We start from the raw sequence: 121,896 nt of genomic DNA, 5'->3' as shown, positions 1-121,896 counted from the left end.
CCATCAAATCACATGGAAATTAGGCAGCGTCTACAGGATTCACTCCTGGATCTCCAAGGCGAGGTCACCATGTGGAGGGCTGGTTATAAATGACCTGTCCTTCCTGGAAGAGACCCCAATGCAAAGGTGGGAGCTGCTGTCCAACAGAACGAGCCCCTCCTTAGGAGAACCCAAATCCTGGGAGCAGCACTGGCATCTCAGGTGGCTTTGACAGGTGACACCACAGCTGCCACCCTCCGTACCCAAACAGCTTGTGGTCGTGGCAGGTGACATCCCAGGTGGCAGAGGGAGGGAAGAGCAGCTCCCATGCTCCGAGGAGGTGCAGGGAGAATGAGAATCCCCATTTCTTTTCCCTGGGAGAGGTGCCAGGATCAGGCAGGGCCACCCTGCTGTGTCCTTATGTGTCTTCTGCCACCAACCCAACACCCAGGGCCGCGCTGCTGGAGCGTCACTCAGCTGGAATAACTTTCTCTGGAACATTCCCAGTGTGGAGAAACCTGGAGTCAACTTTCCAGGCAAGGCTGTAGGAAAGGAGAAGTGCTACAAGAGAGAGGCTGGCGTGTTCCTGCCCTCCTGCATCCCACAAGATCAAACAGATGGGGGTTGTCCTGTGAGGAAAAGCAATTCCAGGGGGGAGAAAGAAGCAGGAGATGTTCTTTGCAGGATAGCTGCTCCAGGGATCACGGGTGACATTTCCAGCAGGGCAAGGAATGCTGCAGGGTCAAATCCCAGCTAATACAGGGAAGAGTTGGGCTCGTTTCCAGGCACTCTGGCTTCGGGCCAGCCACTTAACTCTCAGCATCTCAGTTCCTGAAGCTGGAAGAGAGACAGGATTTTCTTCCCGGCCTCTGGCATCTCCTGGGCTGTGAGGACTTTGGGAAGCAAGGATGGGGTGCACATCCACAACTGTGGGGGACACTGGTGCTCAGCCAGCCAGTCCCATGCTACAGGTGCAGGGTCAGGTTCAGGAAGTGCCACTGGAATGATCTGTAGCCTGCTTTTTCCAGGGAGTTTTTTCCTTCCCTTGTCCACGTGCTGGGAGCTGCCCACTGGGATGTTGGGAGCGTTGGGATGGCTCCTCACTCACCTTTTCCAAGGGAATTTGGCATCAGTGGTGAAGGTCTGGGGGTCAGCAAAAGGTGGTCTGAGGGCAAGGGCTTAAAGGAATTCCAGGAGGGACCTGTCTGTCTGTCTGTCCCTCCAAGGTCCTTCACAGGCAGCATCTCCCTCACAGCATTCCTGAAAGTAAACAGATAAAAGGCCAAGTTCACCTAATCACAGAATCACAGAATATCCTGAGCTGGAAGGAACTCACAAGGATCATCGAGTCCAACTCCTGGCTCTGCACAGCATCCAGAAGAGAGATCTCTTCAAAATTCCCTCAGGCATTTCCCAGACATCCCAGGCACAACATTCCTCACACAAAGGGCATCCCAGTGGGACTTCCAGGCTTCTGGAAAACCATTTCTGGAGCAGGAGAGCTCCCAAAGACTGCAAGCACCCAAACCCCAGGTAAGCATCTTGCTGCTCCTTCTCTCCAGGACTCTCCTCCCGGGAGCTGGGATGTTTTAGAGCTCACACAGGCATTTCCCAAAGCTGCCTGCAGACTAGAAAACCTTATGTCAGGAAGAAGTCACAAGGCATCCTAACCAGAAACATATTTGGGGAGTGAGTCAGTGGAGGGGGAAGCAAAAAAGAAAGTTGCACCCTTTAACTTGATGAAAAAAGCATATGGCAACAGCCAGTATTGTGAACAACATTCCCTGCTCCGGCAGCCGAGCCAGGGAAAAAAATCATGACTCAATCATTGCATTTCATCCAAATCTAAGGAAAAATCTCGTTCAGGATGGGGTATCCACAGGGAGAGCCCGCCAGAGCTGAGTTTGCTGGTTAACTAACTGAATTGTTTGGAGAGGGGGAAATTTTGCAGCAGGTTTTAGGCTTTAAAAGGCCTGATTCAAACACAGCTTTGGCTGTGGAGTAGCAAGTGAGTGCTGCAGATGTAACTGATGCACAAAATAAATCCATCCCAGCTCAGATTCCACACACAGCTTCTCCTGAGAGCACAGGATAAACCCAGGAGCAGCCTGATCCTTACCCAGGAACAGCTTGCAGCCAGAGCTCCTGCTTCCCCCAGGAGGCTGGGAACGTGTCCCCATAAATCCTGAACCCAAGGAGGCCAAGAATGCCATCAGGATTATGAGGGAGGACTAGAAATTGGCAAAATGTTTGCTGCAAAATCCATATGAACTCTGCTTTCCTTTGGGGACGCATTGCAGGGCTCGGCATTGGCATTCCCAGGCATTCCCAGGCATTCCCAGGCACTGTCAACTGGCTGAGGCTGCTCAGAATCGAAATTCACTGCAGGAAGAAGCAGTGAAACCTCAGCTTTTGGGTTTTTTTCCCAAGGCTCTGTGGCTGCAGATGTCAAAGCTGTTACTCTCAGGGAGCCCCGGGACTTGGGAAGGAAAGTGGATAATCCCTAGAAAGCAGCCTGGAGATGCTGGGTGGGAGCTGCCACATCAGCCCCCCCTGACTCAAGCCATCCATCAGTGCCCGGGTTTTGGTGGCTTTGGGACAGGAATCTGCTGCTCCTTAGAGGCTGCCCACTGAAAATGGGCTGGAGATGGTGCATCAGGGCTGGGACAGGCTCAATCATGGAATCATGGAATCATTGGGGTTGGAAAAGCCCTCTGAGATCATGGAGTCCAGCCATTCCCCCAGCACTGCCAAGGCCACCACTGATCCGTGTCCCCAAGTGTCACATCCACACAGCTTTTAAATCCCTCCAGGGATGGGGACTCCACCACTGTCCTGGGCAGCTGTGCCAGGGCTGGACAGCCCTTTCCATGAAGAAATTTTCCCTAATATCCAATTTAAAGCTCCCCTGGTGCAACTTACCCTGTCCCTTGTTCCCCAGGAGCAGAGACCAGCAGTTCCCTGGACACAGACTGTGCTGTGGGCTCCCTGCTCCAGCTCTGGGAGATCCCATCTAAGCACACAGGACATGAGCTGCCTTTCAGGACTGTCCCTGGGCTGAGTGTGGTCGCTGGAGCAGTTAAATCCTACCAGGACAAGCCTTGAGATAGCCACGATTTGGGTGAGTTCCGAAAAGTAAACAAATAAAAGGCCAAGTTCACCTAATCACAGAGTCACAGAATATCCTGAGCTGGAAGGAACTCACAAGGATCATCCAGTCCAACTCCTGGCTCTGCACAGCATCCAGAAGAGAGATCTCTTCAAAATTCCCTCAGGCATTTCCCAGACATCCCAGGCACAACATTCCTCACACAAAGGGCATCCGAGTGAGTAGAATCCTAAAGAATAATTGGGCACACAAAGGTTGATGGTTTTGAACAAGAAGAGAGTAGTTTAGATTAGATATTAGGAAGCAATCCTTCCCTGTGAGGGTGGGCAGGCCCTGGCACAGGGTGCCCAGAGAAGCTGGGGCTGCCCCTGGATCCCTGGAAGTGTCCAAGGCCAGGCTGGACAGGACTTGGAGCACCCTGGGCTAGTGGAAGGTGTCACCCATGGCAGGGGGTTGGAATGGGACGGGCTGTAAGGTCCCTTCCAAGCCAAACCATTCTGGAATTCCATGAATAACAGGGTGCTGTGGGCAGGACTGAGCCCCTCGTGGGAGGGAGGTCGGTGGCTCCCATCCTGCTCCCCGCCATCCACGCGCGCCCACGGCTCCGCCTGGGAACATCAAGCTCCAACATGTGTTGCACACGTGCTGGCTGATCCACATCAGGCTGATCCACATCAGGCTGTTCCCCAGCGCTGCCAAACTTCTTGATTGAATCAGCTCCTCTCCTGCGCAGGCTGTCTCCCCCTCCTCCCGTCCCCAGGCACATGTAGTGTCTCCAACGCGGAGGTGGATCCGTGACAGCGGAACACGCAGCGCTGCAAAGAACACTTCTGCCCTCTTCCCTTTCCTGCAGCCACCACAAAGCAGCCTCACCTCCCTCCCTACCTCCTGCTGGTTTTTAATACTCCAGTTTTAGATGAGAGTAAACCCCCCCCACTCAGTTGCATGCGAGGAGGGGCAGCCTGGAAGGCATAAAGGAGAATTCCCAAGGAGTTTGGCAAGAGACAGAACTGTCCCATCGGAACAGGCTTTGGAAATAGAATATTCAGCTGCTGTCTCAGTGTGAGCCCTCCCTGCAGAGCACTCAGGGCTGCACACCAGTGCCACATCCCAGATCTTCAAGGATTGCTTTTCCAACAGGATCTCACCTTGTCCAAAGCACAGAGCCCGGAAGCTGTGAAACTATTTGGGAAAATAATGGTGGAATGTCGTGGTGGGATTGCTGGAACAAACAGCTGTAAGGAAGCAACTGGAATCAGAGAATCATAGAATTCCAGAATGGTTTGGGTCGGAAGGGACCTTAAACCCCATCCACTCCTACTCCTTGCCATGGGCAGGGACACCTTCCACTATCCCAGGCTGCTCCAAGCCCCATCCAACCTGGCCTGGGACACTTCCAGTGATCCAGGGGCAGCCACAGCTTCTCTGGGCACCCTGTGCCAGGGCCTCCCCACCCTCCCAGCCAGGAATTCCTTCCCAATATCCAATCTAAATCTCGCCTCTTTTAGTTTAAAACTCCTCCCTCTTGTCCTAGAAAGTGGAGTTTGTTTTGGAAGTGGTCTGTCCCTTTTTAAATTAGTCTAACTTAAATTTCCATACTGAAAGTGCTTCTGGCAAAGCTGAAAGTACAAAAGTTATTTTTAAACTTCAGTATCGGTCACTTAAAAGTAATTATGAATGTGAAAATTTCTGACAAATCCTGCAGTAATAAACATCCTGGAAAGACATCAGGGCAGGAAATTGGCATTTTAAGATTCAAAGTATGGATGTTCCTCATTTGCATTTCCAGCTCAGCACAGCAGGAGCGAGATGGAAAGGTGGGAAGATAAAACATCTGCGCATGTTTTGGCTCTTCTCATCTTTCAGAGGATTTGTGCCATTTTGCATTTCCAACAGGAAACCCCTGTCCCGGGAGCTGGGGGGGCTGTTCCTGCCCAGCTGGACCACAGTGACAAAGGGCAGGGATTGGGACAGCCCCGCTCCAAACCACGGGGGTTTCACAAGAGGAGATTTAGTTTAGATATTGGAGAGGAATTCTCAGCTGTGAGGGTGGTGAGGCCCTGGCACAGGGTGCCCAGAGAAGCTGGGGCTGCCCCTGGATCCCTGGAAGTGTTCCAGGCCAGGTTGGACAGGGCTTGGAGCAGCCTGGGCTAGTGGAAGGTGTCCCTGCCCATGGCAGGGGGATGAAACTAAATGGTTTTTAAAGTTCTTTCCAACCCAAACCATTTTGGGATTCTCTGGTGGCAGCACAACCTCATTTTCAGCTTTGGGAAGGTGTGAGAGACACCAGTAGGTGAAAGAGACCACAAAACCAAGGTCAGCAGAGTTACTCTCCTTTCCCCCTCCCCATGGCTTTGGTTTCCAACCAGTCTTGGCTTTGCAGGCTGAGGAATAGGAACAAAAAGCCAGAATGGAGCAGTGAAATGGTGAGACAGAGCTGCCCTTTAAGTGCATGGTCTGGGACCAGTCTGAGATGAGATCCTGACTTTCTAGAGATACTGGAAGAGTCACAAAATGAGCAAGAACAACAGACTGGATGTGAGGTCCTTGGAGCTTGAGTGTGCCAGAGAAATTTGGATGTCCCCTCTCCCATCTCAGCCCCATTGGGGGTTGGGATCAGATCATCTTTAAGGTCCCTTCCCAAACCATTCTGGGATTCTCTGTCCATGCCCACAATCAGTGAGGCCCCAGGGAATGGGCAGCGTAGCTGCCAAGAACTGGTATTTTATTTGGGAAACAAAGAGAGGAATTAATCCATGGCAGATGCTCGCAGAATCATCAAATGAAACCCCTCCCTTTGGATAAATCATCGAGGATTTCAAAACCACAAGAGATGGCTCCTGGAACAGCTCATGTTTGCAGGGAGCTTCTCACTCCCGAAGGGAAAGGACTGGCCAAGGTTTGCTGGAGAGCTGCAGAGGGAGAGGGGGGAAAAGGCTGATGCTGGAATTTGCTTCCCAGTGGTACCAGAGAGCAATGACCCCCAGGGTGACCTGAAACTTCATAGCCAGGTATTTCTCTCCATGGATTGGGAGTTCTCTTGGAAGAGGAGAAGTGTTGACACACTCTGAGCTGTGCTGCCAGTTTTGGAGCTTCTGCAATGGCACGCAGGGAAACACAAACCATTGGATTTCTGTAGCAAAGTGGGGGTCAAATGGGCGCCCAGGGATGCAGGAGAAACACGAGGAGCAAGGAATCAGCCCTGGGAGAGCCCAGCCCAGCTCCACTGCTGGCTGAAGTGCCAAAATTCATTGACAAGGACAGAAAGTGCTTTGTCAGTGCCGGGGTTGAGCTGACAGCAGCAGCCAGAGCGACACAAACGCAGTGAGAGAGAACATTGCAAAGGCATCCTGGAAGCTGAACACACCCAGATGGGATCTGCTGATGCTGGGCTTCCAGCAGAAGTCTTGGGGATTACAGCAGCAGAGCGTGCCTCTTGGGGTTCAAACGGGTTCCAGGATTTCCACTGGAAGTCTTGAGGATGCTCAGACAAGCACGAAACAAACAACAATTCCAGCAGGCAGGAATCCAGCAGGAATGAAATCCCAGCACTTCAGAACAGGTTGGAGTGCAGTGGGGAAGAGACAAAAGCACAAAAACCACCTGTGGAAGAGGGAGGGAAAAGCCAAACCAAGAGAAATGGTGGGGCTTTTTTTGGAGGAAAATTATTATTAAATGGAGATCAAACTGGGCCTTGGTGTGTAAAAGCTTTCTGATGGTGACTGAAGATGTTTGGCAGAGCCTGGGGAGGTGACCCTGTACAGGTCAATCACCTGCAGTCCAAATCCAGTAGAAAAAAGATGTGTGGAGGCTGAAATCTCATCTCCAAGCTAATAACCGAAAATCAGGGAACAAAGAACTCCAAATAAACTCGCCTGGCAGAGGGCACACACAAATATACATTAACTATCTCAGTGCAAACAGGTGATTCATGAACTCAGCTTGAGAAAAATCAATTCCCAACGATTCAGGTTTGGCAGAGTCAGCTTGACATCCAAGCACATGGGGAAGGAGCACCAGGACAGTGTGGGAATCTGGGAAGAAGAGGTGGCAACCAGGCAAAATATATATATGGGAATGTGAAATGTGTTTCAGCTCAGCCTGATAATACTAATTAGGAAAGGAGATAAAATAATTGAAGTTGGCCAGCCAGACTGTCCATGGTGAAATAAAGCAAAGGGTGTCTGACTCCAGAAACTCTGGCACTGAAGCAGGGAGTGAGTGAATGCGAATGGAGAGGAAGCTGCAGCAAAACCATGACAGAATAATTAGGAGGAAAGGGAGAGAATTAATAATAAAATTCAAGCTCATTATCTGCAAAAATGACCTTGTAGCAAAACCATTGTAAGCAACAAAGTTGGACAAAGACCTCAAGGCCAAGTTTGGAAAACAGGTCGGTATCAGGCAGAAGACTGACAGCAGCGAGGAACATTCCCCTTATCTTGGTTTCTCAGGAAAAACCACCAGTCAACACAGCTTGGAAAGCTCAACATTGTCCTTGCAGAAGAAAACAAGTCAGCAATTGGAAGCCAGGACATTCCAGCTCTGTATTATGCCACAGAGCATCTGACCAGGAAGTTTGAAGCAGCAGAAGTGACCCTACTTGAATTCTGTGCTGCACCACACAACAGAAACGGGGCAACCCTTCCACCACCTTCAATGTCTGCTTTGCAAATAGGATTTCACCTTTACAGCAGGAAGAGGGGCGTTTTTTGAGGATTAAAAAGATGAAAGCCTGCCCACAGTGTGTTTAACATCTCTGCATACAATTTAGAATAAATCTCCATTGATTCTTTCAAGGTGTGTTTTCTATTCAGGATTTAGCTTGGGAGATTAGTAGGTGGTCCAGGGAGCTGCCAATTAGGACAGAATCATAAACAAACACACCCATCAACTCAGGAAAAACACAAAGGGATGATCAGGTATTGGCCCTCATTATCCCTTCTCCTCCCAGCAGTATCATTTACTCCTCAGCTCTGCCTTGCCCCCGATTTTCCAAGGGGCATGGACCTTAAAAGTTGGATCTCATCCCTTATATGGAGAGCAGTCAGCAAGTACCAGCATGTTCTGAGGCCAGGGGAACAGCTATTCCATAAATCTGAAACTTGTTCTGGACAACAGCAGGGTTTCCACAGACCACAAGAATTGCAGGAATTAACCCCTTTTGTTTACAGCCCTTAAAAAGGGATCCAGTGTGGATCCAGTGGTGGAAGGGAGAAGGCAGCAGCGCCACAACCCAGCTCAAAGCACTGAAACACCAACTATGCACATTTGGAAACGTTTTGAACGTTCTAAATAAAAAAGGAGATTCTCCTTTTTGTGTTTAAGTTGTCCTCATTAGGAGGAGCTGATTAAACAACTTATCTGGAGAGCCCAGTCCTGTAAACACGAGGCCGTTTGCTGGAGTGGAGGCTTCCTCCTCTCAGGGGTTATTTTCCTTTCCTGGGATTGCTCACCCACCAGGGTAAACAGGTCAGGCAGGAGAGCTCCAATTCTCCGAGGCCAGATGGAATTTTTCACAGATCCACACTGAAGCAAGGTCCTTCACCATCTGAATGTTGGATGTTGCTTCACTGCAGTGCTGTTCGTGTCATTTGCCCTTCCCATTCCCCCTCCACTCCTCCCTTCCCCTTTTGTTTCTCCCGCTTCAGAATTATTCCTAAATCCCTAGCACCAGCAGAGAGTCCTAACTCCCAATTCCTCCAGAGAAGGATCAGCCCAAATAAATAAAAATTCGGGAGAGGAGCCACCCTCTCCCCCCAGGCAGGGAATTCTGGAGGTTTCCACAGCTCCAGCCACCGCTGTGCTGCCGTGGGCTGATGTTGCCACATCTGTTTACACTGAGAACACGACGATTCACCACCACCACAGCCTGAGATTTTTGTTATTTTAACTGAAGTTTAGGCTCTGCAGCTCCCACATGTGCCATGCAGATCATAAATACCTCGGGCAGAGGCAGCTCTGAGGGCAAATGTCCAACACTTCTGCTCCAGAGCCTTCCACGTTGTTTTAAAATCTCAGCAATGACCCTCCAGTGTTTTATTTGGAGATTATTCCCTTTCATCCAAACACTTCCCTCTTGACTTCTGAATTAGTTTCAGATACAAACCTAATCTAAATGTTGGTATTCTCAGGCCTCACCGAGTTTATTTTATGGTGCTGTCTCTCCCCCTGCACATAAATATACACATCCATATGTTTTTATGCAAACACACACATGTATGGATTTAATTATGGTAAACAAAGGACAGCTGGATCCTCTGCAAACCAATCTAATGTGCCTGAGAAACACTTGGAACCTGAAAAAGCAAAAGCACTTACCTCTGAGAAGAACGTGACTGATGTCATTTGTGTGAAACCACAAATATTTATTTTTAATGAAAAAATACTTAAAGTGTGCCACAGTGTCCATATATTCATTTGAATAGTAGTACAAAGATATGTATTTCTGAGAAAAAGTCTTAACACTGTAGAAAATAAATGTGGTTCTTAAATTATGTCAAAAGAAACCAGTAAAAAAGTAATGTTTTATACACTGGAATAAAATGAAACGATTCGAGAGAATAATAAATTATAATTACAGTATTTCAAATATTTGCTTCATGCTTTTTTTCTTCTCTTCAGCATTAGTTTCTAAATGTGTCACATAGGATAGGCCCTCAGAAGCCAGCAGTCAGAATGGGCTTCCAATGTGGGGATAATTGGATGTGGAGCTGACTAAAGTCCTGGAAAAATGACACCACCGCTTGTTACTCACGGCTACATAAAACATCAGAACATGGCAGGTTTAGGTTTGCACTGAACATGTATTTTTTTGTTAATGGAAATTAATTCAGGTTTGGTTTGTTGTTTTTTTGTTGGTTTTTTTTTTTTTTTTTTAAATCCACTAAATTTTTTTTAGTAGTTTAATGAACTAAACAGCAATTATGGTCATTAACAAGGATGTCACCCAAGCACAACTGCTCACGGGATGCTACAACGCTGTCTTGGCTCTTTGTACAGTCCACGTTGACAGGAATTTGGAATCCCTTCAGGTCTAAGTCAGCACTGCAAAACATTGAAAACTATAAAGTGCTTTGAAATACAAATAACCTCTCCTCTTTAGAAATAGGAAAAACCCCCAAACATGCACTTAAACCTGAAACCTCCATGCCACAGGTCCTGCAGCTCTGCAGTAAAACATCTGCTTTGTGCCACTGGTTTGTGAAGTTTCCTCTCCTGTCCCCAGTCCGAAATTCAAATAGTGTCTAAATTGGATTTGTCAGTCTCTTCTTGGTCTTGTTTGTACATGAAGGTGAGGAGGAAAAGGGCAATATCCAGAGATGACCAGTAAGCAGTGTGGGATGTGACTGCGGACCAGTATCTGCTCTCCACGAGACCTTCCCTGAGCTCAAAGTCGATCCTGTGCTCCAGTTCCACTGGAAAATGAACAAGAAAAGGAACAAGAGTGATGTTAGAGCTGCAAAAACACCAGCCTGCTTTCCCATCAGCTTCAGGTTCTGATTCTGTTGTTGCACAAACAACACATGCAACCTCTCTGTGTTTACATTTCACAGGGCACTCAACTAAATCAAAATTTAATAATATATAAATACATTTTAATGCCCGTGTATTTGGCATAAACCTAAGAGTGGTGCTGAGTTCAGTTAAAAAACATGGAAACTAAACCTGCTCTTAGAGGTCTTTTCCAACCTGAATGATTCTGTGATTCGAAAACTTGGGAAAAGACAGCTTTTTATCAAGCAGCTGTTTTCCTTATAGTAACTCTATAAATGTATTTATTTACACTTGTTATGATAACTACAGAGAAATATCCAGCAAATGCTGAGGCCCCACTAGGAAACTTTCTGAAATAAATGGATTTCTTGCATTTTTAGTGTCTATACAAGGAGACTACACCCAATACTACAAGCTCTTCCTGCAAAGTCATCCCTCCACAGCTCTGCCCTTTTAATATCCTGATTATTCCAAGTATATTTCAGCAGTTACCCTTTTATTTCAATGGCTTCTCTGATTAATGCCACATTCAAAGTAATTACCACTGCATTTTAACTGGGCCAATGTTAACCTACTGCTAAGGCACTGCAGCGGTCAGAAAACCTCTACGAGGAGCAATAAAATAAAAAGGACAAAAAACCTAAAAGCCTGCTGAGCTACAAAAGCCAAAGTCCCAGAGTGAGTCAGAAATGCAGCCGTTTATCAAAGCCACTTGGAAGGAATTTTAATTCTTGGCTCGAGGAGCACAGAAAGGGAGCATCGCACAAGCGCCGGCAGACGCGGCACAGATCTGCTTCCCCAGGAGCATCACCCCACTCTGCAGTAAGGAGAGGGAGCCAGAGCCTTGGAACAGCAGCAGACAAGCGCAGTCCTTTCCAAGAAGGAGAGTTTATCCCAAAAAACCCCAGTGGCTGGGCAGGAAGGCCGCCCCAGCCGGCTCCGAGAGGCCGTTACGGGAGCTTGGGCGGGAGCCAAACCCCACCACAGCCCTCAGCGAGCACAGCCTTTGGTGGGGATTGCATCATCCAGCTCCCAGCCCAGCTGGCCTCTGCTCCACCTTCTCCTTCTATGGAGCAGGGATGGGCTTCCAGCATGGAGGGATGTGGGATTCATGCAGGAAGCCCTCAATGTCCCAAACCCACCCTCCCCGAAAGGACTCCCTCGGCAGCTCTGTGATGTTTCCTGTACTGCTTCTCTACTTCCCTCATGTCTAACCTGAAGCTTCCTGCCCTCAAACACTGACTCAGAGAGGTTCTGTGTTGAAATTAGTGATGAACAGACAGCGATCCATCATGTGGATGTTGTCACAGGACACTTGTGACTCCTTCGATTGCAAAAACCCCCTTGTGTCCTGCAGCAGTGCCAAGGGGAGTTCAGAAATAAATCCAAAGATGAATTTCCTGAGAGGAAGTACCTATGCTTTTCAAAAAACCCAGCTGCTCAAATTGCACTTTCTGTTCTGAGCAGTTCAGATCAGGACAAGGACAGCTTCTGTTTCCAGTCATACGTGTCCTAAAATCCAGATTGCTTCAGAATGGGAAATGCATGGTGGAATGGGGAGTTTAGGTGGAAAAAAGGGTTTAGACTGTCAGAGGGCATGGTTAGATTAGCTACTAGGAAGAAAATCTTGGCTGTGATGCTGGGGAGGCCCTGGCACAGGGTGCCCAGAGAAGCTGGGGCTGCCCCTGGATCCCTGGAAGTGTCCCAGGCCAGGCTGGACGGGGCTTGGAGCAGCCTGGGCTAGTGGAAGGTGTCCCTGCCCATGGGATTTAAAGTCCCTTCCAATCCAACCCAGGAGCAGATTCACAGAATCCCAGAATGGTTTGGCTTGGAAGGGACTTTAAAAATCATCCCATTCCACCCCTGCCATGGGCAGGGACACTTTCCACTAGCCCAGGCTGCTCCAAGCCCTGCCCAAGCTGGCCTTGATAGTCAATATTCATCACTTTAGGGCAAACCCACAATAGCAAATCCTGTCATGTGCACTTATGGCATTTCCAGCCCCCCACCCCACACAGCTGCACCCCACTCTTGCTTCCCTGGATCCACAGGGTGGGCATCACTCACCTGTAGGTTCGAGGAATCCCGAGCTGCTGTGTGGTAAAGGTGGGGTCCCAACAGTTGTGGCCTTCTTCTCGTCCCCCTCAGGTCCATCTTTTCCTGTCTCCATGGTCTGGGGGGTGGCACTGGACCGGCCAAACCTGGAGAAGAGCATCCCACCGAGGCCCTTCCCGATGCTTGCAGCTCCTGCATCCAGCACAGAGGGGAAAACCCAACCCAAGGTGCATCAATCAAACTGCAAATTAAAGTCACTGCAGCACCCGTTCATTAGAGCTGAGTGATGCAAAACACTCTTGGTGCTTTCCTAGGGTGGGAACATCTGACTGGAGTGTGCTGTGTTTATCCCCAGGCTCATCTCGTCTACAAGCAAAAGCTGTAATTTGGAAGCTGTATTTAGAGAAAAAAAATTGCATGAAATACATCTGCAGAGAGAAATCTGGTACTTTGAAGGATGTGTTGTGATTCCTCTTTCATAAAATGTCTAAGACAAAAATGCTTTCTAACAACGTTGGTGCCTTCTGCACTTAAAAATCCCGTTAGCACATTTAAGACATTTCTCTTATTAAGGGTCCATTGCCCTCACAGACCTTTAAAAATGTTACATCATCCTTTAAAAGGACTATTTTGGTTGCTCAGGAAGAGGGATCTGAAGTTAAGAGCAGCTATGTCATGTTTTATCCCGACTCTGCTGCCACCTCATGGACAAGATATTGAAGTTACTATGGAAACCCCCCAAAAAAGAGGCCACTCTGCTCTGAAATACCACATATTTCTACTTGAGGAAAAACTGCTTTTTTATACTTATTTGATTGGGAAGATTCCTGGCACTAGGCTTCTCCCAAATCCCACACAGAGAGCTAAAGAAAAGCCTTGAGTCAACAAAAACTGCAAGTGCATGCTCAAGCATAAGCTCCAGTGAAGGGAATTTAAGCTCACTTAAACCAGGGCTTATTTTGACTAAGAAAGCCAGAAAGGAACAGACTTTATATTAAACCAGCCCGAATTTCCTGTTGTAGAATCATGAGTTAAAGGTAACTGTAATGGGTTACATGGTGTGATTTTTCTCCTATCTGCCAATACTAGGAAATGGAATCAGAAAACAAGCTTTAATTTAATTTTTTTTCCATGAAGCAGAATGGAAACTATTAAATCACCGAGATGTTACTTCAATAAGGCAGACAAAAATAAGGCAGCAATAGCATGAACTACATCATCTCCCCCAAGCTTTGTCTCCAATGAACATAAACTGGTTTTTATTTCAGAGCAAATGTCAGCTGGGATTAAACCAAACCCGACACCTACAGAACTCACTGAAATCATCCTCTGCCAGAGGGGATTTTGGAGGTTGGAGCAGATGATCTCCAGAGGTCACTTCCAACCTCAGCCACTCTTTGATTCTGTGCAGCAGATGGGAACAGAATCGTGGGATGGTTTGGGTTGGAAGGGACCTTAAAGATCATCCAGTTCCATCCCCTGCCATGGGCAGGGACACCTTCTGCTATCCCAGGTTCTCTGACCTGGCCTTGGACACTTCCAGGAATCCAGGGGCAGCCACAGCTGTGCTGGAAAACCTCAGGGCCTCACCACTCTCACAGAGAAGAATTCCCAATTCCCAATCTCCCATCCAGCCCTGCCCTCTGGCACTGGGAAGCCATTCCCTGTGTCCTGTCCCCCCATCCCTTGTCCAAAAAACCTCTCCAGCTCTCCTGGAGCCCCTTGAGGCACTGGAAGGAGCTCCAAGACCTCCCCAGAGCCCTCCCCTCTCCAGTTGAACACCCCCAGCTCCCATCCCATCTCCAGAGCCGAGTTTCCTTAGGGCTGTACCCCAACCCTGGGGGAGCAGCGAAGCTCCCAGAGGAGCTGCCATCCCATCCCAGGGACAGAGGGGGCATTACCCAAAATGCTGGCTTTGCCAATGTTGGTGATGGACTCCCCGTAGTGGCGCCGCACCATGACCGGGGACGTGGTGGGGCTGGGCGCTGCCGAGGCGCTCTCGGTGTCCGGGGCTGAGGTAGCTTCTTTGGTGGGGTTGAGGAAACTTGGCTTCATGTGCTCGTAAGGGAGGGGGTTGGCTGTGTTGTACCAGTGGATCTGCACAGGTGAGATGTTGCTGTAGTGTTTCAGGATTAAGGGTTCTAATCTGTAGGCCTGAAAGGGGAATTCGGAGCAAAGATCAATTCCCGGGTGTCCTGACTGGGGAAAAAAACCCCACTTTCCCTTCCCATCCAGAGCTCTCTCCAGCTTCAAATCCAGAATATCTGCAGTAAGCAAAGCCTAGAAGGTGACACAGTGGTGGTGTTATGGTCTGATTCACTTTTAGTTTCACAGCCTGGAAGATTAATCAGCTGCTTGTGAACCCAATTTTGCACTTGTCTCTGCAACACTTGTACTACACGTTGTTACCAACACACAGGTTACTAACAGATGGCTGTACTGAGAGAACAAACTTTCTGTAAAGTTAAGCTGATTCTAACACAACAGAGAGGGAGGAAGTGGCTGGGTAACGTTTTGTTTGATGGCTCTTCGTTGATCCCTGTGTAAACCATGAATTAGGTTTATTTAAAAAACATTTTCCCATTGATTATTTATTTCTCTTTGTCCACTTAGATGTAGAAAAGCATCCTGCACTTCCTTATTTTAAAACTAAGTGAAGTTACTGTTCGCAGAGTGGAACCAATTGTCCCTGACAATCCGGGAAAACTCTGGAATAGCTGGAGTTGAACGTGACCTTGAGATGAGCATGTTTGGATTCCCACCTGAATACATTAAAATTCAGCTCCTTTAAATAGGAAAGTATCCCCAAATTGCTGTTCTACATGAAATTCCAAATGAGACTTGCAGCAAAGAAGTTACCAAGGGGATGCAGATCAAAGGTTCAGTACCTGATTTGGTACCAGCCAACACTGGCTGCTGTGGAATGAGGAAAAGGCAGAGCTACACCAATAATCCTCTCCCAAATATAATCAACAAACTTTTACTCCTAGGATCCTTTGGAAAAAAACCCCAAAAACCAGTCTTTGATTTTCCGTAGTATCTGCTTGTGAAGTCTTTTTTAACAGCAAAAATGTCTTTAGAAAGATGATGATATTTTAATGGAAGTCAGGAAGTTAAACACAAAATCCTTGTCTGAAGAAGGATTATTTCTTTGCAAAAAAAAAAAAAAATCAGAATAATCTCAAATCTTATGCTTATTACTATGAAAAGAGAAGCAAAACATGTGTTATTTAAGGCAATTATTTGTAGGAAATGTAATTCTACAGTTCCAACCCCCAAGCCATTGTATAAAAACCATTAACACATAAACCTCTGCTGGAACATACTTGTGTTGACTCACACACTTTGAAGATCCCACGTTATCCCAGAGCTTAAAAACAGGCAAGGTAAAAGCTTGACACTGCAATTAGAGACTCACCACTGGATCTGTTGGATGGAAAATGTTTAATAATCGGTTACAAATGGTTCTGGGCAGGATGTGATCCTGGCTGCCGCTGGTTCCGGGACGGATCCCACGCAAGGCCAGGAACACTGCCAGTGGGGATCCCATACAGAAGAAATTCTCAACCTGGGGAGAGATTTCATCCATGTTAATGAGGATGGAAATGATGCTTCCTAACACGGCTGGATTTGATTTCTCTCTCCACCTGATTTCTTGGTTTCAACGGAGGGACTCAAAGTCTCAGTCAGCCCAAACAGGGGAGAACACCATAAAACCCATAAATGAGGGTTAGATTGCCCTTGGCTGCATGTTGGGGTGCTACACAGTTGGAAAACCAAAAATCAAGCTGGGTATTTGAACTCAGAGAGGTCCACCAGCGCTGGAAAGGCTGGAGCAAGGAGAGTTTGGGAGAGGCTATGGAAATATAATGAATCTGATTTCTCCTGGAGCTGCCCAAGCTTACCACGCCTCCTCATTCTTATCCTAACCAAGTGCTCCATGATTTTCTTGCTACACCTGGTGTTAAGTGAACAGAATGGTGCTTGTCACCAGTGCCACCATGTCCCAGGAGCAGGCACAGCACACTGAGACACTCTGATGTCACCCAAAGCTGCTGGGACCTCGCTCTCAAGCCCTGCCTCCAACACCAACTGAGCAAATCTGAGCTGCCACATCTGAGAAGTCACTGAACCTGCTTTTAGGGTTAATTACAACCAACCCAAGGTCAGAATTTAACACTGAACCCCCACTACCAACCCTCGGGCATCGCCTCCTAAAACCACCAAATGGAAAACTCTGTGGTAAAAGATATTTCCCTAAGCCAAAACTACCTTTTAACCTTTGTTTTCTTATTTGAAAAATTAATTTTACCATCATCAGATGCTCAGCCAGCAACAGAAATTGCTGAATTCCTGCTAAGTGCACATGAAGGATCCTTGGGATGCCATGTGCCTTCCCTGTATGTCAGCACATGGAATGAGGGCGCAGGAATAATGGTCCTTTTCATCTCTTGGATTCCAGTGCTGCACAAAACATTCCTCCTCCTCCTCTGCCTTGGCACTGGTACCACACCTCTTCCTTCCAAAAGAAGTCCCAACTTGATGGAAAAAGAAGAAAACTGGACCTTCAGCATGGTTATTCCATGTCACATGCAGCAAGGCACTGCTCTGTCACTAAAATGGTCCCTTGAGCCTGCTGCAAAGCTGCTTTCCTTTCCTAAACCCAAGCTTCACTCAGACTTTACCTTCTGGCAGTTTGGACAAAAAGCTTTCTCATCTTCAAACACAACAGAAAGAGACATTCCCAGGGCAATCCTTTAAATGGAGTAAGTAACCTCTAGCCCTGTGCATCTGATACTCCTGTGTCGAGCATCTGAAGGGCACAATTATGGCTTTTCTGCTTTAGGGAGGAATCAGACAGTGCCTGCCAGCTTGCACTTAGCAGAGGACACTCAAAAGAGGCTGGGAAAACCCCCAAAAGGTTTCAGTGGTTACACAGTGCGTGGCTTTTGTTCCACTGCTGTCCCATCATTTCTATTGATAAACAGTGTTGGAGTCCCCATCCCTGCAGGGATTTAAAAGCCATGTGGATGTGGCACTTGGGGACGTGGTTTAGTGGTCTCAGGTCTTTTCCAACCTTAATTCTATGATTCTAAACCCCAAATCCTTTAAATTGCAGGCATTAGACTGTCAGTGCTGTTGCAAGGGGGCTGAAGATCAGGCTGCTGTGTTAGAAAACCTAACAGGAACAGAAGATCAAAATCTTTCTAGAGAATATTTGTTAATTTTGGTGTTTCTCCTGGAAGAAGGAGTGGGGCATTTTCCTGTAAATGTTCAGTAACACAGGAGACATGTTTAGGAAATGACCTTTCAGTGCAGCACTTCTCTCCTGGTTGGGATTCATAAACAGAAGACTTAATGAATTTATTTGTATTTTAAGCAGAAGCTGAGCCAAGTACTCATCCATTCAACTTAGCACTGCAGTATTTTCATAATTAAGTAGAAAAAAAAGCTGAATGAGTCAACAGAAGTGAGGCAGAGGAGTCCTTTTGTGCATCAGTACGTGCTGGGCACACAGGAACGTGAAGGACAGGTTGGACCTTCCTCCAGAAGAGTTTCTGTAACCTTGGGTGAGTGAGAAGTGCTGAGGAACCCTGGAGCCCTTTGGGACAGGACATTCCAAGTCCAGATTTAAGTGGAATTCCATGTCAGTACTAAGGAAAACTGAGGTACACCCTGCTCTCCTCCTCCCTACCGTGACTGAAAATCATCCTACAATAAAAAATTTCCTCTTTTCACACCTCAAGGGCATAAAGGGGTTGGTGCCTCACCATTCCCCATGTTCTTCAGCCCCTCATCCTTTAACTCCAGCTCCTCTTGCAAGGCTGGTGGGAGAAGGCTGTGCTTCTAAAGCTTTCCATTTACAGTGGGTTGTTGGCTTTGCTTTTAACCCCCACAGCTCCTGTTGGGATTATTCCATCATCCCATCTGAGGAGAAGCAGAGGAAGAGAGACAAAGATCCCTCCCCCTCAAATTCCCACTCTCGTGGCTTGTCCAATATTTTATTAGAGTACAGCACACCCCCTATCTTCATGTTTTGTGGGGTTTCTCCTCCCCATAAAGTCAATAATAATTTCATTTCCTCTAATATTAAGCACGAACCAAGCAAGCTGCTGTATTTCTTCTTGTATTTGTCCTGCCAAAAGCAACCTTTCTGTTTGCTCAACATCAATCTCAACTCTCCTTCATGTGGCACCAGTGATTCTGTCTCATCCTGGGAACCCTAATTTTTTTTTTCAGTCCATAGAAGAGCAGACATGAAGAGCCAAGGGATGGTGGTTGGCACACACAAGGTCGCTCCTTTCAACAAACCAGTCAAGAATGGTGTGCTGGACTGGTTTGCTGATGATTCACCCTGCTGGAATCCTCCCTTGCCATCATTTCCAAGGAAAGCTTCTCTCTCTGGAGCTCTGTCTCAAACAATGGGAGTCACCAATGTGAAGCTTCACAGAAACAAAACATCTCCCTCTGTCAGTAAGGTCAAGAAAAAGGATGTACTGCAGTGGAAATGCTACCTGAAGATTACAGATCTATCTCATCTATTTAGGTAGATAAAGTCCTCTTTATCTAAAGTTTCTTCTCCCTTTCTTTTCTCCTCTCCATCTAAAAAGCAACTGTCCAAAAACCCTTCAGTTTAAACATAACTGAGTGAAGAATAATCTTTCCCAGAGCTGGGGGAGGACCAGCCTGACTCCAGCTTCCTTGATGGGAGAGATAATAGCCTGACACATGCTTTCAAGCAGTGATGAAAAGGAGAAGGCTGTGACAACATCAACTATGGTTGGTTTCCTCTTTTTTTACGGCTCAACATTGACCTTGGCTTCCAGGAGCCCTTCTGAACTCAGAAGGAAAGAAAAATGGCAAGTTAAGAAACAATAATCCGTTTTATTCTCATCTATCATGTCACATTTTTATGGTTTAATACTTCAGGATGGAGTTGAGCAACTCAGAAGTGTTGCACATCCCACCCAGGAGCGGGAAAATGCCTTTTCCCAAAGATAAGGAATTCTAGCAATTTGTACAGCTGATTAGCAAGCAATCTGCTTCATGAGATTGAAAGTGTGCTAACTGTCAGAGCAGAATAATTTGGAAGGAAAATCCACTCCTGGAGGAAATTCAATCAGATTTGCTCAGAGATGTGACATGTCAGAAGGAGTCCCCAAGGAAGATGGATTATTCAGTGGAGTAGAAGTGAAACTGTTTCAAATATGTGATTGATGTAATCTGCCAAATGGGTTTTACCTTCCCACAGAATTGTGTGTGTGTATGATATAATAACTAGGCTTATGTATTAAATATATTTATAATCTATAGATTTACATATATGTTTACATATAATTTCATATATAACAGAAACACAGAATGGTTTGGGTTGGAAGGGACCTTAAAACTCAGCTCATTCCAACCCCTTGCCATGGGCAGGGACACCTTCCACTAGACCAGGTTGCTCGAAATTTATTACAAATATAGAATTGCAGTAAACAACAAGAACCTCCAAATACTGTTTACATACTATATGTACACAACACTTCATCCAACATCCAAATTATTCTACCAAAATCATGTCTAGGGACAAGGGAAAAAACAAAAGTAAGCAGAATGACTCATACTGCAGGTGTATTTTTACAGCAAGCAGAAAAACTCAGTAGAAACCTCTTAAACATACATACCTTAAATTTTAAGACAGGTGGTTTTGATATGGTGGATGCCTTTAACTCATGTAACCTCTCTTCTATCTCTCTCAACCTGGAAAATAGAGATCTTTCTGAGATCCAATAAAAAATGCAGCTTTAACCTCTCTGATCCAAACAGGCATTCCTGTGGGGTCCAACAGTTTTGTCTGCTGGGAAGAGAGAGTGATGGTGTCAGTATTTCCTGGAGCAGCTCAACTGATTAAGCATCAATGTCTGTCAAATCCTGTTTCTCTGGCCACAGAGGGAATCAATCAAGACATGACAATTCCCCTGTTCACCACCCCAAGCACATGCCCACCCTTCTTCCTCAGGAGTCGCTGACTCACCTCCAGTTTCCTTGGTGATTTTGCAGCCAAATCACCTGCTTTATTTTGTTTTAAAATCCCCAAACAACAACAAAGCCCCAGGAAATGGTCTGGGCATTATGGAGTTCTGTATGGAGGTGGAATATCTGGAGGATGGTGCCCCACCCTTTCAGCTACCATGAAAAAAGGTTGTTCACCTGCTTTTCTGGTTGGCCTGAATTTAAAAAAGCAGCTACAATACAAAGCACATGTATGGATGGGTAAAACTGTTCCCCAGCCCCAGCAGAATTCCAGGGGTTACAGGATGTCAGCAGTCGATTTTCCATCATTTCACACTGAATTGCTCACAAAGGGGAGAGCCACTCTTTCTGTGCAGAAGTGCCAGTGTCAAATGATACTTGGGATTTCTGTGGAAGCACTTCAGAGGATGCCTGAGGAGCTGGAGCACGAGTGTGAAAATGGCCATTTCTCCCTTATCACATGTTTGTGATATGCCTCAAAGGTCATTTTATCACTGCAACACTTCATTCGGTTTCTGAACTTCCCTTTTCTCCGAAATCTTCACTTTGTCCAGCCCTGCAGCTGACAGAGACATCCTGCACCCATCCCTCGTGAGACACATCCTCATTCCCACCACAGCAGAGCTGCTGCTAAATGAATGCTTCCCAAGTACCACCAATACTCAAGATTGGTTTCAGGAAGGAACCAAAAACTGCGATTCATGATTTGTCATGTCCCACTTGAACGACTGAAGTTGCTATTTTTAGATTCTCTGTCTATTGGGTGTCTCACAGCACAATATCCCCAACCCTGGAAGTGTCCAAGGCCAGGTTGGATGAGGCTTGGGAGCAACCTGGGATAGTGGAAGGTGTCCCTGCCCATGGCAAAGGGTTGGAACTGGATGATCTTGAAGGTCCCTTCCAACCCAAACCATTCCGTGAGTCTGTGTGGATTCAGAGCTCCCTGTGCCTGCCCAGTGCTGTGTTTAGCATTTACCACCCAGCCCCAGCAGAAGAACATCAGCCACCAAAGATAACAGCCCTGGTGGGTTCTGGAAACACCCAGAGGGCGTTATCCAGGGATGTGGTTATCTCCTTTAATCCCTGGCAGTGGGGCCATTACCGTTGTTTGGTTATGTAAAGTTCCTCGAGCAACCGCTGCTCCTCGTAGCTCATCCAACGCTCTTCCAGCTCCTCCTCCTCCTCCTTCTGCAGCAACTGCTCATAGAGCCTGACTGGATTCCAGCCAGTCATGATGTCGTAGGTGATGACACAGCCCAGTGAGTGGGACACGATGGAGACCTTCCCTCCCTTCTCCTCAAACTCTGGATTCCGGGAGCAGAACAGGGAGTACAGGCGGTTCAGCTCCTGCTGCAGCCCCTTCACCAGCTGGGTCAAGAGGGTGAGGAGAGAGAGTTTAGTATCAACATCTTGTTGCTCCAGCTGATGTTCAGGAATGTCCCCATCCCACACTGACCCCTTCCTGTTCACTCAGGCTGGGAAAATGAGCATAATCCCATGGCCAGCAGCAACTGCTTGGCTAATGGTCACTGACTCCAGAGGTTCATCCCTCTCCTCCAGAGCCACCAGCGGCCACCACAAAGGACACGTGGTGACCCTAAAACAGCTGCACTGCACGGCCCAAGCCATCAAATTGAAATAAACACTTCAATAAATGGCAGCTGTGCCTGAAATATTGAACAGCACCCTCTGAAGTGAGCATTACCTGGTGTTCACTGGCACAACAGTGACTACTGGCACAGTGATATTTCCCTTCTCACTGCATTCTCTCCCATTTTCTCCACAGCACTGAACATTTCTCTTGTGTCAAGAGGCTCAGCTCCTTTGTTAATTTAAGGAGGATGGAAGGAGCCTGAGCCACACATGACCTGGAATCACCTCACGTCTCTGCCATAACCTTGGCATCACCCTACCAAACAAGTCATGCCCTCTTCTCCTTTATCACTGTGAGCAATAGGGGATTGGGAAGAGAAATCCACTAAAATGGATGTGCTCAGACATGGCAGTGAGACCCTGGATGGGTTCTGGGAAAATATCCTCAAATTGCTTTTGGGTCTCAGCAAAGCAGGCTTGAACTCACCAAGCCTTTCATTTTCCTCCCCACTGCCTGGCTAAAAGGAGATGCAGCTTTCAGTCCTCCTTCCCTTCCTACACCTGCACCTGCTGGAAATTATTCCCAAGGAATCAGAATGAAAAGATGCTGCTAAAAAGTAAAAAGCCTCATCTCAGGTAAGAGGATGAGACTGGAGGAGAAAAGGCACAAATGAGACACACAGAGCCAGAATGTGAACATTTGATATAAACAGTGCTTAAAACCCAGTTTTCTGGTTATAGGCTTCCAGGAGGGAAAAGCAGGAGTGCAGTGCAGTTCTTGAACATCACAGACTATTCCTATAGTACTACAGCAATGAATAAATATCAGTCCTATGTTCACTGAGTCTCTCTGCTCCAAATCCTACATTATAGGATAAAAAGGTACAGCTTCCCAGAAAGTATTTTAGAGAGAAACACTGAAAACCATGAGATTTGGGAACTGGCCAATGCAAAAAAAAAAGCCAAAAAAAGGCAGCTTTGCCTGTGAGACTCAGCATGGAAACTGAGCAATGCTTCCAGGCTGTGGCAGGGAGGAGGACAAACAAGAGAGTGCAAATCATTCCCTTGTTAGCAATGGGAAATTAAAGCTGTGGAACATATAATTTCAGCATGATTTTTCAAGAGCCTGAGTCATTAGTGAATATAAATATGAATGGCACCAGAAGTGCCAGTGTTTGATACACATTTTACTGAGGGAGAATCCACACAACAAACCCGCTGCCTGAAGCACTGTGAAATGCTTAACAGAGCCTTGCAGCAGCTTGGAGAAAGGAGCATCAGAACACCTATTTTCAACTGGTTTTGACTGTGATGCTGCCTCTTCTTCCATTTGGGTCTACACAGACTGTGGGCACAAACTTTCACACATGAACAAACAGGCAGAGGTTTCAGCAAGAGCTGGAGCTGAAAATATCAATCAGGATGAGCTGTGGCTGGCTGGGGTTTTCTCCATTTAAAAAGGTTTTGATTAAAACCTCCAACAAAATAGCAAGAATCAGTTGAAAGCAAAGTGTTTGGGGATTCCTGCCAGAAATGGGTAAAAAATCTTCTGGCATCATGGCATTTCCATTAGAAACATCAGATCTTGCAATCTGAGGGCATAAAACAAAACACCCTTGGAAAATCCTGGTTGGACTCTGAGTCCAGCCCTGATTTTAACTGTCCTTCTCCTTAAAAACTTGCTGCTATTGAGAAGTTAGGCACAAACATGGACATAACTAAGAAATGGATTTCCAAATAGGTGCACATTTGCAATTTTGCAGACCAGAGTCCAAGCACTGAATCCAACCAAATCACCCGATGGAGATCATTCCTTCAACTCCAAATCCCTCAGGTAATTGTGGAGTAGAAGGTCTGCTGTGGGAAAGGCTCCAGATTTCCAGGCACTGTGAATGGTCTGGTTTGCTGCTCTGCCAAAACCAGGAGCCCTCCACCTGCAGTGAGCTCTTAGGGATGTTGGTGTCCTGCCAACAGTCCTGTGCCAGTCCTAAGATTAGAAACTGAACCTTTTTGGTGCAGAGTAAGGAAAAAAATAGGAAAAAAAAAAAAAGGAAGAGAAAAGGAAAAGCATATTCATTTAAAGTCCCAGCTAAAATCCTGTTTGGTTAAGCAGCATATGAAGTTAAGATTATATTTATTGGGGGTTGGAACTAGATGATGTTGAAGGTCCCTTCCAATCCAAGCCATTCTATGATTTAATCCTGATCTGCTTTCTGAAGTCTTAAAAAGCATAAAATATTCCAACTTGTGCAAGAAAAGTTTGGTTTGAACAGGGTTTTAGTGCAGTAAATGTAACATGAACTGCATTCAAATCTTTTGTAGTTACAGCTTGATATACCCTAAGAATCCATACAAAAATAGCTTCTAAAAACACTGACTTTACGTTGCCTAAAATCAGTGATTTTTTTCGTTGGATTTAAACATGAAAAATAAAACTGCCTATCAAATTTTCTCTCCTAAATGGCAACACTATAATAAATTTTTAAGAGCTGATTTTTTTATGCACAGCTTGTCTTTCTACTCTCTCTAAAAGATCTTAATTAAAGGCTCACTATTAAATTAAAAAAAAAAACCCCAAACAACAAAACAACAACTCCCTCCTCAGCCTCCCAAACCCCAGGCCATCCAAGTGGCTGCTCCGTGTCTGCACCTCATGGCTGGGTTAGGGTGATTGGGTGCCTCATCCTGAGCTTGCTGACAGCTTCTCCTGCCCTCCACTGCACCTCCATCCAAGGAACTCCTGGTTAAGTCAGCCCTTTTCCCACTGCTTTCCCTGGGGCTCCTGCCAGCCCCAAACCTCAGCATTTGCTGGTCCGTGGGGTCTATTATGTGCTTAGGAAGCACCTGCTGGTTCTGCCTCAAAACAGGAGAGCAGGAATCATCCAAAAAACCCCAGGAATGGTGGGACTGGAGGAATGCAGCATGACCAGATCCCTCTCTCTCTTTCTAGCTCCTTTCTTCCATCCTCCCTCCCAGTTCCCAGCTCATTTTGGGGACAGTGGGAGCTGTCTCTCCATCCAAGGGGTTCATAGGGCTTTCCCCCCCAAAAGCCTAGAGATTCCTTAAGTTTCTGCCCAACCCATTTTACCATCTCCTAAGGCTTCTCCCACAGACAAAACAAGCTCAAATACATCACAAAAGAATAAATGAGGCAGCAGTCAATTGAGTTTTTTTCCCTCTGCAGCTGCTCTGGCTGCTCTGTTCCATCACCCCCAGCTCTCCCAGAGGGAGCAGGGGAATGCAGCACGTTCACCTGTCTCTTACTGAGCAGATCAAACACTGTAACAAAGGCAACAATTCCTATTCCTTCCAGAAAAGCTGTATCAAATCCCATCCTCCCAGCTGGCCCTCCTACCTCAGCACTCATTCAGCCGCAGCCTGAGGACACTGAGATATTTCCAAGAAAAGGCCTGGAGTGACAGGACAAGGGGAAATGGCTTCCCACTGATAGAGGGCAACATAGATGGGATATTGGGAAGGAATTCCTGGCTGGGAGGGTGGGGAGGCCCTGGCACAGGGTGCCCAGAGAAGCTGTGGCTGCCCCTGGATCCCTGGAAGGGGATTGGAGCGGGTTGGATGGGGCTTGGAGCAGCCTGGGACAGTGGAAGGTGTCTCTGCCCATGGCAGGGGGTGGAATGAGATGGGATTTAAGATCCCTTCCAACCCAAACCATTCTTATGATTATTATCTCCCTTTATCAGCTGAAGTTTTGCCAATAAATCCTCCTTGCAGGAAACTCAAGCCTGCAGGATCAAGTTGCTCAGAAGGCAGCAGCTCAGACTAACTGAGGTTAAATGCTCTCTGCCCTTCAGAAACCAAATTAAAGGCAGAGCAAGGAATGGTCTTTCCACACACTCATGGAGAGCTGGCACGAGGGCCACGCAATTCCAGGGGAAGCCAAAACCCAGAGCGCTGACCAAGGAGCAGGAGGCTGGACTTGATGAGGCCAAAAATGCCCTCTGCTTTCCCAGTTATGTGCCTGCCTAGCACATGGCTTCCAGGAAATCAAAAAATAACAGCTTATCCCATCCATTCAGGAATCCTGGTGGCACAGGGCTGTGCTTTGTAAGGATGAGGCGGGGAGTCTGAGTCAGGTGACACATCCCTGTCACCTCAGGCTGAACAACACTGATAAAAAGGGCAGCAGAATCATGTCTTTTATCACCTCCTGAACTGCTGGATCATGATGGGAACAAGAACTCGTGAAAGGCGTGAGACACCCAGAGCTGCTGCCCTTTTGTGCAGAGCATTACCAGCATCCTGTGCCGAGCTGGAAAAAAGCAAACCTCTAAATTCCAGCAGCAGCATCCCAAACAGTTGTTCAACTTCTGAATTCCAGCAGCAGCATCCCAAACAGTTGTTCAACCTCTAAATTCCAGCAGCAGCATCCCAAACAGTTGTTCAGCCTCCTCTGAGGAAATGCAGCTTTGAGCATACCAGCATAAATAAGCATGGATAGCATGTTCCTGGCAAAGCAGAAGGAAATTGGGCTCTGTGTGTGGTGAGCAAACACCTCCTGGACCCACACCAAGGAGATCCAGAACTCCATCCCCTGATCCATTTTGTGGGCACATGGCTGGCGTTGAAGGGGCTTTTCAGTGCACACCAAAATTACCAGAGTAGAAAATGACATTTTCCTCTCAAAATCCAGGAAATGAGTTTTTTCAAGATAACAAGGAGTACAAAACCCCTGCTGGCACCTGAGCACAGCACTAACACAGAGCTTGAGTGCTGCTCCTTTCTCTCTGCCATCTCCCCAGGATCCTCACTCACTGGACAATCTTCCCACACCCACAGTTTTTGAAGAAGTATGAAAAATAAAATAAAATACCTGTGGAATGGGAGTGCAGGAAACCTGACCTCTGCACCCTCTCCAGCCTGAACAGCAGGACTGTTTCTGCAGGCTTTGTGGGAAAGGAATGTGAAGGAGAGCTGAGGAACGGTGAGCTCTGCAAGCAGCTCTTTCCAAATGTCAAGAGAACTTCAGGAGAAAGTGCAAACTCGTTTGAAATTCAGCCAGCAGGCAACAGGGAGTGGGAGCCAGCTGGAGGGGGAAGAGGGTCCTCGAAAGCCAAGGGAAGAGCTGCAGCTCAAGGGTGGATTGTGAAGGACTGGGAAAGCGAAGATGAGGAGTTTTTGCTCCACGTGGCCCAGGAGAACGTGCTAGCAGAGCTGGTGAGGCTGCTGACCCTCCAGGAGACAACAGTTGTCACATTCCCTGATGGAATCACTGAGGGATGCCAGAGGAGTGTCACAACAACAGATGAGAGGCCAGAATGAGCCGTGGCTGTGGGAACAGACGGGAAGGGCTCCGTGTCTTAGGGATGATACAGAAAAAGGATCTGTGGATCTGAGTCTCTCTCTTAAAACCCCTCTTGCTGTCGAAAAGCTGACTCTAACCCATTTCCAACAAGTCACTGTGCTCAAGATGAAGTTTAGGTTCAGGCAGAGCCAGTAACCAATCACTTTATAAAGCTGAGAATACATTCAAGGGCAATCAAATTAATTAAACCAGCCATGGAAGTGCTGCCAAGCAGCTCCTTCACTATTAGGTTCAACAGGATATGCAAAACCAATGCTGAAATAGTCTCAGTTTAAAATTTTCAGCTTCACATCTTGTTTTCAAACACGCCTGAACCAGTTGCCTTTTATTGCTGAAAGGAGTGCACAGGAGAATGGTATTTCCATTGCAAAACTTCATATCCAAGAGGGATGAAAGCTCTGGTAAAACTTAATACCTCTCCAAAATTTCAAGAGGTTAGTCATTCATTTTCCTTTTAAATATGTGTATAAGGGCAAACCATGAAGCCATTCCAAGGTCAGGACTCTAAGCAACCTGTTCTAGTGAAAGATGTCCCTGCCCATGGCAGGGGTTGGAATGAGATGATCCTTAAGGTCCCCAACCTAAACTATTCCATGATTCTAAGGTGGACAGTGAAGTTTCTCCACTTTTATAGTGCAATATTTGCACTAAATCCTTAGACATCTTGGGATGATGGATGTAAATAATATTTATCCTGCACTAGAGGCATTTTCTGCCAAGACATATCCCAATAATTTACAGAGTTACAATTAGCCTGCAAGTGAGTACAGTGAAGAGCAGTAAAAAAAAGGCACTTAACAGTTTAATGAAGGTGACAATTCTGAATTTACTATGCAACAATTGGTCTTTTTAATCTCTGTTGCAGCCATTTATTATTAAAGAAATACGAAGCTACAGTGACACAGATGTGAAACAAAGTCACCCACTGAGGACACTAAAACCCAAGATTACCTTACCACAGATGGACCAGCAAGGTCAGAGGCAGAATGTGAAATAACTGTTCATTTAGACATAGGCCTGTGTGCATCAAAATACCCATTTATTGCTTTTTCTCACACCTGGGTAATGTTTAAAGAGGGATTTGGTACAGAGGAGGATACAGCACAATTCTCTCCCACAAAAACACCCCAGCTGAATCTGTTGGCTGCAGTCTGAGCCCAGACTGGGATGTCCACGGGGCTGTGCTGAATTATTAATGCCTGTCTGGTATCACATCGCATGCCACAAGTCAGAGGCACCTTTTGGGTATTCTCCTGCCACGCTGGAGAAGAAACAGTAACTGAAATCAGAGAGGGGGTCACTCACCACGCTCTGGGAAGGCTCAGATGAGCAACCCAGTGCCCCTGAGACAGCTCTGTGCTCTCCTGGGACACTGACAGGACAGGGCTCCTTCCCCTGGAAGGAGACAGTGGCTGCCACTTGCAAACCCCTTAAATGAGCTGCTTAAAGAGTGGTCAGGAGCTTTAAAGAAGAAGTTATGATACTTCCACGTGGGGAAAAATCCTTGGAAGGGGAAAGAAACTTCCCATCCAAGCATTGTGCCCTGGGTGCTCAAAACCCAAAATGCCAAGGGGGTCCTGGGCTGCATCCTTGGCACTGTGGGGAGCAGGGAGAGAAGGAGGATTCTCTCCCTGCCCTGGTCACAGGAGAGCCCACCTGGAATGCTCTGTCCAGCTCTGGGGCTCCCAACAGCAGAAGAAGCTGCTGGAGAGAGTCCAGAGGTGCCAAGGAGCTGCTCCAAGGGCTGGAGTCCCTCTGCTCTGGAGCCAGGCTGGGAGAGCTGGGGGTGCTCACCTGGAGAGGAGAAGGCTCCAGGGAGAGCTCAGAGCCCCTTGCAGGGCCTAAAGGGGCTCCAGGAGAGCTGGAGAGGGACTGGGGACAAGGGATGGAGGGACAGGACACAGGGAATGGCTTCCCAGTGCCAGAGGGCAGGGCTGGATGGGAGATTGGGAAGGAATTCTTGGCTGTGAGGGTGAGGAGGCCCTGGCACAGGGTGCTCAGAGCAGCTGTGGCTGCCCCTGGATCCCTGGCAGTGTCCCAGGCCAGGTTGGACCGGGCTTGGAGCAGCCTGGGACAGTGGAAGGTGTCCCTGCCCATGGCAGGGGGTGTAACTGGATGGTTTTTCAGGTCCTTTCCAACCCAAACCATTGTGGGATTCTGTGGCTGCTGAGAGCCATCAGCTGAACAGCAGCCTCCTCTTCTCTAGGCCGAGCTCACCACATTCCTCAATTTATTTCCCAGGGGCAAAGCCAAATTTAATAAACTCCTTTTGAGATCCTTTGAGGATTTCTGGGTGGAAAGCACTGGAAGTGGCTGGAGAACACAAAAAATTGTGTTGGGGTGACAAAGCAGTGAGCAGGGGCATTAATTCTGAGCAATGTGTGACCATGGGACTACTCAAAGACAAGGCTCATTCCTGAGCTGGAAGGAGCAAAGTGCCACAAGAAAAACACGCTGAAGATGGGAAAATCATCCAGAAGAATGCTCCATTTGACACTGTTGTGTTAAACTCTGCAAAGTTAGGTCAGAGAAAATAAAATGGGAGAAGGAAGAGTAACTTGTGTGTATTGCTGCAAACATTTCAAGGAAATTCATTAGATTTGATGAAAAAAAAACCAACTCAGTATTTGGTAATCAGATCTAAGCACACTCCTTTTATGTCAATTCTCACACCCAGGGGATGGTGATAAACCTGTAAAACTGCAGTTCTACTGAGCAATGAATTCAATTTTCATGCACTGCTGGCCAGCACACCTGAACTTTACTCACTGATCCATTTCCCATAAGATGTCCACAGACATGCCAAGCCTCTGATGCAGCTTAAAAAATAGCTGTTTTCAAGCTGCCAGAGAAATTTTCAGTGCTTGCCACTAAAGTTCACGTTGGGCTTCAGGTACACAACAAACAGGGAAACCAGAGAGACAGTGGAGAGCCCTGATCAATGAATTCTGCATTACTGAGCAGAAAGAGAGGTACAGATTTCAGTTTTAAAACTGTGTTGCCAGTCTAAAGAATTTAAACACACCTAATTTGACTGAAAGGTAGCATCAAATTCCCAGGTAAGATTTGAAAGCCTCACTCTGCCCCAGTCTAACCATGCTCAGGGTACCGAGGCTGCAAAAGGATTAACACTACTCCATACATAACACAGCCAACACAGAAAAAACACTGCAATTCCTACAGAAATTCATCCTAAAACAGCCACAGGGGTTTTCCAGTAAGTTTGATACACGAGGGATGCTATGGGGATGATGCAATACCCAAGTTTTACAGGCTACTTCATTTATTCAGGTTATTATCATTTATTCAAGGCTTATCATTTCTTACAGGCCCCTATCACTTATGATCATATTCCTGGCTTTTCTCCTCTGATTAATGGGGTTACTCAACAGCTACACAGATGGGTCAAGGTAGGATGGGAGCATCCAGGATATAAACAGCCCCCTGATAAACCAAGTGGGGATCATTTTGGTTTCCCTGCAAGGCAAGTGTACACAAATGTGCTCAGACTGGCTTGGGTGTGTTTGCTTGTGCTGCCATCCCATCTGTCTTCAGAAAGAGCAAAAACGAAGTGACAAATACCCATGGATTTTATCAGAGGTAAAAAGAATCTCATCTCCATGGACTCCCATTGGTATAAATATGAAGGAATTAAAAAAAACCCCACGCTGTTAAAACCCTTCCCATTTCTAAGCTGTTGTTACAGAACCATTTTAGACATTTCTGCTCTAAATAAATGACACAGATTGTGCTTGTTGCTGTCTTTCTTCTTCTCTCAGCCTTAAAACCCTGATTACTATGGGTGACCACGACATACCTACAAAGTGTTAGCACCCTTTATGCAGGTTTTCCTTAGAAAGGAACTTTCCCAACATTCCCAAATCCAGATTGTTTCGGCCCCTATGCCCTGCTGTAGTAAAATTTACATAAAAATGTGTTTCCCACACTTACCTCATCCCTGTAAAGAGGACTGGTGTAGTACATGATGTCCATGGCGCTGCTGTTGAGCATATCCCGTAAACCCCGCACTTTATCCGGAGTTATGGAGTCCACAGTGTCTGGGAAAAAAAAGAAGAGACTTAAGTTACATCCAGGAGAATGATTAAACAGAATCATGGAGTGGTTTGGGTGACCTTAAAGATCATTCAGTCCCACCCCATGCCATGGGCAGAAACACCTTCCACTGTCCCAGGCTGCTCCAAACCCCGTCCAACCTGGCCTTGGGCACTTCCAGGGATGGAAATGTTCAAAGCTGTACAAATAAAACCAAACAAAAATCCAAGCAAGGCACAAGCAGAGAACACAGATGGAAGTTCTGGGGAGAGTTTTGCAGACTGCAGCTGCTGGAGCAGCAAAAGAAGCGAGTCCTGTACCTCCATCGAGGGTCAGCTTTGATCTCCACTCCACTGGGAGGAATTCCACGTGTGTTGCAAGATTGGAAAAATACTTTTCTTCCACTTTTCTTGCAGTATCTCGCATCCTACAAAAAAGAAAGGAACGTGTTCCTATACAGACTGTTCTTGGCACAACACATTTCCTGAACTACTGCTTTTCCATACATAGAATTCCCTCGATTTCAAGTTTTTATTATGAAATACCTAAATTCTCCTATAATGAAAAAATTCTGTGCATTGCTTGCTCAAAGGAGTCTAAATGTATCACACTGTGGGCTTCACATAATCCACCTAAATTCAATTCAATTCAGTTCTGGTGGGTTTGGGGCTGAATGCGAAAGGTAAGGATGAGAAAATTAGAGAAGAATGAGAAAATCAGAAAATAGAAAATTAAGAATTACACCTCTGCCTTGAAATCTACAATCCACTGAAATCAACTATTTGACCAGTACAGAAGGAAGACAATTCAGTGCTTTTAAACATAAAGAAAACTCTTAAAAATAGGGCTTGAAAGAGCAGAATTTTATTTTAATTTTACATCCTGAATTGGAAGGCTTGAAAGCTCCAAGGGGGAGAAACAGGATCACTTATGAGTGCTTTAACTTGCAGGAGCAGATGGAGAGGCTTTTAAAAGACTTCTCATTTTTACAGCATATCTGAACATGAACATTGCTGCACCTCTCTCAAGGGATGAGAAAAACTTCAAATACCTAAACCCCAAAGTATATCTGACCCTCTCTGTTAACAGTCAGGGGGAAAAGGGGAATAATGATAAATTATGTTCTTTTAAAAACATGACTTGATTTGTGTTGTGTGAAAAACCCATCACTGGAAAGGAAAATCAGCATGAAATCATATTCCATATTCAATATCCAGGCATTTCTGTTGACATCCCTCAGCACCCAAAGTGGGGAAGTGTTTTATTCTCCTTTCTTTCCCTTACCTGAATCCTGGCCCCAAGAGTATTCCCATTTTTGAAGATGAGCACAACAAACCAAATCCAATCCCCCTGTGCTGGGTTTCCAGCACTTGGTTCCCAGTTCAAAGCATCAAGTTTTTTATTTATTTCAGTGTTTCAATGTGTTTTTTCCCCCTATTCTCAAAGCAACCCCTTTTTAGTTAATTCTACAACCAAAGGCACAATGATGTTCATCTTCCACCTGCACTTCCACCTGTCCAAATGCTGTTTAGTGAGTTTAATCCCTGAGCTGAGGCACTTTCCTTGGATGTATTAATGCTCCTCTGCTCTTCAGGAGAAATGAGACTCACTACCAACACCTGGGACAGGAATTGCTTCATCTGCTCCCTGTGCTGGGCATTCCTGCACCAGCACTATCCAAAAATCCTATCTGGAGAACTCCGCCAAAATCCAGTCTTGAAAAGGAAAAGGATGGGGTAGGAAGGGGTAGGAAAGTCAATGCCTTGGGGAAGAAAAAAAAAAACAAAACAAAACCATTCTCTACAAAGACAATTAATTCTTCTTCTCTATCATGTTTTTTTTTACCCCAGGAAAAGTTCATTATGCAACTAAAAAGGCAGATTAATCACATACCACATTTTTTAAAAAGGCAGTGAAAACATTTTTCCATCACTGACACTTAATTTCTGCTGAAAGAAAAGAAAAAGAAGGTGGGGGGGGGAAAAGTAGGAAGGGAAATGAAATGGGGAAAGGGGAAAGAAAAGTTGGGGGAGAAGGGGAAAGAAAAGTTGGGGAAAAGGGAAAAGGAAAGGGGGAAAGGGGAAAGGAAAGGGGGAAAGTGGGGAAAAAAAAGGGGGAAAGTGGGGAAAAAAGGGGGGGAAAGGGGGAAAAAAGGGGGAAAGGGGGGAAAAAAGGGGGAAAGGGGGGAAAAAAGGGGGAAAGGGGGGAAAAAAGGGGGAAAGGGGGGAAAAAAGGGGGGAAAGTGGGGAAAAAAGGGGGGAAAGTGGGGAAAAAAGGGGGGAAAGTGGGGAAAAAAGGGGGGAAAGGGGGTGAAAAAGGGGGGGAAAGGGGGAAAAAACGGGGAAGGGGGAAAGAAAGGGGGAAAGGGGGAAAAAAGGGGGAAAGGGGGAAGAAAGGCAGGAAAAGGGGAAAAAAAAGGCAGGAAAAGGGGAAAAAAAAGGCAGGAAAAGGGGAAAAAAAAGGCAGGAAAAAGGGAAAAAAAAGGCAGGAAAAAGGGAAAAAAAGGCAGGGAAAGGGGAAAAAAAAGGCAGGGAAAGGGGAAAAAAAAGGGGGAAAAGGGGAAAAAAAGGGAGGAAAGGGGGGAAAAAAGGCAGGAAAAGGGGGGAAAAAAGGCAGGAAAAGGGGGGAAAAAAGGCAGGAAAAGGGGGGAAAAAAGGCAGGAAAAGGGGGGAAAAAAAGGGGCAAGTGAGAAAAAAAATGGGGAAAGGGAAGTAGCATCCTTTACATCCTTTTTTCCAAAGCAGTTACTGCAGGCCTGTCAAACAGCCAAGAAATGCAACTGCTCAGCATGACTGTTTTTAAAGCCTGGTGTGACTGCACTCCTAATCTCCTGGATTCTTGTCCAACGAGATGGCAAAGGTTTAAATAAAGCAGAATATCCTTCCCATGATAAGGGGGAAAAAAAAATTCAGCAAGAGGATCTGCTTAAATTAGGATTGATTTAAGGCCTGAGCTGACCCATCCTTGCCAAGCACAAAACCCTCCCTGCCACCCCCACACACAACAGGACGTGTGAGAGCCCAACTTCAGTGTGGAATTACTAGATTATAAAGAAGATAACATTTCAGTGAATGTATTAACATTCCTGGAGTCCCTGAGTAAGCAAAATAAAGGAGATCTTTGGAAATGCCCACAGCTCCTTGGTATTGTTAAGTCAGCTTGACTTTCTCTGCATGAAGGAGGTGGGTTTGGCTGGGATAAAGTAAATTTCCTTCCTGGTAGCTGGTACAGCACGTTTTGGATTTAGGATGAGCATAATGTTGATAACACACTGATATTCTGGTTGGTTTGGCTGTGCTTACCCTAAATCAGGGACTTTTCAGTGTCTCATGCTCTGCCCACGAGGAGCTGCACAAGAAGCTGAGGGGGAACATGGCCAGGAGAGCTGTCCCAGACTTATTCCTGGATTTTTTTCCCCATTATTATTATTTTCATTATTAAACTGTTCTCATCTAAACCCATGGGTTTTACCTTTTCCCAGTTCTCCTCCCCATCCCTCTGCAGCTGCAGGCTGGGGTTAAAGCTCAACACCAACAAAGAGGAATTCAGAAACAGTTCAATTCAGCAGGAAATTAGCCAAGCAGCAAATTGAAGCTGATCAGCTTAAAAGCAGTAAAAGCATAGAAATGTTGTATGAACAAAGCACAGAATTTTACACAGCAACAATTACTTTAAGTGAAGGAAATGGTAAATAACCTGGTCCTAACAGAGCAGGAAAAAACATCCACATTATTTACACATCAGTAGCAGCTGGAAATATTATGGAGGGACAGTCATTAGACATGCCCATCTTTAAATACAACAAACAAATACATTGTTTGAAAGGGTCCTGTTCTTGTTAAAGCTCTTCACAAACAAACTGACTCAGAGGGGGAAAATTTAAATAAAAGTCAAAAGCAAGAAACAGGAGTTTGGAGAAAATAGTGTGGCCTTGCAATTCTGCCAAAGCTTCTGGGAAAAGCTTCAGGTCTCCCCTCCTAAAAACCATGTTGGCTTTTTGTCCTTATCCAGAACTTTGGAAATGTAAAGCATGATTTTACTCACATGAGGATTCACTTCATGGAAGTTGAGGCTGTCCAGCTGTGGTCCTGCTCCCAGCACAATAGCCCCAAACTTGTTAAATCCCAGAATGGTTGGGCTTGGAAGGGACCTTCAAGACCATCTCATTCCACCCCTGCCATGACCAAGGACACCTTCCACCAGCCCAGGCTGCTCCAAGCCCCAGTGTCCAAACTGGCCTGGGACATTTCCAGGGATCCAGGGGCAGCCACAGCTTCTCTGGGCACCCTGTGCCAGGGCCTCCCCACCCTCACAGCCAGGAATTCCCAATTCCCAATCTCCCATCCAGCCCTGCCCTCTGGCACTGGGAAGCCATTCCCTGGCTCCTGTCCCTCCATCCCTTGTCCCCAGTCCCTCTCCAGCTCTCCTGGAGCCCCTTTAGGCCCTGCAAGGGGCTCGGAGCTCTCCTGGAGCCTTTTCTCCTGCTGGAATGATCCTGAACAAACACAATCACTCAGGTCCATGAGAAATCCAAACCCCAGCTCTGTGCAGATCTTCCTTAGGCCTTGCAGAACTCATCCTGGTAGAAGTGCACAAAAGCTCTGTTTCAACCCATTTTTGTCACCTGTCACCTCACGGATGCCAAAGGCTGTCAGAGCTGCACTTATCCTCTCATTATCTCCCAGCTGCAATGGCACATCCATCTCCTGCTCACAGCAATCATTGAAATTCCCAGTGCAACACACCCCATCTACATCCAGTGGCACAGCACCACATCCCCCACTGATTCTGATCAGCAGTTTGATGAAATTCCAAAGAAAATTGGGTGTAATTTCCAGGCAATGTAGCTACAGTCACATGCAAACCCCCCAGCACACACACCTGCTTATCTGTTCTGCTATAAAGATGGGTTTATTATTTTTTTTTTCATCTTCTGGCTCTTAAAAATAAATTTCTTTTTTAAATTTTATTAGATAGCAAATCCCTCTACTCACTTGTTAAATTAACACCAACTGAAGTAATAAATCCTCATCTAAGCAGGCAGAGAATTCACCTGACACAAATGCTGTAATTGAAATACTGACCCCAGAGCAACAATTACTTGAATCTGTGCATTGAATCACAAGGAAACAACTATAATTTATGATTTTTCTAAAAGAAAAACCCACTTATGCACAGATGCAACGCACACCTTAGAAAGAATTCTGACATATTGCTATTTTCCATGCAAGAAGTAATGGCCTGAAAACAGGTACTTTGAGATTCACCATGAATAAAATGCGCCTGGCTGCCTTTCTCTGATTAAAATAATAAATAACAAACTCATATTTTCCCAGATATATAGCCTTGCTTAAGTGAGTATATTCCAGAGATATGTTAACATATTTAGAATTATTACAGTGGGGTTTTTTTAATCTCATGCTACTAGTTTTACTCTTGTGTAGGGTTTACAAATCCTCCATTAAAAACTGGGGAGTTGCAAACTGAGTCAGCTTCAGCTACTTCCCAAATTTCGCAGAATGATGCTGATGTTAACAGAGCAAAATGCCTGAAAGCTTGAAAGAACTATTCATTTTAATTTTATCTTTGCAGGCTTTCTTCAGTCAGATAATTCATGAGAGAGAAATAGGGAATGGTCTTTAATTTAAGCATTACACCTGACAACTTCTTACTCTGAACTCTTGATTTCATGAAATCACAGAATCCCAGAGTGGTTTGGGTTGGAAGGGACCTCAAAGCTCACCCAGTTCCACCCCCTGCCATGGCAGGGACACCTTCCCCTGTCCCAGGTTGCTTCAAACCCTGTCCAACCTGGCCTTGGACATTCCAGGGCTGGGACAGCCAGCTAGGCAACCTCTTCCTCCGTTCCAGGGCCTCCCCATCCTCACAGTGAGGAATTTCTCCCTAATATTTTATCTAAACCTGCCCTCTGTCAGTTTAAAGTCATTGCCCCTTTATCCCATCACCATAATTCTAAGAGACAGGGCAATGGGATGTTCCCAGGAAAAACCACCTCAACTCTCACTATTCCCTGCAAAGCCACGTGGCTCCATTCCTGGATTTTGGTCACAGAACATCACAAATGATGCTTTGAATCATTCCCCAACTGCTCTCACCCCCCTGGAGTTCCCTCAAACCGAGCCCAGCGCTCACTGCCTCTTTGAGGAAATAATGCCATGACTTATTGAGGAAGCTCAGGGCTGGCTTGGGCTAAATTTGCTAAGCTGAAGTGAGAGCAGCAGCCGTGAGTAATAAAAAGGGAGATCTGCTGCAGCCAGAGGAAAGGGGAGGGCGGCTGCTCCCCAAAGCTGAGCTGCAGAAATGCCAACTCCAGTCTCGCTCCGGGCGGATTTCAAAGAGCAACTGCAAGACACAAGTCATGTTCTGCCACTGTTGTTCTCTGCTGCTCTCAGAAAACTGCTGTGAAAATTGCTGCTCTGTGACACACACAGACTCATCTTACTTCAGAGGAGAGATGGAAATCCTAGGATGCAAACAAAGGCAGCACGACTGGGATTCACACTTCATCCTTTTGAAGAGTAACAGGATTTTGCACGATCAGAGGAACAGAAGCTGCTTTGTTGGTTGATCACAGGATCCTGGGACAATCCTGGGAGATCCAGGTGCTCCAGACTCCCTGCCAGCACTGTTTTCCAAAGGGCAGCAAGGCTTGCCCTGCAGGCATTCCCTGTCCCTGCTGCCATGTCCTGACTCCACCACCACTCACTCCCATCTTCCAGGCGGAATCCCACATTTTTAGACCCAACTGGAGTGATCAAGTTTGCAGGGAGATCACATAGGTGTGATGGTGTGGGCAGGGGAAGGGCAGAAACAAGGGATAGGGGAAGGATGGGAATGGGAACAGCCCGGGGGATATGCCCAAGTCCTGAACAGGCTGTTACAGCTCCTGTCCAGCACACAGCCACGTGTCAGATAATAAATATACACAAAACAAGCTGTTACAAAAGCATTTCATGCCCTAACTATCACCTTTTACCTCTTGGCCTGAACTTCTCTTGCAAGACAAGCTCAAGTTGAAACCTGTAAGCCAATATTTACCATCTGGGTGCTTACTTAATTCAGAATTAATACCTGCACCAAAGGATGAAAAACAAGCATCTAATATGTACTTAATGCAATGCAAGCTTTGGAATGGAACACAAAGCTACGAAATATCTGAAGAGCTACAATTATGGAAAAGATTTTACAGGAAAATCGTCATTTTCGACTCCAGCAGCACATATTAATGCACTGAAAGGCTTCTGAGAGGCTCTGCACGGGCTTGCATATCAATGGAAATGTACCAAAATAGCTATTCCAAAGTAATTATCCTAATGATAATCCACAATTAAAATGCTTTCTAATGGGACTTGCAATAAAAATGTAATTGGTGATTAGGCCAAGATGCTGGTGCTTGTGCAGACAGCAATTTTTGGGCTATGAACAGCAGCACAGACAAATGTGATTTTGGAATTCAAACAGGAGATTCAGACAGAGGCAGAGGCCAGCTCTAGGCTGAGAGCAGCCCAGGAGTGACACCACACTGCAGCTGTTATGGAAAAACACAGGAGAGTTACTTCACTCATTCCTCAAACAGTGGAGCTGATGAAATTCAGCTCAGGTCTGAGCCCTGCCTAAGGCAGGTGGAAGGCCTGAGCTTTGCCTACATCAGGTAAAACAAGAGGAGCTTTGAAAAGGACGTTGGAAACATGGATAACATTCCTAAATATCCAGAGGAGGCCACCAAGATGATCAGAGGGATGGAGCAGCTCTCCTATAAGGCTGGGAGAGTTGGGATTGCTCAGCCTGGAAAGGAGGAGGCTCTGGGGTGACCTGAAGCACTGAAGGGAACCTTCAGGAGAGCTGGAAAGGGACTCCAAGAGCCTGGAGTGCCAGGACGAGGGGGAATGGCTTCCCACTGCCAGAGGGCAGGGTTGGATGGGATATTGGAAGGAATTCCTGGCCGTGAGGATGAAGAGGCCCTGGCACAGGGTGCCCAGAGAAGCTGTGGCTGCCCCTGGATCCCTGGAAGTGTCCAAGGCCAGGCTGGATGGAGCTTGGAGCAGCCTGGGACAGTGGAAGGTGTCCCTGCCCAAGGAATGAGATGAGTTTTAAGGTCCCTTCCAACCCAAACCACTCTATGATGGCAAATTATACTCGTAATGTGCAACAACATCTCTCCTTCCCATCATTCACAAATTCAACAAAACCAGAGAGCAGCTTCCATGAAAAAACCACACTCCAAATAACGAGTGTGTACAGTAATAAGACATCCCAAAGAGATTTATTTAAAGCTAACACTCTACCTTATCACAAACCAAGGAATTCCAGGATCCTGCACCTGATGGCAAATAAAACCCCCCTACATTTAAGAGCATTCTGCCATAATACCTCGGTTTGTATTAGGCAGAAATAGAGACTACAAAGCCTTCTCCCTTAAATAACCATCCCTATGGTACCAGCACAGCTCAGAGCACATTATTCTGCTCACGCTGGGGCAGCTGAATCACTGCTCCAGCCTGGAGGAGGGACTGCCTCTTCCCAGACAAGCTCCCAGTGAATATCAGTGCTGACAGGAGCAGCTTGTTGCACCAGCTGCCATGCTACATTTAGATAAAAAATGTGTTTAACTACAGGGAGAAGAAACAAATTATGCCACATCCACCACAGACCTGCTCATCCAAGCATCCACAAAATGCATCTTTTCCATTTACCCACTCACAGGACACCCTGCAACCCCAGCATCCAGCCCCGCTAATGAGAAGATTTGAGCTCCAGTCCTTAATGAAATTAGCGCAGGTTAATTTGGAATTTCCCTGGACAAGGGTTCTGTTTTCACCTCTGTAACCAGCAGGATCTGCCTAATGATGCAGCAGCATCGTGTGAGCTGCACCAGCTTCTTCTCAAGGTGATAACCTGAGGACAGAATGTGTCAAATGAGCTCTGGTGGGGTCCAGCCACAGGTTTCCTACTAAAGAATGTGCATTCAAAAGGCAAAAAAGCCCCCACTGACATCTTCTCTTCTTAGTTTCTACTTTAAAGTGTGGACGGCCAAAAAATACTTTTCCTTATTCATCTCATTTTTCAAAAGGCACCACTGTGTCCTTAATGGAAAAGCATGTAAAAAACCACCCCAAAAACCAGACATCACACAAATATCACGGATGAAGGTGCTAACAGCAAGTGCCAGCATGGCTTGTGAGAGCTTGGCAGACACTCCTTCTGAAAGCTCTCCCTACAACATATGGGATGTTCCTCCCTGATAAGTTTTAAGTTGTTATTAAAAAAAAAAAGGGGGAAAAAAAAAGATACTTCAATCTAAAATGATGCCTTAATTTGCAAATTTGGTACAGAATGCACAATTTATGCCAATAATTAGCACTTTAAAAGGCTATGCAGTGCTGTCTGGTATTTCTTGAGGATATGAGTGAGATTTACTGGAGCACATAAAGTCTTGTGTCCCTTTTTTTGAGAAAATATTTCATATGCTGGGCTGCCAATTAGAGCAGGACTTACAGAATGAGTATCTCTGCACTGTGACCTGAGCTGAAGTTAATCCACCAATATAACCCCTGTATCTATGGAAAATGGAGGGGGGAGAAAGACTAAGCAGAAAAATTTAATGATTCCAAGGCTGAAGTTTTATTTCTGGCCACTTTAAAACAGCAGCTTATATGGAGGCTATTTGCATTCCCAGAGTAATTCCATCCCACAAAAATGGAAGTTTTTACATTTATTTTGATGACTTAACTTTGAACCAAGGGCTGTGGATCCTTTCTCTCTCTGCTTTGGATTGCTGGCTCTGAAACAGCACAAAGAGCAGTGAAGTGGCAGGAAAGGGAGGGTGGGGAGCTGCAGGTTGGTGCTCTGAGGTGACAAATGACACACAAGTGACATGGAAAGGTTTACCCTGGCACCCCAGAGGACACTGGAGTGGAACAGTGAGCTGAGGGGACACAAGGGGCTGATGACACAATGGCACAGAGCACACAAGCACTGACCTACAGCGGCACACTGGAGGCAAAGGGAGGGTGACAAAGCTCCCACCACAAAATCCCAGCAATCCCAGCTCTTCTCACAGGAGCCACTGGGTTTGTCAATGTTTCTGTCAGCTCTGATGGAACCTGGAGCTACTTGGGACACACCTATTGAATGATTTGTGCAGTAGAGACCTGTAATTAACACCGTTTTAGCCTCTTCTTTCAATACCATCTTTTCAGGTGCATAGAATCACAGATTGCTTTGGGCTGGAAGGGATTTAAAGATCATGAAGTTCCAACCCCTGGCATGAACAAGGATGCCACTCACTGTGCATGATGGCCTTGCACACTCACAGGAATGGAGCAGCCACAGCTCTGGGAAGCAGCATTCCCAACAGCCATTTGCAAACCACCCTTCACAAAAGACATCCTGTGAAGAGATTTCACAGCCTTTTGATCACATTTTGCTTCTCAGCCGGGCTCTGTGCACAGAGCTCCCACGAGCAGTCTCACAGCAACAGCTTCAGGAGGGGCTTCTGTCCTGTTAGCAATGACAACATTCCTGTATCTCCCCATTGCCCCTCTTGTACAGGATGCAGTTTGCCTGCCCACTATCCCAAGAACCAGCTCTGAGAGATTCCACTCCGAGATCAGCTTCCCTATACTACTTAACCAAAAATTTTCTGCTCAGTTACTCACTTCCCAGTTGTTACTCACTTAATTCATCCAGGTGCAACTTAGAAACAACATTCCCCTCAGTTATGACCAAATGAAAAACCTCTCCCTGCTCAGGAAAGCCACAGACCACAGGAGCCAGAACTTCACACAAAATCCTTAAGGCTGGAAAAGGCCTCCAAGGTCATCAAGGCCAAGCTGTGCCCGATCCCCACCTCGTCACCCAGCCCAGAGCACTGAGTACCACATCCAGTCCTTCCTTGGACACCTCCAGGGATGGGCACTCCAAACCCCCCTGGGCAGCCCCTTCCAATGCTTAACAACCCTTTCCATGGAGAAATTCCTCCTGATATCCAACCCAAACCTCTTCTGGTGCAACTTGAGGCTATGTCCTCTCTGAAAGTCTCAAGTGCTGGGGATAAAATCAGAACAAATCTTTGCTCTTCTTGCTCACAACAGCTGCTTTCCCCAAGTCCATACATCCCAATTAACATAAAAAATAGTGTACACACAACACAAAGATTAATGACTCAGGGGAAGAAGAGGAGAAGGAACCAGGGAAAGATTCAGCTTGAACCAAAGGCTCTGCTGTCACAACAACAGCCTTACACTGAGGCTACCTCAAACATTCCAAAGCACTCACATGGCTGTGTTTTTGATGATCCTTCCTTGGTCCATCTTCTGCCCAATCCCATGCACAACAAAGACAATGTGACTAGTCTGTGGTGGCTTGTCTTCTAACGTGGCCTCTTCTACATAGCCTCTATGTAGCCTCGTCCCACTACTCGAAGCTGCAGAAAGAACATTATCCCACATCAGTGACATTCTGCCAAGCATAGTGCTCTCATCTGCTGACAGAAGCTTGGCTTTTCTCAGGCCAACACACTGAAAATCAGATTATATAATATATAATCATAAAACTAAAGGATTAGCATCTCTTTTTAAACCCCGAAAGATTTGAGCACCCAGGTGATACCAACACCCATTTCCACTGCAAAGGGAGCTAATTTCAGGTATGTTTTGAAGAACAACTCTTCAGAAAACAGTTGTGTAACTGTGCACCCACTTTTACAACACAACACACCCTTCTCCTGGGTGTCTCAATCATTAAAATTCCTTCTGTCTCCACCTTACTCCCGCAGCATGGAAGGATCATGGAAATGACCTGGCCACGTAAGTGATTAAGTGCTGTCGCTTTATCCACCCCAAAAAAGAGAGCTGGCTGAAAACCTCCAGAATTTGTAATTTTTAGGGGAAAACTTGCTTTATTTTGAGCTGATCCAACCTCAAATTTCCCCCCTCGTTCTCCAGCTCGGTGGCCAAACTAAAAATCGATTCCCCAGGGTAAATGTGGGAATTTTCTCCCTGCTGTGCTGACAGGCTGGCAAACCCATGGGCACAATGTGCCTCCATCCCCCTCTAGTGACACGCAGGGGACCACACCAGGCACCAGTGCTGGCCTCAAAACCTGCAACTAACCACTTATTTTGGTTTTAAAGAGGAGGAAAACACCCCAAACCCACTAAGGGCATTTTTTCACCCAAGACAGGTTTTGTTTACCAAGTGAGCTTCTATGTGATATTTCTCCCCCACCAATTGTTTAAGGACAGATCTTATTATTTATTACACAATGGTGTTCTGGATAAATGACTTCATTTCTTCTGGAACTGAAGCACTGGGAGACACTGTTTTTTTAGGAAACATTAATTAAGTATCCACCCAGGGGCCCTGGGACGTAACAGGAATTAATTACAGGGCAGAGGGATGGAGATTAACGTCAGACCTATTACCTGACCTTGTCTCTTCAAGGAACAAACCAGATGTGTAGGTTTGTTTTGGTGTCCTGCACAGGACAAGTTCCCATTTTCTAGGCTGGCAATAATCTGTTTTGTTCCTTGAGAGACACCACCCTCTCTTCCAATCCTCTCAGCTTTGCTGCCTTTCTGACTGGGAGTTTTGAGCTTAAACGAGCCTGAATTCCTACTGGAAATAATTTCTGTCTAAATACCCTTTCCTGTCAGTTCATAGTTCTGTTCCATGAACAGAAGAAAAGGCTGGATGGAGGTGAGGAGAGGGAAGGTGTGGTCATGTATTTAAGGAATGCATCAGAGTATGTAGTATCCAGCAGTAAAATTAAAGTTGCAAAAGGAACTGTAATATTGAGATTATTACAGTCATAATTCTAATTTTACTGTAATAATATCAATTTAATTTTAATTTTCCAGTAGTTTCTGGACTCTGCCACTGTAATATTTTCATATATTTATCATATAGTGCTAACTGCTGCATCCAAACTCACCAAAATATGGAACAAAATTAAAATATAATAAATCAAATATGTACTAAAAAAAATTTAAAAAAATATTCACATCACAATTACATACACAACCTAAGGACTCCGAATACTCATATAAAGTAAAAAATGCAACAGCCAAAGTGGGCTACCTGCACTAAAACCTGAAATATCCTTTTGGAGTTAAAGCAATGAACTTCAAATGCTGGCATTTACAATATTCTTTACAAACTCTGGGAAAGATTACCTTTGGAAAAGCCCAACTTTTGTGTAACAGTCCTTGCAATTTTGGATGTCGTGGCATCACTGTACAGATACACTTCATCCACGCTGTGCCAGTCCACGTGGTTGCGGCTCAGCTTTAGACTATGAATAGCTGCAGCAAAAAGGAACAACACTGAATTTAGGTGGGGAAGAAGGGGAAAAAAAAGCCTCTTTAAACAGAGAGAGAGACAGAGAGAAGGCTGATTTATACACAGCTTAAAATCCAGAGCTCCATTACGCCTAAATTGGTGTTATTTCTTACCTTGAGGAATTTTTACAGCTGGGATTAATCTGAGCAGGACAAGCAGCAGTTTTGGAGACTACCTGAGAGGATGTTTCACATCATTCCCCTCCCACCCTCATTTTGGGGTGGGAGGTTTCCAAAATATTCCCTTAAAGGAGGCAGGGTACTGGATTCTGAAATACTAGAGGTGGGTGTGATGATCAGGTGGCTGCCCCAGGTATTTTCATCACTGTAAAAAGTGGAATTCCAGCCCTCTCTCCTGGGAGAGCTGCTCTGCTCTAACACAGAGGCTTTCAAGGCTCCCTTGCTAGAAGGCTCTGCTGCATTTCTTCCCTTTCAGAAATCTCTCAGAGCTGGAAATGCAGTTCAATGAGCCTCTGAATGAGCAATTTCTGGCACAGAACAGAATGTAGCTCTTTCAAAAGCCACTAAGAGCTCCAGTGGTTGGGGTTTTTTTCTGTGCACTGATTGTGTTTTCCAGATTTGGAACTGATTGAGCTCCAGGCCCGACCTCATGACACACACGGCCTGACTGTCAGGATTAAACAACAGGCATGTTGTGATGCAAATCAAAATCATCTTAGGCTTGGAGCTTGCAGGAGCCAAGCAGTGCCACAGTTGATTTACAATAATTTGGATTTCACCAAAATTCGCTGCTGAGGTCTCCTTGAACATGGGGTGCACAACATTTGGAGAGCTGACAACAGCAACAGCCCTGTGACCAAAGAAATGGTTATTTAACTGTCACTGCTCTTGCTGAAAAGTCCAAAGTCATGGAAAGCACCCAGAGGAGTTGTTATGGGGTTGTTTTTTCTGTAGCAAGCAGAGCTCTAACCCGTCTCCTACTTGAATCACCCAAATGAATTTTTTATACTCTCCTAAAAACATTCTGAGAAAGCCTGAGTCATCACAATTTCCAATTTAAACTCTGCTACAGCACAAACCAGCCACGCTCAGCCAGATGTTGTGACCTCTCTCCTGCAATATTTTTTGTTTCTTTGCCAAAGCAGACAGACTTGACAGAGACTGATGAAAAACTAAATGAACTCTGTAAGGAACAAGGGGATTAGGACAGGATTAGCCTTTGTGTTGTGGTAAACAACTGATTGACCAAAATAAGTGGAATTACATCGCTGTTTTATGCTGACAGAGCAAGACGAGGAAGGGAAATAAGCCTGACTTTTGAAAAGCAGAAATGGCCTGTCCAGCAGGTCCTCAAGAACTGTTCCATCTGCATTCTGCAAAATCCCTCTCAGAGTACGATCCTGGGGAAGCTGGCAGAGGAGGAATGAGGTTTGATGCCTTTGGAGGGTGTTGTGTTCAATAACCAAAAATAAAAAGAGGAAGAGATGTGGTTGAATCTCTTATGACCACTGGAAAAGCAGCAGTTTGGGGAGGAGTGATCCTCAAACTCCTTCTGCAATCGAGTCCAGCCTCTCTATTGGAAAGAATATACAGGAACAAGTAGCTTTTCCCTACCCTGCATTAATTATTCCCACTTGGGAAGAACAAATTCCTCACTTTTATGCTGCTTTTCCTGAACATGGACATTGAAGAATATCAACATCAACTACAAGATGTGGAAGCACCAAAGTACTTCAAATGAAGTTCAGCAGGGCCAAGTGTGAGGTCCTGCACCTGGGTTAAGCCAATCCCAAGCACAAATTAAGGCTGGAGGGAGAATGGATTGAGAGCAGCCCCAAGGAGAAGGATTTTGGGGTGCTGCTGGCTGAGAAAATCAACATGACCCAGCCATGTGTGACCAGCCCAAGGCTGCATCCAAAGAAATGTCACCAGCAGAGAGCTGGGGGTACTCAGTCTGGAGAAGGCTCCAGGGAGAGCTCAGAGCCCCTGGCAGGGCCTAAAGGGGCTCCAGGAGAGCTGCAGAGGGACTGGGGACAAGGGATGGAGGGACAGGACACAGGGAATGGCTTCCCAGTGCCAGAGGGCAGGGATGGATGGGAGACTGGGAAGGAATTCCTGGCTGTGAGGCTGGGGAGGCCCTGGCACAGGGTGCCCAGAGAAGCTGTGGCTGCCCCTGGATCCCTGGAAGCGTTCAAGGCCAGGCTGGACAGGGCTTGGAGCAGCCTGGGACAGTGGAAGGTGTCCTTGGTCATGGCAGGGGGTGGAATGGGATGAGCTTTAAGGTCCCTTCCAAACGAAACCAGTCTGGGATTCCAGGGAATATTCAAAACTATTTCTCTCCATATTTAGTAACACTTTCAAAAGAGAACCTTAAAAATTTGGTCTACTGTTAACAAAACACCACAGGGAACTGCCAGTGGCCTTCAGTAGAACCAAATCTGTCCCTTGACAGCAGAGTAACTTCTCTGAGATGTGTTATTGATGGACACATGGCATTCAAGCTCACATAAAGTTCTTACAGCACTTGGACTATAAACTCTTCCTTCCTACACAGAAACACAGAACAAAACAATTTCATGTGTTGGTCCTTGCTTCTCAGTTTTCCTTTAGCCACAGAATATCAGGAGTTTTTAGGGAAGTGGCAGGATCCAGAAGAGGCATATGGACAATACTTTCCTGAGAATCTACCAATTCACCAGTATGACAATAAATTTTGCAATTTCAACTGACACATTTACATTTCATTTTGATTCTCTCAGTAAATTTTGCTTACCAACACATTCCCTGCTCTGCTTCGGAGTGCCTGTCCATGCACCAAGTCCAAACCACCAGCAGAGAGAGTCAATCACTGGAAAGCAGTGGCTGCAGGACATTCCAAAGGCACCACACACTCCAGGACAGTATTTTGGGTAACACTCCCAGGGTGTCCATCCTACCAACCAGGAACAGGCACATTCCTTTAAAAGTTAAGGAATCTCCTGGGCCAAACAAACTAAGCTGGGAGCTCTACCTTGGCACTCTATTCTGAAATCCCACGGGATGCACTGCTCAAGCATCAATGTCACAGATCAACCCTCTTACTGAGGTGGGGTAAGATAATTGTCTCCACTTTTTAATTTATATGAACACTGGAATGTCTCTTCATCCTCAGACCCTGGATGGGATGTCCACCAACCTTTTGCCTCAGGCAGGATGGGGCTTGGAGCAACCTGGTCTAGTGGGATGTGTCCCTGCCCATGGCAGGAGGTTGGATCAAGATGAGCTTTAAGGTCCCTTCCAACCCAAACCATTCTGGGATTGGATTCTGTGATTATTTGACAGTGAAAAGATGATTAAAACCCTTGAGAGTTCAACCAAGAGGAGCTTTGGCTGCTGACAGCCCAGGGGGAGTTAACAGTGAGACAGGGAACACAAGAATGTGTCTTTGGGGAGGATTTGACAGCAGTCTGAAAAGAAACACCCTAAAAAAAGAGAAAAATATGCAAACTGCACTCTCCAGGTATGGGATATCAAGGACTGCCACTGCTGGTATGAAACTGAACCTGAGGAAGGGAAAGTGCTGTTTCCTGAGGATGAGGAGATAAGAGGATTCATGTTCTCTGTGCAGAATGAGCACTGACTGTCCTGTGAAGCTCCTGCCTGCTCCAGAGGGCCTCAGACTGACACCTCAGGGGCTGTGCACGCCCAGAGGTGTCACAGGTATGTCACAGCCTGGCTGAGGGAGCCAAGGCACAGAATTCAGATGAGGCAGAGGGACAGGCACAGGGGAAGCTCTTCACGCTCATCCCTCTGCCTGCTGGGTCCAGGAGCACAAATTCCACACCTGAGGAGTCTCTCCAGGGCACCAGGCTGGGATGGTGCTGAGCTTCACTGAGATCTGACTGTCCAGGACATCTCTCCCATAAAATCATGGGGACAGAAATCTCCCTCTGTACCAGACTTCTCATGGATTTGTTTCCACATGGCACTTCCCTGACACTGACAGCATTCCTGCAGACATCTCTCTGTAGGTGCATCTTCCCGCAGATGCAGAAACCCCCTGTACACTTTTCTGGAGAAGAGAAGGCTCCAGGGAGACCTTACAGAAGCCTCCAGAACTTGGAGGGGGCTTTTAAAAGAGGGGGAGCAACATTTTACATGGGGAGATAGTGGCAGGACAAGAGGGAAGGGTTTTAAACTAAAGGAAGAGAGATTTAGATTAAATATAAGGAAGAAATTAATTACTCTGAATGGTGAGGCCCTGGCACAGGGGGCCCAGAGAAGCTGTGGCTGCCCCTGGATCCCTGGAAGTGTCCCAGGCCAGGTTGGACAGGGCTTGGAGCAACCCAAGTTGGGATAGTGGAAGGTGTCTCTGCCCATGGCATGGGGTGGAATGAGATGGGCTTTAAGGCCCCTTCAAGCCCAAGCCTTTTTAGCATTTTAGTTTGGGATTGAAGGCCAAGTCCTTGGAAATCAGGCCAAATTTTGGGTTCTTTTGTAGCCAGAAATTAGAAATGCAACATTTTTCAGGAACACACACCAAGACAAACACCTCCAGTGTGAGCACAGGGAAGGCTCAACTGCACTGGAGATGGAATATGGGATCAAGAAAGGATTTCTTTCAGCTGAAGAAATCAATTGTTACTACCACACAAATCTCCAGTTTCACCATGACAGATGAACAGAGAAGGGAAAAAATCTCCTTAAAATGTTCAAATATAAAAAATGAAGGGACAGCCATAAAACACAGAACAGATATTCCTAAAGCCTCGCAGGACCTGATGTCAATTAGGCTTTTGACTCATCTTGAGTCCCAGAAATGGAGAATAACTGAGGAGCTGAAACCCTGCACTGTGTTTTTGCTCATGGCAAGAAACCCGTGGAGTAGCCAGGGATGTGCCCATGGAAACATCCAGCTGGAGGAGCTGAACACCTCCTGGGGCCAACTGTTCACAATTAAACACCTTTTCTGGCTAAGTAGCTGCTTTTCTACTCGATGCTTTCATCCACCTGCCAAGACCAAAGCACAGGGTGGATCTTTCCTCCCAGAGTCTGATGGTGCTCAAGTCAAAATCAATCCAGGGAAAAGCCTCTTTGAAGTGCTCCAGGCTGACACAGCCTCCAATGACAAAGGCACTGTCATTTAAGTCAGGATGGAGACCAGAAGAGGGATGCAGACTGTCTCAAAACCTCTCCTGCCTTCTTTTTTCCCAAGGATTTTAAAATTAATCTGTCTTGCAAGCAGCAGGTGCCACACAAAAGCCTGACACATGGTACAGGGAGCTGAGAACATAATTTGGCTGCTGTTGTTCCTTCTTAAATGACTCTGAGGTTCTGGTACATAAATCTGGAGATTTAAAAATCTTTTCTTATTAAAAAAAAAAAAAAGAGCCATTAAACAAAGGTCATTGCTCTTAATTAGAAATATCTCATGTTGCTGTCATTTTTATATTGCACTTCACCACCTCTCAATTCATCAGGGTCACTATTTGTTACATAACCACCTCATTTCAATTCTTATTCTAAATTCCAGCACATTCATTACCACAACTGAACATGATTTGAGGAAAAAAAAGTGCACACCATAATTTCAAAATTATTCAAAAGAAAAGGCAGAAGTCCTTTCTCATTGCTCAAGTTACACTCATTGACCTTTGACAGACCTGAGTTCCTGGTGTGAGAAGAGGCAGGAAAAAGTTTACTACGAAACATTTTGATTTCAGGCCTTTACATTTGGACCCAGTTGTAGAAAAAATAATTAAAGGAAGTCAAAAGGCAAACATTTTTGCATGTCCAAATAAATTCTCAGAGTTCACAACACCCCCAGAAGCTACAAGAATACAAGAACAACTCTAAACCTACCACATGCATTTACATTTTAAATTAAAGGTTTTAGAAATCTAGTTCCATAATAACTGCAGTCAGTGAAAGTCTAATCACTACTGGCTTTAATGGTGGCAAAGAGAACCCAGTGACAAGAACTTTGGAGCCTTCTGCAATCATTAATGGCTCCTGTAAGATCTACCCCCCACTTTCTGAAATAAATTTGCACGACATCAGCTGCTGCAAAGGTCAGGGCTGTTTTCTGCAGCACAGCAGCCTTTAGCCACATTCCACACAGCTTCCCCTTTTACAGCCCATGTCCAGAGACTCATTTCATTCCAAAGCTGCAGCAAAAATAAGTTATAACATAAAGTTAAAGATTATTATCCAAAAGAAAGCAGCAAACAAAACATTATCTGGCAGAAACCCTCCGTTCCTTCTCTGACAGAACTTCTCATACCAGGCCTGCTGCAATTCCAAAAAAAAAAAAATTGCTTTTCTTTTACTGAAAAAGCCAAACCACACACAAAGAGTGCAAGAAACAAATGTTTACAGTTTTCATCAGTCACAATTACAGTAAGAATTACTGCATGACACTGTGAGCATCTACTTCTCTCTAGGACTCACAACACTTCCACTTTTCTTCTAAGGTTTAGGATGCTTTGTCCTTCCCCTTGGAAGGAAATGGCATGGATACAGCTCACAGGACTGAAGCATGTAAATCTAACATTTAACTGAGACAAGCAAACTAGAATTTAAAGCTTCCTAAGCCAGGAGCAGGACTATTAAAAAAAAAAAAAACAATAAAAAAAAGAAATCTCCAATTACTGTACCTTGGGAATGCTTTCGCTTAAGACATGCAGCATCTGATTTCTCCTTATATCCTCTCCATTTGAACAAAGAAGGGAGGGAGAAGGGAGGGAGGTAGTAGAGAACTAAAAGTAAAAACACTGAGCTTCAAAGTAAAATTTTTAAAAGGGGTGTCATTTTTTTTTTCATTAGTATCACCTTTTTTAGGAAAAAAAAAAAAGAGGTCACATTTTCTAGAAAGAACTGAAAAGTATACACTTAAAAAACCCCAGATTTTGTAGCAGAAGTGTCAGGTCCCAAATTCAGTTTCTTCACCTTTCATAACCAGTTATGACATCACTACAGAGCTAAAGGCATCACTGAGAGACAGCTGGGACACGGTGTCAGACACCCTAAAGCATCATCCTCCCCCTTGGTACAGGGTAGGACACACTGACCCTTCCTAAGTATACACTAAAAAACTCAATTTTAAGCACAGCTCTGTTTGGTTTTTTCCCCCCAAAGAATGTAAAAGGATGCTTCAAAGTTAGATTAGACAAAATACCCTCCTGTTGCCCCGTTCTGCAAGGCCCCAGCAGCACCCAGCAGTCCCTGATCCAGTGAAGTCAGTGACATTCCACACTTGGGTCACCTGCCACAGCAATCCTGGCCCAGGGCTCAGCCAACAGCTCTGTCAGCAGATGCCTCAGTACAGGTGCAAATGAAGTGTATTTATTGTTGCACATCACTTCTCTGGAAGGGAGGAAGATCAGGCTCAGAGCTACAGCACTTGGGATTCCACGGAATAATTCAGCCTGTACAATGTTTTACTGGCTGTGGGAATGCAACCCCCAGGAAGAATCAACACAGGAAACTCAAGAAAAGAAGAAGAAAAATCTATTTTCATGGTGAGGGCGGTAGAACACTGAACAGGATGCCCAGAGAGGTTGTGGAGTCTCTGTTGTTGGAGATAGTGAAGATCCCACAGGAAACATCCCGAGCAACCTGCTCTCATCAGCTCTGTGGCTCTGAGCAGGGAGGTTGGACTTGAGCATCCCCAGAGATCCCTCCTGACCTGCACAACTCTCCAATTCTATGAATAAGACTTTCCCATCTAAAGGTTAACTCAGCTGTGACAAAAATCTATATAAACTTTTTATACAGTGAGAAAATACTATTTGAAAGCTAACACAAAAATCAGCTCTTCCAAATGCAATTTTTAGAGGTTTTGTGGCCTTAACCACACGCTGAAATTCCATAAGAAAAAAACCAATACAGTCCTGCTGTCTCAAAATCAATGCATTGAAATATTAATTCTGACTCTGACAGGATTTTTTTCCCCCTGTATTTCTTACCAGCTATCATGGAATCACAGACTTGATCACAGAATAATTTCTAGCAGAGAGACTGCTGGGGCTCATCTGTTCCAATCCTAATCACAGATCAGGATCAGCTTTAAAGTCAGATCCCATTTCAGGTTTGAATCAGGTTGCTAGGGTGATTTCCAGCTGCATTTTGAGCACCTCTCCGTGCAAACACAAAGAACTGTATCTATTCCTACCTTCCTATCACATAAACAAAGCTTTCAGCTTCACTTCATCATCATTAAAGGAATATATCTGAAAAAGATCACGGAGCAATGGATGATAGGAACTTAACTGGTCTTGTTTTATCTTACACCAGCCTAGATATGACAGAAGTCTCTGGAAAACGCTGCTCCTTTGATGGGCTACTTCAGATAGGTCCTGAACTCACTGTCTGCCTAAGCATGAAGAAAAGGCAGTTTCTAAATCTTCTGTCATTCTGTAAATTTTAAGCTTATTCACTGCTACATAGGTGTCCCTCTCCAGCTCTCCTGGAGCCCCTCTAGGCCCTGCAAGGGGCTCTGAGCTCTTCCTGGAGCTTTCTCCTCTCCAGGTGAACACCCCCAGCTCTCCCAGCCTGGCTCCAGAGCTGGACACAGAACTCCAGAGGGGTCTCACCAGGGCAGAGGGAGAGAATCCCCTCCCTTGACCTGCTGGGCACGCTCCTTTTGATCATAAAGTGCCCCATTTCTGCATCCTGCCATTATAATAATAATTTACCTGGTGCACTGAAGGGGATCAGGCACCAAGAGGAGTCACTGGCATCAGGCACCACGAACACAGTTCATTTTGCAAGGCATGAAATTAAATACTTTGTAAGGATGAAAATCAAAATACAGCTACAGCTGGCTCAGCAAAGGAGTGATCTCCAGGCTGCCCCATGGAAAACAGAGCTTGGGAAATCATTCACTGTCATTGTGCTTTCTGCTCCCTTCTGCATTTAAAGCTTGTTGTGCTCCCAAAAACCACTGGAAGTCAGCATGGGCATTACGTTATTTGTGGGCTGCAGGTTGGAGACCCTTTTCCTGAATAACTCTGCACTTTCAGAGGATGATCTGCTTGGATTAAAAGTTCAGTAATGGGCCATTTCTCCCTCTCATCACCAACAGAAGCCCTGGATGAAGCTTGGTTATTTCCTTGTTAACATGCTGCAATGCAGGAGCAGAATTAATAAATCCAATCAATGGAGTAATTCTGAGTACAAAGAGATTGTTACAGCAGCTTGTATTAATTCTGCTGAGGAATCAGAGGACATGGCCAGTTTTTCAGCCCTCACAATGCTTTATCATAGCACTGGGAACAGTCCCTTTGCTTCCCAGTGGATATTTACAGATTTATTTCAACTTTCACTGATCATAAATAACAGGCACCTGTAAACCTCGATGGCAGCAAAATCTGTTTCATACAGGATGCCATCACAACAAATTGGAGCATTTAAGAAATTGATGAACTGAATTCAGCTAATTGTGTTTACTTCACCAGCAATAATGCAAGGTGCAGAGCTTCTCCCAGTGCCACTGCAGATGGGAATTGTGGATGCCAGAGGATCCAAGAGGTATTCAGAGGCAAATTAGAATGACAAACCCAGTTTTCACACACTGCTGGCTGTAATTGTCCTGCAACTCTCCTATTACTACCAAAAAAATGGTGTTGAAACCTACTGGTGACTTGACATATATTGCATCTGAAGTGATGCCATACATAGCTTGGGGGGGGTTTTACGGTGGTATTTTTTGTTCTTTTTGTTTTGGTTTTGCCTTTTTTCTTTTTAAACTTTAGTTTTAGAAAAGGTGCTGGTGCCTGAGTTTGGAGTTTCTTTTTCTGATCTTTTATGTTTTCATAAATATCAGTGGTCGTATCGTTCTCATCACTCTCCCCAATCCATCCAGCTGAAAATTTCTGTTCCCTAATCCAGACTTTATCTAAAAAAAACCCCCAACCCTGATCTCTCTTATTTATTCTATAAGCAGAATCCAAGTACCACTGAAGCCATCCTTCCTTCCTTCAAAAATTACGCTACCAAAGGCTGGGAGTGCTCAGGAATCACAAAGATTTGCTTTCCAGGTAAAAACATCAATCCCTGCCACTAACAACCCTGAGCTTTGTGCCTCTGGGACAGAAAGACAGGTAAAAATGCCTTCCAGAAGGGTGTTTGTACAGGCACAGTGCTGTGGCTCACACCACTTCATGCACCTTTTTGACAGAGCTGTTGAAGCAGAAGATTGTTCTGCAGCCTTGGCCAGATGAAAAGATCTTTTAAAGTAGCAGAAATAGGGGGAAAAAAATATTCACAAAGTCCTCATTAGTTTTACAGGGGAGTTAGAAACTCTCTGTAAAGCCAAAAAACTTGCTAAATCAACAAATGACACTCTGGTTTTCCTCGCAATAATTACAGAATTACCCTGAGTATTGCTGTGCTTCCAATTTATCAACAAGGTTTTACTTGTGTGGTCATGCAGTTCACACATACTGAACTGATGGCTGAAACACAGTCATTCCTACACTGTGTGACTGCTTTGTATGAAGCTGTACTTTAAAAATAAAGAAATTTATACATTTCTATTTCTTTTTATAAAGAATAACACAACCAACTCCCCACTGAAATATCTTGAGGGCCCTCTGTACTTGCAGCTTGTGGTTTGTAGATTGCTCAAGCAAGTGACAGCCAAAAGTGTGAAAGGCAAAGATACTGAATTTTTGCTGTGCAATACCTGCTCAGAGCAATCAACTCAACTGTGTACATTAAGTAATACACTGGTGATTTCAGCAATCTGTTCTTAAAAATGTTCCATGCATCAGAACAAGACTCCCAGCACCACTACCTGAGCAACCTCAGCCTGCTCATTAAAATGTAAGGCTTCCCTAACAGAATGAATGGCCAAGATTTACTGCAGCTAAAAACGAATAAATCCAGCCTGAATAAAAATGGAAAATGAAATGTGATTTGTAAAACTGATCCTACCCCCTTTTAGGGCAGAATTAGGGATGCTGGCCAGAGAGCTATCAGCCAGTTTGCCTTTGGACACTGACTCTTCTTGTCCCATCAAGAGATTTTAGTTTGAAGTGAGATTTCAAACACAATTAAAAGCTATGAAACAAAATGGGAACAAGATGTTTCTCTGTGAATATCATTTTTCCAGCGTTCCCCAAACGTGCTGCAGCAGGAAATCCCACACTGGAAACCAGGAGAACACACTGAAGTTCCCCACTTTGTAGGATGAAAAACCAACACCGATCACATTCTTACTTAGGAAAAGCAGACCCCAAGTGTCCAAAAAAATGTATTATAGTGATCTAAACAATCTTACCCTCCTTCCCATCAACGGGTTTGGAAATTTCCATATCAAAGCTCTCCTGCAGCTGCTGGCCTTTGAAGCGGTTGAGATGCTCCTGTTCTATTAAGTTACTTTCCTCCTCTTCCAGAGGTTGCCAAGTCCCATCAATAAACCACTGTCCACGCATTACAGGGATCTTTTCTGTTTCTAAAGAAAAAAAAAACACAAAAGGAGAGGGGTCTTTTATGCAACAAATCACAAGCTGAGAGCAGGGAAGAGGGAAAGGGAATTCTGTTGGGTCTATTGATGGGATCCCTAACAAGGTAGCCCCAAATGCCTCAAAAAACACCTTTTCCCATGACATGAGTAGTGAATGTAGTGTTAATCTGCAAACCTGAGCTAATGAGGCCAGATTTCCAGCTGTGTGTGAGGATCTGAGAGATGGACAGAAAAATAGAAACCCAGAATGGTTTGGGTTGGAAGGACCTTAAAATGCACCCATTCCAACCCCCTGCCATGGGCAGGGACACCTTCCACTATCCCAGGCTGCTCCAAGCCTGGCCTTGGACACTTCCAGGGATGGGGAGTCCACTTCCAACAACCCGAATTACACATCAGTTAGCATAAATGGTAGTATTTAAAAATGCAAGGTTTGGGTTTTATTTTTTAATTAAAATCAATGTTTTACTCAAGGCTGGTTTTGGTTACTGTTGTTCTTGTTTCAGCTCTCCAAATGAGGAAAGTGGGAGCTCAGCACTTGCTGGGCACGTAGCAAAAGAGAAATCTGTAAGAAAAAATATAACTTGGTGCTTATTCTACATTAAACTGTGCTTAATTGTTGCCCACACTAATTACTGGGAGCACAAATTCCTCTTATACCCATGGCTGCAAGCAAGCTGGGACAATGACATCCATTGTAACTCAGCTCTGAATTCCCCCTCCTGGAAAATCAGGGAGAAATACAGCATGTGCCTGTGCTCCACAAGCCTCAAAGACCCCAAACCCAAGTTTTCATGGGATTCACACAGATTTGGGTCTGCTGAGAGCACAGAGCAGTGGGACTAGTGTGTGTATACATCTTTATATGTATGTATAGACTGACTCAGCCAAAAGCACAGACCCTGCGTGTGTTATACTGACCACAAAGGTTTAGCTCTACGAAGCAAATAAGAACTCAACCACAAAAAAAGACTTAAAAAAGGAGATGAGGGGAAAAAAACCCAAAAACCAGGCTTCACTGCTCAAAGATCTGTTACGACCTGGAAGGTGGAAAAAAAGCTGGTAAGGACAAATTGGAAAAGAAACAATAGATGCAAACATGCAGTAAGTGAAAACCAGGTGAAAATGAAACATGAAACAATAGATTTCACAGTTACTGAGCACAGAAGGGATCTCTTTGATCTGTCACCAGAGCTGGGTGAGGTGACCCAGCCACGAGCAGTGGTTTTTAGCCTGGTCCCAAAGCTCTGTGAGCACAACCAGTGCCTCAGGTCACAAAAACTCCTGGTGCTGCACTGCCTTCCACTACAGACACACCACAAGCACTTGCTGTGCCCAAAAGTAATTTCCACACCAACTGCTGGCAGATGAGAATGTAATAGAGAATTGCAAACACCTCCACAGTCTACTTGGAACCTCTAAACTACTCTGAATTTTTCATCCCTCAGACCACTGAACGCACAAGCCATGAAAATAAAAGGAAAATCGCCCCGCAGTAATCTCCTCACGGGGCAAGTAACACTCCAAAGGTTCCAAAGCCAATTTTGAAACCTTTGCTATAACAGATTTACAGGAAAACACTGTTTCTGCAGGCCCAGCAGCGACAATCAGCTCTCACACCCCACCTTCGTGGCAGAAGGAAGGCACACGGGTGAGTGATGGCACCTTTACACTGGTACTGCCACAACTGGCAAGGAAAGGTGAACAGCAGGAAAACTCATAGCAGGGAGTAAAGCAGATAATCAGGAGCAAGAAGCCCAGATTCCCATTGAACTTCCCCCACCTGGCCCTCCCTGCGCTCTCCTGAGTGGGAATCCAGCTCCTCTGGGCACACATGGCACGCCAACTTCCCAAAAGAACAGCTCAGAGCATCGCCAGCTCCCTCATCCCAGCTTCCCACGGATCCCAGTTTCTTCCCCAGGCACTGGACATGCTGGTTCACCCCTCCCAAGTCCCTCACTGAAGCTCTTCCATCTCTCTGCACCCTCAGCTCTGCCCATGTGGAACACAGACAGCTCAGGTCGTGTGGCCTGACCAAAACCCAGAGTAGTGCAAGACCCAGTTCTGCCATTCAGCTGCTGTTTGCCCTCCTAAAATAGCTGTTCCAGGTAGGAGTCAATTGTTATGTGCTGAATTCCTAATGCTGTGGATGTTCATGATCCATCAGCTTGAATAAAGAGGTTGGCGTGTTCTAAGGGCATGGTTCTTTAGGGGAAACTAATCCCCTAAAACATCAGAAAAACCAAAGTTCTGAGTGGCTGTAAAATGCAGAAGTTAATAGTGCCCGCAAATTACACAAAACCCCCCATATTCCATGAAAATTTAGACTGACTTTGGAGTCTACATCCCACCAACAGAGGGTGAAGGATGAGTATTCAGTTTTCATGAACTGGAAGTGAACCACAGCAGTCTCCTTCCTCAACCTTTGCTGTATTCCCAGACATTTTACACCTGTCAGATATCCACATTTTTCAGCCCATCCAGTGCACACAGATCCAGTCAGGCTGCTCTCACAAACAAAGCTCTGTCTGTAGGAAGAAATGAAATGCACATTAAATGTGAGGGGAGATAAAGGCTCCCATTGTGGCTGAAGCAATGACACGGCTACGTCAGATGTTAATCCTCACTGGGAAAATCCGTGAGCAATTCCTTAATTCTTGACTAAGCAGCCTGATGAGGCTCCATTCACTGAATCCACAGACAGAGATACGTTTTTTTAAAATAACAATCATATTTCATACTATTTGGTACTCCAAACTGAACGAATACAAGACACCTCTTTTTCAGTTTTGAAGGGCTTCAAGTTTTCCACATGGGAATTTCCACCTACAGATTGCTAAAATTCTAACCATCAAGTATTAAAATAAACATTTTCAGGCTCCTTTTGCCTGAGAGAAACTTTCCCAGAGAGGTTCTTTACAAGAGCACTCAATGGCAGCTCTCAAACATAACTTGAGCCCTTCCCAGAAAGGCTCAGCTAGAAAAAACTGTTTGAAATAAGGAAAATTTTAACATAAAATCTTAGCAGAATGGTTGAATTTGGCAATAAATTAAAATACCTGGCTCTGGAAAGGGTGTTCATACACACTTATAAACTATTTTCAGATCCAAAGACAATTATGGAGGTTTGAAAAACCTGAGTGAGGCAATTCTATTTTCCAGTTCTGTGGGATCTTGGGAGGACCAAGGAATTGTCTTTTTTTTTTTCCCCATTCCCTCCTTTAAACAGTTGCACACACTCAGAGCAGCCAAAGCAGCTGGAACCACAAACTGCTTTTATTTCCCATCACGAGCTGGGGGGCAGGTTTGAACACGAAGCTACTGGGAAACCTCAAAAGAAAACCACCTGAAGGAAGAGGAAGCAAGAAAATCACATTTCCTGCCATCAGCAGCACAGTCTGGCTGTCAGAAAACTGAACATGGTCCTGCAGAACCGAGATAATCAAATCTGTGATCACAGCACACAAGGAACCATCTCCTGTGGAGCCAGGCTGGGAGAGCTGGGGGTGCTCACCTGGAGAAGGCTCCAGGGAGAGCTCAGAGCTCCTTGCAGGGCCTAAAAAGGGGCTCCAGGAGAGCTGGAGAGGGACTGGGGACAAGGGGGAATGGTTTTAAAATAAAAGGGGAGGTTAATAGGGAATATTAGGGAGAAATTCCTGGCTGTGAGGGTGGGGAGGCCCTGGCACAGGGTGCCCAGAGAAGCTGTGGCTGCCCCTGGATCCCTGGCAGTGCCCAAGGCCAGGTTGGACGGGGCTTGGAGCAACCTGGGACAGTGGAAGGTGTCCCTGCCCATGGCAGGGGATGGAATGAGACGAGATTTAAGGTCCCTTCCAACCCAAACCATCCCATGATTCTGTGACAACCTCCAGTTCTATGACAACCAAATTCTGAAGGTCACCAGCTCCAAAAGCAAGTGGCACTTCAGCTCATGAAGACAGGGAAGTGAATCAATGGTAATTCCATGGAATACTCTGGATGGGGAGGGGAAATAATTTCACACAAGAGATTCTTCAATAAAATCTGTTACTGTGGGAAAGAGGAAAGGCCTTCCTAACCAAAACTCCTCTGCTTAATCCTGCACAGGGGCTGTCACTGAAAAGCTCCAATGTTTCATCCAGAAGACTTGATGCAAACTTACAACAGTGAACAGCATTTAGAAGTGATGAACCAAAACTGTCATTATAGCACCCAATTCCACTCACTTATCCACCTTCAATAAAATCATTCATATCTTGTATACTCAGATATTTTAGAAAGCTTCAACCACATTCTTTCAGTTACTTTTGTTTTATGGAAGAGTTAAACACACTGGCATTACATCATGTCGTAATTTAGTGTATTTTTTGTCAATACAGAATTCCAAATCTATAATACAAAGTGTTATTTATCTTTATCCCTGCAATCTCAATCCCTAGGAAAGGATTTGCCTTGATTTCTTTACTGCCTTAAGTCTTACACCATATAATCTGCAGTTGGCAGCGCTTCAGACTCGAAGATATCAACATATTTGACTGGTTATACACTTCCATGGTTTATTTATACAAGAATTTCTAAATAAATCTGAATGGTGGAGAAGAAAAGTAGATGAAAACCAGTTTAATTTAATTAGTCACACGTATTTTACCACTTTTAGAGGAAATCAGTTTAAGAGATTTACTCTGCCACAAAGGATTTATTTATTTTTACACAAATGGGTCTTTTTTTCCCCATGAAAATCCAAAGAATAAAAGAATACAAGTGCTGTAATTAACGGGGTGATAAGAACATGAGTGATAATCACTTAAATCCTCTGAATAACAAGAATTATGTTAAAATAAAAACTGTTGCAACATATCAACTACTGCATGTGTGTGTGTAGTGTATGTGCATAACCCAGCTGCTCCTTCTTTGTGAAGATCTTTCAACTCTGTGATCACATCTAACATAAATTAGAATAAAAAACTTGCTCATCTACCACAACAAAGCCAGAACTGAGCAGAATTTGCTTCATTTTCCTTCTAACAAATCAATTCTATCATTCATTTCCTGCCACCACATCGCTGGGCAGAGCACAGCCCTAAATTTCAGTAACACAGCTCTAACAACCCTTTTTCACCTGCCTTGATTCAGGAGCACGGAACTGTTACAAAACGAAGATAAAACAGAGAGAAGAACTCAGCTGCTGGCCAAGTTCAGGCACTCCTGGAACTCTGCAGCCATCAGTCCCAAGACACTTATAATGATTTACCCACAAATGAGATCTAAAAGGTTCATAGAATATTCAGAGGATCAGAAATTTAAATTAAAGCTGGTGTTTTGCTTAAATTGACAATTCCCAGCTCTCCAAGCCCAAAGCCAAGAAGTTAGGCAAGAAACACAAGCTTATAAAACACTACCAGGTCAAGATGCTTTTCAGTGTACTAATTTCCTTTTTGGTGTTGTAACATGTCCTTAAATATTGATTTCCTTCTTGCTACAGTGGCAAACAATTTGCAGCATGTGAGAATAATATCTGCTCAAGCTGAAGCTAACTTTGAGGCTACAGATGTGACATCTTAAACTGAAAGTTAAATAATTAAGTGCTCATACATTTGCCAAGGACCTGGCCTGAAACACTTCCAGGAATCCAGGAGCAGCTACAGCTTCTCCGGGCAACCTGTGGCAGTTCCTACGTACATAAACATAAAGAAATAAATATATAGAAATATATTCCAGAACAACATTATGGATGTTGAGATGAACAGACACTTCTAAAAATGTTGTTAGCCATTCCTATTATATCAAAGATCACGTTCTGGGTATATTTCATCAGGAACTTTAGCGATAGGACAAGGAGATAGGAGTTCAAACTGAAAGAACTGGAATTTAGTTTAGATATGTGGAAGAAATTCTTGTCTGTGAGGATGGTGATGTTGTAATAAAACAGCCCCAAAACTAAAATTGCATTATTTCATGTCTGCTATCTAACACAACACACTTTTAAACATTTTTCTTTTTTAAAAAAGCTCAACACTGTACACCTTTCTAGCTCTCCTTCACATTATTTCAGAACACAGCAGGTGACTGACTTTTAAATAAATGGAGCCACTCATTTGATCCCAGTCCGGTGACCTCCCTTTGTTCAACCACAGACACGTGGGACCTGTCCTGCTCTTCCAAAAGGAAGAAGTCCTGCAGAGGAGTTCAAGGGTGAAGCCTCAGCTTCAGAAAACTTCAGAGTGACACAAACTTAGAGCCTGTGACCGAGCTGAAAAGAGATGTTATTCACTGAGCAGTAAAAATCATCATTTTGCTTATCCAGTACTTCTCAGCTGCTTCACTGAAGCAATCTGTAAATTCCAGGTGGAAGACAGATTTGAGTTTCATGGAGAACTAAGCACATTCAAAGCAATCCAGCTGGCACAGGTGGGATTTTCTTTCCAGAGCAGCTAAACCCGTGAGCCTTCATGTTTGCTCCAATGCTGGATCCAAAAAAGGCAGGAATAAATGTTTTGCTCTGCTGCAAACATAGAATTGCCTCTGATTTACCAAGACTGCCTGAAGTATTCCAGCCAACAGCCTAAAACTGGTTTTCCCTGAACTGTTTTAATGTTTGTGCTACAAATTGAGCAATCCAAAACAGGAACAAAAGGCTGATCTTTGGGACTGGTTCCAATGTCAAGCACAGAAGGAACCCCACAAATGATGAATGTCCTCCAAGTCATCAATGCTATAAATCATCCCCAAACACAGGATCACAGCATGGTTTGGGTTGGAAGGAACCTTAAATCCCATCCAGTTACACCCCCTGCCACGGGCAGGGACATCTTTCCACTGTCCCAGGCTGCTCCAAGCCCTGTCCAGCCTGGCCTTGAACACTTCCAGGGATCCAGGGGCAGCCACAGCTTCTCTGGGCACCCTGTGCCAGGGCCTCCCCACCCTCACAGCCAGGAATTCCTTCCCAATCTCCCATCCATCCCTGCCCTCTGGCAGTGGGAAGCCATTCCCTGTGTCCTGTCCCTCCATGCCTTGTCCCCAGTCCCTCTCCAGCTTTCCTGGAGCCCCTTTAGGCCCTGCAAGGGGCTCTGAGCTCTCCCTGGAGCCTTCTCTTCTCCAGGTGAACACCCCCAGCTCTCCCAGCCTGGCTCCAGGACATAAGTTTTTCAGGAAGGATTTTCCTGGTTTAAGGCATCAGTTTAATTAACACATCCACAATTGCTCTTTTCACAGACCTGATCCTGATGGTCCAAGCCAAAATCCTAAAGCTCACCTTACTGGCCTTATCAAGCAGGAAACACTCAAAAAATCCCTGGGACTGTCGAAACATGAAAAGGGCTGCAGTTTTAGATTTAGAATTATATTTTTACTGAATTCTTATCAATTACAACAGTTCACTAAACTCCAATCCCAGCGCTCTGAAGCACTTCCGCCAGTGGAATTTGCTGCCGGAACCACTGAGTTTATCCCTTATCAGCTTTTTCCACCCCTCCAGGGAGATCTGCATTTTTTGAAACCACACAAGAACACCTCCTGTGCCACATGACCAACATGTGAGCACCTCCCAAAAGTGAGTATGTGCTCCCAGCCCATCCACAGTCACGGGGCTTTTGCACAACCCCAGCCTCACACCCCGGGTGTGCGCTCCTGGAAACCCTGCTTTGTTCAGTTGGAACAGGTTCCTGGGAATGTCTTCCAAAATAAAGAAGAGCAAGACATTCCCTGTGCACACCTCAGACCTGCCACCAATGAACAAGACGACAGCAAAGATTATTATGCCCTTGGATGGCTTCAACTCCTCCCTTCTCCACCACAGGGATTATTTTTCTGTGCTCTCCTCCTGAACTCACTTCCTTCTTCCATCTACTCCACGCCAACTCCAGAATTCCTTACCCTTTCATCCCCACGTTTAAATTTTCCTTCCATTTTTTCTAACCCTGTAGGGTTTCCCCTACCAGAAAACCAGCACAATTTTCACAGGAACCCAGAATGATTTCGTTTGGGAGGGACCTTGAAGCCTACCCAGTTCCACCCCCTGCCATGGGCAGGGACAACTCCAACTGTCCCAGGCTGCTCCAAGCCCCGTCCAACCTGGCCTTGGACACTTCCAGGGATCCAGGGGCAGCCACAGCTTCTCTGGACAACAATTTTAGTTTCTTTCACCCTAAATTTCACTGCCTGTGATTCCACTTGCACCTCGTGCTCCATTCATCCCAGTGCTCACTAATCCTGCTTTTTACAACACTTATTATCTACAGAGCTCCTTCTCTCCTGCTCCACACCAGCCACGCTCCAGAATGGCTGCAGCCACTTGCAGCCCACTCACACAGATCACATCACACCAGTGACCTTTTCTCCGGCCAACACTCAAACCACTCCTTCACCCTCACTGTTTTCAACCTTATAGATATCTCTGAGACAACTGCTCATGCTTCTTATTTTTATTTCTTGCTCTTTTGCAGGGTTTTTTTTCCATCTAGGCCTTCTGCTCACTAACTGGCACAGTGTCAGCTCTTACACATCCTTGTCATGCTCCTCCAAGAGCTCTGGAAAAGGTCTCTCTTTGCTTTCAGCATTGTTTTTCCCTAAAAGAGTATCCCACACACAAACATTCACCTGTCATCAGTCTTTAATCCAAGTCTGTCACCTCCAAATTAAATCCCATCCTGTTCCTTTGATCTCAATACTGTCCAATCCATGTTCAAGCCCGAATTAAGTCAGAGCAGAACTCCTCATCCTTCTCATCCCACAGACATTGTCTGCTGCCACAGTTACAGCAGAAAACACCCCTCTCACCCACAACTTGTAACCCAAACATTGCCTACATCTCTGCCTTCGTCCTTGTTGACCAATCCAGCAGGAAAAGTGCTGGACCACATCAAAGGACAAGCACAACTTCTAAGCCACATCCATCCCTGGCTCCTGTTGTAGCTGAACCATTCACCAGAGAACGATTCTGGTCCCACTTAAAGGAGAAAGACAACAGAATTATTTTGCTTAAATATGCTTAAATAAAACATAAAAGCTGAGGACAGGGAAGAAACTTGCTCTCAGAGACACATCCCAAGTGCTGCCACCTGCCCCTGCTCTAGTGAAAGCATCCCAAAAGTCCCAAGTTCTCTCTACTCAGAGGCCACAAACAAAAGCAGAACACACAAACAAACAAATGTGATTTAATACGTGGAACACTGCAAATCTGAAAGTTATTTCATCTGTGTGTGTTAGGTCACAGAATCCCAGAATGGTTTGGGTTGGAAGGGGCCTTAAAGCCCATCCCATTCCACCCCCTGCCATGGGCAGGGACACCTTCCACTAGCCCAGGTTGCTCTAAACCCTGTCCAACCTGGCCTTGGAAACTTCCAGGCCTTTTGGTCAGGAAGGAACTGGCCAAAACTGAGCTACAAGATATTTTTGAAAGGATGGGAAGAACAGAACCAGAAAAAGTAAAACCCAGAAAGATTTAGAGTAGTGAAGGTAATGCTTCACCTTTACCAAGTAAACTGTCAGGGTTTTATTTGCAAAAGAATAACGCACCTGGAGATAAAAAAAGCCATAAAATAGAATTCAGCCTTCAATCAGAAGGTCCTTTATATAAAGGAAATTGTTATCAACCAAGTTCAAAGACCTGTGCATCTGACACACCAAAACCAACGTTCTCAGTGTGCTGTAAAACGACTAAAAGCACTGCTAAAACCAGACTAAACCAAATGAAAGTCACAAACAACAACAAACTCTTGATTCCATACCCTTAATTTTCATCTTGATCACAAAGGCAGCTAAAACAGTTTTTTAAAGCAGCCCAACTCCAGCCTGAGCAGACAGGTCTAAAAAATAAGACCCAATGATCCACTCTGTATTCAGAAGTACTTCCAGGTTAAAGGCAGTAAAACATTTGTTTTATCAGTACTTCTTCACTTGGGGATGAACCTAGTATACAATATTTTTTTTCAAATACAAAAATGGGTTTTTTACTTACTAGACTTCAGCAACTATTAGGGAGGAAAATAATATACATTAAAAAAACAAACAAAAAAACCCCCCAACCTTACCAAACCTATGTCTGGGAGTGGAGTAATTTAAATAAACACAGGCAACTTGACGATGTATCCATGGAAAAAAGCCAGGAAAAAGCAAATACCTGACAGGACAACAGTTGCATGGGACAAACCCACAAGCCAGAAAACAGGAAAGAGTCACCCAAAAGTTCACAGGCCATGGATTCAACAGACTCACCCAGGACTTTGAAAACTCCACAGAGAAACTCCGTAACAAAATGGTTGTAAAGCAGCTCTCTTCAGCTGGGAGGGCTGAAAAGGGCTGGATAATTTAAGATTTAAACAGAAGACCCTTGTATAGAATATCACTCATTGTCATCTCCACAGAAAACAAGAAGCAGCCCTGCTCCAAATTACTGACTTATCTGAAAGCCTACATTAGTAATTTTCATCCTCTTGCACCATTTTTGCTGGTTCTACAGCACTAATTAAATAAATCCCAGAGGTCACAAGGTAAGGATAAAATTCTCTTAATTAATCTGCTCAAATTGTAGCTCAGGCTGATATTCCTGACGTTACCGATGAACCTTGTAGCAAGCTTAAAATGCAGATATAAAAAAATACCTCAGCACGTGCCAAGCCATAACCAACATTTCCCTGGCATTGTGATGCCCCAGGAACTGACAGCTGAGGAACCAATTGCTCAGTGGGGTAGCTGTGGGACAGCAGCCTCCCCTGGGGTCCAGCACATACATGAAAAAGGGCAAAATAACAAAGAGAAAAGCTCCTGACCTTTGCTCTGAGCTGAACCATGAATCAGCAAAACCAGCCAGCAGTTTCTGTACTCTTCAACGGGCACCTCAGCATATTTTAAGTCAGTTGTACTCATCATACCTCATGCTTGTGTGGTCAGAGAGGATTCTCCTGCCTTACTCAGACGTGTCACAGCTGGTTTGACACTTCCACACCAGGGCAGCAGCCACCCTTTGGATCCAGAATTACACACACCTTACCAAATGGGAATAATATGGGAATAATGGCTACACCAAGGCTTTCAAAGGCACAGATGAGACTGAATCCTGAGATCTGACCTTGCTGTTTTCTCAGGTCTGGAGGCAGCAGTCAGGAAGAAGGGGAGAAAAGCACCCAGAGGGAACAGAGGCCAGGAAATGTGCAGTGAAGAAGTCAAACCAGAAGGCACCAGAAGACCCTTGAAACATCAAAAGTTGATCTGCAAAGGACTGGACCTGCTAATAAGAAAAGACTTGAGCACTGCCCTAATCAGCTTTCTGAGGACTAGAAATCATCCCCGTCATTAGTCTGCTCAGGCCCAGGAGTTTATTTCTCCCCTGCCTCTGGTGCTAACCTCTGGGAATCTCTCCTTCCCAGCACCAGAAATCGTCTCTGCACAGCCTATGCTGTCATCTGAAACATCTGCTCCTCGAGCTTAATGAGACTGAATCAGCTTCCAAAATGGACAAGGCACAGAGTCAAGAAATTAAACCTTTAAGCTGCTGACGAGCGCAGTCTCTTGCTCCCATTACCAGGAGCAATCCTGCCTCACCTGGCAGCTCTGCTCGCTCCTGCCCCTCTCTCCCTATGGCACAGTTACAGGGATGGCAGCAGTTTCCTCCTCCCCTGGATGTCCTGCATCTTCTCTTCCCAGGAACCATGTGGTGCCAACAGCAAGGGGCTTCAGGGTGGTGGACAGGGAGAAGCAGCTCCAGTTTCTGCTCAAGAAGATGTGCCCAGGCTCCTCTAGCTCAGAACTCGTGTGGACTGAGACCTTTGCTTGCTCCTGGAGCTCAGTGTCTGTCTGCTGGGGGGATGATTTGAAAGCCAAATTGTCACACAAGTGAACTGGACCATGCAGTATTTATGGACCTCCTTCCTGTAAAGAGGCTGATAAATAGAGGGAAAACAACAGAAAGCCCTGGTTTTCATCTCTGAAAGTTCCCCTGGGACTCCCACCTGAGACTCAGGATGAGAGAAACCTGCCTGCCCCTCTGCCAAGCCCATGCCAGGACATGCTCAGCTCCTCTACAGCTCACCCTACTGTGCAACATCTCCCTTGTCCTTGAGGGAATGCAGTTGGACAGCAAGTCCTCAAATACAGCAGGTGAGCAGTGGCACAGCTTGTCAGCCTCAGGAAAGTAGGGGCTCACTTGTCCAGCAAGACCCTGGGAGCCCTTCCCACCCAAGGAAAAGTGCAGGGAGCTGGGGTCTTTGCCCTTCTTTCACTTCTGTTCCCCAAGGTCACCTGTCCTCCAGCAAAGGACACACAAATGCAAGGGGAAGGGCGGCAGAGGGGCTGTATTCCCACCTCATTTTGAAGTTGAGGGGCTGAAGCAAATTTCCCTCTATTGGAAGGGTAAGAATTAAGGATTACGTGTGCATGAGATGCCTGTTGCAACCCCTCCAAGAGAAAGAGAAATCCCACTTCATGCCCCCTCCCAGTGGGCAGGTGATAAGAAAGGAAATATAAAGCACAAGATCATCATTTCCCTAGTGGAGAGGACAAGGGTCACAAAGGGGAAGCCAGAGATAACCCTCGCTTCCATCATTCCTCACTGAAGATGAGGGATCAAAAGTGTGACTGTGGGGAGGAGGCAGTGGACAAATAACTGATGTTTCTACTCTGCTCCTTCTGCAGGAAAGGTGTGCAGGGAGGGAACTGGGGGAGCGCTGAAGGCAAATATCCACCCTCACTCACCCTTTGCTTAGGAAAAGCAGAGCATAAGAAGGTTCTCAGCCACTTTCCCTCCCGCTTTCTTCCACACATGCCAAGAAACGAGCAGATACCCAGACCTCCCTTTTCCATGTCTCTGGGTCCAGGTGTGCATGGCCCAGATCATCTCCTTCAGGTTTGTGTGCACAGGGAGGTGAGAGAGGGAAAGATGCTCAGTTCCCTTTGTGGCTGGAAGTGGCTGATGTGCCCAGTACACCCTGAGTGGGGGGTACCTCATCCCCCGGTGGGAGGGAGGGTGGTCCAGTCTCCCCTCTCTCCAGCACACGCTGAGGGATGCCCAAATCTCTTCCCTTATTTTTCCAGCACACGCTGAGGGATGCCCAAATCTCTTCCCTTATTTTTCCAGCACACGCTGAGGGATGCCCAAATCTCTTCCCTTATTTTTCCAGTACACGCTGGGGGATGCCCAAGTCTCTTCCCTTACAAGTGTGCCTGGGAGGGTGCGATGCCCAGTGCCGCGTCCCTTACACTTGGAAGGGGAACTCCCAGTCCCTCCTCGCTCAGGTATGTGCTGGACATGGGCACCGCGGGTCCTCTCTCCCTGGGTAACTTGTCCTGTATCCCTTATACAGGAGCACAGCGGCAGCAAGGGCGGCCGGGTCCGTGTGCCGGGGCAGGAAGGGCCGCCCCCGGTGTCCCCGCGCCGGGGTCACCCAGCGCAGGCTCCGTGCGCACGGGGGATGCCCAGCAACCCTCGTCGGGACCACGGGGCACCCCGGCCACCCCCGCTGCCTCCCCCCGGCCGGGACGGCGGCACTCACGGTTCCAATAGACGGGGTAGCTCTCGGCGCTGGCCACATCCACCTCGTAGAGCCCGCTCCGCACGCACACCGGCTCCACGGCCGCCGGCTCCCCCGCGCCGCCGCCGCCGCTGCCCAGGGCGCGGAACGCCAGCTCGATGCGCAGCGAGTCGTAGCCGATGAAGGGCTTCCAGGTCTTGCGGTCCTCGCGGTAGAACCAGCGCACCTCCTCGGCGCCCAGCTCCCGCACCACCTCATAGCGGGGCCGGCCGCCGCCCGGCCGCCGCCTCTCGGGCAGCGCGGTGGCCGCCAGCGAGAAGCCGCTGCCGCCGCTGTCGCTGCTGCCCAGCCCCGCGCCCTCGCCCTCGCTGCCCTCGCCGCCCGTGCCCGTCGAGTACCGCAGCGACGCGCCGGACTCGGCCGAGTCGAAGTCGCCGGCGGCGGCCTCGTCGCTGAGGCTGCGCTCCCGCGGCGGCGCCGCCGGCTCGGGGTCGCCCTCGGAGGAGGAGGTGGAGAGCGCGGCGCGGAGCGGCGGCGGCTGCGGGCGGCGGGGCGGGCGGGCGCGAGCAGCCGCCTCCTCCTCCTCCGCCGCTTCCTCCTCCTCGCCGCGGCTCGGCCGCTCGTAGCCGCCGCTGCCGTAGCCGCCGGCTTGGCCGGGCAGGTTCCAAGCGCCCTGCGGCGAGCCGGGCTCGGGGTAATCCATGCCGCAGCGCGCCCTGCCCGGCGGGGCCGCCTCGCCCCGCCCGCCCCCGCGCCCGCCCCGCTCCCGCCCCGCTGCCCCGGCCCGGCCGCGCTGCTGCAGCCGCCGCCGGCTCCGAGCGGGCGGGGGCGGAGCCGCTTCGTCACGCGCGGCGCGACGCGGGCGGGGGCGGAGCGGCGGCGGCGGGGCGGGCACGGCACGGGGGGACACGGGCGCACGGCCGGGACACCGAGTGTGGTACTGAGAGCGTGGGACAGCGTGTGTGACACGGAGAGTGACACACAGTGTGGCACTGTGAGTGTGGGACATAGCGTGTGACACGGAGAGTGACACAGTGTGGCACTGTGAGCGTGGGACATAGCGTGTGACACGGAGAGTGTGACAGAGCGTGTGACACTGAGAGTGACACAGTGTGGCACTGTGAGTGTGGGACATAGCGTGTGACACGGAGAGTGTGACAGAGCGTGTGACACTGAGAGTGACACAGTGTGGCACTGTGAGTGTGGGACAGAGTGTGTGACACTGAGAGTGACACAGTGTGGCACTGTGAGCGTGGGACATAGCGTGTGACACGGAGAGTGTGACAGAGCGTGTGACACTGAGAGTGACACAGAGTGTGGCACTGTGAGTGTGGGACATAGCGTGTGACACGGAGAGTGACACAGTGTGGCACTGTGAGTATGGGACATAGCGTGTGACACTGAGAGTGACACAGAGTGTGGCACTGTGAGTGTGGGACATAGCGTGTGACAATGAGAGTTACACAGTGTGGCACTGTGAGTGTGGGACATAGCGTGTGACACGGAGAGTGACACAGTGTGGCACTGTGAGTAGGGGACATAGCGTGTGACACGGAGAGTGACACAGAGTGTGGCACTGTGAGTGTGGGACATAGCGTGTGACACTGAGAGTGACACAGTGTGGCACTGTGAGTATGGGACATAGCGTGTGACACGGAGAGTGACACAGAGTGTGGTACTGTGAGTGTGTGACGTAGCGTGTGACACGGAGAGTGACACAGTGTGGCACTGTGAGCGTGGGACAGAGTGTGTGACACGGAGAGTGTGACAGAGACAGTGTGACACCAAGAGTGTGTGACAGTGTGACACCGGGAGTGTGTGACACAGAGTGTGACACTGTGACATAGTGTGTGACACTATATGTGACACCAAGAGTGTGTGACACAGACAGTGGGTGACAATGTGTGTGAGATAGTGTGTAACACAGTGAGTGTGACTGAGACAACGTGTGACATAGCATGGGACATTGTGTGTGACAGACACCATGTGACACTGTGACATAGCGTGTGACATGGTCAGTGTGTGATACAGTGTGTGACAGACAGCGGGTGACACTGTGTGACACAGTATGTGACACTGTGTGACATAGAGTGTAACACTACATGTGACATCCACAAACACGTGTAACACTGAGTGCGTGACATCTTCCGACACAGAACCTTAACACCGTGTGTGTGACACTGTGAGTGACACACTCAGACACTGCGTGTAACCCTGTGAGTGTGACATGCTCAGAGCATGTAAAACTGTGTGTGAGGCTCAAACACAGTGTAACATGCTCAGTGTAAAACTCTGTGACACTCCCAGATAGTGTAAACCTGTGTGACATCCTCAGACACAGCCACTGTCTGCCTGTGTGACACTCAGACTGTCACACTGTGAGATGCTCAGACTGTCACACTGTGTGTGTGTGACACTCAGACTGTCACACTGTGAGATGCTCAGACTGTCACACTGTGTGTGTGTGTGACACTCAGACTGTCACACTGTGTGAGATGCTCAGACTGTCACACTGTGTGTGTGTGACACTCAGACTGTGACACTGTGTGAGATGCTCAGACTGTCACACTGTGTGTGTGTGACACTCAGACTGTCACACTGTGAGATGCTCAGACTGTCACACTGTGTGTGTGTGACACTCAGACTGTCACACTGTGTGAGATGCTCAGACTGTCACACTGTGTGTGTGTGACACTCAGACTGTGACACTGTGTGAGATGCTCAGACTGTCACACTGTGTGTGTGTGACACTCAGACTGTCACACTGTGAGATGCTCAGACTGTCACACTGTGTGTGTGTGACACTCAGACTGTCACACTGTGTGAGATGCTCAGACTGTCACACTGTGTGTGTGTGACACTCAGACTGTCACACTGTGTGAGATGCTCAGACACGCTGTGTAAAGCTCTGTGTGTGTGTGACACCCTCAGGCACAGCCTGTGTCCCTGTGTGTGTGTGACACCCCCAATCAGGGTGAACAGCCCCCAGGTCTGCGTGTGCGACCCTCAGTCACAGCCAGCAGCCACGTCTGGTGTGAGACCCCCTCAGCCACAGCCCTGGGCTCCATGAATGACCCCAAACTACACCCTGTGTGTGTGATACCCCTAAACCCCACCCTGCTGCCTCATGGCTGTGATGATGGCCTGAAACCCTGTGTGGGTGACACACCCTGACACACTGAAGCACAGCCTGGGGGCCAGAGTGTGTCACAACACCCTAGGGTACAACCTGTGGCCTCACAGGCAGGTGAGACCCCCTGACACACACCCTGCAGCCCCGTGTGCCCTAAAACACAACCCACAGCTTGGTGTGTTTATGGCTCTGACACAACCCTCTGTGATGTGGCCAATGACCCCGAGACATGGGGGTGTCCCCATGAGGGTGACAGATGCTCTTAAAGCACATCTTGTGCCCTTGTGTGTGTGTTTGTGAGGGAGCACATCCTGCAGCCCCACGGGGGATTGAGGAGGGGGGTGAGACACCCCTAAAACTCATCCTGATGCTTTGTGGGGGATGCCAAACAACCCCAGCACTCATCCTGATGCCAAGGGGGGTTCCCGACACCCCAGCACTCCTCTTGCTGTCACTCTGCACAGGAACAGAGGGCCAAAAACCTGCAGTCACCCTTGTGTGAGAGAAACGCCACTCCTTCAAGTATAACTCTGCCCCCCACAACTGGAGAAGTTGAGGTTCACCTGGTCTTGTTTGTGTGTGTGAGAGAAAGTTGCTTCCACCCCCAATCCACACCTGGTAATCAGCAGGAGGGGGTGTTGAAATGCTTATCTGTGTGATAAAACACCTGGCAGCCCGAAAGGATGAGGGAGGGTGTCCAGGATTTACACCTGTGTGGGACAACTCCCCGTCCCAACACACACCCCACAGCCAACGAGGGGCAGCCATGGATCACCTCCAGGGTGCCAGCTCTTCCCCAGCACCCTTTCCCATGGGCTGAGGGTTGGTGTGGGAAGGAGAGACTCCCAGAAACACACCCTGGCTTACTGGGGTGGGGTCACCTATTTATGAGACACCCCCCCCTCTTTTCACAACATGCCCAGGAGGGAGGAGGGTACAGTGATACTGCTGTCTCAGGGACACCTGGATGGGCAGGGAGCTGGTACCTGCACCTCTGTCCCCTCTGTGTGTGCCATGTCCCCTCTGTGTGTACAGTGTCCCCCCCCACACACATATCACAGCCAGGCCAGGGTGCTGCTCTGTGCCCACGGCCCAGGTACACCCTAGAGAATCATGGAATCACTTAGGTTGGAAAAGACCTCCAAGACCATCGGGTCCCCACCTTGCCACCCAGCCCAGAGCACTGAGTGCCATGTCCAGTCTTTCCTTAAACACCTCCAGGGATGGGGACTCCACCACCTCCTTGGGCAGCCTCTTCCAACGTCTGACCACCCTTTCTGTGAGGAAATTCTGCCTGATGTCCAACCTGGCCCAGCCTGAGGCCGTTTCCCCTTGTCCTGTCCCTGTTCCCTGCGAGCAGAGCCCGACCCCCCCGGCTGCCCCCTCCTGTCAGGGACTTGTGCAGAGCCACAAGGTCCCCCCTGAGCCTCCTTTGCTCCAGCCTGAGCCCCTTTCCCAGCTCCCTCAGCCGCTCATGGGGCTCCAGCCCCTTCCCAGCTCTGTTCCCTTCCCTGGACACGCTCCAGCTCCTCAGTGTCTTGTTCTGAGGAATCCAAAACTGTCCCCAGGACTGGAGGTGCCTCAGCAGTGCCAGCAGAGGGGACAGTCACCACCCTGGTCCTGTGGCCACACTGTGGCTGGTACAAGCAGGGTGCCCCAGGCCTTCTTGCCCACCTGGGCACACTCTGGCTCACGTTCAACCAGCACCTCCAGATCCTGTTCCACAGGGCAGTTTTCCAGCCTGGAGCAGTCCATGGGGGTTGTTGTGACCAACAGCCTGACAGCGGCTGTAGCTGTGCACTGATTGTACCCCCAGCCCCACCTTCCCAGACCTGCACACCTTTTCTAGGGTAAGAACAGGGGAAAGGGGATGACTGGATGTCACCTCTGCCTGTGAATTACCCTGTGCTGGCCTATGGTGGATGGTAGGGTTTTACCCCACCTAAATAGACAGCTAAGGTGTGTGTGAGTGTCATTCTTGTGCCCTCACCCCTAAAAGTCTGTGTGTATGATTCTCCTGAATTTTCAGCAAAACCCCTCTCACAGCCCCACTGTCACTTGTGGGGGAAAAAAAACCAGGGTACAGAGCATGTGTTCCCTAATTCCCCCTTCTCCCACACATCCTGCTTGTCTCCATCCTACAGTCTGCAGCGACAAGGGGACTTCTGTGCGTTGCATGGTGTTGGGTGTCCAAAAAAAGGCTTGTGCTCCACCTCCTACATTCGCTTTCAGCCGGGGAATCCTGTTAAATGGAGTGTGTTAAAACCCAGAGAGGCCAGATTGAGTTCAGGCTGGAAGGGGAGGTGAAGCTTTTAAAAATGTTCACTGCTGGCGTGGTGTTTCCCTGAGTCATTAAAATCCTGCTGAAATGCTGCACATGGATCCTTGGATGCATCAGCAGCCCTTTTCAATCCTAAAAGCTCCAAGAACATTCAACCGAATGAGCTCTCTGCATGCTTCTTGTACCTTTTCAAATGGAGAAAGAGAGGGAAAAGAGAAGAGACAAACAAGGAACAAGCAAGAAGCCAGGGGAGGAGGCTGTGCCAGGGTGTTTGGCCCCATTGTTTCAGCAACAGGGACATGATCTGTTTGTTTAACCTATCTTTTGCATTCCTAATGAGCTGTACAAGGTAACCTCACCCTGAAGCCTTGTCCCAGATTTTCTCCACAGTGGGGAAGAAGAAGGGAATGTTAGTTACGTTGCAGATTGATTTTTCAGACACAGATTGTAGGATTCTCACTTTTTACCCCCATTTCCATCAACGCCAGCGTGATTTCACCATCTTTTCTCCTTTGACAAGTGTTTCACCCTTCATGTCATCCTACTCAAATTCTCCCTCCTTTTGCTCCTTGTCTGAGATCAAGGGAAGATTTTCCAAATGAACAAGGGGTGCTCCGAATGTTCTTTACCTATCTTATGAATTCTTTCAGAGCATCGAATGGTTTGGGTTGGAAAGAACCTTAAAGCTCATCCAGTGCCACCCCTGCCATGGGCAGGGACACCTTCCACTAGCCCAGGTTGCTCCAAGCCCCCATCCAACCTGGCCTTGGACACTTCCAGGGATCCAGGGGCAGCCACAGCTTCTCTGGGCACCCTGTGCCAGGGCCTCCCCACCCTCACAGCCAAGAATTCCTTCCCAATATCCCATCCATCCCTGCCCTCTGGCACTGGGAAGCCATTCCCTGTGTCCTGTCCCTCCATCCCTTGTCCCCAGTCCCTCTCCAGCTCTCCTGGAGCCCCTTTAGGCCCTGGCAGGGGCTCGGAGCTCTTCCTGGAGCCTTCTCTTCTCCAGAATGAACAACCTTAGACTTAACCGAGTACTAGATCTTCATCTTCATCATCATCATCATCATCAAGCTGAACCACAGCACAGAGAGTTGTGATGTGACTGTTCTTCCTTGGAGACCTTCGGGGACACATGGCCTCAAAACCAGTTTATTAAAGGCAAAATGAAGGGAACTCCACGGCCTGGAGCCCATCCTGAAGGATTTCTGATGGATTTTGTGAGGTCTTTGCTGGGGTGGGCTGGTATGGATGATGTTGGAAGCTCAGACTTCTCTCATTTGAGCTCAAAAATGGACTATTTCCCCATTTTTACTGCTGGCAGCTCCGAGCTCACAGATGTGGAGGAGCTTGAAACTTTCTGGCATGACATAGGACTCAGGTTCCATCAGCACAGAGTTACATGAAATGAAAAATAAGACCAAGACTATAAACTTCATTTACCATCAGTGGAGGAAAGTTTCCTTGCAGTGGAATAAATGCGGAAATCTTAAAGCCAAGTTACCTTTGTTTTGAAAAATTGTTTATGGAGCACTGTGAATTTCCATAGAGGTCCCTTCCAACTCAGGATATTCTATCCAATGATTAAGAGTGGTGGGTAGCATTAATACAGTTGGGAATTATCTGGGAAAGAGGTAAGGAGGTCCTTGAGGAGCTCCTAAGGATCTCCCTTTGTCCAAGAGGAAAAGTAGCGATAGTGTGTGTAACTGAAAGAATAATGCACTGCAGATCTCTGAATATCCACCAATTTTAATGCTACTTTTAAAAAAAAAGTGTATACAAGAAATGGGCTCCTCCCTGCAGGGATTTAAAATCCACGTGGACGTGGCACGTGAGGACATGGATCAGTGGTGGCCTTGGCAGTGCTGGGGGAGTGGTTGGACTCTGATCCCAGAGGCCTTTTCCAGCCTTAATGATTCCATGATTCTGAACTCATTTTACCACATTCTTTTAATTTTTCCGCATCCCAGCACTTTGTTTACAAATAAACTGCTCCGACCAGTGCAATTTCAAGTAGTGAAACTATTTACAGTTTGGAAACTCTCTCGTGATGTGATCATCTTTTATTTTCTTGCCGTTCCTGCATGAATAGCACAAGTGCAAGTGCTTGCAAGAGCCCATTAGAAGCAGCCTTTATTCATTGATGAATCCTTTATTTCCAAGCCACTTTAAGATCTTTCCACTAGCTATTTTTAAACCATTTGTTATGCACTCACATTGATTTTATCTATTTTTTTCCCCCTCAAATCAGGGTATTGCACAGCACTGAGACAACACCATTCCTGCTAACAACTGTGCTTGTGATTTTGTTAAAGACAAGATGAAGTTTGTTCTGTGACAGGAACCACTTGCCATGAAAACTGCTGATTGCTGTTCCATTGCATCCCCACTCTCCATCTCCTTCTTAGCTGGTACAAACCACTTCATCATACCTGGGTCAGGAGCGATGCTGGACGAGCCAGCCTGAAACTGTGTGGATTTACCTTAGTCACACTCTTCAAATATTGAATCAGTGCTGTTTTTCTTCTTGGAAACAGTCTCCTGGGCTGTTTATAAACTCTCACATTCCCACCTGGTGTGAGAACAGCTGTCTGAAGAGCCAGCTCTGCAAATGACGACACACATGTCCTCTGGACTCGCTGGCTTTAAAATGTTAGTTGTGCTTTTGATGTTCTTTTTTAAGTTGCTTGGGTAGGAAGCATTTCATCATCGTTATATAACGTGGAAATGGCATTCAACTTTGTCCCAAATACAGGCAGAAAATATTTATCAAACACTTCTGCTTGTTTTGTTTTGTCTCACAGTTATCCAAACATATTTGGATACACAGAGAGTATTGGTAACTGGGCTCTGCTAAAATATTGTTCATCAAATTAAGCAGGGTTCCAAAAAAATCTTTGCATACAACATGGTCCTTTCTGTACAGGGAACATTAACTGTGTGGCTGGTTTGGAAGGGATGTTGGTCAACTGGTTTAAAATTCCCTGCTGTCAGACACGTGAGGCTTGTCTGTTTATATTTTTCTTTGCCTTGAACACCAGCACTCTTGGCACAGTTCCTATGCCAAGGTCCAAGTGCCTTTTGCTGGATCTGAAATGTTCTCCCAAAGCCACAGATCCACATTCCTTTACCCCTGCTGCAAGCAGCAGCAGAATATCCCCCTCACTCTAAAAGACAAGGATTAGGGGACAAGGAGAGGGTCATTCCTGGGATATCAGATCCTGTCTCTCTCAGTGCAGCTTTGTTAAACTGTACAGGCTTTTTCTTCCTTCTTTCCTGCCCCCCCCCCCCCCCCCCCCCCCATTGTTCCAAGGCAAACAGAGGAAGAAATCAATGATCCCTGACAGAAATTTTTACCCTTTCAGACTTTGATCTGGTGAAATCCTGGTGTTAAGAGTTCACCTTTGTGCAGGTGAGGCTCATGGAAAGCCAGACACAGAGAGATTCCTGGCAAAGGAAGGGCTGAACTGGAGCTGTGCTGCTGATGCGGGCTCAGCCACCACTCTGGGCTCCTCCTTACCTCATTCTGGATCTCCAGGGTTGTGGATTTTGTCCTTGGAGTAAGATAACCTGGGCAACATGACAAAGTTGATGGGATAAAGGCAGTTTTGGACCCTGAGCCTGGAAAATAATATTGTCAGAGAGATGTGGGGCGTGAATCATTGCTCCCTCTTTTTCTAAAAAGATGGCCCTGCACTGTCCCTCTGAAAAGAAGGGGGCAAAGATTTGAAAGGTATAAAAGCATCAAATGTGGGGGCTGTGCTCAATCTTCTGTCCAAGACGCTTTCAGCATTTTTCTGAGGATTGCTACAGAAAAGTTAGTTGCAGGGTAGGCTGCTGGCTAAAATACCTCTCCCATAAATGCAGTTGCCCTCCAGATGCATCCTGCACCACAGAGTCACAGAATCCCAGACTGGTTCAGGTGGGAAGGGACCACTGGAAATCACCTGGTCCAAGCCCCCAATTCAAGCAGGGCCCCCGGAGCCTCTTACTCAGGATTGTGTCCAGGCAGCTCTTGGATATCTCCAATGAGGGCGACTCCAGACCCTCTCTGGGCAATCTGTTCAGTGCTCGGTCACTGCACAATAAAATTCTTCCTCATATTCAGGTGGAATTTTCTGTGCTCCATTCTGTGCCCTCTGCCTCTTGTCCTGTCGTTCAGCACCACCAAGAAGAGCCTGGTCCCTCTCCGATCCCCTCCTTCAGACACTTAAAGCCCTTCAAACCCAGGTACCTCCCTACTTCTCCTCACAGAGCACTGACGTGTTCCATGTCCAAGGATGCCAACAGCTGCTCTGTGAACACACTGTCCCTTGAATGATGCCATCTCATTCCTGAGATATGTCCCTTCCTTCCAAACTGCTCTTCCAAGAGAGCTTTGTCACGTGTCTCTTGGCTCTGGATTGGAGCAGTTGCCAGTGTTAGAGGGGTTGTTATCACTGATTTATTTTCCTTGCAGGAGATGGTGAATAGCTGGATGAAAATAATGAAGAAAAGGTGGTTCTGGTGTTTTCAATCAGTTGAAACAGGATGCAGAAATTCCTCAAAGCTTCACTTTCTTCAGGTCTTTCATTTAGCCAAAGCCCTTAAATAGAATCTGAGAGTAAACATTTTTTTTTGTTTCTTTGGTTTAGTTTTGGTATTATTATTTCCAGGGGAGATACTGAGAGTGTGGGCACAAAGGGGGCAAATAATGAATGTTGTACGTGCAAGAACAATAAATGAAGTTGACACAGATATTTTTAGGGACAAAGAGAGAGGTGTTGTGTAACGTTCTGGACAGTGTTGCCTGTGGACTTGACAGGAGCAAGGTTGGAAACAAGGACTCTGTATTCTCACTGTGCCAACCACTAAGCCAGGAGACAAAGCACTGAGATCCTCCAAAGGAAACCATCACAGAACTTTGGGAAAACGGGAAGCTGGCTCCTTTCTGTAGGTGCTGAAGTAAAGAATGAGAGGTCACTGTCTCTCCCACACACGTTGCTTGTTGGGCATCTGAAAGGACACAACACACACAGCAAGAGCTGGAAGCACCACAAGGAAAAACAAAACCCCTTTTATTCTGCACAAAACCCTCTGTCTGACAGGTGGCTGAGAAGCCAAGAACAAGATGTGGTTACAAGTTGTGAAAAGCTCCTGCACACAGAGATGAAAAAGGAACAAACTAAAATTACTCCCTCATTTCCTTGGGAGAGGCTTGGAAATCACAGGGCCAGGGTGAGGAGGGTTTCACGTGGATGTGGGGCTGTGCCAGAGTTCACAGCTGAGGATCTTCAGAGTGGGGTCAGGTGAGGAAAAATGACATTTTAATGCCCTCAGGGCCAGAATCACAAGACCTGGAGGGTTACACACAAATGCTTTGTCTCATAGTAACACCCAAAAGCAGTGCTGGAGTCGCAGGACCCTGGGAACACTTGTCACTAAAAGTTACTTCGAGGTCACTGTCAGAGTGATCATGTGTGAAATCCTGGATTTGCTGCCCCTGGTGTGAGAATTTCCATTGATTTCAGCAGGGTTAAAAATTCACCTGCCCTCTGGGGTTCATCCTTTCCCTTCCCAAACGTTTATTTTTGATCCCAATCCACTGGATGTATTTCTGGCTCAAACCTGCCATGACTGTTATGCACAATAAACCTTAAGAGATATTAAATGTATTAGCCAGCCCTCGTGGTACACTCAGTTCTGGGAAAGCATGGCAGCAATCCTCAGCATTCCATCCTTGATGGAAGCACTGAGGGAAATGTCTCAGAGCATTAAGACCAGCACTGGAAATACTCACATAAAGCCAGGTATGACTTAAATACCAACTGAAATAGCCCCTGATTGAGAAGACCTTTAAGCCTGCATGAATCTGCAGAGATGAAGATGTTACAGTCCCTGAGAGGTGTCCCCTGACCGCAGGTGAGTGACCGGGGATCGCCTGACACTGTCACACTGCCCCGAGGGAACGGCCTCGTGACTCGTGGTTTAGGAGGTAGAGTGGGACCTTTGCTGCCTGTGGCTGCAGTGTGTCACTGTGCAGGAGGCTTGTGCAGCCAAAGCCACCGTGCTGTCATCTGTCCAGAGCTGCTGGATGGTCAGGTGGTGGCTGGGACCACATTCCAGCTATAAGTATTTCACTCGTTACATGGAAGTGCTTCCATCAAAAGCCTCCAACTGCTACAGGACACTCCAGTTTTGCTCTTTGATGAATATCCCAGCTACTTTGTTCTGCCTCCAGTGCCGATTTATTCACTTCTCCACTGTTAAAAGGTCCCCCCTTTTATATCATAGCTGGAAGATGGATTGAGCTGTAGTTTTGAGAGGGACTGAAGGCCAACTGTTCCTTCAGCCAGGCCAGTGGGGCAGGCAGGAGATCTCCTTTCTATTTATAGTGGAAGTTCTATTTTAGCAAGTAGTGAAGAGCCTGGCAAGGAAAGTCAGGAGAGGCGAGCTCCTTCCAGTTAAAAAACTTATTTAGCTTTCACATTTTCCAAGATCCTCTGGGCTGAATCGAGGCAGTCTGTACTGATATGGTACAGAGGGATCAAAAAGGAAAAAAAAAAGAGAGAGAAAGAACAAGCATCTGATGTGGAAAATCTTCCTGTGGTAGAATATCTGACTCTGGTAGGAAACCTGACTGTGGTGGAAAACTTCCAAGGACTTGGATTATGGAAAAGGCCACTTGAGGAGATTTCCTCCCTGTTTCTTTGCAGAGGCAGACAATCATCTAACCATGAAACAAACCTTTGGCTTCCCATCAATTTGCATTCACTTCCATCCAAGTACAGTCCCCAGATTTCCCATTTATATAATGGGTAATGACATACAAGAGTATTTCCAGCACCTCCTGTCTGAGTGCCAGGGATGGGGACACGAGTGGCCACTCAGAGGACTGAGTTCCTCCTGCTTCTGGGCTGGCATAAATGCAGCAACCAAAACCTTTCAGAGTATTTTCCGTTTTTTAGTGGGTTGACTCATACCCCAAAGTATCCCAAAGACTTCCAAGGAAAGGCTGGTTGTTTATTTAAGTCCCAGGTCACAGTAGCCCTCTCCCCCCGGGGGCCATGTATGAGTTAGGAGCTTGCAGTCATGTGCATCATGTTTGTGCAGCAGGGTGGATCTGCAAACCAGTGTCGTCTTTAATGATCATTTCCCTGCTCCCCAAAGAGGTGCTTGCTCTGGAAAACAGGTACCTGCCCTCTCAGATTGGCTCAGAACAGGTGTGGAATTTTGGGTGGGTGAGGGAGGAGCACGTGTTTGGTGTCACTCTCACTGCATCTGATTTCACGCCCTGATCTGAGGGTTTGTTTGTGCCACAGGACTTTATCACTGGGTTGTCACCTGGGATTTGTGTTTCAGGAGGGAGGTTCTGGTAACACAGTGCCACATCCAAAGCTGGTGTCAGCAATGCCATCAGCCTGATGAGCAGCACGGCAATGACAGGCTTAGTGAAGTGAACATCCTTATCCAGGCCATGGTGTCCTGTGCCTTGCTCTCTTTTCACACTGACTTGAAGTCAGCAGTTGCTGATGGGGGGAGAATAAAACCAAAATTACATTGTGTATTCCAACCCCTCCTGGCCTGAGTGGGCAGCCACGATCACAGGCTGTGGCTTGGGGAGGTAAAGCCCAGTCAGACAAGGTGGATGTGCTGCAGTTAGAGCTCTGTGGGCAGAGAAAACCCTGAGCAGAGGGGCTGTTTGTCCATCACTTTCTGTTCATGTCCTCAAGAAACTGGAGAGAAGATTGGACTTTTCACTGCCTCCTACCTGAGACAGACTCCAGGAAGAGTCACCCAGCAAAGGGTTCTGTCCTTTCTGCTGCCTTTTCTATGACCTGAACATGGCTCAAAATGAGAGGCACAACTTCTCCCCTTGCTCGAGGAGAGCCCCTCCCCTCCTCACCTGCAGTGCTGTGTCCAGCTTGGGGGTCCCCAGCGCAGGAAGGACACGGAGATCTTGGAGTGAGTCCACCAAGGAGGACCAAAGGGATGAAGCACCTCTCCTACAAGGAAAGGCTGAGAGAATTGGGATTGTTCAGCCTGGAGAAGAGAAGGCTCCAGGGAGATCTTAGAGTCTCTTCCCAGTGCCTCAAGGAGCTCCAGTAGAGCTGGAGAGGGATTTTGGACAAGGGCCTGGAGTAACAGGACAAGGGGGAATGGCTTCCCACTGCCAGAGGGCAGGGATGGATGGGATATTGGGAAGGAATTCCTCCCTGTGAAGAGGATTGAGATTAGGGCCTGACACAGGTTGCCCAGAGAAGCTGTGGCTGCCCCAGCCCTGGAAGTGTTCCAGGCCAGGTTGGATGGGGCTTGGAGCAACCTGGGCTAGTGGAAGGTGTCCCTGTCCAGGCTTTAAGGTCCCTTCCAACCCAACCCATTCTTAAATTCTATGATTGCTACTAGGCTTGTAAGGTTTTTTAGTTCTCCATTGATTCCATATGCTTCCCTTCTCTCCTTTCTCAAGGCCTAGGCAAAGCCAGCCAAGAATCCACATTTTGCAACTGCTGTAATTTTTGTAACTGTTTTGGATGCTGGAAAAGCAATACCCCAGGAAAGAGGCCAAAGCTAGCAAAAATGTGTCAGGTTTCGGGGCTGCTGATAAGACGGGACAAGGATCTGTTTCCCCGGCAGCCAAATCATAAATGACAGTAGAAATCAAGCAGTGATTTCTATTTTTATTCATCTTTTCTCTTTACTTTACCTTGCTTTCACCAAATCTTTTTGTAGAAAGAAAGGAAGAGCCTATTGCAAGTACTGCCAGGGGAAAGGCAGGGATCTGGGCTTTTTTCCATGGATCCTCTGTCAGTTACACGAGGAAACAGAGATACTGCAAACACATTATCCCTCCTCCTTTATTCTTCACTTCATGGAAAACACTGGTGCAAAAGGCCTTTGACAAGTAATTTTTCCTCATTTTCTTGAGCTCAAGCTCATTTATTCCATCCAAATGAAACACTATGCTTAGGGAAAACATCCCTCTGCCTTGTGACTTTCTCCAAGGGCTGTGCTGCCTCCCTTTCCCTCACATCCAGCTTTTTCTCTTTATGTGGCCTGTGACTGCTTCAGCTTAAGGATGTGCCAGGCAACAAAATCCATCTCTGTGTCTGTGCTCAGCATCAACCAAACTCTCCCCCCACAGCTCTGCTCCTCCTGGTTTTGGGGGTGGCCTCATCCTCTGACAAGAAGCTCATCCCGTCTGGGGTCACTCCATCAGCTCAGTTTGAAAACATTTTGCTCACAGCAGACAGGAGAAGCTCCTTGTTACCACCTGGTGCCTGTAGGAAATCAGCTGCTAGTGTCTGAGTGGAAAGATCCTTTGACTTGAGATGAATCCATTAGTGAGCTTCTCTGAGGGTTTGATTCAGTCAAGGAAGCAGCAGCCTCTCCAGGAGCTTCTGTGTGCTCTTGCTTTATTTTATTTTACTCAGTTGTTGGTACCTGAGGCACCTCTGGCACCCTGAAGAGAGAATCACAGAGTCTTGGAAGTAAAGAATCATAAAACCACAGAATCAGAGACCCACAGAATGGTGTGAGTTTGAATTGACCTTAAAATCCACCTCATTCCCACCCCCTGCCATGGGCAGGGACACCTTCCACTATCCCAGGTTGCTCCAAGCCCCATCCAACCTGGCCTGGAACACTTCCAGGGACAGGAAGATGGCATGGGGTTTTTTCTTTCACCTTCATCCAAGCTTGCTGTGGGTTTCTCTCCACCCACACTGCAAAAGTCAGAGCTGGCCCTTTGCAGCCATCCCCCATCTAGTGCCCTGGAGGCACGAAACAGGTGGAGGAAGGATTGCCCCACAAGCACCCAGCCCTCTCCCCGCCTTCACTCCTGGAGGAAGAAGGGCTCCTCTGGGAGCTGGCAGGCACCAAGCTGGTCCTTGGAGCCAGGGGACAAGCAGGACAGGGAAATGCAAGGAGCAAACACAGCCACCATGGAAACAAACCCCTTGATGCTGCAGAGCAGCACAGACCACCCAAACCATCTCCATACAGCCCCCTCGTCCTTGAACCCAGAGCAACCCAGAGCAACAACTACAAAGATGTCTCAAGGCAGTAAATTTTGGAAATTCAACTTCTTTCTGGGTTGGTTTCAGCCTGAAGTAACCATCCTTTAAGGTCTGAAATGGCTTTTGTGTCAAATTTGATTTGTACAGATGACGTTTATTTATCTCAGATCATCCTTTCCCCCTTTTTTGGCAACAACATAGCTGGTGATCCAGAAATACCTGCTCAAATTATAACATACCTAGGATGTTCAGGAGGCTTTAATAGCTCTTAATAAATATGATTATGGATGATTTAAAGGCCTTAACCAAGACAGAAATCACTGGCCTGGGTGTGGTGCCAAACAGAGAAGTGCTCCCCAAAATGTGCAAACTCCAAGGATAAACTGAAAAATCAAGAAAAAATAAGTGTTTAAACATATTGGCAGAGAGCAAAGTGAAACACTGAATGATCAAATGGTCTGTGGGAGGGCACATGGGGCTCTAGCAGAGTCTGGATGTGAATCCAGATCAGAAGGTATCCCCAAGCCAAATAACAGCTGCTCCCTCTCTCACATCTGCCTTCAGGGCCCCTCTTAGAGAAGGATTAGGGAAAAACCACCATGATGAAAACACCACTGCAAGAAAGGGCTCAGGGAAAGGGCTTGTGTCTCCTGCAGCCCTGCTCCTGCCCTGTCCTCTCCCCTCTTGCCAGGGGGAGAACATTAACGCTGGGGAGAGAGGAGATTGATGCACAGACCTTCCAACCACCTCAGGCTGGAAGTTTGGTTGGTTTTGGTTGGAACTGTGTCCATGCTCCACAAAAAGCAAACTCAGACATGTGTCAGTACAGCTGAGCTGGCTGCACTTCCATGGTAGGAAAATACGGATTGGTAAAAAGCTGCCAACTGTTAAATAACTGCCATAGGCGTCCATTGCCTTGCCTTGCCTTCCCCTTCCCTTTCCCTTCCCCTTTCCTTTTCCCTTCCCCTCCCCCTTTCCTCTCCCTCTCCCTCTCCCTTTCCCTTTCCCTTTCCCTTTCCCTTTCCCTTTCCCTTCCCCCTCCCCTTTCCCCTTTCCCTTCCCCTTCCCCTTTCCCTTCCCTTTCCCCTTCCCCTTCCCCTCTTTTCTGCAGCAAGACCATCCCAAGCATTTGGAACCCCTTTCCCTTTCCCTTTCCCTTTCCCTTTCCCCTTTCCCCTTTCCCTTCCCCCTCCCCCTCCCCTTTCCCCTTTCCCTTTCCCTTTCCCTTTCCCTTTCCCCTTTCCCCTTTCCCTTCCCCCTCCCCCTCCCCTTTCCCCTTTCCCTTTCCCTTTCCCTTTCCCTTTCCCTTTCCCTTTCCCTTTCCCTTCCCCTTCCCCTTTCCCTTTCCCTTCCCCTTCCCCTTTCCCCTTTCCCTTCCCCCTCCCCTTTCCCCTTTCCCTTTCCCTTTCCCTTTCCCTTTCCCTTTCCCTTTCCCTTTCCCTTTCCCTTTCCCTTTCCCTTTCCCTTTCCCTTTCCCTTTCCCCTTCCCCTTCCCCTTTCCCTTTCCCTTTCCCTTTCCCTTTCCCTTTCCCTTTCCCTTTCCCTTTCCCTTTCCCTTTCCCTTTCCCTTTCCCTTTCCCCTTCCCCTTTCCCTTCCCTTCTCCTTTCCCCTTTCCCCTTCCCCTTTCCCCTTTCCCCTTTCCCCTTTCCCCTTTCCCCTTTCCCTTTCCCTTCCCCCTCCCCTTTCCCTTTCCCTTTCCCTTTCCCTTCCCCCTCCCCTTTCCCCTTTCCCTTCCCCTCTTTTCTGCAGCAAGACCATCCCAAGCATTTGGAACCCATCTGCAGCGACTGCGCACCCAACGTTGTCCAAAAGGATGTGATGGAAGGATCAGAGATTTAAACTTCCTGTCCCCTGTGGCTCCTTACAAGAGTCATTAAAAGCAGGCTTTTCAAACTCATCCTGTGATGATGACACACTGCTTCTTTTCCCATCCAATCTCCACATTTTTCATTTCCAGATCTGCCCTTTGGCAGAAAGAACTGCTCATGGAAAGACAGTCCTGCATCACTGTTGGTAAAATGCTGATTTTTTTCATGCCATGCAGTTGCTGTGAAACAGGAAATATCACAGCCTTTAAAAATCCATATAGAAATTGCAGTAGCAGGGCTAATTATAAAAAATTGTCACTTATCTGGGCCTCACACACAAAATCTGTGTTTTTTAGATGTGCCTTTTGTCTCTGCAGGAGTCTGACTCTTTAAATGCAAGAAAGGAAATACATAAACAATCAGAACCCTTGTTTTTGTGGAGTTTTTTTTCTAAAATAATCCATCCTAAAGACATCATGTACACCATAAAATAATGAGAAATACATTATGGTCCTGAGGAATTGGACCTGCATCTGAATCCTTCCTCTGCAAAGGCCACATAGCCTAATTTCAGTGCAAAAATTGGAATTTATTGAAGGTCAATGACCACAGGTAGAAATTATTTTATTAGGCAACATTCATCAGATTGAGGCTGGTCTAATCAAAGGTGTGAGGAGCTGGCTTTGGCTCTGCTTGGCAGCACAGAGCCCGTTAATCCAAGTGCCACAGGTGCTGAAACATTCCTTCATATGGCATGAGCCAAGCCCTGCAGGCTGCCAAGAGCTGCCTCTGAAATTCATGGGAACTGGGAGTGTGTGGCACCTGGCAAGACCCAGCTTGCTGTAAAACCTCTTTGGAAAGGAAGGGAATTGCATCCCAGGGCCCGGTGCAGTAAACTCGGCCAGCACGAGCCAGCACCGGGATCATGGTGTAGGGAAGCTCATAAACCAGCATGGGGAGTGTGCAACTTGAGTATTTACAGGCTGGAATTTCATTCATACAGCCCTGATCACATGGCTCGCTCTTCCATGGGTTTACAATAAAATCTTGGGTCACGTCTCAGTGAAGCTTAGAGGAAGGAGGAGATTCCCCACCACTGGTGCTGAAAAACATCAGCTCCGTTGCTCAACCCTGCTGGGAAACAGGCAGAGGTTCCCAGCAGCTACTGAGCCAGTGCCCAGACTTGGCATTGACTTGGAGAGTGCTGCAAGAGGGTTGAACTTGGTTAAACCTTCACACCAAGTCCAGACTGAGAATAAAAAAAGGCAGATTTTTCCCTCTGCCACCTGTTTAAGCTCCAAAGTCAAGACGCACAAAGCCAAACATGCTGATGAGATGTGTACCCACATATTCCCCCTGTGCTGGCACTGCTGAGGCACCTCCAACCCTGGGGACAGTTTTGGGTTTGTCAGAACAAGACACTGAGGGGCTGGAGCGTGTCTGGAGAAGGGAACAGAGCTGGGGAAGGGTCTGGGGCACCAGGAGTGGCTGAGGGAGCTGGGAAAGGGGCTCAGGCTGGAGCAAAGGAGGCTCAGGGGGGACCTTGTGGCTCTGCACAAGTCCCTGACAGGAGGGGGCAGCCGGGGGGGTCGGGCTCTGCTCGCAGGGAACAGGGACAGGAGGAGAGGGAACGGCTTCAAGCTGTGCCAGGGGAGGTTTAGATTCAATATTAGGAAAAATTTCTTCGTGGAAGGGGTTGTCCAGCCCTGGCACAGCTGCCCAGAGCAGTGGAGTCCCCATCCCTGGAGGGATTTAAAAGCCCTGTGGATGTGGCTTCTGGGGACATGGATCAGTGGTGGCCTTGGCAGTGCTGGGGGAATAGGTGGACTCAATGATCTTAGAGGGCTTTTCCAACCTCAATGATTTCATGATTTCATCTTCCAAGAGGTTCCTCAGAGCTCTCCAGCCCCTCAGCTCTGCAGGAGGGTAGCTCAGAAACTGCTGGAGCTTTTGTAGTGGCTGGAAAACACCCAGGGAGGATGAGGTCTCATGGCCAAGACCAACGGCAGAACAACAAAACCCCAAAGGGCAGAAATGCCCTGCAGAATGTTTTTGCTGATATTTTGTGTTTCGAAGGTCATCCCTGCAGGTATTTTCCTGAAGCCAAATTCACTGCTGCTGTCATGAGGGTTTTTTCATCCATTCCTGCAACAAACTTTGCTTACCTGGCAGCTGACCTCATTTCTTACTGGTGATTCTTATCTCTGAGTTGAGCAAAGCACATGAAATATGCTTTCATCTGCTCGGGAAGCAGGTAAGAAGGATAAGAAGAGATAAGAAACTGGTCGGCCAGTGTGAGATGCAAAGGAGATTACAGGAACTTTGCATCAGTCCTGCACAAACAATGAGGTGGCTGATGGAGCCTGTGATCAGCAATGATCAGGGCTCACCCCAGAATTATCTGGTGCACCTGATGTGCATTTTCATGACACTAAGTCTCTGCCTTTTTTTTTTTTTTTTGGTGTATGTTTTGATTATACACAAAATACCAAAATAAAATCAACAAAAAAGACCCCATTATCTGCCCTACTCCAGCCCCCATGAGCTGGACACTGAAATTCCGTAGAACCATAGAATGTCCTGACTTGGAAGGGACACACAAGGATCATCGAGTCCAACTCCTGGCCCTGCACAGGACACCCCAAGTGCCACACCACGTGCCTGAGAGCATTGCCAAAATGCTCCTGGAGCTCTGGCAGACTTGGGGCTGTGTCCACTTCCCTGGGGAGCCTGTTCAGTGCCCAGCCATCCTGTGTGTGAAGAAATTTGACCTAATTCTGAAGACATGTAACCCAGTCTAGCTCTCCAGAGCATTAGAAGTCAGTTTAAGTGACCTCTTCTCTCCTTACACGTTTACTGCCCTATTTCAGCCAGTAGGTCCCATTAATTTTATTGTTTTCAGATCCCAGTTTTACAGGGGACAATGTTTGGATTTTATTGTTATCATATCCTGTGAAGGTTTGACCCAAACCCTACCCTAAACAAGAACACTGTATAAAAAGAAAGTGGCTTTTTCTGATCCGAGGACCTTGCGCAACAAGCCATGAACATTTTGTAACAACAGCTGGTCCAGGGGTCCTGCCAGGACATGATCCTGGCTTGGCTTTTGAGAAGGAATTCTTGGCTGGGAGGGTGGGGAGGCCCTGGCACAGGGTGCCCAGAGAAGCTGTGGCTGCCCCTGGATCCCTGGAAGTGTCCAAGGCCAGGCTGGACATTGGGGCTTGGAGCAGCCTGGGATGGTGGAAGCTGTCCCTGCCCACGGCATGGAATGGAATGAGACGGGATTTAAAGGTTCCTTCCATTCCAAGCCATTCTGTGATCCATGACAAGGGAGCAGAGTACCACGTGGTGTTTACTCACACTAGGTAATTTCTGGACCAGAGCAGCTTTGGGAACGTGCCTTGCTTTATGCCCAGAGCAGCTGTAGGTCCTGCTGACACTCTGAGTCACACTAAACAAGGCTGGAAAAAAAATCTTGGTCCTGCTGCAAACCCAGCCAAACTCCCATCATCTTCCCCGGAGCCAGGATGTTATCCTGGGACTCTCCGTACCGCAAGCTGTTCCATGCAGATGCACCTCTGATCTTCTTCAAAACTCCGCTGGTTTCCAGGGGCTGCAGATGGCTCTGGGATCTGCTGCTGGAGCATGGCTGGAGCAAGTTCTCAGAGGAAGGAGCCAACAAACAGCGACTCCAGCTCGGAGGGGCTGCTGTGGCTGCCCACTGGCTTTGCAGATCCTACATCCCTCCAGAGCCTCCCTGCCTGGACAGTTGGCAAGATGGGATCCATCGGGAATCGGGAGAAGACAGCAGCAAAGTTCAAACCTGAGCATGTTGCTGAACACTGCTTGAAATTCCCTGGAGATTTCAAGGATGATGAGGGATGTTAAACACCTCCCTCCCTTAAAGTCCACCTTTTCTTAACATCACTATTTTCCACAGAATGGGAAACAAAGTATCCTCTCTAATGTGTGGTGAAAAGGCCAAATCCACTGTGATTTGGAAATACAATGCTTCCAACCAGGGCTTTTCTGGGGAAAACATCTCCCAGAAATTTTTGACGTTACCAATCTTGGAAAAGTACTGCTTGAGCCATAAACGGTGGTATCAGAGGAAAAAAAATTAGGAAGATGTCTTGTATGACCACGAGATGGCAGCTGGAGCCTGGGAAGTCCTTTGCAGACTTATTTTTCCAGTAGCTCCTATGGAAAGCCAAGTCATTTGCCAACCCAATCCACATTTGTGAATATGCACCTGCACCGTGTTGGCTTTGAACATTTTGCGTGTGCACTCCGAGCTCCAGAATATCTGATTACCCCTTTCATTTCCCTGCTCCTCTGACCCTTCCTCGATTAGTCAGTATCAAATAAATGGTTTTTAGCAACGTAATCCCCGTTGATATGAAAACAGCAGCACATCTGGTCTAACACCACTGTTAGGATCCAGCCTGCTCCGACACCTAATTCAACAGAGACCCAGAGCCAGATGCTCTGCCAGCCTTGTGCCACGATGAATCCTGTCTGCAATTTCTTCTGGAGCTGGACTTTAAATGGCTGATTGTGTGCACATCAATGATTGTGCTTCATTCCACAGGAGACCACATGTCAGCAGCAGTTTAAGCAGGTTCTTGGATGTCCTTCATCCCTTCAATGCAATTTGCTTGGGCTCAGGCTCTGCAAAGCTCTGGTGAAGGTGCCCCCACCAGGATCTGGGAGAGGATTCACAAGCAGTTGAACAACACACCTTGATGAAGGCAGTGTGAGTCTTGTTGAGATCCTCAAAGGGACCAGAGAAACATGAACTGGAAAGTGGTGCTTTAGGGCAGAAATTAATTTTCCTGGAAGAAGGAAGGAATGATCACTTACGTAGATGGATTTTAAGACTGTGGAAGAAGCACACGTGGTGGTCAAGGCAGTAGTTTGGAAATCCTGCTGTGAAGCCATTGGGTTTGGAGCCAGCCTACATGAGAAGTATCAATGCACTTGGCTGCTTTCCCCAGAAGTGACAGCTTGGTACCCTTCATCCCCACCTTCCCCAGCTTTTCTGCATATGCCAGTGTGGCACAGGAGTTCTGCCCTTTGCATAGCGGACAACATTCTAAAATCTCCGTATTTCTGCTTGTGGGAGATCTTCACATGGTGTTCACCCACCACTGCCCATCTTCACTCCCTTCCAGCTCTGTAATTCCCTGTCGAGCTGGTGTTCTCCCAACCGGGGAGTTGATAATCATGACAAAAGCTGAGAAATTTCTCAACTGAGCCAGGTAGCAGCACCTTCTATTTCAGAACCACCTTAAAGAACAAAGGAAAATGGTATTCAGTTTGTAATCCCTGCTCTTGCGCTGGTTGACACAACTGGAGCTAGAGGAACATGGAAAAATTCCCCACATCCCAAGCTAGGACAGACTCAACCCCTAAAGCCTGGTGCTCCCCAAGATGACCACATTGCCCATGAGATCTCCTGCTAGAAGAAAACATCCCTGCTCCTCTCCCCCCTTGCTTTCACACACCATGAGGAGATATTGCCTAGGAACTCTCATGTTTCTTGCAGCAGCAGGAGGGACTTCTTGGCAATTGTGAGGTGGTAGGAAGGAGGAAATTGTTACGGGCCCTGGAAAAAGGTGAAGAAACATCACAATGATTTCTGCACTTCTTGAACAGTTTGGTTTGTGGGACGGGAGCTGCCACTGCTTCGGGTGAATTTTAGTGAGCTTTCCTCTTTCCTAAGGGCATAAGCTGATTTTATAGGACAGGGGAACACAGCCAGATCAGAGCTGTTCAATTCCTTTTTCCCTGACCCATTGTGAGTTATTTACAAAGGTTTAGACCAAGTTAAAGCAAAGATGAATTTCTGAGCCTTCAGGTTAATATTTTGCAGCTGCTTTTCTAAGGCCTGATCCAAGGACCAGCAACGTTACCAGGCACCTTCCCTCTGACATCACGGGGCATTGGGATGGGATTTATGCATTTGGGAGAGGTTTTCTAATAACTTATTTAAACAGTGGAGAGAGCAGCAGTGATTCAAGTCAGGCTGAGGGTTCAAGATCAGAGATCAAGAGGTGTGCCAAGACCTGTGGGTTTGCGTGTAGTTTGGAAATGGGGCACTAACCTTGGGAAGGGTACAGTCCTCATGAGGAAGGGACAATTTGCGCCCCACTCTCCCCTCATCTTCTAGGCTTTTATAACCCAATGGCATCCCCTTGTTGTCCCTGGAACTCTGTGGACTCTTAGGAGCCAGATCACAGAATCATGAGATGGTTTGAGTTGGAAGGGACCTTAAAGATGACTCATTCCAACCCTCTGCCACGGGCAGGGACACCTTCCACTGTCCCAGGTTGCTCCAACCTAGCCTGGTACACTTCCAGGGATGGGGCAGCAACAGCTTGTCTGGGCAATCTGTGCCAGGACCTCACCACCGCAGGGAAGAATCTCTTCTTAACCAGGTCTCACACTGAGGGATTCACACTGTTCCTGTCCCATTGCTTTTGGAGCATTGTCTATACCCATCAAGTTAACTGCCTGTCTTGGGGTTGCTTTATGATGTGTATCCCATATCGCTGCCCTATGCCCAGAAATTCATTTTTATGCCTTTTTATGCCTTTAAACTGAGCCTGAGAGGGGGAAGGAAAAACTGAGCAAAACTTTTTCAAAGCAGTTTGCAGCTTGTTCAAGGTCACACAGAGATAGGGGCTTTTCTTTCCAGCTGCAGCAGGGGAGGGAGGAAGCACGCGGCTTGCGGTTGCCCAGTCAGCTTTTGGCCAGTGGTTCAGCTTCTTCTCCAGAGAGAGACTGAGAGTCGAACTCTTTTCCTTCCCTGGAATTTCGGATTTTCTCCTTTTTCTGCTGGACTGCTTCAATATCAGAGCACATTGGGAGGACTTTCCACCAGGCACAAAGGGCCTGGCCCTGGGCCAAGCCCCAGCTCCGAGGAGACCAAAGGGAGGACTCTGACACTTTCCCAGGTGTTTTCTCCACAGCGAGAGATTTTTATTATTTAGCATTATTTTCCTTTTCCCATGTGTTTGTTAAATAAATATTTTTTATCTCTTTCACTTTCCTTTGAGGAAAATTTATTTTTTCCAGAACCTGGTGGGGGAGGGGTGGTGACCTGCCTTCTCTCAGAGGATGTATTTCTAAATTTGGCCAAACTGGTACACTGCCCATGATGTAGACAAACTTCAGCTTCTGGAAATGGTTCACCTGTGCAATGGGATGCACTGAGTCTGCGTGTCTTGATGTGAAACTGGTTCTGCAGCCAGGAGCTGGGATACCACTTGATGTCCCATGCAGGAGAAAAAGGGAATTAGAAAAGAGGAAAGGGATCTTATAGATCGCATCAGGGATCATGAACTGCAGAGCTTGAAAGCCAGGAGATGGGTAAGGAATCATAGAATCATTTAGCTTGGAAAAGCCCTCTAAGATCATTGAGTCCCACAGCTCCCCTAGCAGCACCACGGCCACCACTAACCCATGCTCCCCAAGTGCCACATCTACAAGAAATTGAAAGGATACATTGAGAAAAGTTAACCAACGCCATCTCTTGGTCATTGCAGAGGGCAGAGTCTCCCTGCAGCAGGGCTGCTTGCAGGCGCCAGTGATGTCACTGGGAATGCCCAGCGTGCTGTGGGATGGGACATTGGAAATGGAATGAGCCTTTGCTCTGCTAAAACATACAGATCTTGTGACTCTTTGGGGTCTCCCTCAGCAGCTCCCCTCCCCTTCCCAGTATGAGGCAGACCTGTTCCACCACAGCAGTGCCAGTAGGTGAGAGCTCACAGGTGCACAGGGAGCTCCCAGCACAGCAAAACTGCTCCAGTTCTGCTCCCCCAGGGCAGATGCAGTGAGAGGATCAGTGGGAAGAGCTGTGGGCTGTAACATCCCAATTATACCTTCTGCTAAAGGAGATCCAGCAAGAGACTAATGGAGTGCTTCATGGAAGCAGGGTTGGAACTAGATGACCTTTAACAGCTCTTCTGACCCAAACCATTCCATGATTCTTTTTGCTTTCCTGTCCCAGCAGTGTGGATTTGCCAGACCAGCAGACAAAAACTTGGAAGATGTCCTGCCTTAAGACCAGGCACATGCAAAGAGCAGCTCCATCGTGTGACTTCTCTCTTGAAGCTGTTGAGGCAGCTGAGTTCTCTTCAGACATGAGCATCCGTCTTTTGCTGGGATGTTGCTTCTGCAGCCTGGCTCAGGGAAACACTTGCACAACTTGCCAGCCCATCCCTTGGCCCGGCACACGGAACTTGGGCTGCCCTAGGTCCTGTCTGACCAGGGCAGGCTCACAGCTGTGCCCCAGTTGTGTGGAGAACTCGGGATCATAAAAAGAGCTGAAAACTGGGACATCCCTGAGGGTTTGTTTCCATAGTCATCCCCAGCCATAAATACAAGGGCTGTGATTTCTAAATCCCATCCTCCAGATTTCTTTCTGGCAGATGTCTGGGTCTTTTTCTCATTCTTTCAGTTTTGTGGTGCCTGGTCACAAATTCCTGTGTAAGGCAAGGGATGAGTTTGTAGATCCAGGGTCAGCAGTGAGCAGGGTTCTGTCAACCAAAGCAAGAGGATGCTGAAAGCAAGGGGAGTAAAAGGCCAGCCTGGATGGGGCTTGCAGCAACCTGGGCTAGTGGAAGGTGTCCCTACCACTTGGATCGAGATAATCTTTAAGGTCCCTTCAAACATCCAAATCTTTCTGTGAAACAGAGCCATTCCCACCCTTAGGAAACTGGACCAGTCTATTCCTTCTCTGAAGATGTGCCCATTGATGCCACTTCCTTATGTCTTTCCATCACCAATAAACAGAAAGAGAAATCAGTGTTTTTTCTGCAGTGCCCCTAGCCAGAGTAAGATTCCTGATGAGGAAATGTCACCATCATGATGGTCCTTCAACCTCTGGAGGACAGTGCACTCCTGCCATCTCATGGACATATCATGAACAAGGAGGAATTCCTCAAAAGGAAGAGGGGATTATGATGAATTTTTCTTCAAATCTATTTCAACAGTTGAGAATTTAGCTAAGTATTAAATAGATTTTTTTTTTTGCCTTTTTGCAGGCTTTTGATTATGCAGTTTTCATAATGAACTCAGTGTGGTTGTTTCCGATTTGGCCCCGTAGCATCTGGCAGGGAGCCTCCGTCTGAATGCGAGACTTGCTGCATCCAGATTTGATTCCTTTTCCTTGGCACGGCTTTCCCTCCTGCTGATGGAAGCTTTAAAGAAAAAAAAATACCATGACATCTGAAACACTGCCAAGAAACATCAACATGCTTTCTGGCTGCCATCTATTGTGCAATGCAAACCTCTTAAGATTCAATATTTCTAAAACTGTGGTGCACCTGTTTGCAAGAAAAACTACCTTGTCACATGATGACATGTTTGGCCCAATCACTTTTAAAGCATTTTTTATTTTTTAGCTTTAGAGTGTGAGCTCCCTCTCTTTCCTCCCTCTTTTTCCTTCTCCACCCCAAGATTTCTCCATGCAAAAATCCTTCTTCCAAGAATTGCTATCTGTAAGTATAGGATGCATTTCCCACCCTCTGTTTTTGACAGATCCTTGACTTCTATCTACAGTGAGAGCTGCAGTGACTGGGTGCATTTGTCTGGAAGACACTAGTGCCTGCTGTACCCAATTTATAGCAGATAAACCCCAGTTTGGCCCAACTGGGAGCTTGCCAGCGCCTGCAAGGTCACGTTGGTTCAACCAGCTCTTCACTACCCATCAGTGGACTGAAGAGGGCTCTGCTGTCTGGCCAAACCTCTCTGTCTGCCACAAAAGAAAGTTTCTTCTTCGTCTTGAGATTTTTTTCAATTGTTTTTCAAGGTAGGTTTCAGCTCCACAGCTGCTTTGCTGGGATGGGAATCTGAGACAGAGCTGGATGTCGCAGGTGGGCTCGGGTGGACCAGGAGAGCTTGCAGTGAAGAAGTCTCCTGAGAAACAAGTGGCATCACTTCATTTTGCTCCCACCTGGTAGATCAAAGTATTACTCAGTGATAACATCTTGCAAGCCGCCTTCCAGGTGTCACAGAGATAAGGTGCTTTGCTCAGGTTACACTTGCCTGTTGCTGGTCTTGCTGTCACTAGAGCGAGCACAAACAGCATGTGCTCACTTTGGGGATTGTTCTTGAAAGCCCTTCTCCTAGTTTTCAGAAGGGTGGCAGCATGGTCTCACTTCCACCTCCCTTTGCCCAGTTGTTTTTCTGCTCTTCAGGGAGCAGAAGGGCTGGGTGCAAATTGGCTTAATTTCAGATCAGACTCAATTCAGCACTGTAGGTCTGGTTGAGCTCAAGAAGAACTTGCACAATCTAGATTCTGGAAGAGCCCGTTTCATGGAAAGACCAGGAAAGGTGGTTTTCTTCTTCTTTGTGGTCTTTTTCTTGATCATTTGCCTTAACTTTGCTGCCTTCTGCTTAATTTCTGGCCCATACCTCCACATTTACACCCTGTCTAGGTAGTTATTATTTAGCACTATCCCTCCAGCCCCTCTTTCATACCTCCTCCTGTAAGTCTTTGCTTGAGTTCTCGTGTCCTCTGCTTCAGCTCTCCTGGCCTCAGCTTGAGCTCTCCTGGCCTTTGCTCTCTGCTCCATGGATTCTGTTGTGTAGATACTTCACAGCCCTGAGAGCAGGAGCAGCACTTCAGTAGCAGTCCAGGAGGGATACCTGGGTGCAGGAAGAAAGAACACCTTTCCTTCAGGTGGGATCTGCTGTGGCAAGGATCCCTCTGGTTTTCTCCTCCATGGAGCAGTTTGCACGTAGAGCGTGGACCAATATAACCTCAGGGTCCTCCTCCTCATCCTTGGGTTCCCCGTGCAGAGTCTCAGCCCCAGCATTCTGTCAGGGCCCCGGGGAGGTGGGATATTCCCTGAGGGGATTTCCCTGCTGTGTCCCCATTCCCCCTGTCCCTTAAGTCCCCGTGTTGAGGTGGGCACAGGGAGGATGGGGACTCCTGCCTGCCCCGTGTCCTGTCAGCGTGTCGGGCCTGTCCCAGGGCAGCCGGGCTGTGCTTCCAGTCCCGTGTTCCCCTGTTCCTGCTGTCCCCGCTGTCCCTGCTGTCCCCGCTGTCCCTGCTGTCCCTGCTGCTGCCCGGCTCTCATGGCCTGTTGCAGCGTTCCATGCTCAACACAGCCATGGTGGCCCCTGAGCTCTTCAGGGACCTCAGTGACAGTCTGCTTGGTGGCACTCCTTGTTTCCTTGCATTTGGTATTGCACACACCAGAGGAAGGATCCCAGCATGGTAGAAACAGCTGCTGGAGGGGAGGAAAGGAGGCTCTGCATGGCAAAGGGGTGTTGTGGTGCCCCTGTGTAAGGCATTTCCAACAGCTGACACCTGAGGGCCTTTCCTGGCGGCACTGCTTCAAAGCTGGCTTTGGGCTGTTCTCTGCTCCGTCTACCAGACCGTTCCTCTTGAGCTGTGCACAGCTCCTGGGCATGAGTAGATTTTCCACTTGCCCCAAGGCAGGAGCACGGGCACATTGGGGAACCTCAATTCCAGCAGCAGGGAAAGCAGAGCCCAGCAGAGCACCAGTTCTGCTGCCAAATGCTCCCCGGCTCTGCAGCAGCAGCTGAGCAGTCTCACCCTCTGCCCGCCATCCCCAGCCAGTGACGTGCCGTGGACATTCACAGACACAGTGTTTGTGTAAGCACCACCTTTATTGGAATTTAGCACTGAGTGCAACTCCCACAGGGAAGGGACTCTCCCAAGACTGGAGGGCAGTCAGTGTCATTTTCAAATACCAATCACATGTTTTCTACATTTAAAATATCACATTAGAATGATAATCATGATCATATTAACAATTTTGCAATTAGTTGCATACAGTATATTAATCTATACAATAATAATTTAATTTTAATAATGAAGATGATATCAAATCCATTAGTTAGGATAAAAATATAAAATACTTCAATTGTGGTTAATTAATATCATTCATATTATTTGTTATGAATGACACTTTCTATATAATAGAAGGTATACTTGCTGTAATAGAATTATTATTTATTATAAATATCATTATCATTATATTGTGTAAGAGTAGTATCGTAGATTAAAGTAATTTAAATACTGTAAAATCTTGTTCTATAGAGTGATTTTTAAATAAAATAATTAAAATATCTGAATTATTTCTAAACTATTGAAGTATTTCAATCAATCTCCATCCATCTGGCCCAATCCTCTGTCACAGGCCTCCATCATTGAGCAGCTCTAAGGCTTCTGTAGGGGAAAGTGGTAACAGATACAGTTAATTGTGGCAGTGATAGCAGCAGCCACTGAGGTGACCAGGGAGCCAAGAAGGGCCAGGGCAACACTGGACTCATGGAGAACTGGCACCGAAGTGTAGAATCGCCCCCAAGGTTATGGAGAGTTCCCACAGTCCCTTACTGTGGTATGTAGACTGTTGCTTTATGGTTAGCCAATTGGCCCTCCGCCTAGTTCTATGTAGATCCCGTTAAATATGTATGTACCCTAGTTAATATGGATAATGTTCTGGAAGTTTCTCTGCTCCTCGACACCTCATTGGTTCCCTGTCCCTATTCTCGCCTCCCTCCTTCCCTGGTTTGTTGTTCCCCTGTCACTCCAGGTTCTCTCCTCCCTCTAGACCTCACCCAATTGGTTTCTGGTGCTCTGCCCGCCCTCAAAACCCTGAGTATAAAATCCCTGAACCCTGCACTCTCGAGGCATTTTGTTACTGGAGCCTCCTGCATGTGTTTTGAAAGAAACCTCGTTGGAATCTACACAAAATGCCCCTTCCGCCTCTTTATCCCTGGTGATGCGACTTGTTATCCATCTGGGCTCGTGTTGGGCAAGGCCTCTGTAAGCGGAGCCTGGCGCTGTCGTGCTGAAGCTCAGTATCCGGGGTACCAGTGGAAGCAGCCCTAACCAGGACATTCTCCAGGAAGGACGCAGCGGCCCCCCACAACTGTTGCAGTGGGGATTACTGTAACACGCATATATCAAACCAGGAGTCCCGTGGAAAGGAAATATATATGGACAGACAGATTCTTGATAGATGTTTCAGAGAGATGTTTATTTCTCCAGCCGCATGGCCGGGGCTCTGCCCAGGAACTGTTCCAGTCACCGGACCGAGGGTCCTTCTGCCCGCGCAGGGAACACAAACCAACCAACGGGAACGAGGCTGAGCAGGGGCAGGCAAACCCCGTGTCTGTGCCCTCAGGGCCCCTCTGCCGGGGCTCCATGGCAGGGGAGGGACCCCAACACACAACGGGCTAGGGCACATCAGTAAATATAGATACAATTCCGAGATACAGCGAAGAGCTGCAGGCTCCGGCAGGAGCCCTGAGCCTCTGCCACGGCGCAGCTCTGAGCTCGGCAGCAAGGGGAGCTCTGTGCGCTGGCTGCTCACAACGATGCGCGGCTCGCCTTGGCCAGCCCAAAGAGCATCTCCAGCAGGAAGCTTTTCTTCCCTCAGGCCGCTGTCTGTGCTCCTCTAAAAGCCTGCCGAGCTCACCTTGGACGTCCTGCTCATCTCCTTACTCATTTAAAGAACCTGGTAATTTTCTTCATTACTTTCATGGTCCTCCACATTTCCTTCATGTCCTTGTACCTCCTCTTGAACAGAAGCCTTCTCCCCTCAGTTTCCATCCTGACCCTTCAAGCCTCTGCTTCAGCTCTCCTGGCAGTTCCCAGGGCAGCCGGGCTGTGCTTCCAGTCCCGTGTCCCGCTGTCCCTGCTGTCTGTGCTGCCCTGCTCTCAGAGCCCTGTCCCTGGGCAGAGCCGTTCCCTCCCCGGGCACAGCCCCATGGGGGCTCCCTGCTGCGGCCTGGCCTGGCCCCAGAGCAGGGTCCCCCTTTGGGTGGCCCCGGGGCGGCCGCGTGTCCCCAGCCGGCTGTGCCTGGGCAGCGGCCTCAGCCGAGCGGGATGCAGAGCTGCGGGAGCCCACGGCTCTGTGCCGGCCGCACACCGGAGCTCCCTGCTCCAGCTGGCAGCGCCTCAGAGCCCGCCCTGTGCCCTCCCGCATGGACGGCCGCGCCAGGCCCTGCCCGCTGCCCTCTGGTGCCACTCCTGGCCCCAGTGCTCTCCAAGGGCTTCTCCAGGGCCACCTTCCTGCGGCCTTTCCGTCCCTGCACGAGGCCCAGCAGAGACCTGCAGAGCGGCTGTTCACAAGGGCCTGGAGGGACAGCACCAGGGCCAGTGGCTTCCCAGTGCCACAGGGCAGGCTGAGATGGGCCCTTGGGAAGGAAGTCTTGGCTGTGAGGGCCACGAGGCTCAGGTTGCTCAGAGAAGCTGTGGCTGCCCCATCCCTGGCAGTGTTCCAGTCCAGGCTGGATGGGCCTTGGAGCATCCTGGCCTGGAGCAAAGGTGTCCCAGCCCATGGCAGAGGGGTAGAACTGGATGACCTTGGAGGTCAGTGTGGACACTCACAGACACAGCGTTTGTTCAAGCATTGCCTTTATTGGAACATTGCACTAACAAACCCTCCCATGAAGGGAGGGCAGTCAGCGTCATTTTGAAAAAACAGTCATGTGTTTTGAACATTCAGAATGAAAAATTATAATTGTAATCATTCTTATATTTCCAATTATTTTTTATACTGCTATAAATTATATATTAATTGAAATAGTGATGAAGTTTAATTAATACTGAAGTTTATATCACATTACTTGCTTATGATAAAAATGGAACATACTTCAATTGGGGTTTATTCATACAACTTTTGGTAATTATTATTAGGATTGACAATAATTCTACAATAGAATGTATAATTGTTCTAATAGAATTAGTATTTGTTCTTTTTATGATTACTATTATTTTGTACAATACTATTACTATACATTAAAGTGATTTTTTGATATAATAAAATATTTAAATTATTTCTAAACTATTTCAGTATTTCTATCAATCTCCATCCATCCGGCCCAATCCTCCATCAAAGGCCTCCATCATCGAGCAGCTCTAAGGCTTCTGCAGGGAAAAGTGCTAACAGATACAGTTAATATAGTTACAATTCCGAGATACAGCGAAGAGCTGCAGGCTCTGGCAGGAGCCCTGAGCCTCTGCCACGGCGCAGCTCTGAGCTCGGCAGCAAGGGGAGCTCTGTGCGCTGGCTGCTCACAACGATGCGCGGCTCGCCTTGGCCAGCCCAAAGAGCATCTCCAGCAGGAAGCTTTTCTTCCCTCAGGCCGCTGTCTGTGCTCCTCTAAAAGCCTGCCGAGCTCACCTTGGACGTCCTGCTCATCTCCTTACTCATTTAAAGAACCTGGTAATTGTCTTCTTCATTACTTTCATGGTCCTCCACATTTCCTTCATGTCCTTGTACCTCCTCTTGAACAGAAGCCTTCTCCGCTCAATTTCCATCCTGACCCTTCTCGCCTCTGCTTCAGCTCTCCTGGCTGCCTCTCTCTGCCTCATAGCTGCTCTTCTGCGCCTGAACCACAGGCCCAAAGGCAGGAGCAGCCCTTCAGCAGCAGCCAAGAAAGGCCAGTGCTGCAAGGCAGCCTCGAGCAGGGCTCCCCAGCCAGGGTCAGGCGGCTGCGGGGTGGCCTGCTCCAGCTCAGCCGCACGGCGCTGCACATCCTCGTCAAAGCCGTTCACCACAGGCTGTGGGAACTGGAAGAGGAGCAGCACCACCAGGGCGAGGACTGATTGGTCCGCCATGGTCTGCAGGAGGAGAGAGACAAGGGCTTCAGTGGGGCTACCGAGGCAGCTTGCGGTGGGTGCAGTGAGGCCCGGAGGCGCAGGGATGTGAGGGCAGGAAGCAGAGGGCCCCAGACAGCTGGAGGGCAGCAAGGCCTGTCCCAGTGGCCCAGCAGCAGCCCCGTGCCCTGCCCAAGGCGCTCGCACCAGGGGCTGGCCCTGGCTGCAGGGGGGACAATCCAGCCCCGGGTGCGGCGCTTGTGCCCCGGCCCTGGCCCGGCCCAGCCCCGCCACGTGCGCACTCACCGCTTGCCGAGGCTGTGCTGGGGCAGCGTTACCTGCGGGGCCTTTTACAGCTGCCCCCATTGTGACACGTTCCCCCGATGTCACACGGGCCACAGGCATCACAGCCGGGCCAGCCCCGCCCTTCGTCCCCAGCCCAGCTCAGCGACTGCGAGTGGGCCCAGCAATGGGAGCCCCGGCACGCAGCAAGTGCAGCCCCTCCAGGAGGGAATGGGCCCCCAGGGGCTCCCTTCACAAAGCAGGCAGAAGCCCCTGACCTCTTGTCAAAGAGAAACAAACATCATCAAGACTGTTTAATCTACTCAATAATATCAACTAGGAAAGCACCAGAGGTGCTTTTGTGATTCCACTGGTTCTTCTACGAGTGGGCTGGGTGAGGGTGGCTCAGTTCTTGCTGCTTGACTATTCTCGCATTCAGCCCCTCTGAGACCTCTGAGAGACTCCCCCATTATCAGACATCCTAGATAAGGAACTGTAGCCAGACCAGCTCCAGGCTCCTCAAGCTCAAGAAGCAGCAGAAGTTGGTGGTTCCGGAAGGGAACTTGAGCTGCTTTGCACAAGAGTAGCAGCCGTGTATTAGCAGGGATTGGCCTCTCGTGTTGTACTGGAACGCTGGAGCAAGGGGTGAGAAGCCGGTGTCAAAGTGCATTGAGGTGCTCCATGTGGCATGGGATACCCGTGTGCAGGAATAAAGGATACCTTTCCCTCAGAAGGGATCTGCTGTGGCAAGGACTCCTGTGGTTTTCTCCTCCATGGAGCAGTTTGGATGCAGAGTTGGACCTGACATAATCTCAGTGACACCTCCAGGCGGGGTGCAGCACCATTCCCCTCCTCATCCTTGGGTTCCCCGTGCAGAGTCTCAGCCCCAGCGTTATGTCAGGGCCCTGGGGAGGTGGGATATTCCCTGAGGGGATTTTCCTGTTGTGTCCCCATTCCCCCTGTCCCTTAAGTCCCCGCGTTGAGTGGGGCACAGAGAGGATGGGGACTCCTGCCTGCCCCGTGTCCTGTCAGCGTGTCGGGCCTGTCCCAGGGCAGCCGGGCTGTGGTTCCAGTCCCGTGTCCCGCTGTCCCTGCTGTCTGTGCTGCCCTGCTCTCAGAGCCCTGTCCCTGGGCAGAGCCGTTCCCTCCCCGGGCACAGCCCCATGGGGGCTCCCTGCTGCAGCCTGGCCTGGCCCCAGAGCAGGGTCCCCCTTTGGGTGGCCCCGGGGTGGCCGCGTGTCCCCAGCCGGCTGTGCCTGGGCAGCGGCCTCAGCCGAGCGGGATGCAGAGCCCACGGCTCTCTCCTGGGAAGACACCAGTGCAGCATCTCTGTTTCTGCTTTGCCACTGAGAGAGGACGTTTATTCCAAAGAGACAATTCCTAGGGGTGATGAGCGTCCGCAGGCAGCAATTTCCCTGTGGTCCTCTCCCAGTGCCAACAGTTTTCTGCGTGTCCAACAAGTTTAGTTTTTCAGTGCCAAGGCCCTGCTCAATGTCTGGGATGAACAGAATCTTCATTGTGTCTCCAGTGAACACATGGACATCACAACAGCAGTTCCTCTTGCCTGTTCCCTGCCCAGCCAGAGCTGCTAGCCCAGGTGAAATGCCCAGCATGGCCTTTCAGTACAAAGGGATTGCAGGGCAAAAAGCAGACCATGTGTAGCCACCATGGTCTTCAGCAGGTGCTGCTCCAGGGAAGCCATTGAGAGGAGGACACTGCTGCTCTTGGCAGAGGGCTGCTGTGCCTGGATGTCCCTTGCCTTGCTGAGTCCCACATCCGCCCATCTTTCTGCCTGGTCAGGTGAATGCCATCTGCTCCCAACAGACCTGGCTGCTCCAAGGTAGATCCACAGTCATGAAGTCCAAAACCCTGAGGATCCCCTGAGTAGCCAGGCATTCAGCTGTTCAGTTTGTCCCTGCCCATGGCAGGGGTTGGATTGAGATGGTTTTTAAGATTCCTTCTGACCAAAACCATTCTAGGATTTTAAGATTTCCCCGTGACTGACTTTGGTCCCCTCGAAAGACCTCCCATCTCCTCTCTTCAGCCCACCTGTGGAGAGCACATTCTGGTGCTGGTGGTGGTGTTGGGACAGGTTGGTGGATACTCTTCCTGCCATCCCATGGGTGTAAGCCTGACTCCTCTCTGAAGTCTTTGTCCCTGAATCAATGCCTTCAAATCACAGTTATCTCCCCTCCCTTTTCCATTCGGCACTTGAGTAGACACAACATTTCTCATCGTTTTCCACAGAACAGCACAGGTCCCAGTTCCCATATTGTGGAGCCCTCTGCCATAAATCAGCCTGATAGGTTTATTCTCTACGTAATGGGAAATTATGACAAATGCAGCTGTATAATCTAGTTAGTAACTCACCATAATGACTACTTCTGGGGTGATTTATGGGTTTTGTCATATGTGAGCTTTCAGAACTTTAGAGATTACATTTTTCACACTTTTTTGTTGGAATCTGAGTTTATTAGACTTTACTGCAGCATTAATCACTTGTAGTACAACCCTGGACTTCACAAATGTATCACATCAGCATGAAAAAGGCAGAGAAAACAAGAACTGTTGTGAATTAATGAGCCGGGTAACACATGTCTCACAACCAGTGATGAAACAACCTGTGTTCTTCTTCAAGCCGCAACAGAAAGCCCCAAAGTCTGGCTTTTTTTTTTTTGCTTTTTTTTTCCCCAACAAAACACAGGCAGCAGCAAAGAACTGGAACAACACAGCCAGGCTTGAAACCTGGAAGATCTGCAAGGCTCAGTCTATCCTAGTTAATGGTGAAATGATGTGTGAATCTGTCCTAAATGTTCAAATAAAGAAGATTGATTCACAGTTATAATATGGCTTATAAGCAAAACACTAGGATTATGTAGGAGAAATGCATGTGTCATGAAACAACCGATAAATCAGAGAGACAGTTCCAAGGTCTACTGTGAAGGTCTGGGAAATGTTCAGAGTTGCCATCTATGGAGTTTGGTGCAGGATAAACTGGAACAAAAGGCCATCATTACCCAAGTTGCTTTGGTTTGGGCTGGTTTGGGTTTGTTGGTTTTTTTTTTTTTTTTTTTTGGTCAGATAATGCTTTATAATGCTCCCACAAATATGTTGAAAGGGTCACCATGATCCATCAGACACAAGCAGGGGGGCTGGGATTGATGCAAAATATTCCTTGTACTGGGAGGGTGGACAGAGGGAAGGCCTGTTTTGGGGTAAATCAGCATAGATCATGGAGGTGACTCAAACCTGGGCTGGCAAAAACCTTAGAATCACAGAATATCCTGGGTTGGAAGGGACGCACAAAGATCATCAAGTCCAACTCCTGGCCCTGTAGAGGATACCCCCCCAAGAATCCCACCCTTGCCTTGACATGTGCTGGTGGACAGGAGCACACAGCTGACTGTGGTTTTGGGTGGAGGGGTAAAATGATCCGCAGGTGGTGAGGAGTATCCCTGTTCCCTGAGCTCCTGGAGTGCTGCAGACACTGATAACTGGTAAGGACAGCAGCCAGGGGCATGACCTGGGGCTGGTGAATTTGTGTCTCCTTTCTGCTGAAGATAACAGCCTGTTACCAAGCTCTTGTTGCTGAGGTGATAAATGGCTGGCAAGATTCTCTCCCTGGTTTTGTCTGCACAAATTTTTATGCTCAGCACCAAGAAGGACTGGGCCAGAACAGAGGAATTTGGGGTCACAGTGCTGAGGCTGAGATGGACAGCCAGGCAGAGCAGCTACTCCTGGCTGATGCAAAAATTAGCCCTGTGCTGGGCAGGCTAAATGATTATGGTGTTGGGTATTCACTGGGAGAAGAGGAGGTGTAAAATGAAGCTCCCAAAGCTGGTTGGTATCCTGGACGCTGGTCAGACCCCACCTGGCCACAGTGGTTGTTTGGCCAGCTGAGCTGATGGAATTTATTGGGCTGTGCATGGACAGTCTGTGGAAACATGGATGTGAAGGACCTTCAAGGGGCATGAAATACGGCCGCACAGTAGAAACAGCTGGGCTGAACACTCCTTATTCCAACTACGATTCTTTGCTCTCAGGAGCAACAGATTTCGCCTTTCATTAAACCAGAACTTGGTTTTTTATTATTATTATTTTGAGGAACACAAAGGACCTTTCTGTTTATTTTATTCACATTTTTAATTCATCTTGTTTGGGTAGTACAGGACACCCATTGCATGAGAAGCATGAAACATCTGATATTACCAGAGCGTGGCACCTGCAACGAGGTGTAACTGCTGAATCTCTTTTTGGTGATGTGAAGATGTGGGAGTCAGAGGCTCAGGTCCTTTAGTGACCAGCAGAAGATGGGAGACAGGCATTGCACAGACACAGAAGGTGACAGATGTCATGGCCAGAGCTTCCCTGTCAGGTAAAAGCAACTCTGCTTGTACACGTTTTGATTTTAAAAACAAAATGAGGCAAAGCCATGCTCCTGTGTTTTCTACCTTTAGCTTGATACAGGCTGGCACAGATTGTTTCCATGAGTTTGTTGCACTCATTCCTGACTTCAGGCACCAATGATGCTCCTCAGCAGATAAAACTCTGCTTTGTAGGAGGCATTGCCACCTTGGATACAATTTGGAGCAGAAGGGTTTGGTTGTGAGGGCTGGGCAGAGACAGCCCTGCTGGGCAACCAAGGCCTGGAGGCAGGCCTGGGAGAATCACCTGTGTCCTACTAGGAAAATCTGTAGGCAAGTATGGGAACAAATCCTGTTTTGGGCAACTCTTCAGTCATTTGGATTGAGGTAGTCAATACAGAAAAAGTGGAGACTTCAGTGGATAAACCACAGCAAGTGCCATTCTCTGCAGGTCTCGGATGATGTCAGCAGAGTCTCCATGGAAACCCAGGGATGAGGCAAGCAAGGAGAGCATCCCAGTGATTGCAAAGCTGCAGGTGTTCACTGCAGTATCACCTTGAGCCCAGGGGACCAGAATGCCCCAGCAAAGCCTGCCCCTCACCTGTGCCTGTCCCTGTTCACAGCCAGAGGCAGGGGCTGGACAAGGTCCTGCACCAGCTCAGCCCAGCTCTGTCTAACCCAGCTGTACCAGGCCAAGAACAGGGTCCAACCCCAGGCTCAGCCTATGTGATGTGGGAGAGATTTTAGCCTTGATCATCACAAACATGCTCAACGCTTTACATCCAGAAATGACCTATGGCTGGAGGACGAAGGACATGGACATGGGAGAAACCCCAAAAAACCCACCACACAGCTCCAGATCTTTAGGTCTAAGCAGTGTGGCAAGGGACAAATCCAGCTCAGAGCTTCTCAACATGTGCCTGTTGATCCTTAGGAGGTGAGTCAGGGCGAGGAAGGAGAGTGGTAGGGTAGAAGTTCTCCGTGTGCTGCCCTGGTGCCTGCTGGTGCAGGAAGTGATGGGTGCTCATTCCCAGTCCTCCCTCAATGGCAGGAGCCCACCAGTGTTCCAGCACTCCAGCACAGGCAGGGAGGCCCTGGCTGCTTTGGGCAGCTGTCTGATTTCCCTGTGCCTTGAGCCGTCCCGGCTGGATGCTCTCAGCTCCGACATGGTCTGGAGGAGAGAAAACAAGAGACATTCCTGCCGTGTGAGGGGAGCTCAGGGAGCAGAGCTGTCCCATGGCACCGTACGTCACCTCCTGCTGACAGATCCTGGCTGCAGCAAAGAGGCTGCAACCCAAAACCAGCCCCTTCCCGCACACGTGAAATGAACAGATGGGAAGGCCTACGTGCACCCACACCTCCGTGTCCTGTGCTGTGCCCCAGCAGAGGAGCTCAGCATCAGGAAAGGGGTGCTCCCAATGGCCTCTCAGGAATGGGGTGGATGTGGCAAGGCTGGTATGAAGATGCCAGCCTGGCCTGATCCTGCATCCCCATACTGTGTCCCAGCTCTTGGCCTGCAGCACCACGTGCATCTCCCATCTTCTACCAGCTCTGGGGCCTGTCCCCATCATCAGAGACCTTCTGCTCCTGGAAAGTGTTTCTAGTAAGTCCCATGAGATATTTTACCTCTATTTTTGGCTTCATGTTGACAGAGGGCAGGGTGAGATTAGATTTTAGGAAGAAATTCTTCCCTGTGAGGGTGGTGATGCCCTGGCACAAACTGCCCAGAGAAGCTGTGGCTGCCCCATCTCTGGAAGTGTTTCAGGCCGGGTTGGATGGAACTTGGAGTAACCTGGTCTAGTGGAAGGTGTCCCTGCCCATGGTAAAGGGTTGGAATGAGGTGATCCTTCCAACCCAAATCTCTCTGTGATTATGATCTTAAGATTTTATGATTTTCTATGCAGCACAGAGCAAAATGTCCCTGTTAGGCTGGCTGGCATCTTCCTGTTGCTCTGCTGAAAGCCTGTTTTCTCCCTGCTTCTTCCCTTCTTCTTCCTTGGAGGAAAACTGTCTTTTATTTCCTGCTGGAGAAAATGGAGACCGCTTTTCATCCCCAGCCCTGAACACTGGAGAGTAAAAGAGAGGTGGTGGACTAATGCCATTAAAATTTCTTTGTCCCCATGCCCATATCTCCATGTCTGCTCCCAGCCCAAGGTTGCTGGGTTTCCTCCTGGGTAGCAGTGCCCAGAGGGTGGAAAATTGGGAGTGAATTGTTGAAAAGGCTCCGTTTGCAGCTCAAGTTGACAGCTCTGCTCTGAGGTCAAGGACCTGCTGCTTTTGCCAGCAAAAAGAGTCCAGATGTTTTTCAATTTACACAGGCGAGCTCGCCGAAGGCAGGTTAGCACTGTCATGATGCACATTTGGGAAGGACCCCTTCTTCTCCAAGTCTCTGGCATAAAATACACTCTGTGAAACAGAAGGTCAGAGTGCTGAAGTGATTTAAGAGCCTTTGCTCTGACTCAAGGATTTTGAAGGGGTCTTCGTGTTTGTTGTGTTTCTGGATTCTAATATCAATGAGAGAATTAAATCATTATATTAAAACATCAAAACACTAATGCTTTGTTTTCATTGGCATGAACCAAAATGATCTAACTCAAAAGCCATGAAATATCAGCCTTTTTTTTGCCGATGAATAATAAGATCTCTGGCTGCATGTGATAGTAAATTTAATAATGTCATTTATTTGAAAGGCTTGAGTCCTAAACGTGAGGAAATGTGTTTTACCCCCTCCACCCTCTACCTTTTTTCTCCCTTCCCCCTGCACTACTGTCAGGAAGTTTTGTGGTAAATAAGCCAAAATGTATAGATTAGAGCCCATCTCATGTACCAGGTGAGTGCCAAACTCCACATACCCAGTGCAAACCTCCATCTCCCAGGTGGTCTGAATTTGCTTATAGCTGGGTCCTGTAAGCAGATTTAATATTTCATAAGCACTGCTCCATCTCATGCCTATATTATTGACACCACATGGAAGTCAGGAAATTGGTTCTTTCTGGGAACAGTTTGCAGAAATATGCAGCCTGTCAGCTCCTTTCTCATGGGGTGCATTAACAGAGGGGCTCGCAATTACAAGTAATGAACCTTCTCCAGATGTCTGCAGTGACTCAGCTCCAACTTTGTCTTCGATGGACGAGATGGACTTGACAAGATGGATTATTTGTGGATATAATGTAACAACTTTGCAAAACGTGGAATTCCCAATTATTGCAAGGCAAGGCGAAGTATTCGGTAGGAGCGGGAACGCCAAGGTTTATCCCCTGGATAAACAACAACAACCCAGAAGGAAAGAAGCTGTGCCATTTCCCCTCTCTTGAAACAACCAGTGTTCCCATGCTGTTTTAATTCTTCCTCTTTACGATACCGTTTATGTTACACACATTAAAGTCATGTCTTTAGTAAGACGGAAACTGGAAGTGAGATTTTGAAGGAAAAGGAGCTTGGAGTCCTAAATTTACTCTGCGCTTGGAGGTAACAGAAAAAACAACAGAAAGGATGGGATATACCAAAGAAAGCAATTTTAATTGTCATCTTCCATGGAAAATTGAATCCAGTCGTTCCCCAGCACTGTGAGTGCCAATGTACTGTGCTATATATGGCTGGGTGCTTATTTTAGCAGTTCAGCTGCACAGAAAAAGAGTAACCAAAGTGAGATTTCTTGGGTAAACTTCTGTCTGCAAATGATGCATAGGGTTTCCTGGGCTGTAAATTTAAAACCGGGTATTTCAAGGCCTGCGTCAGATAATTGGGACAAATCTCTCTTACTTTGTGTTTGAGTAATATTGATAATTTCATGCTATTGCCCTCTTAAGGAATCCTTGTCAGGCATGTATAAAGAGATGCTGAATTACCTTTCTTTTAAATCAGAGGTCTCCTGGTACCTGAGTTGTAAGACTGGGGTCTCCTCAGGGAAGTATTTGTAGATGTTCTTGGGCTGAGCTACAGGTTTGTTTGATGTGGATCTTCAAGATAAAATTACTGTGCTCCAGATGTTCCAGTTTAAATGTTTGTACATAGGGATTTCCTTGGTTGTTGAATAGAGGAGACTCAAACCAGACTCGATCATTCATGCATCTATTCCTAGCACATGTTTTGCTATGTTTGAGGAGGCAAATGTCAAGAGGAGCTTTTATAAACAGGCCTTTCTTTCTCAGAGCACAGTTTGTTTACCAGGTAACGTGCAGAGCAGGCTTCTGCAGTGCTAACAACAAACTGTTGATTTAAACTATCACACCTCTCCCACCAGCTCCAAAAACCTTCCTTTCTGGTCAGGATAAGAAAATAACGGGGGAAATTCTGCTCCCTACCTGTTGCTTGCCAAGGATGAGATGCATTCTGCCTGCATCCCCACTGGAGGCTGTTGCGTCTTCTGCAGTGCCTTTTTCCAGATGTGGGAAATGCTGAGCTCTGGGGATGCTGGACCCAGCCCGGCCCCAGGTTGATCCATGAAATCCTGCTCCCATCCCTGCTGCAATCAGGCTCTTTTCCCCCCTCAGTGTCTCCTGGGGCTCAGGACATTAATGCTTTCTCAACAAGAAGAACTCACTCAATATTGTTCCTGCAAAACACAAACTCTGTTGGCACTTGGGAGCTTTGTCCCAATTTAGGAATGAGCAGAGAGACCTTTCCCATGTGGTTTTGTGCCAGGGAGGAGGCAGTGGGCTTGCTTCCCTACTGTGATTCTTCATGGGTGTCCTCAGCAATTTGGGACAGTAACGTGTCTCCAGGCAGCAGCAAACATCTGTGGAGACGAACGACTTCAAAGGGTGGCTGATAATTATCAAAAGGAAAAGCCAGCTCTTTGTAAATAAGAACAAAAAAGAGCCCACTGCAGGATGGGGTCTATCCTGATGCCAATTCTGGTGGCATTACACGCAGCAGTGGGGGAGCAGGGCTGGGTCCCCTCTTTTGGGTGTCTGCAGAAGTCAATGTAAGGAGTTGTGCTGCTTAAGGGCGAGCCAGGGGCTGGTTCAGCAGTTCTGATTCTCATTTCGTCATTTGGATTGGCCTCGACATCCCAAGTGATGGCTTTGTCAGCCTGAGATGCAGAGGAGGGGTTTAATTCTTCACTTCCATGTATCCACAAACCCTGGTTTTGACAATAATTCAGAAATTTGGGGAAGAATAGACAATCTAATTAAACAGTGAGGCAGAGCAGATGCAGGGACAGGGGGATGAGGAGCAGGGTGGTGGAAAAGAGCCCTACCCTGAGGCTGGTGCCAATCCTCTGTGCCCCTCAGCAACGTGGGGAAGTTTGAGGTGAAAGCATGAAGCAACTGCAGTTCTCCCCATCTTCCGAGGGAAGTGAGCAGCGCATGGAATTGCGAAACACACCCCTGCAGGAGCACACTCCCCTCTCCCTCCTTCTCCATGCACGCAGCTGAGCGGTGGCCACAGGCAAGGTGACCCTGCTGCCTGCAGCCACCTGCACCCAGCATATGTGGAGATCTCCAGCCGGAGCATCTGGGGCTCAGGCTGCCTCTTTCCGGGCACCTCATCCCTCTCCATCCATGGTGGTGGTCTGGGATGAGCCTGCGGCCGCACAGCGCAGCATCTGCCGGTGACAGGAGCAGCGCTGCCGGCCCTGGGCTGCGAGCGGGCGGCTTCGGCGGATGTTTCCCAAGCGGCCAGAGGCGTTTGTAGTGAGAAAGGAATGTTCTTCCTGTCCCGCCCCATCCCCTTTCAAAGCCCTGCGTTTCCCAGCCAGCCATATGATTCCCTTCCCAATATATTCTTCCCTTCAGCTGTATTTTACTATTTTAGGGGTTTCTCTAGCCTGTAGTAATATAAACAGTCGTTATGCTGTCCTTGGGGAAACATTTCCCTGCAAAGCCCCACGGAGAAGAGCTCGTCTGCTTGCCCAAGTGAGGGATTCACCTGCAAAGTGCGTGTGGACCTCTCTGTGACCTTTCTGGAACAGGTTGCCCAGAGAAGCTGTGGCTGCCCCATTCCTGGAAGAGTCCACGGCCAGGTTGGACGGGGCTTGGAGTGGCCTGGGATAGTGGAAGGTGTCCCTGCTCTTGGCAGGGAATGAGATGAGCTTTAAGGTCCCTTCCCACCCAAACCATTCTGGGATTCATCCCCACTCAGGCATGTCCATGTGGACACCTGAGACTTGGGCTTTCATACCATCATTTCCCACTGGAGTGGCAGGAAATCTGCTGGCTTGGTGATCTTTTAAGTGCTGCTGAAATCCAGACACAGCAGCCCTCATCCTGAGGAAAGGCAAGATTGTTCCGTTTTCTTGCTACTGCTGCCAGATTTTGGACCCTCATTCTCCACTGCCAGAAGAAGAAACATATCACCCAGTCAAGGGGCCAGCATGGAGGGCAAGCAGAGCAGCTGTGTGCTGGTGCCAGTCCTCTGCAAGGTGACCTGCTCTGCATGATGACAGCCCTGACCCAGTCCTCACAAGCCAGTCCCTGGAGAGCTGCTCTGGGCATTGCTACAAGCTCCTGGAGTTCAGTCCAAGGTTTGTTGCAGTGCTATGGATATCAAATTCTGCCTGGCCTGAGGATGCCTTGATAAACTGAAGACCTAAGGAGAGTAAAAAAAATGAAATTAAGAAATAAAGAAGAAACAAGAAGCACAAGAAGGATTTTAGCCCAGAGATGTGATCTTTCCAAAGCTGGGCAAGGAAAGCTTCTTGATGCCGCAGGATCTTAGACTTACATGTGGATGATAAAATGCATTTTTGTTTGGTTTAATTTTGACTTTTGCTTTCAGCATGTGATGATTTTTAAACCAAAAATATGCTAGAAACTGAGCTTTACTTTTGCTATCCTGCACAGGCTCTCCCCAAATCCCCTCTACAACATCACTCTGCAGCTCTCAGTAGTGCTGTTTTAGGCACAGAAACCCTTGGTGTGTGCAGGTGCTGACAAAAACACTGGGAAAGCCACACGCTAAGCTCCAGAAACTTGAAAGCTCTGTTTTACAGCGGTTACAGTGACCTTACATGTGTGAGAGAGAGGAGGTTTGAACCTCTTCACAATATCTACTCCAACTGCAGTTTTCCAAAGAGGAAGATCTTCCTTGGGAGATTCCCACAGGGTGAAATACTCTCGCTGCAGCCGAGGGCAGAGGTTGTGTTTAAACAGGAGGGTGAGGAGCAGGCTCACTCAGCCATCCCATGTGCGTGAAAAGCAGCTTCAGACCTTCTTGCTTGCTTTTTCAGCAGCTCACGGGGCCATGGAGTTGCTGGATGTAGTTTTGTGACCCTCTCCACCCAGAGGTGATGAGCATGAGGGCATTGAGCCCTCTGCTCACTTGGCAGAGAAACCAAGTGACCAAGTCATCTGGTGGATATTCAGGGTGAGCTTTGAGAGCAAAGCCCTTGGACACGCACACAGAAGTGGTGCCTGCCAGCAAAAACCTTGGAAATTTTTTAGTATGGGAAGATATGTCTCAGGATTGCCTCGTTCCCACAGCCTCAGCACAAATTCAGCACACACCAGAGCAACACAGGGGAGCACTCTGAAAAGAATGGGCTTTGCATTTTTGACACCTCTCAAAGCTCAAGTAAAGGATTCCCTGGGGAATGTACTCCTGGCTCCATCCATACTGACTGCTCAGTCACTCCTGGCATTGCCACATCTTGCTTTGTCCAAGTGTGGATGTCTGTGGCTTGTATGTCCCAAAGGGGACAGTCCTCCACTCCATAGCTGTGTTTTCTCCTTTGAGTGGATTATTTGCTTCACTCCTGAGGTAAAAACCAGCATACATGCAAAACAGGCAAAATTGGTTTGGGGGATAAAACCAGCCAGGGAATGATGGGGTGGAAAAATGGCAAAAAACAGGGGAAAAAACAGCCTGGCAGTATAAATGTAATTCTTAGGGCTAAGAACCAGCAGGTGACAAACAGGTGCAATTCTTCTGGGATAAAAGGAGCTGTCCCACTCCAAATAGGGTAAAAAACTTGCCTGTGATTGGGTGTCCATGGGCTGTGCCTCTCTCCCTTTTAGCCGTCTGTGTGGGAGACTGACACCACGAAGGACAGTCCTAGGTGTCTGTGTACCTTGTGTCACTATCCTTGGCTGGCCAGTGGTCCCCTTTGTTCCCTGGTGTGTGGCACAGGGGGCTCAGACCCCGGCACGGCCGCGCAGCCAGAGCAGCAGGACTCCCACCACCCCGTCCCGGAACACTTTGTCCTTGGATGCCGCTCGCGGTGCGAGGACAAAGACCTATGAGCCAACATAAATCATCGTTTGAAGTCTGCAATGACAACATGGAGAAACACTAATGGGATCATTTAATAAAATCCACATTGTTTCCATCGGGAAGCTGTATAAACAGCGCTATCAGGAGCTGCCTCAGCCAGCCCTTGAAGGCCGGCAGTGCGTGCTGTTCGGATCATGCTCCTTGCACGCGGAGGGAGGCAGGGAGCTGGATCGAAGGACTGATTAATCAAACAGTAGTTTGGCTCTGGGATGGCCCACATGGAAGCTGGGATGCTGCACAAACACACCCTTCCCTTTGGCGGTGAGCTGGCCACCTCCTCGGGCCCAGCTGTAGGTGAGGGATGCACAGAGGAATGTGTGACGCCTCTTGTTTGCGTTCACCCTCTCATCCAGGGAGGACCCTGTGTCCCTCTGTGGCTGGTCCTGGCTGGGAATCTCCCTTACTGCTCTTTCTGGGAAAAACAGCTCAGTTAATCCATGCCAGCTTCCTCTCTTCCTGCCCACTGTTGTTTGGGGACTGCCAACTCCCCATCCCTACTTGACACGTCTGGAGTAAGGCTGGGTGTGGACACGTTCATGGAATCCCAGAATGGTTCAGGTTGGAAGGGACCTTAAAGCTCATCCAGTTCCACCCCCTGCCATGGGCAGGGACATCTTCCACTAAACCAGGTTGCTCCAAGCCCATCCAGCCTGGCCTTGGACATTTCCAGGGATCCAAGGGCAGCCACAACATCCACATCCACAAATGTTAATGATTTTGGCCTCAAGCCAGCACCTAAATCCATTTCTCCTTTATTAATCTGATCATAAGATGTATTATGATTCAGGGGAATCAAGGAGTTCTCAACACCTACCCTTATATCTCAGTTCTTGGAGTCATGGGACTGAGAATTTCAGTGTTGTTTAAAAACTTTTCTCAGATAAGGTGTGAAGCCTGGGATCACTTTAAAGACTCAAAATTTTGCTATCAAGACCAGAAAATTTGCTTTATAAAATGCTGGGGTTTGAGTGACTGTCACAGTTTCAAGGAGTTTCAGGTGAGGAGTCCACAGCCCCATCAGTGCCAAGCCTTCCCCTCTTCTGAGGACATCTTCCCTCCCTTTTCCCCCTCTCACATCCTGAAGAAGTAGCAGAGGAAGCTGAAGCCAGTGCTACTGTTGCCATCACCGCTCCTGGAATTTCCTTGGCAAGTATGGTTTTTCTCCTGTTTCATCCCTCCCTGCTGACTTCATCCTTTCAGCCCCTCTCCTACTTCTGGAGGTCTTGGTGGGCTCCATCCTCCAAAACCTCAACTGGCCTTTCAGGAAATCTAACATTTCTTCCTGTGAGTCCTCAATTGAAACCTTGTGGCTGTTGCCCCTTTCAGTGAGACCAAAAACCTCAATTTATATCACTTCAACTTATTTCTGACTCCCATAATTAGTTTATTTTGCACTGATGACCACCCATTCTGAATCACGGACCTATTGCTGTGACATTCAGTGTATTAAGCTACCCTCTGATTCCCAAGGAGTCTCCTGACTTTCCTTAGTGCTTGGGTTTGGACTCTGTCCTGGTGCAGTTTTCATCAGATTTGGACCAGAGGGTGCTGGACACTGGAACAGACTCCCCAGGGAATGGTCACAGCCCCAAGGCTGATGGAATTCAAGGTGTGTTTGGACAAGGCTCTCAGGCATATGGTGGGATGTCCTGTGCAGGGCCACGAGTCAGACTCCTGACCCTTGTGAGTCCCTTCCAGCTCAGAATATTCTTGGATTTGTTGGAGTCAGTTGTGGTTATGGACAGGACACCTCAGGGTGGATCCCTTTCTCTGCTCTCTGGTTTTCTGCTGTTTCCTGGCTATCTCCAAGAAAATTGCTCTGCACTAATCTTTTTTTATCAATTGCAGCAGCTTGCTGGGTTTTCTTCTAAATCTTCCAGATGTCTTTGATCAGCCATGCAAAACACTGAGGTGTTTTTATTTTCTCCTGATCTTTGCTTTTCTCTTGAATAAAGAGTGCAGCCACACTTGCTTGAGAGGCTTTCTTGAGACAGTACCACCTTCCTTCCTATCTTGTGGACAACATTTTGCCTTTTAATTTCACCAAGGTGAAACCTTGATCGGACAGGGTCAGGTGATTTCTGCATTTGGATCCAGTGGGGCTGGGATTTCCAGCCCTAAGCTCCTTGGACTCTGGTACCAAAAATGGATCATAACATCACATAGCAGCGAAAAAAAAAAAAAAAAAAAAAAAAAGCAATTCACTTCCTGGGTCCATCATTAAACACAATCCTGGGGATTTAGACAATGCTGTCAGCAAGGTGGAGATTGTTCCTGCCCTGCTTCACCTCCCCAGAGCTCTGGGAACAGCACATGGCAGAATAAGCTGATCTTTATGAGAATTTGCTGGTTGGTTTATTAACTGTTTGGCAGCCTTCATCTGCCCAAAATGACACTGTAACTTCGAAGAGCATAAAGCAAAAGAGAAGAGAGAAAGAAAAGTCTTTGTTGAATCTAATTAGTTGAATCTAATCAAAGGCTACAAACACAACCATGCTCAAATTATAACTGCGTCATTATTTTGTGACTGTAGGGCAGAGTTAAAGACAGAATATCCTGAATGAACACACCCTGGACTGGTTTGGATTTCTTTCCCATTGCAATTTAATTCTGATTTTTCTGACCCTATCTCCTGGGGCTTGGGATGAGTCCAACATGTCTGTAATGGTGTTACTCCACCTGCAGCTTCCACTTCAGCCTGTATCTTTGCTTGAAATTGCTTATTTTTCAGAATTGCAGCAAAACCATGGAATCCCAACGGTTTGGCTCGGAAGGGACCATGAAGATCATCTCATTCCAATCCCCCCACCATGATCAGGGGTGCCACCCACTAGATCAAGTTGCTTAGGGAGGGCCCCAAAATCCAAAGACCCCCTCCAGGACCAGACCCCACTGTGGAAGAATGGGCACACCTGCTCCCTTCAGTGCTCTCTCTTGGCTTCATCCTTCTGCTATCCTGATGACTTGGATCCTACTGCACCATGCACATCCCCACCTGTAACTAAATCCCACTTTGTGCCTATACTCTGGATAAAATGGGCAGCAGAAGGGTCAATAGAGCTATAACTGAGGTCTTAGGATTCATTTAGGCCAGTGTCTAGGTTTTAGGACTGGGTAAATCACAGAGAAAACACTGTGATCCACTGTTGTAATGCTAGGTTTAGTTTAGCAAGCTGCAGCTTTCCCTGAGAGCTCAGCGGGGCTGCTTAGGGCAGTGTGACCATGTCGCCCTCCCGCAGTCCATTTCGGATGGCTCCGTGGTTTTTGCTCCGGCAGGTAGCAGCGTTACAACCCAGTGATGGCAAAGGAGGCAAGAAGGGTCTCCCTGTGAGGGTTTAAAAAGACTTTAATCACACCTTGTTCTGATCCTGGCACAGGGGGGTTTTTGTCAGGGCCTCAGGGGTGGTACATAGGCGGGGTTGGGGTACAGGAACCAATAGGGAGAGCCCGAGGGAGTGGCCAGGGCTAAGGGCAAGGAACAGAGGGGGAACAATCTGAGACAGGAAAAGCAATGGGTAAACAGATTGCCGTAATCCATGAGTATAATTTTTGGATACATAGAAAAACCTTCCAAATGATGAGGCGAGTCAGCCATTGGAGCGAGTTACCCAAGGAGGTTGTGCAGTCTCCATCCTTGGAAGTTTTTGAGACTGACCGGATAAAGGTCTGAGTTGGGCTCAGAGGCTGGATTAGAGACCTCTTGGTGCTCCTTTCAGCCCAAGTGGACTTGTTTTTATCAGATAATGTGTTGGACTTGATGATCTTAGAGGTATTTTCCAACCCAGAAGATTCTATCATTCCATCATTTTGCAGACCATGTGGCCACCTACGGTTGATGCGCCCTGTGATACCTTCAGCTCGGTCCCTAAATGTGGTGGAGCCCAGCATAGCAAGTGCGTGAACTTCATCTTGTACCCTGGTCCCAGCTGGGAATTTCCCTGGGCATCTGGGCCTAGAGATCAGGGTTCCCACCCGATGGTGGCCATCCCATCACTCCTCATTCACAGCTGTCTAAGGCAAGGACAGGGCTGCAAGGAAGAACAGACAGAAATCAAGGGGTCGTCACATCCCAGGGGTGAAGGTAGTCCTTAAGATGTGTTGGCATGGCATGGAGAACATGGACTGGATGAGCACAGTCTCAAAAATCATGTCAGCATAGCATCCATAGCATCTCTCTGGGATTTGGGTACAGCTGCACCAGGGAAGGAAGCAAGGCCTGGGAGAACTCTTACCCTCTTGGGTCAAACTTCTTGTGTTTTGAAGCAAAAGAGAATCCCAGAATGGTTTGGGTTGGAAGGGACCTTAAGAGCACCTTGTTCCACCCCCTGCCATGGGCAGAGACACCTTCCACTAGACCATGTTGCTCCAAGGAATGTGTGATGGGAATGCATGACATTATGCTTAAAGGCTGTCTTCCCTCCCTCAGCAGGAGCATGGCCCTGGGACACTCAGACCTCCAGGGATTGCTCCCACATTGCTGAAAGTGCCAAAGCTCAGCACAAGCAGCAAAAAGAGCCAAAAACCCTTCAATCAGAGAGGACCCTGCTGATAAGAACAGACCCTATATGGGGCTGGAGTGCACTGGAGGAGGGCGTAGGGTATCATGGGCTGAAGAGGAGCTAGCAGTGCTGTGCCTTTTGTGAGCAAAACACACATCAGGCTTGCAGGAAGACATGCAAAGTTATCCATCTGCTCCACACAGCTCCAGGAAGACCTCGGCTGGATATTGAATCCAGCTTTTGGCACCACACTTGAGAAAAGATGCGGAGTCCTTGGAGAGGATCCAGAGGGCAAGAACAAAGAGGATCAGAGCTCTAGAAAACATGACCTGCGAGGAGACACTGAGAAATTTGGGGTTGTTTAGTCTAGAGAGGAGAAAACGGAGGGAAAATATGATAACAGCTTTCAAGTATTTTGGATTTCCCCACTGGATGAGAGATAGGAGGCAGTTCCTCTGTGTCTGCTGGGGCCAGCAGATAAAGTGATTAGGTTAAGGGCAAGGGTGACCAAGATCAGACTTCAGGAAACATTTTCCAAGGGTGAGAACCAGGATTCCTGGTGTGGGAGGAGATAGAAACTCCATCACCGGAGGTTTTCAAGAACAAGTTATTTAGCCATATGTCTGGACAGACTGGTGGATGAGAAGACTGGCAGGGATTAGACCTCTTGGAGTCTCTCTGGCCAACCCTGTCCCATGTGAATTCCTTCTAGCTTTGTCCATGGGGACTTCTAAAAGTGCCGGAGAATCATCCTATCTTCTGGAAATCACATCAACAGCTTCTTCCACTTCTCACGTAAGTGCTACCCCAGCAGCTCTGAAGGAGTGAGGACAGGGCTTCCCAAAGCACCAATCCTTGGGCCACCTGCAGTCAACATCTCCAGGCAGGAATGCTGAGGCTTGCAGGGAAGCTGGACGCTGCCACTGCACAGCCGGGTGTTGGAGGAAAACAGTCATGTCAGGGGCGGGAGGTGCTGTGGGTGGTTTCATTGTAGTTGTTTCTGTAATTTATGGCTGGTGAGCCTGGAGTCTGGGAGGAGTGTTCCTTTTAATGCTCTTTTGAATAAATCCAAATAAATAAATTCAGGGAGAATCTCTCAGGCAACCAGGGCCCGGCCAGCATATAGCTGTTAAGATTAATATCTGCCTCTTGGACTGCGCCAGAGGACCAGAGAGGGAGCTGGCAGGGATCTCAAAGCACTTTGTAGAATGTGTTGGAAAGTCTGGAGAGTTATATGGTGCTCCAGTGGGAACTGAGGCGTTGGGCAAAACTGGTCCCAGCGGAGGGTGAAATGCAGGACGTTCCAGCCCAGAGTGTTTACCTTGAGCAAAAGCTATGAGCATTTTTAAAAGGAGAGGACATCCCAGCTGGGAAAGTCACACTGCTTTGCTCAGCCCTTGAAATGCCACCATTATGTGGGGAGGGGGGATGTCATCCCCCTCTATCCCTTTGGATGTGCTGAGAAGGGGAGCGAGAGATAAACCAGGTGGTCCCCGTCTCACTGCATCCACACCATGGTTTTAGCAGATGGAGGAGGACACCAAGGGTTGAACAGAACAGCCAAAGGACCAAATTCCTTTGGAGGGGAACAGGGTACTGCCAGTAAAATGTCACCGCCCAGCTGAAGCAGTGACAGAATAATGGATAAGGGTGAGCCCCGAGGAAATTTTGGATCCTGAACGGTCTCAGACGCTGTGTTCAATAATTTTATGACATGGGTGTTCAGGGGAGTTTCTCCCGGAAACATTTGTTTTATAAATGGCTCATTTTCTAATTACATTCTGCAGGGTTGAGCAGCAACAAGAAAAAGGAAGGGGAAAAAAAGAAATAAAGGGAGGGCCATGAGTCCTGCCAAAGCTGACTTGACGCACGCTTGCTGCAGCTTTC

At 47.6% G+C, this 121,896-nt stretch overlaps 1 protein-coding gene across 4 annotated transcripts; it reads right to left on the bottom strand.

The window, feature by feature from the left end:
• Window positions 1-9,934: 9,934 nt before the first annotated feature.
• DDHD1 (DDHD domain containing 1) lies at window positions 9,935-70,595 on the bottom strand. Of its 4 annotated transcripts, XM_082284115.1 has the most exons (13): window positions 69,859-70,595; window positions 56,213-56,386; window positions 51,585-51,686; window positions 44,824-44,952; window positions 42,927-43,074; window positions 31,949-32,055; window positions 31,527-31,633; window positions 21,762-22,027; window positions 20,311-20,386; window positions 16,059-16,208; window positions 14,542-14,794; window positions 12,653-12,832; window positions 9,935-10,506 (listed from the first exon to the last, which is right to left on the bottom strand). In XM_082284115.1, exons 1-13 carry the CDS (start codon window positions 70,538-70,540, stop codon window positions 10,325-10,327), a joined length of 2,556 nt encoding a protein of 851 aa, XP_082140241.1. In that variant the 5' UTR covers window positions 70,541-70,595; the 3' UTR covers window positions 9,935-10,324. The 4 variants fall into 4 exon arrangements, with proteins under 4 accessions (XP_082140241.1, XP_082140242.1, XP_082140243.1 ...); XM_082284116.1 differs by lacking the exon at window positions 51,585-51,686; XM_082284118.1 differs by lacking the exons at window positions 9,935-10,506; window positions 12,653-12,832 and adding an exon at window positions 12,854-13,033.
• Between the last annotated feature and the right edge of the window lie 51,301 nt (window positions 70,596-121,896).

This window comes from Coloeus monedula (genome assembly GCF_965178545.1).
Source record: "Coloeus monedula genome assembly, chromosome: 6".
In the NCBI taxonomy this organism is placed as follows: domain Eukaryota; kingdom Metazoa; phylum Chordata; class Aves; order Passeriformes; family Corvidae; genus Coloeus; species Coloeus monedula.
The sequence above is the reverse complement of the archived record's forward strand: the minus strand, read 5'-3'. Positions and strand labels throughout refer to the sequence as shown.

Coding starts and splice junctions, on each gene's coding strand:
- DDHD1 (XM_082284115.1), bottom strand. CDS start 70,540: ATGGATTACCCCGAGCCCGGCTCGCCGCAGGGCGCTTGGAACCTGCCC. Junction 32,056..42,926: donor ATCATCAAAAACACAGCCAT/GTGAGTGCTTTG, acceptor TCTTTTTTGTAG/GATGCGAGATACTGCAAGAA. Junction 31,634..31,948: donor AAAGCTGACCCTCGATGGAG/GTACAGGACTCG, acceptor TTTTTTTCCCAG/ACACTGTGGACTCCATAACT.